The sequence below is a fragment of the Triturus cristatus genome, chromosome 5_2, assembly GCF_964204655.1.
Source record: "Triturus cristatus chromosome 5_2, aTriCri1.1, whole genome shotgun sequence".
Lineage (NCBI taxonomy): Eukaryota > Metazoa > Chordata > Amphibia > Caudata > Salamandridae > Triturus > Triturus cristatus.
The window spans coordinates 1,065,697,363-1,065,841,541 of record NC_140588.1 but is presented as its reverse complement, the minus strand read 5'-3'; the positions used below and the strand labels follow the sequence as shown (position 1 = coordinate 1,065,841,541).

General features: G+C 47.3%; 1 protein-coding gene across 1 annotated transcript; it reads right to left on the bottom strand.

Annotated features, from left to right (window-relative positions):
- Positions 1–32,367: 32,367 nt before the first annotated feature.
- IGBP1 (immunoglobulin binding protein 1) lies at positions 32,368–143,668 on the bottom strand. The gene is made up of 6 exons (XM_085608347.1): positions 143,368–143,668; positions 107,162–107,470; positions 104,889–105,084; positions 91,280–91,362; positions 73,047–73,159; positions 32,368–32,902 (listed from the first exon to the last, which is right to left on the bottom strand). Exons 1-6 carry the CDS (start codon positions 143,580–143,582, stop codon positions 32,766–32,768), a joined length of 1,053 nt encoding a protein of 350 aa, XP_085464473.1. The 5' UTR covers positions 143,583–143,668; the 3' UTR covers positions 32,368–32,765.
- Between the last annotated feature and the right edge of the window lie 511 nt (positions 143,669–144,179).

Below are 144,179 nucleotides of genomic sequence, written 5' to 3'. Positions count from 1 at the left end.
ATTTCCAATGTGGCTTTACACCTTTTGCCTTTTGTTGTTTTGGTAACTATTGGGTGTCTTGGGGTGTGCTAGAAGTAGTGATGTTCTGGTCCTTAAGTTACTCAGCCGCTTGCACTTGTTTGATCCTCTCAGGATTTTCACTGCATTCTGAGGGACTTCCGCCGCTAGAATTAAAATGGGAACGTGTGAGCGATTAGGTGAGAGCACATGCTTACCAATTATGTTCTATATAAGTCCATGTTCATACTTGAAAAGGTGCCGGTCCTAACTCCTCATTGTATACTTGTGAATGTACCACGACACCTTAACACTGGAAGAATCTGCAGAATGGAGAATTTATGCAATCACCTTGAAGAGACTCTAGGATGCCATCTCTATTTTTTTCCTCCACTTCCCCTTTCCCCTGGGTGCTGTTATTGCCTGGAGTTGTATCTCGGGTGCAGGCAGGGCTATGGTGGAACGGGGAATCAACTTCTGATATTCTCATTTTGCTCCCACAATATTGCACAGTGAAGACAGAATTGGTTATGTCTAGACGTTACAGAAAGTGAGGTCTAGGTTCAGGTCCCAGGAGGCAGGATGAAAGGTGTAGGCAGAAACATTTGCTACAAACCTTTAAAAAAAAAAAAAGCATCACAACAGGTGATTTAAATAAAGAGGGGTGATCCGGCAACCACAAAAAAGCAGAAAAAGCAGAAAAAGCAGACAAATAACCATTAACTGTGTCCAAAGCAAGGCTTTGCTGGGCTTGGGACAACGCAACAAGCAACACTTCGGATAGTTTGGCTTGAAGTGGGTCAATCTGCCAAGTACCACACCAAAACCCAAAAGTTGTCCCAACGGCAGGTGTATACTGATTATGTGGCAGGGTGTCTGGCTGTCAGAATGGCATCCTCGACTTCAGCAGAGATGTGCAATGAAGTCAACCGGCCCTGCTCACTCTCCAAGAATGGAGAAGATTGCACCAGCCGGGGAGCAGAACCCTGCCTGCTACGGGGACAGAAGTTCCTCCCGAAGCAGCATCCTCATTGGAGGACACATGCTCATGCCCGGGAGTTCTGGGTTACGTACACACTTTGCTAAATCTGGTGCCACCAGGATGAGTTGGCCCAGTCATTCCTGAGCTACTCGAGAACTCAGACCAGAGAGATAGTGGAGGGAAGGCATACAGGAGACCCAAGCACCACCCTAGGCACAATGCAGCTGTAGGAAAGTGCCCTTTATGTATGTTGAACCCCCCACCCCCCTCTTTCCTCCAATGCTGATGGTTATGACTCTGAAAGTGCACTGGAACCTGCTGCCCATGCCCCAGTGCCACTGCTCTCTCCCTAAAACGGATATATGTGCATGGGTAACCCCAATTGGCAAGGACTTTACCACCCCCCCCTTATAAGTCCTTAGTATATGGTACCAATGGTACCCAGTGCATGGGTGTTAATGGGGTCACCATGGCCTGAAGCACTGTCTGTGCCACCCTGAGTGACCCCAGTAAACTACTGACAGCGGGCCTGCCATTGCAGACTGAGTTTGAGCAGTGCCAACTGCTCAAACTCTACTATTCCCTCACCATGTGTAGCAAAGTCAATGCACTATTTTTAATATATGCTAGTCACCCCTCAGAAATTGCTTCTTGAGCCCTGGAAGCAGGGTGCATTATATTAAAGGTGTGGACATGTACGTGCAAGCTTATATGCCCCTGTAGTGGTCTCTTGTGAAAAAAAGAAGAGAACACCGGGCACAGTGTATATAACATGTAGATCACTGGTAAACTCCAAATTCAACAAAAGTGTTGATAACTATACAATGTGAATACATACATTTATAAAAAAAAGAGAATTAGAGAAAATTAATTGAAAGGTTCTTTCAATTTATTTTTAAGGGTTTTTTTATTGTAATATACAAAATAGTCTTTTCCTTTCTTATTTTTGAATAAATTAATATCTCTATGAACATATCCAATAGTGACAATCAATAAGCAGTCATAGTACTAGTATACACATGTAATATATCCCTAAAAGTTCATGGTACAATTGTGTACTTGAGCAATTCGAAAAAACACTTTATACATATCCAAACATAGTTCTTTCTTAACAGGCGGTTTGTAGACACAACGCGTTTCGGCTAAGCCTTCGCCAGGAACCCGCTCAAGGTTGTATACTATATACAAGAAATGATTAAAAATAAAAACACCAATGTTAAAATAAGGAGTCAACATGTCGATCTATACTTATCTACAAATTTTACTATCAACATACAAATAATTATTACCAAAAGATCCAGTTTCAGGTTTCCACACTTAATCTAGGCACACACTGGTGTATTAAAAAACATGTATGAAAGCCAATGGAGTTCATAAATTGTAGCATAGCTACAATAAGCCACAGCTATCTTTCACTTGGTGCTTGTTCTAAAGTTAAGCCTAGTTGAACATGATTAAACTCAGTCTCTGCGCATACCTCTTATATCTTTTACTGTAAACGTTGTCAGTTCAAACCGGGTACATTAATCTCAGTCAAAATTCCGAATTGACTGTATTAGATAAAGACAAGAACACAAGAAAATGACCTATTAGGGCCTTATAGGTATTAGAAAATCAACATAAACAGCCATGTAGTTAGATAAAATCTATATACCTATTGAGGGCCTGATCTCTGTTTAATAGCCAGGGCCAATTCCGATAATAGTAGATGATTCTCTCTATATGTCTATTGAGATCCTGTTCAAGAATGTAGCTAACTGTAGAAAACAGAGGGAGAGGAACGGGGGAGAAAAAGATGAGAAGCCACAGGTATATACTTGAGTTATAATCAATGCTAAATTCATGAGCATTTGATGTAATTCACGATGCTTATTAACTATTAAGGTTTATTGCAACTTAGTATCTCAGAAGACTTTATACTCACTTCCCAGAAAGGCTAGCTGTCAACTTGGTATGTGACTATTCAAATATAAGCGAGTCGTGCTTTGTTCCTATTCATCGCATGGTTTAAAACATCAATGGTCCTAAAATAGGAGATATGTAAGAGACATATGTAGTATAAGGATGAATGATTGAACTATGGTTAAGCTACACAATTATTATTTCAGCCAAAGAATACGATGTTGAATAGCGATTAATCAAGAATGCTTTGTCAATAGCTGTATGATTATATTCTTCGTATCCAATAGGATCTGTACACTGCAGATAAAGGGCAATAGATAATCCGATATCAATGATCTCATTGTGATATCATAATTTTCACCAATGTTTTCTTTTTTCTTTTTGCCAAAGCTAATAAGCTAAGGCTACTAAGCCACCCTAATGATAATTAGTATATGCTGGGACAAAAATAAACTACTCAATCTAAATAACTTTTTTGTACGGGCTGTATTAATACTTCATGTCTCTTAATCGTGCATTGCTTTTGATAATTGTATGTACTATGATTAAATAGGGCTAGGTTTACTTGATGGTAAGTCTGATGATTTTAACTATTAGCGATTTAATGAAAGGTCATATTCCCTCACTGAGATCAGAACGGTGCGTTATGATCCTACGTACACATGTTTTTTATCTATCTTGTACTCAGGTTCTGTATCGTTTAACCGTATCTCGGTGCATGAAAGAGCTCATCTACTTGCCCTAATGTTTGTTTCTTTTTAACAGCTCACAAAAGAAGTGGTCTCTACCATTAAAGGCTACTATAAGTGATAGGCGGTCCATAGGATAACATATGCTGGCTCAGGGGCAAACTCAAGGTCGCCAGCTCCATTGTGGTACTGCCGAAAAATGTCATGTTTGGTATAAAACAAAGTGCCTCCTCACTCCAGACACAAACCTTGTGTCGAGGACGATGTGGCATACACCCAGGTAGCCCACCTGGTTGCCCCAGCCTTTCTTGTGCTTTGGCTGCCAGCCCGCAGCTGCTGCCACCAAGACAGGAATCTGCCTCCCTGCCAGGAGGTGTGAGCTCTGCAAAGAGTCAGAAACAATAGCCTGGACGGGAATGAGGTCACACATCGCTCCCTAACAGCATGGCTAGTGAAGTGGCACATCAAGGCAGTGAGCTTCAAAGCCTTCACTGCCTGTGATATGCAAGCAGGCTGCCTCCCAAAGGAGTAAATAGCCTTCCTCCAGGCACATTTGAACCCAGGCAGGTGGGGAAATCAGGTATTCAGGAGGTGTACACCGCAGAAGGCTAGCCACACCTCTAGGGTTGGCTATTTGCTCCGTACAGCTGAGGAAGACTTCTGCCATTTTTTTTAGAGTGGCAGAACAGAGGGTTCTGGGTAGAAAATGTGACACACACACCCGGCATGCTCACCTCAAAAGCAGGGGCTAGTAGCCCATTGGCCACTTGCACCCACACCCCTAAAACTAGGATTTTTGGGCTACACCTGACATCAGAACCTCAGTTCTGATCTGACTTGCAACAAAGGACAAAGAGACACCAGGATCTGCACAAAGCAAAAGCGTGATACTCTGCACCTGCAACAATTTTTCTGGAATTGCATGACTGCAACTTGTCCAGGATCAGTGCTTGGTTCCCCCAGACATAGGGACCCCTTTGAGTGCCAAAGGCAGCTTCGAACTCCCCTGAAATAGTGGCACTAGTCTCCTGCACACCACAGGTAAAAACATATTGTACCGGAACCAAAGAATCGCTTGCCATCAGGCCCTCTGAGAGATCCCCCAAAAGTTGATGGTCCAGTGCATTGTGGGAAACATAGTGCTGACCTCCAACAAGTTTCAGGCGGTTACCGTTTTCCTCAGATTTTGAAATAACTTTCTGCTGACCTTAACACTGCCAAAGATTATTGGTCGCCAGTCCGGTAACCACCCTCTTTACTCGATGCAGCTACTCGCATGAACTCCGCGAAACTTTCATCAAACATCAGTAGTGGCCTTGTTGACTTTTTGCATCTGGTTCCCCACCAGTTCCATTTCAGCAGCAAAACCAGCCTTCCTGCGGCCTCCGTTTATCACCAAGGACAGGCAGGACAACTCAGCACCAGGGTTTTTTGAGCCAGGTACCAAAAATGGAACTGACCGTCATGGCTGGTCCTGAGACCTGCATCACTTTTACCCTCCTGGTGTTCCATGCAACTCAAACTGCAATTGACCGATTGTCACTAGTGCTTTTTACCATTAACTGCAAAATGATAAAGTTTTCCAGTACTGTTTTGCACTGATTTAGTTTTGCTTCTAAAATCCATAACTCCAGTTATGATTCAGTTGGCTTCATTTTGGTGTCTAAATTTATATAAAAATCTGTTTTTTTAAGAATTGGTCATGCATTTCTTTCGAGTTGTGTCAACAACTTATCGTCCATGTGGGTACTCTGAAACCCTTAACAAATGTTCCTGTAGTAAAGCCCGACTGATCTTTGCCGCTCTACCAGGACTGAGCTAGGGATTTATTATTGTGAATCCAGGGACCATCTTTGGGGTATTGCGAGAGTATTGCATGGTGAAGCCTAACCAACGTCTCCACATAATACTCCACCTTCCCACAGCATCTCTGAGATAAAGACATGCAGGAAGCTCCAACATGCAAAATTGCTGGCATCGAGCGCTCTTGGCAGTGGCAAAAAGATAGCGCCAAGGTTCTGCCCATTCATGAGAAATCACCTGCACCACCTCCAGGTGTAGCTGCCATTCATGATGCACTAGACATCGGCGGCTGAGTTTGTCCACTCTGGCATTTAAAGATCTCAATTTGTTGCCTTCTAGAAAATCCAGCCATTTCCAGAGACGATGTGCCTCCTCATATAGGGACCACAACCCTACCATGGGGAAGGTTTGTAGGCTAGCACATGCACCACCTTACCTTTGATGGATGTCAGGAAGGCTTTCTTTGCCAAGCGGATGACCCACAGCTCCAGTACGTCGATGTGGAGCTGGGCCTCTGAGGGAGAGAAGATGCCTTTGATCTCCTAGACGGCTCCCCCAACACAGAAGTGATGCATCCATCACCACTGTGAACTCTGAATGGGTAATGAGAGGGGTCTGCTGCTGGCCCAATCACAGTCAAGAAGCCACGATTACAAATCTTTTGCAATCTCCTCCGAAATCCGGACATGGACAGACAGTTCTCCCAAATGCTACACACACCAGGATGTCAGATCCCACTGTAGAGCCCACATATACCATACGGCATGCTTGACCTGCAGAAGGCCAGACATTCCAGCAGCCTCAGAACCATCCTCACAGACATCCATGACAAAGGCTGATACACTGAGCTCCTATCCCAAATGTCCTGGAGCCAACAGTTTCTCTATGCAGAGAAAAGGTTCAATACTGCACAGTGTCCAGAAAAGCTCAGATCAAAGAGAAAGTTTTTGAACGAGTTAGGTGGGACTTCAGCACGTTGATAGTGAACCCAAAAAATGTTTAGAGATCCGCTGTAGTCTGGAGATGGGTGACAAATGGCTGGGGTGAGCCTACCTGCAACATCAAGTCATTGAGGTAGGAGGAGACAGGGACTCCAAACCTCTGAAGGTGCACTGCGAGCAGTCACTTTGTCACACTCCTGCACCACTAAGGATTGGCTGATCTGGGCAATAGGGATGTGTGAAAGAGCAAGTTCGTGACCACCAATCAAAAAACACTAAAAGTGGTCCTCCCGTTAAAAAAATGGACCATTAAAAAGTCAGCAAAATTGCTGCGCCTTTTGAACTCCAGAGGGGCACTGGTGCAGCCAAAGGGGAGCAGTGTGAATTGAAAGTGCTCTTGGCCCACCATGAACCACAAATAATGCCTGTAGGACTGAGATTTGGAAATAAGCGTCCTGCAGGCTTGACTCTACGGGCAAATGAGACGTGGGTTAGGGTGAGGATCTTAAATTTGGTCTTCTGACAGAAGATATTGAGAGGCAAAGGTCTAAAATAGGACAATGGCGTCCATCCTTCTATGGCATCAGAAAATAGGAGTAACAATCAATTCCCACTTCTGATGCTGGCACCCTCTCCATTTCTTCTTTGGCTGAAAAGGCTTTCCCGTCCTGCTGCAAAAGGTACAGGTGGTCCTTTGTCAACCACTCTGAAGGTGGTGGAACATGCTGGGGGAATGGAAAAGACTGGAAGGGTGTAACCCAGCTGAACAATTCGCAGGACCATTTGTCCAAAGTGATTGCTTGGCACTTCAGGAGAAAATGCTGGATCCTGCCTTTGACAGTGTGGCTGAAAGGCCACACTAAAGGGGCTTTGTGGCAGCTAGAAGGGTGGAAGATGGGCTGCACGCTGCCCACTTTGTCTGTAGAATCCAGATCATCAGCCAAAAAATAGTTGGCGGTTTGCTGCACTGGCTGGGTAGGTTGTTGCTGGTGGAATTGTAAGCCTCTACTATAGCCACAAAGGGTACCAAGTTGATTTTGAAACTGTTGCATCGGGTTATATAGGTCCAAAGAGCAAGCTCTGGCCATGCCCACTTTCAATCGCTCAAAGGCAGTTTCATGTTTTGCTGAAAAATTGAGAGCCACTAAAGGGAATGTCCATCAGTGAAGACTGTACATAAGCGAAAAAGCCCGTAGAACTCAACCAGGTGTGAAGCCGAAGAGCCACACTAGTGCCAATACGTCAGCCCATACAGTCTGTAGTATCCAGCCTGCATCTAAATGGTGAATTTTGCCACATTGAGGTCATCCTGAATGGCCTATGTGAAGACAGGTTGCAAGTCCTCTGGTACAGTAGGTAAAACCTGGGTAATGGATTCCCAAAGAGTGTATGATTAAGAGGCAAGCAAACAACTGGCATTGACGGTGGGCAAGGCTAGGCTGGTGGAGGAAAACATGCACTTGCTGAATGTTTTGGAATACTTAATTTCATGGTTTGATGGGTCACTAGGGAAAGCATTAGCGCAGACTTTGCTGGTGAATGACTGAACCACCTAGCTCTATCAGATTTTGCGTCAGGAAGGCGGAATTACCTGGAGCTGGAGTTTCCACAGAGCTATCTCTTTGATCACCGAGGGCGTAGAGCATGGCTTCACCCATGCCCCGAGTCGGGTATCTGTAAAAGCCTCATCGAAAGGCAGAAGAACCTCTGTATTAGTCTGTCAGGTTGGTGGACTCAATGAGGCAGCTGTTTATTAGGTCTCGCCTGCGAATGCAGCGCGGAGCGCTGCTTTCGGCGAGATCTATTGTTGCTGACTTGCCTCGGAAGTGGGACAGGAGATGGGCACGCGCATGGTCTCGGCGGATTTGAGTTGGTGTACGCGCCTACAGCCACGCGGCGTGCACATCTCCTGTCTCCCTTCCCTCAGCAAGCCAGTATGCAGTTTCACTTTCGTCCTCATTGTAGAAGTTGTTGCATCTCAGCTCATCCCCTGTCTGTCTGTCTGGGTCCCTCTCTCTTCAGTATGTCTCCTCCCTTTATATCAGTGTGTCCTTCTCTCTCCTCCTGCCCGCTCGTTCCCGGCCCTCTCTCTTCACCTGCCTCCCCAGTCCTGCCTCTCTCAAACCTCTCCTCGGTGTCTTAGCCTCTGTCTTCGGCGCTCCTGCTTCAGGGCCGGTCCGTTTTCATGTTCTCTGTAATTTTCCTTTTCCGTCTGTGCGCCCCCGACACCCGGCCCTGACTCTCTCTTGCCCACCCGTGTGCTCTGGGTCTCCTTCGCCCCCTCACGGACCGCTCGGTGCGCAGCTTCTGCTGTCTTCTTACCTTCACTCCCCGGCCCAACAACAGCTACTATTGCCCCGCTCTCTCCGGTGTCTTCTGCCCGCTTCCCATCACACGCATTCTCTCTCTTTCTCTCCAAACTCCCGTCTCCCCTCATTCCCCGCCCGTCCCCATCCCCCCCGGCCGCGGGCGCAGCTCACCTGTCTCGGCGGCTCACGCTCGGCCCCGTGCGCAGGGCTCTGGCTATTGGCTCCCTCCTCGCCTGGCCCATGCCGCCCGCGGGATGCCGGGCATTGGGGGGTCTGCTCCCAACGGCCTGTGCGGTGGGCGCTGCAGGCAGGTGCCTCGCCCCCGTGGCTCGAGACTGGTGGGTTCTGAAGTGACAGCGCTCGCCATCTTATCTGCCGATGCATGCTCCCATTGCGCTCGCCTGGACACCCGACAGGAGATGTGCACTTTCCCCCCGGACAGTCCATGTGCACGCTCACGCCGTCTGTTCTCTGCCAATGCGCGCTCACACCACGCTCGCCTATACAGCCCAACGCCACACGGACACGCTCGCACCACTTGCGGGACGCAGCATTTGGTTTGCTTTAACATAAAAGCCAAGCACAAGGTGTGAATACATTTAAAACAGACTGAACTGATAGAATAGCCTAAAGGCAGCATTACGTTTTTATCCAATTACAACGCAGCTTTCTAAAAAAAGCATTTGCAAAGCAATATGTATCGCATTTGCAAGAGTTTAAGCTTTTAGTATTGTAAATGGCAATGCTTTTATTTATGTTTTAAATACCAAAAAATAAATAAGAGGCATTTTCATATACAATGCCAAGAGCTCAAACTTGCGTAAGTGCGAGACCTATTGCATTGCAAATGCTTGTTTTGTTTATCTCCATGGTGGGCAATTTAAGGTCCAGCACATCAGCCTCCCTCCCCATCACAACTATGAAGGAGGTGCTGTCCTCATTGGCAGGACCAGAGGGGGAGGAGTGGGGGGAGACTAGTAGAGTGTCTGGAAAAGAATACAGACCACTGGTATCCTCTTGCTCCTCATATCAGTTGTCATCTGTGTATTCACCCCTTCATAATGGATGGCGTTCGAGAGTGGTTGTAATGGCTAGAGTCCCACTCTGACTTTTTGTGCTTCTTTTTTGATTTACCCGGGGGCCTCGTCACAGCAAAGATCTGCTGTGAGAACAGCATCGGGAGCCAGATCCAATTTGACACCTGGGGATATTCAAAAAGTGAGTAATCTGCTTTCAGAAGTATATCAGAAATAATGCCCATTTAGCTTCAAGCTTTCAAGCATTAGACAGAGAACATTTTATGTACTTAGGAGGTGCTCTTCGTGTAGTATATGGGAAATGGTTGCCATTAATGCCAAGTAGGGTGGTAAGAGGTGGCATATTACTGCATGGGACACAACACATTTGCAACTAGAGGAACAGGACAAAAGTGATTTGCACAAAAGAACAAGTTACTCACTTTATATAACGCTCTTTCTGGTGCATACTCTTTCTAACCACAGATTTCTGCCCTCAGAACCTCCCAAGAAGCCAAAATGTATCTGGAGACTTTTATAGTAATACTCTCATATGCTGCTAGGTGTCGCAGCCCGCCTCCATCCTGACTCCATACAAACTCGGAGGTGACCGAGTAGAGCTACGTATAAGCACCACCCCTGCGAGCGGACGTCAGCTTCTTGTCTTCCCCTTTCTGTTCCCACAGACCTGGACAGTTAACAATTGTTGGTAACTGTTGGACCTGGCCCTCTCTGCAGGGTCTTCCCAAAACTTTTTTCCTTCACCGTCATGTTTTCTGAGCCCATTTTATTTGGGCTTTTAGGACTCTCTGCACTTTACCACTGCTAAACTGCTTGTGCTCACTCCTATAAACATGGTAAAATTGACTTACACCCAATTATCTGATTTCATTTACTTGGACATCCCTAGTAACGTGGTATTATATGTATCTTGGGCCTGTAAACTAAATGCTAATAAGGGTCCTGCAGCACCTACTGTACCACCCATTTAAGGAGCCTTTTTAAACAGGTCTTCATCATTATCTTTATTCGGATATGCATTATCCATAAAAGTACAAACATTACTCATAATCACATACATAGTCCATCATAATTAAAATATTAAAAATAAAACTCATTAAAACTAATCAGTTAAAATATTACTAAATTATCCATAACTTGATATCATCGACAATGTTAAAATAACAGTGTGCAAAGTGCAAATATTTCACGGAAGAGCAACTAAAGACGGGCAAATCCTTAAATCTCAGAAAGGTTACAGTTAGCAGCATTAAATGAAAGTGCAGGTGTGCACAGTACAAAATGTAAATACAAGCAATACAAAGTCCAAAAATACATATTGTACAGCCTAATCCAGCAATCATCAATTCGTAGAAAAACGTGAGCGGATGGCCATTTTCAGGAAGGTGCACACTCGATATTTTATATCATCATCTTTAAGCTGGAAAATAATTTTGTATGCAACCTTAAAATCCGTTGTGAAGGAGCCTTTTTAAACATGTCTTAGGTCTGCCATTGCAGCCGGGGTGTGCAGTTTCAAACTGCCAGTTTGACTTGGAAAAATATACCCCTAGCCAGTTTTAAAACTCGCTTTTTAATACATACTAGTCGCCACTAAGTAGGCCCTAGATAGCCCAAAGGGCAGGGTGCATTGTAATGAAAAAGTTGGACGTGTACTTTTAAGTTTTAAAATTCACAAATTATTTTTTCACTACTGTGAAGCCTACCTAGCCAATAAGATAAATTGGGTTAACTTATTACATTTAATAAATAATAACCTTTGACTGGGAGCAGGTAGAACAGTCATGTTTGGTGTCGGAAGAATACATTTAAAACTCTTTCTAATGGTGAAGTTGGATTTTAAGTCACAATTCTGAAAATGTCACTTTTAGAAAGTTGGTATTTTCTTCTCATAACCGTTTGTTGACTGCAGCCTGTTCCTGGTTTCCATGACTAGGTGTTGTTGGCAGTTGGCCTTTGTGTATTCCTCCCAGTCAGCATCACAATAGAGGGTCTGGGTGTTGGCAGGATGGTCCATCTTGTCTTAATGAAGGGGCAAAGCTCTGTAAGGGGATAACTCCAGAAGCTTTTTCCACTTCAAAGTGGGCTTCTAGTATAAATATCAGGCCCAACTCTTCTGATCACTTCTGGACCTGCTGAAGACTCAGAAGGAGGACTGCTCTGCTGTAAGGAGGACTGCTCTTCCTGCAAGTACTGCTCTGCTGCCTGAGGAAGGAGGACTGGAACGTCACCTTGAACCCAGGACCACCAAAGTGACTCCAAGGGCTCCAACACCATTGGACCCACACCTGGACTCTGCCTACTGTCAATTCTAACCCACGTAGTGCTTCCCCAGTTCTAGACCCTTGGATCTGGGGATAAAGGTGCTCTGCCAGCCCAACTATGGGCCCCATCAGAACCAACACAACTGGACACTCCCCGATGCAGCCTTCACAGCTCATCGGAACCTACGCAACTCAACGCAGGATCTCGCATCGCAGCCCCTGCAGCTCCCCATCGTAACAGATGCAGCATGACCCAACTCAACGCCGACCTCATCTCACAACCCCTGCAGCTCCTCATCGGAACTGACAACTCTATGTAGAACCCCCCCATCGCAGCACAATGCTCCACATCTAGGACACAAGGTGCAGTTCTCAGCAAGCCTAACATGACCCCAGTATCCAGCCCTCAGTCTATTGTGGTCGGCCTGAACATGTGACTTACTCCTGGTCCAACGTTTTAAATAGAAAGCAGCCTGACCTATGGGCTGTTTAGGGCCTACCCTAGGAGTGACGTAGGTGTATTATAAAAAAAAAAGTGAGGCTGGCAAAGGGACTATTTTGACAGGTCGAAATGGCAGCTAAAACTGCACTCAGTCAGGCCTGAGACAGGTTTTTAAAAGGACTGATCAAGCGGGTGGAACAATCAATGCTGCAGTCCCACTGGTAAATTATAATTTACAGGACTTGGGTACATGTAACACCACTTTACTAGGGACCTATAAGTAAATTAAATGTGTCAACTGGGTGCAAGGGAATTTTACCATTTTTAAAGGAGAGCATAAGTACTTTAGCACGGGCTAGCAGTGGTAAAGTGCACAGAGTACTAAAAGCCAACAAACTCTGGCTCTGAAAACAGGAGGGGTGAAAGCAAAAAGTTTGGGGGAAAGAATATCCCAAACCTGACCAGTCTAACACACAGCCTCACCCTTGTGTGGTCCAGAGAACCCCACAAAAAGTTGATAGTCCACTCTACGGTACTTGGTACGGTCTATGTAAAAGCATAAATGAAGGAGCGTCTGCTCCTTTTTCAAGGGGCAAGAGGGAGAACGGAGCACTGGCAAAATGATGGATTGCCTCAAACATTAGAAGGAGTCATGATTTTTGGTAAGATCACCACAGTTCTCAGCACCAATTTGTCCAGGAAAAAACATGGTGTAAGGTGGTTACACAGACAGGGTCTGCAGTATACTCTGACTTATACCTGACTTATTATACTGAGAAAAACAATCTTAAAAGGTCAGGAGACACAGCGAGCAGCTACGCATAGACTTGACAACCATACACATGAGGAATGTGAAGACCAAATTAAGTTCCCACTGTGGCATCACAAACTCTTTGGGAGGGAACATGCGAGTCAAACCTTTAATAAATGTCATCAAAACAGGTGAATTGAACAAGGACAGTTGTTGTGGCAAATGTAGAAAGGCAGAAAGAGCCGACAAATAACCTTTTCCAGTTCCCAATGCAAGGCCTTGCTTGGCTAAGCATTAAAAAAACAATTCAACAGTTTCAATCGTAAAGGTCACGGTCTGGGACACCACAACAGGTTACTAAATTGCCATAAAGTCCAGCGTAGATGGTTTTCATAGAGGAGCGTCTAGTGGCGAGGAGGATATCTACCACGTCATGTAGCAGATCAAAAGCAGTTTGCTGCGGTCGCTCAAGCTACATGCTTGGAGATGTAAGTTGCGCAGATTTGGATGCAAGAATCTGCCCTGCTGCTGCGACAGGAGGTTCTCCCGAAATGGTAGCCCGAACAGAATACAGAAGCTCATCCTCAGGTGCTCCAGTTACCACACTTTCCTGGCCTAATGCAGATACCAGGATGGCTTGGGTCCAGTAGTTCTTAACTCTTCTTGAACTCAGGGCAGGAGAAGTAGTGGCAGGAAGGTGTACAGAAGTGCCTTGTCCCATATTGCAGCCAGAATGTGTCTTCTAATGAGTGTTATTTTACAAACTGCATAGAAGAACATTGGCAACACTGCACATGCTCAAAGGCAGCAGAGAAATCTAGCCACGGTTTCCCCTTCTGGTGAGGAAGTTGCTGTGCAGCACCTCAGGATGTGGATGCCGCTCATGGTCTGCTGGACATCTGCCCAGTTTGCCTGCTCTGACACTCAGGCACTTGCAAGATCAAAAGGGACCAGGAAGATGCCTTGGAACTTTAGCCACCACTAGAGGTGCAAAGCATCCTGACACAGGACCAAGGACTCAAACCTGTCCTCTTTGCTGCACTACCACGTGGCAGTGGTGGCGTTCGTGAAAACCTGTACCAGTCTCCCCCTTACTGGTAGTAAGAAGGATTTTAGGACAAGACAAATGGCTATAGCTCCTGTCGGCTGATGTGACGATGGCCACTCCACTGGAGACCAGAGCCCTAAACCAGTAGCGATGCGTCCATCGCCAACGTCAGCTCTAAGTGGGTAAGGCAGAGCACACTACCACAGGGCAAAGTGCGATCGGTCAGTCATCACTGCAGATCTTAAACCATCCCTTCCAAGGCATGGATGTTGTAAGGAAGGTGGCCTTGATGCTCAGCCCACTGAGACTTCAGGTTCTGCTGCGGGGCTTGTATGTGTCACATGGTGTGGTTGACAAGGAGGATGCAATAAGTTAAGATGCCAAGAAGCCTCAGAACCTCCCTCATCTTGGTTGAGCTTGAAACATAATGCTCATAGCCTGAATGTACTGGACTCATTGGTGTGGAGGAAAAGCCCTAAACTTCACCGTGTCCAGTATCTCCCCAATGAATGTGACAGAATCAGGTTAAACTCAACAAGGTCAGAAGTTCAGCCAGCACATGGAGGTGGTCTACGACTAACAGTGGTGAGATAGCTTTCAGCAGCCATTCGTCAATGTACAGGAAGACAGGAACTGGACCACCACAAGCATTTGTGTGAATCATCTAGGGGTTGGTGAGGCCAAAGAGGAGCACAGCACATTGAGAATGCTTCAGGCCAACCTTGAAATAGAGGTAACACCTGTGGGACAGCAGGATGGGGAATATGAAATGATGCGCCCAAGGACACAATCCACTCTCCCAGGTCCACAGCAGATAGGATCTGAGCCAATGTGAGCATTTTTAATGTATTCTTCCACAAGAAGGAATTAGGGAGTCAGATGTCTAAGATAGGCATGAGGCCCCGCCCTTTTACGGGACAAGGAAATAGCAAGAGTAACAACTCCAGTCTTTGTCTGAGTCCGGTACCATCTCCATGGCACCATTGGCGAGCAAGTTGTACCTCCTGTAACAGGATGGGAAGATTCTTTGCTGAAATTCATTCTGGTGTGAGAGGAATATTGGGTGGGAAGGAGAGAAATGGGTAGGGTGCAGCCGGTTTGAACAATTTGGAAGACCAAAGTGAGGTGTGATGGATCACCAACCTGGAAGGAAGTGCTTAACACTGACCCCCACTAATTGAACATGTGTCACTGATGGCAAAATAAAGCGGTTTATTGACCACTGCAGCAGAGGAAGCAAAGTTGTAAGACTGTTTCCCTACCAGAGGTCAATCCTTTGGATTCTCTGTCTAGAGGATTGATCGGAAATAAGTCAGGGTCTCTTTACTTGGCAAGGCCTGTACAATTAAGCTCTCTAGAGCGAGGTGATATCTGGACCTAGGTCTCCAGTTGCCATTCTACGACATCTTGACATCTGCCTAACAGGTTAGCAAGAACATGGCCATCACCAGGTAGCCATCTGAGTATCTGTGAGGGTGACATTAAATGGGAGCAAGGGCTCAGATGTTTCTCACACAGGCTGTTGGATATACATCAAAATATTAATCTTAGCCTCAATGGAGGACAGCTGTAACTCTAATACTTTGGCTGCCCACCAGATCACCACTGCAAACAAGGCACTTTCTTCTGTTGTTGGCCCATGTGGTGAGTTAAGCTCTGTCTTGGGAGGTTTCAAGCACACTGGTGTTTTGTAAATCGAAGTACAAGGCATTATAGTCACCTCTGCCTACTTTGCGGTCCTAAAGTGGCTAAAGAAAATCCTCTGGCTAATTCCTCCGGCTGCTCAGAGAACTGTCTTGCAGGCCTTGGTGATCTCCAGACTTGATTATAGTAATGTACAGTATCTGGGTGCGGACAAGACCTCCATCTGCCGTCTCCAGCTCATTCAGAATGCGGCAGCCCGCTTGCTTTTTCGGTTGCCGCAGCACGCTTCTGTTTCCCCTTTGCTTTAACAACTCCACTGGCTAAAGGTTAGCAAGCGTATCGAGTTCAAGGCCCTTTGCTACATGTTTCGAGCTCAGCACGGCTTAGCCGCCTTGTACATACGAAACCGTGTCAAGCCTTATCAACACTCTTGCAATCTGAGATCGGTGAGCCTCTCTCTCTTTTCAATTTCCAGAGTGCGGCGGACCTGTATGGGTGGCCGCTCGTTCTCCTTCCTGGGATCTAAATTGTGAAATTCCCTTCCGTTGGAACTCAGTCAATCTCTCCTTGCTTTCCGAAAAAAGCTAAAAACCTTTCTTTATAGTCAGGCCTAAAGCGAACTAACCTCCAACCTTGCTTGTCCCACTTCTTCACTCCGGTAAAGCCTGTTGGGTAGCTGCGCACTTTATACATCTTTTAAATAAATTAATTATCAATGTAGGGAGGGGGAACCAAGTCACCCTGAGGTGTACCCTGCTCTGGCACCGTGTCAGAATCTGAGCCAAAAAGAGAACGGGGCCTCTATTGATAGTTGTGACATGGTAGAGGCACAGGGTTAAAGTCAATGTGTACGACAACAGGGTGTGCTTTTGTAATCTCATAGAGCACCATCTTTCAAGCTCAAGACAATGGCGATTGGGGATCCAATATAGGCATCCGCCCTAGATCATCCACCACCGTTATCGGCGTCCGCACCAGCATAAGGATGCAGAGTGGCAGAAACCAGAGTGGAGTTTGGGGCCACGGAAGAAGTCTGTAATAGAGACAACAAGGCCCAATAACAGTCTAGAGAGGGCAGACGGCATAGATTAGGGACCAATGCACGTTAACCCGTTTGGAGCTCCATACAGTTACAAAGGTACCCAGAAAAGCAATGAACAGTTGTAGCATGCCTCTTTGAAGGCCTCTATCGGCTCAGGAAACTAAAGGCATGTGGGGACGGGTATACTGAGGGAACCTTTCCGCAGCCAGTGACCTTGATGGAGTGCGACTCGCATCTTAACACTTTTTTTTTTTTTAATTCTTTTTATTGTTTTTTAAAAAACACATAACATAACCAGGTCACACAAGACAGGTCTTTTCATTCGGAGCAGCTGGGGTGTCACAGCACCGGCAACTTACAGATACATCAGCAAGACTAGAGTAGTATACTGGAGGTCAGACAACAGCCTAGGTGACGTCCGCAATCTCCAGGCCAGACAGACGGGCCTGCGGAGGCTCAACTATGTCCCCTCGGTAGGTGTTCCAGAACGACCACACCTCCCCCCACTTTCTGGGGCACCCTCGTGCCGTATATACCGCCTTTTCCTGTAACATACACCAGTCCATATCGTTTTGCCAGTCCACCAGCTTCGGCAGGGTCGATGCCCCCCACAGACGGGCTATGTTTCTTTTTGCGACCATTTGCCCAAGTGTGACCCAGAGTCGCCCCCGTCGGGACAGGTCCGGCATCTTAACAATCTTGAGCCTTCTCTTTGGAATCAGACTGGCGGGATGGGGTAGAACCCAGCATTGCATTTTTCTGCTTGCGTTTTGACTTAGACTTACCAGAGGGCTTCGAGTAGGAAGTGAGACAGTTGTGAGAACCGCCCTATAACTAGGACTGGGCCCACAACATGAAGCAGGATCAACGCGAAGGCTGCAACCACTTCCTGTGTACGGTAACATACATCACCTACCAATCTTGAGTTACTGTCAGGTCAATTACCATATATCTGTCGTATCCTGAGCCGAGGAACCAAATGGACACCTCATGCCATCCGTGACTGACATCTGCTTCCTGCAGTCAACTCACAGCTTGAATCTTTTCATTTTCAGTGGGGCACTCATTACCTAGCATACTGTAAAGAACTCTAAAGAGTCATCTGAAAACTAACAGTTGGGAGTGGAGCTCTGTATTCACATCAGAAGGCATGGAAAGAAAGGAACTGATGTCAGAGCACAGGGATGGAGCTCACATGTAATTACATTTACATAGCGCGTACTACCCCTGACAAGGCATCAAAGCACTTTCCGGCGAGTAGCACGCTACTCTGGAACCCAAAAAGTATTAGTGGTGAATTAATATAGGGAAATGTGTTAATTGGAGCAGTGGACATACAAATCTTAGTCGGAATGAATAGAATAATGGAGGAAAGAGCGTAGAAAGTGTATTTGGGAGATCATAGTAATAAGATGAGGCCTGGGGGGTTGTATAACTGAACCACACTTGCAATTACCATGCATGCCTTTACTACGCTGGCAATAGAATGCATGCGTCATTACACCGCATGCATTTAGTATGAATTATTTTTACAACGGATATTCCTTTACCAAACATGCCTTCACTTATCGTTGTAAAGCCATGGTGGGTAAAGGCATGTACGTGCTCTAAATGTGGCACGCGTGGTATTGGCCAGGTTGCGCTTCAGAGTGTATTTAGGAATGTTTTTGTGCGCTGTGCATTTCATCTTAGGAAGTCGGTTGGAGGAGGGGTTATTAGTTTTAAGTAGTAATGTGCGCCGTCAGTAGGGCTCTGCAGGCAGAGTGTACAGTGGTACCTTGTTCTGCAGGGTGGTACACGTCTGGAGGCCTCTATGAACCCTCCAGCGCGCCACGTCACAAGTTTAGACCAGTGAGCAGATGATGCCGGTGGGGAAAAAGCAGCAACGTCAGCACCATGGTGGCCGATTGTGGGTCAGCCCAGTCCCGCAGGAATACACAATCACAATGTCTGGGACCAGGAAATGCCACACCAGGCACCAGAATGGGAATTAAATGTTGCGTAGTAGTCCGCATACCCCAGGATACCCGGCGGCCGCTCGTCACAACAAACAAAAGGGCGACCACAAGGCTCGGGACACGCTCTCCTTGGCTCTGCTGCTGCCACGCACCAGCTCTCTTGCACCCAATATCGAGAGCCCTAAAAACAGTCCTTCCTCTCCCAAACTCTGAGCCCTATATGCACCTCCAGTGACATCCCCCTGAATCTGCAGCCCTAAAAACTGTCCTGTCTGACAACCCTTGAGGCCTAAAAACCACAGCAAAGACTGTACCGTGAGCAGAGCAGCTTCGGTAAGTGTAGGGTAGGGGGATATTTTTATTACCACTACCTGCATTATGTTACATGCCTAACCTTTACTACGCATATGCCTTTTTCCTTCATGCCTTTAGAACGAAATTCGTGGTGAAGGAACATGCGTGGTAAGAGCTTCGTAGTGACGGCATCACGTGGTTTTAACAGTGTTGTAATGGCCGTTTCCTGGCCTGCCGTGAGTAAAAGGAGAGATGGAGGGAAGAGTTTCCAGAAAGGGATTAGGGAAACCATAGTAGTAAAATGAGATTTGGGATGAGTCAAAGGAGGGATACATGAGGGAAGAATACAGAAAGGATTGCTTGGGAGATCATAGTAGTAAAATTAGGCCTCGGTGAGCCGATAAGGGAAGGGGGGGAAGGAGTCTAGAAAGGTTTATTTTGGAGATCATAGTAGCAGAATAAGGTTTTGGATGACTCAGAGTAGAGGTAGAGGATTGTGAAGTTGGCCTGGCATATGCTGGTGACTAGTTATAGTGGCCACCTTGCACCAGTCCAATTCGACTCTTATGGTAGATAGGTTTAAGACAACCTTTTAAAGGAAGCTATCCTAGTGGTAGCTGTGGAGAGCAGCCTTCAGGCTAAGTCTTGGAGGAATGTAAAGCAGCTTGTTTTACCTTATAATCTCTTGAATTACCAAATGAAAGGACACCACACAGGTATATATATATCAAATATATATGTATTTATTACCAGACACACTCTACTAATCTCTTTGAGATTAGAAGTCAGGAACATATGCAAATATCAACGTTTCACAATAAGTTAAGCACAAATATGGCTGGGGCCCTAGGGGCGTACCAGACCATATACTAAAAAAGAGGTTGAGGAAAGGCGACTTGCAAGGGGACAAGGCCTAGGGCCTGTAGAATCGCTAGGGCTTCACTAATCCACCCAATGCAGGTAAGTAAAAGAACCACGGGAGACGCGTGCAGTGTGAGAACACAGCCGCGGATTCCCTATTGATTTCAATGAAGCAAGTTGCGGTTGGATTTTTAAAGTTTAAGGGTACTTCTAGGAAGTCTACAAGAAAGTCACTTACAAGGTAAGTAGTTCGAGGGCCAACACCCACAGGAGCACCGGAGTGCACGAGTTACCTCACCCAGGAAAGCCGGGTGCATAGGTGTCTTTTGGTGACGGGTCGCGTTGTCGTTTTCAATGGAAGCCGAAGAAGTTTTGCTGCTTGTGAAGACTGAAGAAGTGTCCGGTGGAATCCAAGGCTGGATTCAAGATGAAGAAGAACTGTATTCCCCCCTTAAATTTGAGTCCCATCAAAAGATGGACAACAAGGGCTCTACAGATTACTGGTCTCACCCTGGAATACAACCTCCGAGCATTAAACGGAAGAACCCCCTCTGATCCCTATGGGTCTATGACGTTTAACAGACTAAATGGGCCGTCACGCATTGACTATTTCATTGTTGACGTGAAATCCTGGGTCAATGTGGTTGATATGAAGGTAGTTCAGACGCTAGATAATGACCATAATCCCCTTTGAGTAGTTTTAAAATGGCACATAAGGCCAGAGGTTTTAAATTCGAACCTATCCTCAAAAGCAGTAATTCCCACAAAGTGCAATAGAAAGTTGAAATGGTACAAAGTATCATGTCTCGTGGATATCTTAGATTCCATAAACACCCAAGTGGCAACTAAGGCTGCCGAATTTGCTCTCCTTAATATCACGAAGGTAGAGACACTGTGCAGACTTCAACAATACTTATAAAACCTTTATTGAGGATATAGGCTCCCATTTTAAAATAAAAAGATCAAAGGCTGGCTCAAAGTTCCCAACCAAGAGAGGCAATCCATGGTACACCACCGAATGCAGAACCCGAAGAAAGGCGATCTCTCTTGCCCTTCGTAAAAGAGACTCTGTAGCAGCTAGGTTGGCCAGACAAGCCTACAAAAAATCCATAGTAGAGGCTAAACGGACCTGGGAGGAGGATCATTGGCAAGCGCTAAAGAACGCAGCCTTTTTAAAAGATTCTAGTACCTTCTGGACTTTAATAACTCAACTAACCAGAAGAGACTCTGACCCACTTCCCAACCATATAACCAAGCAGCAGTGGTCTGCACACTTCTCCAAACTATATTGTAATGAGGTAGAGCTCGACCGCCCTGCGATTGCCAACCCTGACCACAACTATATTTTGCCGCAGCCTGACCCAACAGATCTCTTTACCCTTACGGAGGTTCAGACTGCCATTAAAAGCATAGCACCTGGGAAGGCAGCAGGCCCAGATGGCCTCCCAGGAGATCTGATCCTCCATAACCCCTTAGTATGGGCAAATCTTATTTTTAACATGATGAACCTCTTGTTATGTGGTCACACAGTCCCAGACTCTTGGAAGGGTGCTGAGGTGGTCACTATCTATAAGAAGGGGGCGAGAGAGGACCCTGCCAACTATAGACCGATAAGTCTAATTGATGTCATCCAAAAGGTGGTTGGCAGGGTCCTTAACTCACGCTTGGGGACTTGGCTGGAAGAGGGTAACATCCTAACTCATTTACAAGCTGGCTTTAGGAAGAAAGTAGGTACCATGGACCAAGTGTTCAGATTTGTAGCCACTTATTGGAAGACCGTTTTGATTGGTGGGGGATCTTTATACTTGGCCTTCATTGACCTCAAACCCGCTTTCGACCTCGTCCCTCGGGTTAAATTGTGGCAGGTCTTATATGAAATGGGGCTACCACGATATCTTTTGGAGTTTACTAAAAGATTGCATGATGGTACATACACAAGAATTAGATGGGGATCCGAAGGACAATTGACTGATCGAATTCCTGTCCAGAGGGGGGTCCGCCAGGGATGTGTGATGGCTCCGACTTTGTTCTCCCTCTTTATCAATGGGGTGGCAGACCATCTGAGGGAGGACTCAGCGGATGCACCATCCCTGGCGGGGGAAAAAACACCTACCCTCCTCTTTGCAGATGACACGCTCCTCATGTCCAAAACTCCTATGGGCCTCCAGAAACTGCTTGATAGGTTTGGTGCCTTTTGCGATAATCGTGGTCTTACTGTTAATACCACTAAGACCAAATTGATGGTACTAACTGGAAATAAAAAACATAAGAAAATCAATATCGCATTAAATGGCACCCCGCTCGAGGAGGTAGATGCATTTAACTACCTAGGGGTCAGGATTAATTCCAAAATGAAATGGGACTTCCACATCACTAAGATGTCTTTAAATTTTAAGAGAGTAACAGGAGCAATACTTAAAGATCACCGTCTATCCTCTACTAAACCTATTAGCCCGGCGCTATTAGTATAGGAGGGTAAGGCACTGTCTGCCGCTTCTTACGGCTCTGAATTATGGGGATTTGAAAGAGCTATTAGCTTAGTCACAGCAGAACACAAATTTTTGAGAGAGCTTGTGGGCCTTCCACTTTCCACTCCTCTTAAACCTTTATTTTACGATTTGGGACGCCATTCTATTAAAGATATCCTTGGGCTTCGCCCCCTATTATTTTGGGTTCGTCTTAGAAGGACCCCGGAACTTAGTAATTACGCCGCGGTCCTTGATGAACTCATTGCTTTAAATGGTTTTGGTGTAATATCATGGTTGAAAAACTTAAGGGACCTGGTACTCAGCTTGGGGCTAAAAGAAGAATGGCTCTTACAGAAGCCTCCGCAAAAAGACATCATTAAGAAACTATACTGGGCAAATATAGATGCAGCGGTCTTGAAAAACCCCAAGCTGGGCTCCCTAACTGATACATTCTTGATTTGTAAGCCAAAACAAAAGTGGGAACCATTTTTTGACTTTATCTCCTCACCAAGGGATAGAGCTTTGTTTTTTAAAATTAGGCTGGGTACTTTACCCCTAAACGCTTTCACAATAGGCTGGAAAAACCATAAACCCCACCACACAACTTGCCCGGGATGCTCTAACCTCACTGAATCATTGGGCCACTTCCTGTTCGCCTGTAAAGCGTATAGGACGCCCAGAAAAAGTTGGCTGAGCCCAGTTTGTAGAGGTCTGGGAACTAGGCAGTCGTCTGTGCCCCTCCGTATCCTAACAACGGATACCACATCCTTATTGGTAATTTGTGGGGTGGCTAAATATCTTGGGAAAGCATGGCAAATACGAACTAAGCTTGTCGAACCAAGTAGCTCTGGGTTGTAATTCTATGTAATTTTTCCACTACATGAAATACCCTCTCTACATTTGATGTGTTCCCCCTTGCTGTGCTTTAGGATATCTGTTTTTACCTGAGCCCTTTATGTTTTCATTTATTGCCTATGTATTTTTAGCTTTTTAAAGAAAACTATGCATATTTGTATATGTCTTTTTACTAATTTTATGGTTCTATTTATGTTGTATTGTATTCACTTTTATGATACATTGCTATCGAATAAAGTATTCAATCAATCAATCGAAAGCAGAAGGGACAGTGTTCACAGTCACTTGCCAGTGACCCAGGGCCAGGAAGATGGATGCCCACGGAAGTGGGGTGATTTCAGGTGATAAAGGGTGTTTTGACTTCAGCCACGGGGTCCAGGAGGCGTCTAGGACAACCAGGAGCTGGATTCGGAGTGGTCCACGAAGTCTGCAGCTTACTGAGGTGTCGGCAACCGGATTGGAGCCAACAAGCCTTGCCAACAGCAAGTCTCGTGGAAAATGAAGAAAGTCAGCGGTGCAGACCAGCAAGGTCTGAGGGACTCACCCAGCCAGGGTAAGTGAGGGCAGGACTGGAGCAACCAGGGGAGCCCTTTGGTTCGATGAGAAAGTCTTCAGGGGACCCACAAGCCAACGGGCAAGGGATCGCGAAGATGCCTCGTGAGGATTTACTTCACAGGAGCCCACGGTCACTCGGGACGAGGTAGGCCTCTGATTTTCGAGGGGAATCCTGCTGGAGGCTTGGGCCACATGTGGTCCAATGCACAAGTTCGTAGAACGTCGTGAAGGGGTTGCACTCGACAATAGTGCACGGAACTGTACTATATTGCTATTGCTGGGTATTGCTGTTCCTCGTAACTCGTGGGGTCCAGTCGCCTCAGGTCTGCTGGGGACTCACAATGGCCGTCGAGAAGTCAGGAAATCCGCTTCCGGGGCTGCAGGGACTTAGGACTCCGGCGGGAGCAGGAAAGTTTGCGACCGTTGATTACAGTTTTTGGTGCCTGCCAAGCAGGGGAATCACTCCTCGACTCCAAGGGAGATTCTTCTGTCTTCCAAAGGTAGTGGAACGTCGAAGGGCCAGGATTCTTCTTGTAAAGTGTCGTCCACGGATATCTATTTTGCAAATGGCAAGGGTTCCCTATCTTATACTAAAATAAAGGGAGGGACTAGCTTTATGACCACTCCTCTGGGAGGGTCAGGGTAGGTGGTGGGTACACCCACTTCCCTTTGTCCAGTTTCACACCAGAGCAGGGACAGGTAGCCCCTGAACCGGTTTGAGCTGGCAAATGCACAGAGCAGCCTACTGCTCCCCCAGTGCAGGACTTCAAAGCACTCTAAGAGTGCACCCACCCAGCCCCAATACACTAAATCCTGTGTGGAAGGTGGTGACACCTCCCGGTGACAGGATGCCTATTGTTGGGCCTCCTCCACTGCGCGTTTCAGTCAGTAGCAGGAGGGGAGCCCAGTGTCTGTGCTGGTGGCATCCATTTTGTGATGCCAGGGCTCTTTCAGATTTCTACCGTGTTTCCACAGTGGGTACATGTCCCCTCTAGAAGGGTGGGATCATACTCCCACACCAGTTACTGGTTTGGAGGTATGATTCCAAGTTATTTGACACCAAACACAACATGTTTTGATGCAGTCATTATAAAGATAGCATTTATCGGTAGGTTATAATGCACTTAAGAGTATATGGTTTAACCGCATCCACAAACAGCCACAGAGAATAGACTCTGCCAGCTGCAGATGGTTCCTGCTCATGCAGAGGCACCCCCTCACATTGTAAACCAAGCACCCTGCCCTCAGGTTGATAGGGCCTGCCTTAGGGGAGAATGATAGGTTTATGTGTGTGTATGGTGAGATATAGGAACCTATACCTCAGTGAGAAGTGCTAACACTACCTCACCCAGGCTGCAGTAGCAGGTCTGTGGTGTCAGATTTAGTCTGCTTCCCAGGGGTGGCATAATACATTCTTCAGCCCCTGGTAGGCCTGTGAAGTACCTAAGCCCTTGGAACCCAAGGTACCATATACTAGGTGCTCATAAGGCACCACAGTATCCAATCACTAGTGCATCTAATATGTATTCCAAGTTGTTTAGAGAGAACAGAGACTGGGTCCCTGATTAGCAGGGACCCAGCCAGACTATAGCCAGAAACCAGTGTTAACATCAGAAAAAAGTGGGGGCAACATAAGTGCAGATCCTACGCTCCTACAAGGATATATTGAGAGAGGTATAGGGTGAGACAGTAAAGCATTGGAGAGAGTCAAATGGGTTCTTTTCCTCTTCTACGGTAGGAGTAAAGTAATAAATATACAGATACATAACATAGAAATGGTATAGATGTATAAAGAAGATGATATATTTTGAGATCTTAAGTTGTAACGCACAAACTCAGACTATCAAGTGTTGCTGTACTTGAAGCTAATTTGTTTTATTGCATCTTTTGCTCAATATTTTATTAGTGAAGCACTTGTATCACTTGTAGATACAATAGTTATAATAATCTTTACATATTGTGATAGATGAAAACCGGGACCCATAAGCATCTATTTAAATAACTCATTTGAAAACTATACAGTGACCTATAAACATGTTAAGCATATGCTAAGCATAGAATAATATTGATATATAAATATATCAATTTAACTATAATATCTACAATTCTTAAGCAGACCTAGAGAACCGGTACTCTACATGTTTCTACAAACAAATACATGTATCTATATACATAGATATATTCAAATTATAAATGTCTACAAACACAGGGAAATGTTGTAAATTAAGTTTGCTGATGGTGGTTATGTAGAAAACAGCCAACTCTCAATAGTCTTCCGAAGGTAAGATAGGTATCCGTGTATCTTATGTTTGGAGTTAATAAATTCCATAGTTTGGCTCCTAGAACAGAGAAAGATATACCACCTATGTTTTTTTTCTTGTATGGAGGGGTTCTGAGGTGAGGTGCCAATCTCCTGAGTGAAGGATCCTTTGCCGATGTATTTAGTGATTTTGTTTCTTCCGGATAAAAGCGGTCCTGTTCCATGCGTTGTGGATTATACAAAACAGCTTGAGGGTGGATCTTCTGGCAACCTGTAACCAATGCAGGGCCCTCAAGGCATGACAAATGTGGGTTTGTGGCTTTACATGTAGGACTAGTCTGGCAGCAGAGTTCTGAATTCGTTATAGTCTTTTCATCGTTGATAAAGATGAACCGTGGTAGACGCCATTGGCGTAATGAAGTTTGGACAGTACAAGAGAGATTGTAGCCTGGAATGTGAATCCCAGTAATGAAGCTTGATATTGCTAATTTGTCCACTTGGCCATTCGTTGCTAAGTTGGGGTTCATGGTAATTCCAAGGTTTGTTACTTCCATAGATGCTAAAGGAAGTGGTCCCAGATCGTCAGGCCAAGCGCAGAGTGGCCCATAATGTTTATAATCGCCACATGTGAGTATTTCAGATTTGGAAGCATTCAATTTGAGATGGCTCCATGTCATCCATTAATCAACAGCTCTGAAGCGACTGAAGATTTGTGGATTTTCAGTGTCTTTGGGACTTTCCAGTTTAAGGAGTATTTGTGTGTCATCTGCATAGTTGTAGCATGCGAGGTGCAATTCATTAATCATTGCCTGTAATTACTTCATGTAGATGTTGAAAAGCATGGGTGAGATGATAGAACCTCGAGGGACCCCTGCTTTTGTGAAGTACAGTCTGGATGAGAAAGGGGGGAGAATGGATGACATTTGTTCTGTTGGGGGAGGTAGGGTGTGAGGTAGGGTGTGATTCAGTTGAGAGCATGTCCCTCTATGTCGGCTTCGTAGAGTCATAGTATTCGTGTCAATGGTCAACTCTGTGGACCCCAGCTGAGAGGTCCAAAATAAATAGTGTAGCAACCGTTCCGGTGTACTGTGTTTTTAAAATCATCCCAGATGGCGATGATGGCAAATTCTGTGCCTCTCCCTGGGCGGAATCCTGTTTTGTAGTCTGAAAATATGGAGTTTACTTCAATGAATTGTGACAGCTGGGCAAATGATGCTCTTTCTATCAGTCTTCCCAGTAAAGGTTCATTTGTAATTAGTCTGTAGTTGTCAGTGTAATGTGGGTGCAGGTTAGTTATCTTTAATAATGGGTGCATGTATGCCTTTTTTTAGGTGTTCTGGAAAGATGTCTGTGGTTAAAGAATTGCTGATTCTTCTTACTGGTGTGACAGCAGAGGTAGTTATAAGAATGTTCTTGACAATTTGAGGTGGGCAAGGGTCAGAAGGGCAGCTGGCTGGCCTGCTTGCTTTGACCAAATCTATAAATTTACTTTGAGATACTTGTTTGAAGGAATGCATAGGCTGCGTTAGCCTATTTTTGGAGGAGATTTTCGGAAGTGGGTTGGTGCTGGTGGTTTTTCTTTGTTTTAAATATGAGTCCAATGTGTCTGCTTTGGTTATGTAATGATTTGTTAGTTTGTCAGTGATTTTTTTTATTTTTTATTAATTTTACATTGATAAAAGTTCACATACATTTTCTGATCAACAGTTTGGGAAATTATACAGTATTTTAAAGCAATTAGGGAAGGCAAATCAGTTACAATCATGGTACATCCATGTGTCGCCCTCCATTGCGCTGCATTTCCACCGATGAGGAAACACATAGGTTACCTCAGTGGGCATTCCACTTGCCCCATTTCTTTGGACACCGTCATTTTAAATACCTCCTTCTCCACTATCATGCATTTGTCAAACCCTCTTACCCACATTCGGTGAGAAGGTCTGTCCACCGCCCCCCCCCCCCCCCCCCTTTTCGCAATATCATATTTGACTAAGGTGTAGCCGAAGGTGGTCAGTTGTTGTTCTACTTCTGTTAGGTCAGTCTGTTCCCACATTTTGAGAAGACCCAATTGCGGCGGAAGGGTGTGGTCTTTTCCCAGGGCATCCTGGATGTGATTTGTGGCCACCTCCCAAATTGGTCGCACCACTTGGCAGTCCCAAATCCAATGATAAAAAGTTGCATTTTGCTGGCAGCCCCCAAGGTAGAGTGCATCCGCCCTTGAGCCGATCTTTGCTAGGGTTACCCCGGTCAGATAAGATCTATGCAAAATTTGGAGTTGGATTAATTGAAAACGAAGGGTGATGGAAGCTTCCCTAGGGGGACATTAGTGCTGCTTGCCAGTCTTCGTTGTCGATGGGCCCGAGATCTCTCTGCCATTTCACTCGAAGTTTGTTGAACGTGTCAGGTAGGTTGTTACATAGTTTTTTGTAAGTCAATAATATGGCTTAGGTGAGCAGCGGTCCATCAAGTAGCCGATCCTCCAAGAGGGACGACTTGGGTATGTCACTCATGTCAAGAAGAGCTGTGGTAAGTGCATGTCTAATTTGTAGGTATCTAAATACCTCTCCGTGGGTCAAATCATATTTCTCTCTCAATTCCCCAAACTTAAGGATTGTGCCCTTCTTAACCAGGTCCCCTATGGGTGAGATCCAGATGATATCCCACTCGTCAAACCGGGCTGGTGACACAGAAGTCCCAGTCTTTGGGTAAACCACAGTGGTGTGGCTTTGGTGAGGACATTCGACCAACCTAGACGGGAGTTCACCTGTTGGCAAATTGCAACTGTATGGGCTATGGGGCCGAAATACTGTCCTTTGAGAGCCTTTGAGTACAGCGCCCCCAAGTACCCCGCACTCCCCGTTTGTTATTTGTCCAGCAAATAGGCTGGATCAATAGGGGAACAATATTTCCAGTGATTCACCACCATTAGCTGCGATGCCCAATAGTAGACACTAATGTCCAGGACGGTAATGCCCCCATCGTACCACCCCTTAGTTAGCTTGCTCATCCCTATACGAGGGGATCCACCGTCCCATAGGAACGTCTGGACTTCACTCCCCACCCCTGAGAAGTATGCATCTGGGACCCAGTGAGGACAGTTCTGAAGGATATATAGGAAACGTGGAAGGGCCAGCATCTTAAAGAGCCGCCTGGCCCACTAGAGAGAGGGGCAGGGACCTCCAGTGCTTAATATCCGTGCGCAGCTGAGCCAAAGGAGCAGCAAGATTAAGATTGTAAAAGAGTTGGGAGTCTGGGGTTATGAAGATTCCCAGGTATCGAAAACCTTCCATGGCCACCTCTACTTTGCAGCCCGGGGGAAGCCGGGAACCGGGCCCGAAGGATAAACAGTACCGACTTGCTCCAATTAATAGCATATCCTGAGTGTTTCCCAAAGTTTGTAAATGGTCAGTGAATTCTTGAGTAATGGGATAAACTCCTTCTGTGCATTTAAACTTATGAAATTCAGTGTAAAGTTTGCATGGGTGAAGTTTGTTTCGATTACGGTTTGTTTTGAGCCAGGTGCATTGCAGCTTTAATTTATGGTTTTATCTTTTTTTGTTCTGCATTTCTCCACGGTGCTGGTTTTCTTTTTTCCTGTTTGGTTGTTCTTAGTGGTATTAGAATATCAAAAGCTTCCTGTAGCCACTCAGACGTTTTAAAAGGGAATTTATTGTGTGTAGATCTGTGTTGGATGTTAGTTGTGTTTCTAAGTATTTAAAATTGAGATTGTTCCATGGTCGATAGGTACTGTAAGGTGGTCATAGGTGTGTTGATTTGAGGTATTTTATGTCAGAAAGCTACCAAATGGTGGTCTGACCATGTGACTGGAATAATCGTTTGAAAGGTAACTAGTTGTGGATTTGTAAAAATGACATCAAGGATGTGTCCAGTTATGTGTGTGGGTTTGTGTACGATCTGATGCAGGTTCAGTGTGACTATGCTAGTGATGGAGCATATTGGGTTTATCAAACCAAATGTTTAAATCACCAAGAAGGCATAGGTGGGAGTGAAGTGTTATAAGGTTTGAAGCAGTCTAGAAACGTGCCTGGGAATATTTCATTGCTAGGTGGCCATCTGCAAAGGTGGAGGAAATTACAGGAGTACGTTGGTGTAGGGTTGCATCTGGTGTTAAATCTAACAACCTTGAATGGAAAGGTCAGCTTGGGTGAGATGTATTGTTTGATTGAACAGAATAGCTAGCCCACCTCCTCTTTTGCCCATACAATTTTATGCAATAGTTTGATAGCCTGAGGCAACGGCTTCATGCAACACGGGAGCCATGTCATCTCCCAACCAAGATTCTGTTCTGAAGAGTAAGTCAGGTTGTATGTCAGTGAGTAGGTCGTAGATGTGGTGCTTGTTTTTAGAGTGATTGAGCATTTACTAGTAAGCAGTTTAGAGACTGTTTTGGTGGTGTGACTTTGTGGACTAGAAGAGTGAGCAGTATTTTTGAAATTTGTGGCAGGTGTGTCATTAGTGCTGGTATTAGCAGTATGAGGATAGCAATAGTGTAGCTGTTCTGAATTGTATTCCTTGTCGAGCACGCTTAGAAGGCGCTTGGTTGGGTCTGCTGTGTAGGTGGTGGAGATGGAGGTTTTGGAGTGAGTTGGAGAGCTGTGTTTTTTTGTAGAGTAGCCTTGTTGTGTAATACACATGGAGATGTGAAGTTGTGAAGAGTAAATACAAGGAGATGATGGACGGAGCGCTGAAAATTTTCAGACACTCACCCCCAGTCACAGATCTGGGTTGAATCCATCATTCTTTAGCTCACTTCGCCACCTCAGTTCAGACCCAGCTATATGCAAATCAGTCTTCACCCTGTGCCTCATGGGAACAGTCCAGCCCAAACTGATTTGCATATAGCTGGGTTTGAACTGAGGTGGCGAAGTGTCTGAAAAGTTTCAGTGCTCCGTCCATCATCTCCTCGTGTTTGTACTGAAACACGGGGCAATTATCCTTAATAGCCCTAGGTCAGGTGACATTTGGCCAATAGGAGCCCTAACCATTCAGAACCCTTGCACCAATAGGACCAGGCCATTTCAACCAAACACAGCCCTAGCCCTAGCAACAAATCAAAAGCTAAACCCCAAGTCCAACAGATACCCTAGCTATTGGAGCCAATCAGAACCCAAGACCTATCAGCCAGTCAGAACTCTAACCGCAAGTCCAATAGTAACCATAGACCTAGGAACCAATCAGAGCACAGACGTAAAAACCAGCAGGAAAATATATAAAGGGCATGTGACCTTATGCATAGGCTGGTGGCCAGGGAGCTGCTCCTGAAGTCAGAATCGCCTTGGAGGGCAACGGGTTCAATCCACATTCAGTAGTTATGAGACAAAAACTAGTCACACATACAGAAAACCCTGCAGCCAAAAGTGCAGAAAATGATTATGTGCCAGACTGTACCATACACACACAACTGGATACCTCTTGAGTCAGTGAAAAACGGAGAAAAAAAATCAAGAACTTTAAACGTAGGTAAGAGGAATGTAAAAGCGCAAAAGGTGGCAAGGCCCATTGGCTTCAAATGGCAATTTGTGAGCAGCAGCCTCTATACAAGTGTCTTAGTGGCCATGACAAAATCCCAGTTATAAGTAAACCTAATGTATGTTGGTCACTGCGTAATGTGATCAAAGTAAGATTAAGCAAGGAACACAAGAGAGAAAGATATAGACATGGGCACAGCTTGTTTGGGTTTGGTAGGGAAATGAATAAACTTGGGCCAGGACCCATGCTTCACTATAATCTAGAAAGCAAGCGTTATATATTCATATGCCTCACCCAGCATCCCACCTTTCACATCCTCACAATCACACCCATACCACACAAACATGCACACACACTATCCCCACAACAAACAGATACCTCTTACACACCCACTAACCACCACACACCTTCAAACTAACACTTCATGTCATGCTCTTCAACGCACGCTTCAGTATTCCATGCTCCAAATATCCTGGACCGTTTTGCCAATCACAACACTGGTGAGCTCTTCATCAGAGAAACATGGTTCACAGCTATATCATGGAACAACATCATTGTATCCGTCAGGACTGCCACCCCTGCTCCAATTTACAAAAGAGTGGAGGACGCACATCGTTAAAGAGCACTACATCACGATGCAGTACACTTCTGCTCTTAAAACCCAGCTACCTCCTGAACCATTTGTTAACTGTATTCCTGGCTTTGACACTGTACATAAGTAGGATGTCTTTTGGTTAGCTGTGCTCTATGCAAATATCTATATACATACATGAAATGGAAGAAAGAGCAACCAGCACTTTATTTAAAAATAAATGACGGCCAAATGAAAGTAATAAATAGGAAGTAGATATAATGTTAATGTGTTGGTTTGCATTGAAGCTCAAGTTCATCAGGTCTCTCTGTCATATCTGTGGATGCGTGTCTTTGGCGTATCCATCACGCTCTCTTGTGGCCGGCTTGGGGGATACTGAGTCACACAGTCCGAATCCACACTGGCTCAGCCCTCTTCTGACTTACCACACTCCAAGTGTAAACCATGGCACATTCCAGTAGCCACAAAAGACAACGTGAGACAGCAGCTCATCAAAACAGGCCTACTCCAAACACCTGTTTGACAGGATCTGTCAGTATGTACATCTTGTGGAAAACTAAACACCCCGCCCCTGGAACAGATCAGCCCATGTTCTTTCTGTTGCCATATCCTCGGCGGTGATCATCCTTCCAGTTATCCCAAGCACGAGCTTTGAGGACAGCCTCATCATCGTCCTGTTTCTCCTCCTTTGCTTGCTCCTCTTCCTCACCAGTGGATTCTTTTAGAGGCAAGGAAAACAGGCAGAGGTTAAAAGCAATCTCCAAGAAATGAGTCAGACTAATATAATGAATACAACAGATTGACTATGCAATGAAAAAGAATCAAAGTGAATAATTATCGTTTTTATTACGAAAATCTCAGAGCATTAAAGACCTATAAATAAACAAATCCCCCCCCACCCCCCCAAAAAAAATATTCTCCCCTACACAAAATCCACAGAAAAGGCTGCATTCACAATGCAGCTTATACAGTAGATTGTAGAGTGGCGGCATTTGTGATGGCCTATATCAGAACGGAGGATGGAAGGGACAGGCACTACAAGCCAAACAATCATATCTCCCTCATAAATAAAAGTGTTGTAGAACAGAGAGGAAGGCTTCATAGCGACAACACAAGCTTGTGTAAACTAGTTAAAAGCCAAAACTGTCACAAGCATTCCGACTTTGAAGACAACCTTGTATCCTGCAAACCGGCAATTGCGCCTCCTGGGTCGGATTCCAAGAGGGTTGACGTTATGAGCATCTGGACAGTATAACAGTGCTTTCTTAAAATAGGGCCATTTTTTATACAGTGCTGGGAATTCCATCGTTCAATACTGTATACTGGTTGGCAGCATTTGGTTGTGTGTGATTAGTTCTGACTTCAACGATTATTACACTAGATTTGCCAAACATAACCTCAGCATTTCTTGATCTTACTATCAAACTCACGCAGAGCTACACTTTCAAGTCAGGCGCAGGGTGGAGGATGGGCAGCGAAACAGTGAAGACTTTCTGGTGGTTCGTATTCCAGGTTGGGGAGAGGCCAGCTGGCACACTAAATTTTAATCAGTTAGAAAGAACATAGCGTACGTTTTAAAACAAATTAGAGACTTGTTTATCCTGAAAAATCCAATAAAAATACAAAGTAATGGGACAAAATAAACACTAAAGCAACATACAGCCTTTGCCAAAAAGTTAAAAGCATGGGTTTATTCCAAGAACTAGATCATCATAAACAAGTAACTGTCACAACACTTCAGACCCCAGCAGCAGGAAGAAGAGCGGCCCCTACGAATATAACTGCACAAGTGTATCCATTGAGAAAACCAGAGCATGAAGTCCTCCAGGATATCCTCACTTCAAGGTCACTATAATCTACATGCCATAACTCTAACACGTCACACCCTAACGGACAAGTGGGTTCATCTATGCTCAATTAAGAACAGTCTAACCATTCACAATCTGAAAAAAGCCTCATAAAATAATTTACTGCTCATCACTGAAACCAGGTAAGGAGCCCAGGTACCAACATTCCTCCAGGTGTGCATAGGAGTGATATTTCATCAAATCACCAAGCCTGACTTCCATGTCGACAATACCTACAGTTTCAATGCGATGTACTTTATATCCGTAAATCCTCTTTAATGGTGCGGAGTTTGATTTGAGGTACGGCAGTTAATATATGAATTCAATGTGTCAGAAGTTACCAGTTTCAGAGACGAATAATGGCAACAACAGACAGCAGCATCAAAGCCCACTATCTGCAATGTAGCGGTCGAAAAAGGTTGACATTGCATTGGGCTTGTAGGTATTGTATAAATGGAGTCATTATTTAAGAGATGGTCATTCTATACAAATATTGGCCTGAAGATGGTCTCATGGGGGTTTACCTTTTAGAGACCAAAACATCGACAATTTACACATATCAATCAACCCTTATAAATTAGAACTATTTGTATTACAATACTTTGTATTCTTACACTTAAGATGTTTGTTGTTGGTAAAGTTAACTACATAGGACTGTTTATGAATTCAAAATATATTAGATACTTGTAAGTCAGATATGGTGGATTTTTGCATATATGTGACATTTATTTGTTTGTGCTTCCAAGAGCTGCGACGTCTTGGATAAACCCTACTAGTGGACAGAAATGGAGTTGCCACACTACTACTGCTGGAACGGAGACTAGAGAAATGTGGCATACAAGGAAACATTCATCATTTACATGCACAAATGACATCTCTGAATATCCCATCATCAATCTGCACAGGTAGCGAAATCACTGGACTTACCATTACCCATCACTCCTCCCCCTCCCAGGACCCATTTGAAGATGGGTGCAACTCAGACGTGCCACTGGCCCACCAAAGGCAAGCTCTTCTGCTAACGTCCGTGTCTGGACCACGTCCAGGGCCAGGAACCCATGTCCCCCCCACCCCCCCCCCCCCCGATGTGACTATCCACGTGTCAACTCCGGCCACCACCCCTATGCTGCTGCATCACCGCACAACGCGGAAGGAGCAATCTCCTGCCCTTCTTGAGCGTTTTAATGCACTTAGCCACACCCAACACTCACTGCACCTGCATCGACAGTAACATACCACTCTCTCACTCACAGTTCTGCAACCACCCACACAGCACAACAAGATCGTCAGGCAGGGCAGACTTCACAAGCTCAGAGGTGGAATCGCCATCATCCACAAGAACACCATAAGTTGCACCATCTCCACAGACATGTGATCCTCAAACACCTGTTGTTCAAGTTCCACATCACAGCCAACTTCACTCTTAGTGGCACACTCATCTACTGACCACCTGGACTACGCTCCAACTTCAACATTATCACCAACTTAGTTGCACCACTCACCCTTGACGCTAGCCATGACATTCTACTCGGGAGACCTTAACTTCCAACTGGAGACCATGCCAACCCCAACTCAAAAGCACTTGTTGAAGAACTTGGAAGCCTGGGCCTCACTCAATGAGTACAAGGACCTATCATGTTGCTGGACACCTCCTAGACCCAAATTTCACTGCCTTTGGCAACCTCTGAGTCGAAGAGCACCACTGCTAGACCGATCCTCAGAAAGGGGAGCAGCATCACTACCAAGGACTAGAACACTGCTCTCAACACCCTTGCACCAAACACAGCAACAGCCCCTCCAAAGCCATCGAGAATTTCAACAACTGCGCAATATCGCTCAGAAGTGGGGAGTGGGGGTGATCCCGGCTCTGCGCGATTGGGCAGCCGACATGGACAGAGTAATGATTGCTGTGAAATAGGTTTTTAAAAACAGGGGTTGCCCTAGGAAATGGGATCATAAATGGGGGAACTGGAATAGATACAGGGGTAGCATCTGCTTGTACCCCACTGTAGAACTACAACGTGAGCGACAGACTGCTGGATATCTCTGGAATTTATGATGTACCCTTACCTGGCATTGACTAGGGGGATCACCCCCGTATCAAGCATGAATGATGCAGATATTGTTTCCCCAAACTTACCCCACTAGGTGTGCGATATGCAATGGATTTACCTGCTAACAAGGATATGGCTAAAGGGTGGGGTTTACAAAAACAGTTGGACAGAATGCAGAACAATGTCATACATTCACCCCAATACAGAGATCTGGGCCTAAATCCATAGGTTTTTTGCTCACCATGCCATTACATTTTGAACCCAGCCATATGCAAATCAGTCTTGACCCTGTGCCTCATGGGAACAGTCCAGCCCGAACTGCCAAGCCAGGTCCTTCCTGGACTGGAAACAAGCATCCTAGGACCGGTTTCGGGGTTTCACCCCTCTTCAGCCAGGATAGCTTGATTCCAGTGGCATGGAGAGCACGGGACCCACATCTGGGCATACCCGTCCCACTCGAGGTGACAAATGCAAAAACAACAGTTGATGGACAGAATGCAGAACAATGTCATACATTCACCCCAGTACAGAGATCTGGGCCTAAATCCATCGTTTTTTTGCTCACCATGCCATTCTCGTTTGAACCCAGCCATAGGCAAATCAACCTTGACACTGTGCCTCATGGGAACAGTCCAGCCCGAACTGCCAAGCCAGGTCCTCCCTGGACTGGAAACAAGCATCCTAGGACCGGTATCGACGTTTCACCCCTCTTCAACCAGGCTAGCTTGATTCCAGTGGCATGGAGAGCAGGGTAGGGTTTGAATGATGCTTCCCAGATTTCAACTGTGTTGAACAATGTACTTATGTGCCGCGGACTTCATTATTATGTCATTGCTGCTTTATGTTTCTTCTTCCTTTTCAATAAAAATGTTTATACAAAAAAGAATTTCAACAACTGGACAATCTTCTGCACCGACACGCTGTCACCCCTCAAACACAGCAATATAACAAGATCTAGACCCCATGCCAGTTGGCACACGCAGGAACTCAGACTGATGAAACCACATTGCAAACAATCGGAGCGCTAATGGAGAATGAGCCAGGACAATGCAGACAGGAGCACTTTCAAATACGCCTTGAGACGCTACCAGCAAATGATTGAGACCACCATACGTGCCACTCTGGCAGAAAGTATCACTGCCGGCACCAACAGAAGCAAAGAAATCTTTGACACTGTGAAAGATTTCAGATTACCAGCGGCTGTCTCCCAACTCGATCCCCCTCTTGGAGGACCTCACCAACAATCTCCCTCAATTCTAAAGGAACAAAATCACCCCCATTTACTTCAACCCGTAACAGGGCCTGACAGACCTTGCCAAACACCTCCCGATCTTACCCAAAGAACCAATGCTAATCACATGGCCCATCCCCCCAGGAGAAGCCACCGCTTTAATGAAGTCCATCCGTCCTCTGCTCCCACCACACCTCTACCAGAGGACTGCAACCCATCAAGACCATGCTCACAACCATTCTCAATGCCTCCACCGCTTCCATGGCCTTCCCAGATGCTTGGAAATGTGCAACTATCCTCCATTAACTGAAGAAACCCTCTGTAGACCCTTCAAAGCACGCCAAGTACAGATCGATCTTTCTGCTACCACTTCCGGCCAAGGTTTAGAGAAAATCATCAGCAGATGCCTCACCGAATACCTCAATGTCCACCAACTCCTCAGCACCACTCAGTCTGATTTCAGAACCAATCACAGCATGGAAACTGCCCTCCTCGCCACCACAAATCATATTTGCAGGACTCTGCAGCCCTCATCCTCCTAAACCTCTCTACAGTTTAAGACACGGTCTCCCACCCCATCCTCATCCAACACCTACACAACATCGGAATCCAAGGATAAACACTCTGATGTATCTGCTCCTTCCTGACTGGAAGGACCCAGTCAGTTAGCCTGGCACTACACATCTCGGACGCTTGCGGCCTCATCTGCAGAGTTCCGCAAGACTCCTTATGGAGCCAGACCTTCAACGCATACATGATACATCTGACCAGCATCGTCATTCGCAGGACATCCACATCCTCTCCTATGCCGACGACAAAAAGCTATTCTCTCCTTCGCAAGTAAGATGCCCAGTAAACGGATCAAGTTCAATGCCAGCAGGACTGAAACTGCTCACTGGTTGAAGACCAATGGTCTGAAGCTGAACAACTGAAGATCTAGCTTTTTCATTAGTCCCACTAAGCCTTAGGTTTGGCTAGACTCATACTTGCTCGGCACCAGGATATCCTCCCTGGTGATAGTGTACACAACACAACACAACACACATGGATCTCACGTAACCTCCAACATTTCAAGCACCACCCCACTCTCCAGTTTACATTGCCTTTAAGCACAGACTATGCAGTACCTAAAGGACCAATCATCTCACCACCGGTCTTCAATGCCTGCTTCAGCCCACTACCATACCTCAATAGGTGATTCACCTAAGCTGCCACAAATAGGCTGATGACACAAAACATGGTCAAGTAGGGAAAACACAACAGACCTAGACTATTGTGCCTAGGCAAAACACAACAGACCTAGACTATTGTGCCTAGGCTACCATCTCCGAGCAGTCAAGTATTGGATACTGTCTAACTCCATCTAATTCTTGCAAAACGGATATCTTAAACTCCAAAGATTGGAAGAACTACGTACCAGCTACCAAGCATCTGGCAGCAGGAACTCGTCCAATGTCATTTAATAAAGTAAGAAATTTGGGAGTGTTGCAGTGACAAGCTGATGTCACAAGAATTGCTTTCCACACAAAGCAAACTTACATCATCTAGGTTTACCATAGACCTTACAGGTGACCACCGCCCATGTCATGTTTTTCTTAGATTACGCAAAGCTACTATCTCTGGACCCCAGCTTATTACTGCACAGACTGCAACCATCCAAAAGACTTCATCAAGACAAATCTTATACCTTTGCTTATGGGACCACATCACACCAGTCCTCCAAATACTGCACCAGATACCAAATACCAGACTCTGCCTCAAGGCAATTCACATTGCTTCCCAAACAAAGGCCCAAGTTTCATCCAAGTAAAACTGCTAAGATACTGGCTAAAAAAACGTTATGCTTTAGGAGTGGCACTTCTGCAGACATTTCCTTCCCTGTAAGAAAAAAGAAAAATTGAAGCAACCTCCACTCACCAATAGGCAGCACCATTCTAGCATGCTTGCCTGGCAGACACTAGAACTATTCAACACCATCTGGAATTCAGGAACTCCTACTCAAGAAATGAAACATCATACCAACCAAGAGACGAATCCACTCAGCATCATATGGTGCACAATAACGGGTACAAGAAACAGGATCATACCCATAGCTAACAATGCAACTAAATAACACAAGGATGTACGCACAACATCACCACGTGTACTTCTCATTTTACTTCACTTCGCAATAAGTGCAGGTACCATAGGTTTGCAACAACATAGGTTCTGCCAATTATACACCCAGCCAAAAGTATTCCAACGAGGCCACATTTGCTTTAGCACACTGTTCCAAACAGACACAGCAACACCTTATAATCTTAAGTACTCCTATCCTAATAATTTTTGCTTCACTTCATACAGAAGCAACAAAAACACTCATCATAGTCCATACTCCAAACCCTTGCCTTCCAACCAAAAACAATCTAATTAGTAGCATGCTACCCATCAGCAGGATACTTTGGCACATCATCACAGGTAAGTGCTATGCAAACTCAACAATACTATACTAAACATGTTGTCCTTCACTTGATCAGCTTCTTTTTCTCACCACCACTACTCACTGTCTTTTTTGGGCTCACAAAAAGAGTGTATCTATTCATTATCGCATTTTCCATGAAGGAGGCTGCACTTCATCCCATAATAAGTGTCACACTTCATCCCATTCTGCACACAGGTCATGCATACTCCTTTTCGATCTTAAAGGTCAAGACTTCTCATATTACAACAGAGGTCATGCATCCTCCTGTTCCAACAAAGGTGCCATTTCCTGCTATTCCAACACAAAGGTCCCCATTCCTGCCAATCCAACACAGCACACAGATTTCCCTTGCAGCAATTAAAACACAATACACCAGTCTCCCCTTCTTGCATTTTCAACACAATACACCAGTCTCCCTTCCTGCCATGCCAACACCCAGGCTTTACTTACTGCCATTCCTACACACAGGACCTATGCTCCGCCACTACAATATGGACATTTTTTTTTCTCCCATTCCAGGAAGGTATACATTTGGGTGTTCCTTACAAGGCAAGAGTTCACAGATCGTACAATTAAAGAAGGTCGTAGTTCCTGCTGCTTAAAAAGTCATCTTCCATTTCCTTGGTCAGGAGGCTTTAATACAGAGGAGACGTCAATCTGTACAACTAGTGTAATTAACATTTAACTAAATAGCTAGGATGGACTTTAGGGGTCATCTATGCCTCTACTGCTTTTTAACATTTAAATGCAATCTCTTGCCTAGCTGCTTTGTGAATCCAACCTTATGTTTTTTACCTATACATGAAAAGCACACAGGTCTCTTAAGCTGCAAGACCGGGACTCCAAATGACCTCTTAACTTTGCCAATGTGATAGATACAGTACTGGTTTGAATGAATAACTTTACACACTCAACCAAGATGGAGATTTCGATACCAACAAATTCGGGAAACAGCTTTTAGACTTTTCTTGATACTAGTCCTTGGCCATCTATTGTGGTGAGGAATATTAGCACTCCAATTCTAACCTTTCTTTAAATCTATACAGTTCTGCCACAAATAAATCCTGTTTTTACCAGTCTAAGATGATTAGGAGAATATTCCTGTACCAGTCCTTTGCATATAGGATTGTGGTGTTCAATGCAATTATTCAATCCTTGTTAGACCCTTATTTAGGAGCGTCTCCAAGAAATATAGGGTGGTTCCAATTGATACACAATGAGGAGACAGATGCACGGCTTGGCTTAAAGAAGTTTGACGAGTCGGGTACATTACATCAGGTGCATTGGCTTCCTATTCTTAACAGAACAAATTCAAAATGCAGCCTGCATCATGCATTGGAACTACTATGGTCAGGGCCTGGATTACTAGAGAAACCCGGTTTTCTTGCTGCTTCAAACCGCCCGTTACAGATTCCTAAAGTGTGCTAAAAAAAAAAAAATAATAGGTTGGTAAAGCATTTTGAAATCAATAAATGGCTTGAAGAAAATCAATTTCAGTAGGGATGATAAAAAACCACTGAACAGTGTTCTGCTGCCCTTTGGTTACGTCAAGATAAATAAACAACATATAAGGCAGGAGAAAGTCGGAAGCATTAACAATTGAACGATATATCGGCAACATTTTGTTTCCCTTCCCTTTTGTTTAGCAGCCATGGGGTTAGCTTCAGTCATGTCAGTCAATTCCTTAAATAGGGCATGAGAGCGTAACACTCCCAGATTCTTGACCATCTGCAATAGGATGGACGGCACAGGTGATGGAGGGCCAGAAATGTGTCTTGGAGAACACATCAATGATTAACAATTATTTTGTTACAATCCATTGCCTGATGCCTACCATGCAATCTCGGAGCTGTCCAATGGAATTTGTGGAAAACTCACCAGAAAAACAGCTCCATATTGTCTGCACATACCAGATGTGCAAACTCAAAATAGCAGGTCAGGCCACCAAGAGACTTGATGTAGTTATTAAACAGGATTGGGAACAGAGCAGACAGACAGTGAGGTGTTGCTGGAGCAGTAGGTAGGCAGAGGTAGTGATTGAATCCTGTTCATATGGAAGGAGGCAAACCAATCTGAAGGCTGCCCAGCAATCACACTGGCTTCAAGGTGGACCCTCAGGAGGTCCTGTTCGGCCATGTAGAATGCTACTGATAAAACAAGAAGCAGCATTAATCCACACTGTCGCTCATCCTGCCAAGAATGCAGCTGATCCAGATTCGCTATTAGTACAGATTTCATGCTTTATCTCGGGTTGAACTCTTCTTGACCCTAATCTTGAGGATTCCATTCATCAAGATGATTAGCTAGCCAACCTGCTAAGTGTTTCACTATGATCTTAGGGACAGTGGGGAGTTGTGTAATAAGGCAATAGTTTTTCAACTTACAATCTTTTCAATATGGGAGTTTCAAAATGTCCTTAGGGAGAACAGACTACACCACATGAGCTAATCAACATAGAAAGAGAAGAATAATCATGCATTAATGCATACTTTCAATACCCTGTCAAAAAAGATTTTCTAGATATTATAATTGCAGCGAGACCATCAGGATCACCTACAAACCCAGCATCGCCAAAAATCTTTAAAGAAATCCTTTGCTCACCCTGTGCAGGGGAGGTAGCCAGGTGCTTACTCAACAAGTCCCTGGAACTAGGTTCATTCCCACTGCATTTGCCCTCTACTCAACAAGGAAAGCCTTGACCTATCTGACCCAGCCAACCACAGACCGATATCAAATGAACCATTGTTAGGAAGAAGTTTAGTGAATGCAGTATTCAATCAACTCCCTAACTTTACAGAACTTAATGACAATGTCAGACCAACAGTCCGGCTTCAGACCAGGCAGAGGCACAGACTCAGCCGTCATATCCATCTGGGATGGACAAGAATGGAGTAGCTGCTTTGTTGCTTCCGGATTTATCAGCTGCATCAGACTCGGTCCATTACCACTCTCACTACAAAGCCTTCAGGATCTCGGAGTTCATGACCGTGCTCTAAAATGGATTGCTTTTTACCTTACAGACAAAGTGTAGTCTACCTACCACCTTCCACATCACCTCCTCACACAACACTGTGGTGTTTGTCAGGAGTTAACATTACAAAACCTAATAAATCATTTAACCTCACCTGTTACAACTTTGTAGATGACACCCAAATAATTTTAAAACTGGATAGCCTCAAAGACTGCTACAATTCAAAACGTAATGGCTGCTTTGACGTCACAAACACGTGGGTGATGAATAATCATCTGAAGCTCAAAACACTGACAGAGATTATGAGCCGCGAACAATGACAAAACACCAGCCCACAGCCATATGGCGTACGGAACTTGAGGTCCCTCCAACAACAGCAAGAGAAGTTAGAAACCTTGGGGTAACCACAGATTCAGACCTATCCTGGACATCCTAATGTTAACACCACAGAGTGCCTTCTGCAAAATCAAAACACTAGGTTGTATATTCCCATACATTGCATACCAACAAACTGCAAGCCAACTTCACACTCAAAATACCCAAACTTGAATATGCCAACACTATACCTTGCCGAACGACCATTCATTATACACAAAATACAACTTATCCAAAATGCTGCTGCAAGGCTTCTTCTCTGCCTTCACCCAAGAAAACGCAGGACTCCAGTCCAGCAATCACTATACTGGCAAGTAATAGCCAAAAGGGCAATGTGCTTGGCCTGGTGCAATGTGTAGGGAGCCTCCCAAGGAAAAAGGACCATTAGACCTACAAGTTCATTGTAAGCAAAACAAAAAAAAGAGAACACTGCGCTGCAGGATTGCATAACTTATCAACATACCACCTTACCATAAGAAGTCCGTAGAAGGCGCTGCTTTCTCAGTACAAGCCACTAAACTCTGGCACTCACTAGGTGTCAGACTTCTAAGCACACAGGAGCATACACAACTCCGAAGGCAGTTAAAAACATGCCTATTTCCTAGATAACTGCACCATCTCACATCCCAGCAAGAGAGCCCAAAAAGACAGTTGCATCCTCCGCTTACAACCCACAGAGTGGCAACAACTCAACCAGCAAACTGATTTCGATAAGCAGGTAGGCTGAGAAGAGCTTACTTATGGCTTGTCATGGCATTAAATAGTTATGTATTTGCATATCTAACAGTTCTGGCCCATAACAATACTAAGAGCAATATACACATCGGTCATCAGCAAATTGTAGCATATCGATTATATTCTAACACAAATCTGCTATGAGGATTGTCTATCACCAGTACTGTACAGCCCAAAAAAAGGTCTCACTAAATGAACAGGCACAGAATAACTGAAGAGATCTGTCAAACACTGCTGGACAATTCAGAGGACCATCACCGCAGATCTCAAACATTCAGACACTGCGACAGTTTTGCTACACCTCGCAATGACAGTCCGATATGGGATAATAACCACTACCTCGCTGGTCATCATGCACAACATGAAAACATGTCCCATATAGGATCAAAATAAAGAGGACATCCTAACCACGGCCCTACCTTTGTAGGCAAGAGCCTCAGTGCCCCACATTGGACTACATAAATGCTGCAATACAAATCATATGACATTCCAAGAAACCTTGCTTTTCTTTCACTAGTCAAATTCTTTAAACCAAACAGGTGTCCTCATATTGTAACACTTAAAGCAACAAGAGACTACATTACTTGCACTCAAATATATACCTGATGATGAATTTGAGGATAAAGGGATACTGTAAAGGACTGCCTTGTGAATGGACTTTTAAAACTGTTTCTTGATGGCTTGGGCAGGCTTAAAACTCAATGTCAGTGATCAGCAGAGTTTCATGTTGGACTTCAGAGCGGACAGCAAGGTCTGCATTCCATATGTGAAGGGCAGTAAGGCAAGAAGCTCCTCTCTATACAACCCCCTCTGCACTTTGTTTTTGCAGCTCATATTTTTGTCAGTTTTGAGGCTCCTCCAAGCTTCATGTGCTCCTGAAGCCCTGCACTCATGGATTTAGCAAACTTTATCTTGCCCTTCGATCTCCACATCTTGATCTCCTTGAATACCTTGTCCTCGCAGTGCCAGAAGCCTCTGTATTCAGCTTAAGTCTCTACTTTAAGTAACTTCGCTAACGCTCTTTCTGGGAGATGCTCCACCGAACAGCATATTCCTCACCTTTTGATTACTCCTCCAGGTGTCAGAGTGGATCCTGAAAACCTTCAGCAGTGCCTCTGCATGCTGGCAGGTGGCACAAATGGCTACGTTCCGACGTAATCGGATGTGATGTGCGCAGGCATATATAGGTGCCACCCAGGCGCGTGGACATCAGTTACTTTCTTGATGCTGCAGCACACCTACATAGAGAGCTAATCCTAAATTGGGATCATTCCAAGTAAAGAGACTAGTTCATGTAACAGGTATTTGCAACAGTCAGTGAGAAATCAGCGGTTAGATAGAGTCTCTTCCAGAAAGAGCATTATCAAAAGGTAAGTAACTTGTCCTTCTGCTAGAGACTTAACCGCAGATTCCTCTCCTTCTGAATAGATACTCAAGCAAGGTGGGTCCATGAACTGGCTCAGACCAAAAATTCCGGAAGGACCAAGCAGGCAAAGCTACGTTTTCAGCAGACCTGGCGGTCCAGACAGTAATGTTTTGTGAAGGTATGAAGTGACATCCACGTCGCTGCCTGTGGCTGATGTGCAGAACTTGCACCTCATGAGGCAACGCAGTGTTTCAGCCTGGTGTCTGGTAGAGCGAGCACGCGAGCAAGCCTTCAGGAGGCTGCTATTTGGCCAGTACGAAGCAGATCTTAAAGCTGCGCACAGTCTGGTCCTTTTCTGCACTCCTTTGCCTTTCTTTGCTCGAGTGACCCCAATAAAGAGTTGATCGCCCACCTGGTGGTCTCTGGTACAATCGATAGAGATCCTGAGTGCTCTTTCCAGATCCAACTGGTGAAGCCTTTCTTTCTCCTTAGAGGTGCAGCAAACAAAATTGAAGAGTGATGTCCTGACCAACATGAAAGGGAGTCACTACCTTCAGATTGTCAGGGGTAGAAGGTGCTGTAAGGCAGATTGACAGAGCCTCTGTACTTTGCTCAGCCGCAGTGTCAAAGTTATGGCAACAAGGAATATTGTCTTGAAAGTAAGGAGCCAAAGGAAACTACTGCAGAGAGGCTCAAAAGATACACACACATGGGGGAAAATGAGGAATAAATTTAAGTCCCACTGGGGCAAACAGAGTAGAAGGAAACATATGGTGTAACCCTTTGAAGAAACGCATCACAATACGTTATATGTATTTTATTTATTGTAATTGGTGCACCCAAATGTTATGCTATGTAGCCTTAACTTTGTATGTACTGCTTTTATGGATGCTTTGTGCCTCGGAATAACATTTTTTTTAATTAATTGATTGCATCACAATATGTGATTCAATTAACAGCTGATCAGGCAGCCATAAAAAGGCCGTAAGAGACGAAAAATAATTTTAGCAGTGCCCGAAGCAAGGCCTTGCTGGGCAAGGGACAACAAAAATGATAGACCTTCGGACAATTTATTGCAGAATGGGTCAATCTGCTTTACAGCACACAAGGCCACAAACTTAGCCCAACGGCACGTGTATACTGATTAGGTTGAGAGACTTTTTGCTGTCAGGGGGACAGCCACAACTGCAAAGTGGAAGGCCGTCAATCAATCAGGGTTTTGTAAAGCGCGCTACTCACCTGTAAGGGTCTCAAGGCACGGGGGAATGGAGTGGTGCAGCTCTTTTGGAGTAATTCAAAGAGCCGGGTCTTTCCTGAATTGGTCCAGTGTCAGGCTTCGCCGGAGGTGGAGGGGGAGCTCGGTCCCGGTGTTGGAAGCAAGGTAGGAGAATGACCTTCCACCCGCTCTGTTCCTGTAGAAGTGTGGGACGGTGGTTAGGAAGAGGATGGCTAATCGTAGGTTTTGTCTTGGGAGCGTGGAAGGAGAGGCGGTTGTTGAGGTATTGAGGTCCGATGTTGTGGAGGGCCTTGTATGTGTGAGCAGCTTGAAAGTTATCCTACTTCGACGGGGAACCAGAGGAGGTCACTGAGGTGTTGGGTGATGATGTTGTGCCTTGGGATGTCGAGGATTAGTCTGGCTGCGGCGTACTGGAGTTTGTTGTTGATTCCGGTGTAGAGGGCATTGCCGTAATCCAATCTGCTGTTGATGAGGGCATGAATAACCATTTCCCTAGAGTCTGCAGGTATCTATTTGAATGTTTTACGTAGTATGCGGAGGGTGTTGAAGCATGTGGAGGAGAAGGCGTTGATCTGGCGATTCATTGCGAGTGAGGAGTCCAGTATGCTGCCGAGGTTACGTGTATGGTCTGTCGGGTGGGTGTGTTTACGAGAGCGGGGGGCCACCAGGTGTCGTCCCATGCAGAGGGGCTGGTGCCGAGGATGAGGACTTCTGTTTTCTCTGAGTTGAGATTCAGGCAACTGTTCTTCATCCAGGTTGCAACAGCTTTCATCCCTTCTTGGAAGCTGTGCATGGTGATGTCAGGTTCCTTGGTAAGGGAGAGGATGCATTGGGTATCAGCGTAGCAGACTATGTTGAGCCCGTGGTTTCTGGCAATGGTGGCAAGGGGACCATGCAGATGTTGAAGACCATGGAGCCGAGAGAGGATCATGAGGTACTCCGCATTTCTTTCTCTGTTGGTTCCGAGAGGAAGGGCAGGAGTTTTATTCTCTGTGTTCTGCCGGTGAGAAATGGGCATGTCCAGTCTAGGGCCTTTCCTTAGATGCCAGCATCGTGGAGTCTGGTGGCTAGCGTGTGGTGGGAGATGGTGTCGCAGGCTGCTGAAAGGTCCAGGAGGATGAGGGCTGCTGTTTAGCCTTGGTCGAGGAGAGTACGGATGTCTGTGGCGGCAAGTAGGGCAGTCTCAGTGCTGTGATTGTTGTGGTATCCTGATTGGGAGGGGTCTAGTATGTTGTTGGCTTTGATGAAGTGTACTAGGTGAGTGTTGACGGTCTTCTCGATGACTTTAGCTACGAAGAGAAGCAGCGAGATGGGCCTGAAGTTCTTGAGGTCCGTCGGGTCTGCGGAGGGTTTCTTCAGCAGGGGGTTGACTTCGACATGCTTCCAGTCGTCGGGGAAAGTGGCTGTCTCGAGGGAGCAATTGATTATCCGACGTAGATCAGGTGCGATGGCAGCCCTGTGGAAGATGTTAAGACGGGCAGGCGTCTGAAGGTGCTCCGGAGTGGATGCTCTTCATGGTATTTACAGTTTCTTCTGTTGTGCGTGGAGTCCACGCAAGTAGTGTCTGTTGGGTGGCATCGCTGGGGGAGGGGCCTGGGGTGGTGCAGAGGTCTTGGTCGTCGAAGTTATCGTAGAGCGTCTTCATCTTGAGGCAGTCAACGCTCAATCTCCAAGCATGGAGGTGTAGATTTCCAGATATATGAAAAACACATCAATATGTAAGAAAGTGTGGTTTCTACCTATTACAACATGTGGCTGTGCTGATCAGACTATTTATGCATGAATACAGCTTCCCATTTCTCTGTGTATCATATATAGTCCGATTCTTTTCCATACTTGCGAACTTCAGAATGTACCTTTTTTTTGGACTAACAAAACAACTTGTATTGTATGATGGCGTTCTCTGTATTAGCTTAGATTTTTTAAAATCTTATTAATGACATATGTTGTTGAAATAAAAAGAAACCAACACTTTTACACATTGATGTGGTTTACATGTGGTTTTAGTGCTCCAGACTACCTGAAAATATTAGTTTGGGCATTATTTTACAAGTCCCATGCATACACTTTCGTGAAGCAGAAGTGCTGTCTGTTGTAGGACCTGGTCTCAATTTAACTGATCACATTTGTGGGGGGTTGGAACAAGATTGTAATAGTCATGAAGGTGCCGAATGCAGAGGTTCGGGCAAGATCCCTGTCGTGCTGCGACAGGAGATCCTTACGAAGAAGCAGCCTGATCAGACAACAGATGATCATGCCCAGGAGTTTAAAATACCATACTCTCCATGCCAAATCTCCGGTCACTAGGATGACTTGGACCTGGTTGGTCCTGATCTTCTTCAGAACTCTGGGCAGGAGAGGTATCGGGAGAGGTATCGGGAGAAAGAAAGAAATACAGGAGACCAGAGTTCCACTTGATACAGAACATATCTCCGAGCGAGACACTTCTTGAAAACTCCAATGCGTAGAGGTCTGAATATGCTACTTACCAGTATGCATCTGTTCTTGGCATGTAGGGCTGCTGACATTCATATCTGTGCATAGATCGCCGCCTAGTGTTGGGTCCGGATGTTTGCACGTTGTTGTCCTGGAAGAGTCTTCGAAGTATCCTGGGATAGGTGACTCCTCCCCTGGACTACAGTGCGCATGGGCATCCTCTCCATCCTCAGATTGTTTTTCGCCATTGTGGCAGTGATGGAGTAGATATAGAAAGTGATGACCATGCTTACAGTAATTCTGAGAGCTGCAGCTGCTACAGGCGCCGGGGAGGAGGGAGGGCGATATGAATGTCAGCAGCCCTACATGCCAAGAACAGATGCATACTTTTAAGTAGCATATTCAGTTCGAGACATGTGGGCTGCTGAATTCATATCTGTGCATAGAATACATAGCAGTGCCCTCTATTAGCGGTGGCTACCCGTGCCAGCTGCAGCGGTCTGAAAAAGAGTTTTGAGAACAGCCTGTCCTACAGCTGCCTGCTGTTTTGATTGCACATCTACACAATAGTGTTTTGTAAATGTGTGTGTAGTGGACCAGGTGGCTGCTCTACATATATCATGCAGGGGAATGTTTCCTAGAAAAGCCATGGAGGCCCCTAACTTACGTGTTGAGTGGGCTCGTGGGGGAATCGTTAACGTGCGTTTAGCCTTTTGATAGCAAATTTGAATACACTCAACGATCCATCTGGCTATACCTGCTTTGGAGATAGCGTTACCTTTGTGGTGTGGGGCAAAGGCAACGAAAAGTTGTTTTGTCTTCCTAAAGGCTTTAGTCCTGTCGATGTAGTACATTATGGCCCTCTTTACATCTAGTGTATGGAGTGCTCTTTCTGCGACAGTTTGTGGGTTTTTGAAGAAAACAGGCAGTTCAATATTTTGATTCATGTGGAACTGCGATATTACCTTGGGCATGAATTTTGGGTTGGTACGTAGTACGACCCTGTTGGCGTGAACCTGTATAAATGGCTCTTGAACGGTTAGTGCCTGGAGTTCACTAACTCTTCTTAAAGAAGTGATCGCTACTAGGAAAGCTACTTTCCAGGTAAGGAATTGAAGCTCGCATGAGTGTAGAGGTTCAAAGGGTGGACCCATCAGGCGTGTGAGGCCCAAGTTGAGGTTCCACATTGGAGCCGGTGGGTGGCTTGGAGGAATGACTCGTTTGAGGCCTTCCAAGAATGCTTTGATGGCAGGCACTCTGAATAGAGAGAGGTGCTGCCTGGTCTGCAGATAGGCTGATATGGCGGTCAAATGGACGCGTATAGAGGTGTACGCCAGATTGCATCGGTATAGGTGTAATAGATAACAAATTATGTTTTGTATGGATGCGTCTAGCGGGTTAACGTCATTATTATTGCAATAAATGACTAACCTCTTCCATTTGGCTGCATAGCAAGCTCTGGTAGTGGGTCTCCTGGCTTCCTTAATGATGTCCATGCAGTCAGGTGGCAGGTTTAGGTAGCCAAACTCTAGGACTTCAGGAGCCAGATTGCCAGGTTCAGCTGTTGCGGATCTGGGTGCTGAATGTCTCCATGGTTCTGCGTCAAATGCGCGGGTTTGATCCGCAGCCTTTGATGCGGCACCACGGAAAGTTCTAGAAAGGTGGTGTACCACGGCTGGCGTGCCCACGTTGGAGCAACCAGGACGAGTGTCAGTGAGTGTTGTCTGAGTTTGCGTGCCACCAGCGGTATCAGTGGTTGTGAGAAGTTGGCCTGGTATATGATGCTCACTAGTTAAAGTGATCACCTTGTACCATGCCAAGCAACCCTTATGGTGTGGTTGTAAGTCAACCTTTTCGGACTAGCTGCCCTAGTGGTAGCGTAGGCTAAGCAGTCTTTGAGGCTAAACTCGTGAAGCGTGTTAAGCCAGCTGTTTTACCAAATGCAACCCCCTTTTATACCAATGAAAGGACACCACACAGATATATATTCAAAATATATATGTATTTATTTCTCAAAGTAACCCCTAGTCTCTTTATGAGCACAGGAGCACAAATCGTCAAACAAGATTATCACAGAATACACAGAAGTTGCACGTTATATGGATAGGCCCTGGTGGCCACTCAAACCATATACTAAAATAGTGGTATAAGTACCACGAACAGAAAAGGGAAAAGGCCTAGGGCCTCTAGAATCGCTGGGCCTACAAGGAGCTAACGTCAGTTAGTGACCAGGAGGTCCACGGGTGGCGTGTGCAGAGCAAATAGTCACACGCGTGCTCCCATAGGTTTCAATGGGTGCGTAAAAAGTACAAAGTTACTGCAAAGAGGATCTTCCTGATGGACTAGGAACTCAAGATTTGGAACACAGGCACTAGAGATGTAATACTACACTTGGGCACAGGTGTGCCAGCTTTACCTCACCCACAGGAAGCGGGTGCATAGGCCTCGAAGTGCATCGGGTTTCTTCTATCTGTTCCGTGGAGCTTGAAGACAAAGATGCTGCAGGCGGTCGGTCCGGGAGAGATGCAGTGGATCCAAGAGTGGATCGGAGATGTTGAAGACCTGTAAGCAGAGGGGACAGTGTTCACAGTCACTAGCCAGTGACCAGCGTGGCACCAGGTGGGTACCAGGCGATGTCGGGTGCAAACAGGTGATGAGGGGTAGCTTGTCTCCGCAGCCACGTGGTCCCTGAAGGTCGACGACGTCCAGGAGTCGGCTCACGAGCTGTCCCACGCAGGCTCTCGCTGTCGGCGGTGTCGGCGACTTGATCGAAGCAAACAAGCCTTGGCAAAAGCAATTGCAGGAGGATTCGGAAATCAGCTGTTGGTTCTGACCAGCAAGGTCAGAGGGATTGCTCCTTTGGAGGGGAGCAAGGGCCAGTCTGGAGCAACCAGACCAGCGGTGTTTGTCGTAGATTTCGTCGCCAAGATGGCCACTAGCCAGCGGGCCAGCAACCGGTTAGGCGCGTCGAGTGGCAAAATGCAGAAGGGCCCCACGCAGATCGTGGAGATGCTGGAGGGCTCACCTTTGGTGCAGATGCTGCTCGAGGGTTGGGCTTCTCAGGACCCAAAGCACAACTTGGAGGGAGCCTCGGTTGTTACACTTGTCAGCTTGTCGTAGTCGTTCCAAGATGGCTGGCTCCACGGGTCTCGGTGCCTCCACGGGTCTCCTCTTTTCAGGGACTGTGGATCGGGCGGTGAGAGGTCTGGAGGTCCAGGTCTTGTCAGTCTCTGGGCTCGGGCTCCGGCGGGAGGCGGCGGCAAAGCAGACGTTGATGCGCTGGATGGTGCTTGCGTTAGCAAGGTGGTCACTCCCTGACCACAGGGGAGATTTCCTTCAGTCTTCTGTGCAGCAGAATGTCGAAGTTCCCGTCTTCTTCTTAGTTTCAAGTTGATTCCAGGATGTCTGAAGTCTTAGGACACAGCTCCTACCTTTAAGCGGATTCTAGGGGCCGGACTACCTGCTAGGTCCCTCCCTATGGGTGGGACCAGGAAGGGGGGTGGTTACACCCCCAATCCTTTGTCCAGCTCGCCCCAGGCCCGGGACTGGTGTGCCCCAGGACCGGTTTGAACTGGCATATGCACCGAGGCTCCTTGTGAGCCACAGGCATGTCTGGTTTCTTTCAAGCCCTACCTGACCAATACACAAAATCCTGTCTGGGGTGGTGCACGCACCTCCCCTGGCAGGAAACCCTTTGTCCACACCTCCCAAGCTGAAAGGACTCCCAGCAGCAGGAGGGCAGACTTGTGTCTGTGGTGGCAGCATCCATTTTGTGGAGCTGAGGCTATGTCTGATTTTACCCGGGTTTCAGGTACTGTACATGTCGTGTCCCTCTAGAAGGGTGGAATGCTAACCCCGTCGCCAGAATTGGCGAGGGGTTAGTATTCCAATTCGTATGACACCTTACTCGACATGTTTTGATAAAGCCAAACCAAAGATAGCATTTAACCGCGAGGTTCATAATGCCCTTAAGAGTATATGGTATGACGATATCTGGAAACAGTAGAAGGAAGTTGTTCCGACCACTGCAGACAGGCTCAGCTCATGCCAGAGCACCATCTCACATGGAACCAAGCACTCTGCCTTCAGGATTGTTAAGGCCTGCCATAGGAGTGACTTATAGGTTACCAGGTGTCCCATTTAAGGTTAGGTATAGGTATACTACACCTAAGTAAGAGGTGATTACACCAACTTACCCCAGCTGAGTGATCAGCCAGTTGTGTCAGATTGTTAGGCCAAGCCTGGGGTGGCATAGTACATGCTGCAGCCCTTGGCAGGCCTTGGGTACACCAATGCCCTGGGTACCTAGTGTACACTGGTACAGGGGCTGACAGGGTGATCCACTTCCAATTGGTTATGCACCTAGGGTGCATAGTTGTAATTTAGTAGAGAGAACAGCAGGCTGGGGGTCTGATTGGCAGGCCCACAGCCTCAATATGTCAAAAACCAGTGAAGCAAAAAGCAAAAATTTGGGGTGACCATAGGATAGCAGACCCTACTCTCCTACAGTGGTGCTGGGGGAAAAGCGTACGCAAATCTGCCGGACCAGTTCATCCATATCGCATTGCCCTGCGACTGTGGATGTGGGAACCTGGCGGCAAAGCTTTGGAATTTTGCGTTTTCGCTTGTGGCGAACAGGTCTATCTCTGGATGACCCCACTGCTGGAAGTACGGCTGGAGTACTGATGGGTGTAACTCCCACTCGTGCATTTGGTGGCTGTGTCTGCTGAGCAGATCCGCCATCTGGTTGTCCTTGCCGGGGAGGTGTTCTGCCATGAGGAACATGTTCCTCTGAATGGCCCACTTCCACATGCTCTGAGCCAGATGAGACAACTGTGGAGAGTGTGTTCCTCCCTGTTTCTGTATGTAGTACATTGCGGTCATGTTGTCCGTCCGGATCAACACGACCTTGTTACACAGATGTACTTTGAATGCTTTCATAGCTAGGAAGATTGCCATCAGTTCCAGAAGGTTGATGTGCATCTTCTTCTGTTGTGTTGTCCATAGTCCCTGCACTGTGTAGTGGAGTACATGAGCTCCCCATCCCTGGAGAGACGCGTCCGCTGTCAGTATTATCTGTGGAACAGGCTCTTGGAACGGTCGGCCCTTGCAAAGGTTTTGTGGATTCCACCAATGCAGAGAGTTGTATGCCCGACCGCTCACCAACACTAGGTCTTTCAACTGTCCGTGAGCCTGATTCCACTGACGTGCTAAGCACTCCTGAAGCGGGCGCATATGTAATCTCGCGTGCGGGACTATGAAAATGCAGGAGGCCATCATGCCTATCAACTGCATGAACACTCGCGCCGGAAGGGAGTGTTGAGGTTTGACCTTGGAAATCAGCATTTGCATGCTGTTGATCCTCACTAAATTTGGCTGAGCTGTGGCCGCCAGAGTGTCTATAGTCGCACCTAGGTACTGTTGTACGTGTGCGGGCTGGAGATGGGATTTTGGGTAATTTAGTGAGAATCCCAGACTGTGAAGGAGGTGAATGGTGCGGGACATGTGGCTGGCACATTGCTGGGATGACTTCTCTTGAACGAGCCAGTCGTCCAGGTAGGGGTAGACGTGTATGTGCTGCCTCCGTAGATGTGCTGCCACAGTAGCTAGGCACTTTGTGAAAACCCTGGGTGCTGTTGTCACGCCGAAGGGTAGGACTTTGAATTGGTAGTGCTGCCCCTGGACAGTGAACCGGAGGTATTTTTTGTGTGAGGGGTGAATGGGTATATGGAAATACGCATCCTTGAGGTCCAGTGTAGCCAGGAAGTCTCCCTGCCTGAGAAGCGGAAGGACTTGCTGTAGAGTGAGCATGTGAAAATGCTCGGAAAGAATGTATCTGTTCAGGGGTCTCAGGTCTAATATAGGTCTGAGAGACCCGTCCTTTTTTGGTATTAAAAAGTACAGGGAGTACCCCCCCGTACCTTGCTCGTGGACGGGTACGACCTCTATTGCGCCTTTTAGAAGCATACTTTGCACCTCCTGCTGTAAGAGCGTTAAGTGCTCTGAGGACATAGGACGGTTTTTTGGAGGAATTGTGGGTGGAGTGGAGGTTAGTTCTAGACAGTAACCGTATTCGACAATATCTTTGACCCACCTGTCCGTGGTGATGGAGTTCCACGTGGACAGGAACCTCTGTAGCCTTCCCCCGACAGGTGTTAGGTGGTCGGGAGGAAGGGAGAGGGCGTCACTGCTTGTTCTTGGGGGAGGACCTGGTATTGCCGTAGCCGCGTCCTCTGCCTTTTGTACTGGAGCCACGATATCCACCCCGGGTGTTTTTATCGTAGGTGGTTTGTGTATTGCCCTTGTTGTATGTTTGCTGTGACCCCTGTCCTCTACCTGCTCCTCTATTTCCGGGGCGACGAAAGGAGCCGCTCCGAAAGGACTGAGTCTGGAGAGCCCCCATGGACTTTGCAGTGTCCGTGTCCTTTTTTATTTTCTCTAGAGTGGTGTCAACCTCCGGGCCGAATAAATAGTCGGGGTTGACAGGCTGGTTGAGTATGTTATTTTGCACCTCTGGTTTGAATCCGGAGATTCGCAACCAGGCATGTCGTCGCAGCATGACGCTAGTGTTTATGGCCCTGGCAGCTGTGTCTGCGGCATCCAGCGCACACTTGATGGATGCGTTTGTGAGGAGCTGTCCTTCCCTGATAAGGATCTCTGCACCTTCCTTGTATTGGTCAGGGAGATGTTGGAGTAGTTGCTCTTATGTGTCGTAGTGCGCTCTATCGTAGCGAGCGAGGAGCGCTTGAGTATTGGCTATACGCCATATGTTAGCTGTCTGGGCGGCAATTCGCTTGCCAGAGGTCTCTAACACCTTGGACTCTTTGTCCGGGGGAGGAGCGTCACCCGTCGTTTGCGAGTGTGCCCTCTTGCGAGCATTCGCAACGACAATGGAGTCTAGAGGTAATTGGCCTCTGATGTAAGTAGGGTCCCCAGGCGCTGATCTGTATTTCTTGTCGATCCTGGGGTTTATCACCCTTGCCCTGGTGGGTTCCTTGAAGATGTCCTTGGCTGGCTTGAGGACCCCTTTCAACATGGGCAGAGTCTTTACATGCCTTTCTGAGGATGCGAAAGTGTCCATAAGAAAGTCGTCCTCGACGGTGTCAGAGTGAAGCTGCACCCCATGATTGGCCGTAGCACGTTCAATTAGAGCGTTGAACGCTGCAGTGTCTTCTGTGGGAGATGTTTTTGCTCCATAGAGTTGCGGGTCCTGTGCATCTAGAGGTGCATCTAGAGGTGCACCTGGGTCCACAGGGTCATCCCAAGCTTGATCAGGGTCCTGCTGGTCGACAGGGTCCATGTCTCCGTGGTAGGGGACTTGTTCACCCATGTAGTCTTCCAACGCATCCGTGTCGGAGTGTGTGGGAGAGAAGGATTGTGGATCCTGGTAGGGTGAGTGGAAAGGTTCGTAAAGAACAGGTTCTGAAACCACAGGCAGCTTTCTTTTTAGTGGGATCCGGAAGGAGTCCAAAGCTTGCTCCGAAGGTATCCTTCGTTTGTGGATAATCATCCTGCCGGTGTCGGCGTCGATGAGATGTGATGGAGACGTCTCATCAGAGCGGTCTGCAGGTGTGACCGTGGTGTGGGTGACCCGTGTCCTGATTTGGAACAGTTTCGGGGCCGTGGCTGGTGGCAGGCCAAAAGTAATGTTGGCTGGCGCCGAAGAGGCTGCTGGAGCTTTTATTGGCTCGGAGCCCGACGTGTCCTGGAGGACTGTCTTGGTTTTGTTGCTCTGCGCCGCAACGGGTCGCATCTGGAGCGCCCTCGAGTCTTTAGCGCCGACCGGTTCTGTAGAGGCGGCTGTGGACTTTCGGCGCCGGTGGGTCATCGAGTCGAGGGGCGGGAATGGCCGTCGACGTCTTCGATGCATGAGGCTTTGGTGTTGCAGTCGAAGCGATGTGAGACGCAGCAGGCAGTTTGACCTTTAGGGTCAGAGTTGATTGCGTCGGTGCCGGGAGCCGAGCAGGTGTGGGGGCACCGAAGGCCTTTTTCCGTATGCCGACTCCGACGTCGGCCGCTTCGAGTTCGGCACCGAAGTCGCGCTTGGTGCGCTCGGTGACGACGCGTTTCGATGGCGTCGAAGGTGTGGAAGGCCTCGATCCGACCAGCGCCACTTTCGGTTTCGGTTTCAATTGAACCTGAACAGCTTTTGGTTTCGTTTTCGAAGAGGGGAAACCAGCTGGTTTGGGCATTAATGGCTGCCGCTGAATGTCCGAGGCCGGGCCCGAGGGCGGGCCGATGAACTGCGGGATAGGTCTTGGGTAAGGCCCGAAGGCGATCCCTCGACCGGAGCCATAGACTGTTGCACTGGGCTCCCTTCAGTCTGAACGGGTAGGCCTTGCTCGTCACCGGAGCTACTCTCTTCGGCCCCTAAGGCCTCATTGTAGTCTCCTACCTCGGTGTCGTCTTCATCTCTGTGAAAGAGTGTTTCGTCGACGTCTTCCGATCCGGAGTCATGTTCGGGAGCGGGACTGGAGGGTAGGTTCCCTAATTCTTCGACATCTTCGGTCTCGGCGTTGAAGATGTCGGCCGGGGCCGGTGCCGCGTGCTGTGCTTCGAGCCTCGCCGCTCGTCGGTTCCGTAGGGTCTTCTTGGATCGGAACCGGGCACAGGCCATGCATGTCGATTCGTCGTGATCCGGCGAAAGGCATTTGTTGCACACCGGATGGACGTCGATGTGGGGATATTTCGCATTGCATACCGGACACCTCTTGAATGGTGTCCTCGATTCCATCGTCGATTTCGGGCCGATGGTCAGGTAAGATGCGAAAAGTTGGTTCTAGAAGTTAGTAAACTAACAAAGGTTCTATCGATACCGATCGAGAAACAGTACCGACGCGAAGTAAAGGCCTTTTGGCCTCGAAATTTTTTTTCCTAACTTGAGTCAAGATAGCACATCCGAACCCAATGGCGGAAAAAAAAAAATCTGAGGATGGAGAGGATGCCCATGCGCACTGTAGTCCAGGGGAGGAGTCACCTATCCCAGGATACTTCGAAGACTCTTCCAGGATAACAACGTGCAAACATCCGGACCCAACACTAGGCGGCGATCTATGCACAGATATGAATTCAGCAGCCCACATGCCTCGAACTTGACATTGCTCGTTCTTGGCAGTAGCAAGCAGATCTAACCAGGGTTCTCCCCATTCGCAGAAAAGACCCTGCTCCACCTCCAGGTGCAACTGCCATTCGTTATACGGAAGGCGTGGTTTGTCTGCTCTGGCGTTCAGGGAACCCACAAGGTGGTGCATCACTAAAAACATTCCTTGGTATTTCAGCCACTTCCAGATTTGCAAAGCCTCCTGGCACAGGACCTGTGATTCCACCTCACCCTGCTTGTTGCACTACCATATGGCGGTGTTATCATGAGCATCTATACCAGCTTCCCTTTGAAGGCGGGCGGGAAGACTTTCAGATGGCTCTCAGCTCAAGAAGGCTGATATGGAGCAAGGCTGGAGGTGGACACCAGCCACCGCTGACCTTCACCTCCTTAGATGGTCTTTCTAACTAAGAAGCAATACACCAGTCACCCTGTGAGCTCTGGGTGGGGTAAGGCGAGGAGTCTGCAGCTTACCCAATTGTGGTCCCACAGCACCACTGCAGGTATTTTGCTGTCTGGACCAGATTGAAATATCCTCCTGGTGCTGTGCCCTCTGGGACTTCAGATCCCACTGCAGAGCCTGCAAATGGCACCTGCGCAGGTCTAACTTTACCATTCAGTCTCAAGGGTCGAGGACAAAGGAAGACCTGAGCCAGGGTAAGCATTTTGTTCCTGAAAGGTGTTGAGAGGTTGAAGGTCTAACATGGACAAAGGCACCCATCCTTTTTCAGCACCAGGAAATAGTGGGAATAACAACCATTACAGACTTTCGGCACTAGAACCCTCTCTATGGCTCCCTTGGTCTAAAGAGCCTGTACTTCCTGCTGCAAGAGAGTTAGATAGTCCTCTGTCAGTCATTCCAAAGTTGGTGGAAGGTGCGGTGGGGTTCAGATGAATGGCAAAACGTAACCCGCTGAACAATTTATAGGACCCACTTGTCCGAATTTATCTCCCGACACCCTGTCAGAAAGCGCTGTTATCTCGTGTGGAGATATTCTGCTGCAGACAGGGTGACTGTGTGCCACCAACGGCATGCTAAAGAGGTTTCAGAGGGGAGGCAGCTGGGGCTGTGGAAGAGTGGACTGCTCATGTAGCTCTCTTCAAGGGCTACTTTGGCTAAGTAAAGGTTGTGGCAACTGATGGACCTGTTTGGGCTTCTGGGGATACTGGAAACCCCTATCACAGCCATGAATTGGTAGAAACTGCTGGTGTGATTGGCGGGGAGGGACAGAAAGGAGCAGGGAGCGTGCTGTGGCCTTGCCATCCTTGAATTGCTCCAGAGCTGAATCCACTTTACCACCCAATGGCATATCCATAAGGCTGGCCTGAATGTCTCCTGAAAAGCCGGTGGACCCCATCCAAGCATGTCTCCAGAAGGCCACACTAGTACCAACAGCCCTGCTGAGGGAGTCCGTTGTGTCTAGTCTGCAGTGGATGGTGAACTTGGCCACATCGCGACCATCCTGCATGTCCTGGGACAGGATGTACCACGCTTCCTCTGCAACCATTCTAGAAGATTTACGGATATCCAGCTCAACACGTCTCCGTCTATACCCATTCGGGACTTTAGGATCTCAGTGAGTCCATCTTGCTCAACTGTGTCAAAGGCAGCAGACAGCTTTACTAGGAGAAGACATCACCATCATCTAGTATGGGATACATGCCTCCAAAATGTTTCATCCTCGGTAGCCAGTAACAGTAGAGTAAGTTTCCAAAAATCAAAATCAGTCAACTACCATCCCGGGTAACACTTTATGCATACAAACGCGGTACTTCATTGCGCAAATTGTTTTGGGAATCATGCTGTCTCTAGGGCAGTACAAAATTGGATTTTCTGCTATTTGGCATTTGAGTAATGTCTTCTGTAACTGTCCTACTAAATGAGCACAGCGCCTCGGAATGTAACGTGCCTCACTTCCACTTGAAATGCATTAGAACATCGCAAGGAGGGAGAGGGATAGCTGGGCTGGGGGCAACTTCCTATTTAAGCATTCAGGATTTGAAAAAAGGGCTAACAGTTCTTGGGTCTCCTACTAGAGGACTGATGGAGCAGTGACAGGAGACAGCAAATTGTTGGCACTGCCCAAATTGCCTAGAAAGAGGAGTACCATGCTGACTGCAGTGGCCAACTAGAAACCAATCATTCACAGTGTGCAGATGCTATGTGTTTTAACCAGACCGTAAGAGCAGTCAAGAAACTGGAAATTAAGACCGGTCCAATGACCATGGAGGTTACATCCTGTGTCCACCTGTCTGACAAATAGAGGGTGGTCAGCAGGGAAGAATTTCCCTATGAAATGGAATGACCTATTCCAGCCTCTGAGCATGGATGACACTTAGCACAGTAGAGGATTTCACATCAGGCTGCTGGAGATGCTATGGGGCGGCTGCATTTACAACTATGATGATCCTTGGGCGTTCATAGTTCTTTAGGGTCCGGGCTCTCTTTATACATGAAAGTTCTTCCACCTCCTCTCCAGTTTGCCAATAGGAACCTTGGAGCATAAAGAATGGGCAGTTTATTTTGGGAGGACTATACAAATAAGCACAGTGTGAAGGATGGTTGGATGTGTTTATTATATTTCTATCAAATGCTATTTTCCATTTCCATTCTCAATTGCTTGCTGAAATATAATGATAAAAAGTAACCCTCTCCTCACCCCACCTCCCCCCCCAAAAAGAATTTGGTGCAAAGATAGCTTGAAGAAAAAAAATCCATATTATAGACTTGAACTGAAACAGTTGACGATGTGAGGACCACACAGGTGCAGGATGCCATAGACTGCACACCTATTACTACTACTGGATCCTCTGCATAGAGTGTGGCAAATTTAGGGAAGGGGTTCCTTCCTCGGAATCCCCATGTTCAGGCAACATTCCTTGCTTCATCTCTCCCTGTGCTGTGCAGATTGTCCCTGCCTTGCTCTGTATCCACCCAGCTGTTAGTCCCACCGGGATCCCTATAAGGATAATGTTATTTACCCAGTAAGCATCTGTTCTTGGCATGTAGAGCTGTAGATTCACATGCTTTGCATACTCCTGCCATCTAGTGTTGGATCCGGATGTTTGAAAGTTGTTTTTCTTCAAAGAAATCTTTCCAGTCGCAAGGTAAGTTGACTCCTCCTTTAGGTGATCGTGCTCATGGGCATCAATCCATTGTTAGATCGTTTTCCTGCAGAGTTTGGGAATGGAGTTAGGGAGTGTAGAATAGAGATGTCCATGCGTATGAATGTAAATTGAGAACTACAACAACTACAGGTGACCAGGGAGGCGGGTGGGCGCATGTGAATCTACAGCTCTACATGCCAAGAACAGATACTGGGTAAGTAATATTATCCGTCTGAGGCTGTGTAGTTTGAAACAGTGTTTTCAGTACTGCTTGGCCTACATTTGCTTGTTGTCTTGCTAACACATCTACACAATAGTGTTTGGTGAATGTGTGCGGTGTACACCATGTTGCTGCCTTACAGATTTCAGCTTGGGGAATATTCCCTAAGAAGGTCATTGTAGCCCATATTTTGCGAGTGGAATGTGCTCTAGGGGGTATTAACAAAGTTATTTTTGCTTTGGCATAACACGTTTGGATACATTTCACAATCCATCTTGCAATACCCGACTTAGATATGGGATTGCCTTTGTGTGGTGGCGAAAAAGCAACAAATAGCTGCTTTGTTTTTCGAAAGTCTTTGGTTCTTTCTACATAATATAGTATAGCCCGTCTAACATCAAGTGTGTGTAGAGCTCTTTCTGCTACAGAATAAGGTTGAGGAATGAACATGGGTAACTCAACTGATTGATTGATATGAAAGACAGAAACTACTTTAGGGAGAAATTTAGGATTGGTACGAAGAACCACTATCTTTCTGAAGATGAAAGAAAGGCTCTTGTATAGTTAATGCCTGAAGTTCACCAACTCTCCTTAGTGAGGTTATTGCTATGAGAAAAGCAACTTTCATGAGAGGAGTTCTAACTGACATTTGTGCATTGGTTCAAAAGGTGGACCCATTAGTCTTGTAAGGACTATGTTTAAGTTCCATTCTGGTGCAGGGGGAACTCCTGGTGGTATAACCCTTTTTAATCCTTCCATGAAGGCTTAGATCAATGGTACTCTGAATAGAGATAAGTGTGGTCTATTTTGCAAATATGTGGCTACTGCTGCGAGGTGTAAGCGAATGGATGCGTAAGCAAGTCCAGATTGCTGTAAATGCAACAGAAAACAAATGATGTTCTGTACAGGAGCATCAAGTGAATTGATGATGTTGTTACAATAGATAAGAAACCACTTCCATTTCACTGCATAACTTGATCTAGTGGTAGGTTTTCTAGCTTCTTTGAGAATATTCATAGTCTGGTGGTAGCTGTAAATATACAAACTCTGATATCAGGAGCCAAATCGCTAAGTTGAGTTCTTTGGGATTTGGATGCCTGATTTCTCCATGGCTCTGAGTGATGAGACTGGTTGTGAGATGTAGCTTTTGATGTGGAACCGCCGACAGTTTTAACAGGGTGGTGTACCATGGTTAACGAGCCCATGTGGGGGCTACTAAGATCAGTGAAAGAGATGTTTGACTGAGCTTCCGAACCAGTAATGGAATTAATGGGAGAGGTGGAAAAGCGTAGGCAAATATCCCTGACCAATTCATCCATTGAGCATTGCCTTCGGATAGAAGGTGTGGGAACCTGGATGCAAAGTTTGGGCATTTGAAGCGGTGTATTGTGGCAAAAATGTGGAAGGCCCCATTGTTGAAAATAGGGAAGAAGAACTTGAGGATAGAGTTCCCACTCGTGAATTTGCTGCCTGTGTCTGCTGAGCAGTTCGGCGAATTGATGGTCTACGCCTGGAAGGTGTTCTGCTGGGATATCAAGTCTGTGATGAATTGCCCAATTCCAAATGCTTTGTGCAAGGCGAGACAGCTGGAGTGTGTGTGTCTCCCCAGCCCCCCGCTTCTGTAGATAATACATCGCTGTCATGTTGTCTGTGCGGACTAGGACAGTTCTGTCTAGTTGAGTGTGAAAAGCTTTGAGTGCTAGGAACAACTCTAGAAGTTCCAGGTAGTTGATGGAGACATTTGTGATTGTCTGACCACCGCCCTTGTACTGTGTGATGTTGGAGATGGGCACCCCAACCGATTAAAGATGCGTCTGCTGTTAGAACAGTCTATGGAATTGGGTCTATGAAGGGCTGCCCTTTCGATAGGTTTTGAGGGTTCCACCACTGCAGAGAGCGATGGGTGCGACCATCTACCACCACTAGATTGGTTAATTGACCCTGTGACTGATTCCACTGACACGCTAGACATTCTTGCAGAGGACGCATGTGAAGTCTTGTGGGAAGCAGGATGCCATCATTCCCAGCAGTTGCATAAAAACTCTGGCTGGTAATGTTTGCTTGGGTTGAAATTGTAGTATTGCGGACTGAATATTGTGAATCCTGGCTACATTGGGAGAGGCTAGAGCTTTGAGTGTATTGAGGGAAGCTCCTAAATAAGACTGCACTTGTGGAGGGCACAGGTGAAATTTCTGTGCATGGATTGTGAAACCAAACTGATGAAGTAGGTGTACTGTTGCCTGAGTGTGTAGTATACAGTTCTGGTAAGAGCCCGCTTGGATAAGCCAGTCATCTAGGTAAGCGAAGACATGGATATACTATCTCCTGAGATGAGCGGATACTACTGCAAGACATTTGGAGAACACTCTAGGGACAGTGGTGACGCCAAATGGAAGTACCTTGAACTGGTAATGGTTGCCTGCTATCACAAATCTGAGGTATTTGCGATGAGCTGGATGAATTGGAATGTGAAAGTAGGCGTCCTTTAGATCTAGAGTAGACAAAGTCGCCTTGCTGTAAGAGGGGGAAGTACTTGAAGAGTCACCCTGTGAAAGTGCTCTGACAGTATGTATTTGTTTAACTCTGAGATCTAGAATAAGTCTTGATGAGCCGTCCTTTTTGGAAATTAGGAAGTAAAGGGAATAAACCCCTGACCTCTGGTACCGGAGTGGGACTGGTTCTATTGCCCTTTTGAGTTACAGAGATTGCACTTCTTGGTGAAGCAAGAGCTGGTGACAATTTGTGATATCGAGGTGGAATGTTTGGAGGGTTGTTGATAAGCTCCAGGCAACAACCAAGTTGGATAATTCTAATCACCCATTTGTCCGTTGTTATTGATTCCCAAATGGGGGGAAAGTCTTGAAGTCTTCCTCCGACAGGTGTGGAATAGTGTGGGGAAGTCACTATTTATTGAGGGGAAGGGGAATTGCGGGTGTGGTGTTTTTATCTCTGCCCCAGGACTATTCCCCTATAATCTCCTCTGAAAAACCCTTTTGTGAAAGAGGATTGGGAATTATTTTTGTAGGAGGAAGTATTTTGGTCAGTCCCTGTGAACTTGGACCCTCCCCTGTAAAGGAGCACCAAAAGGAACCTCTGTTTGAGGGAGATTGAGGCGCTCCCATGGATTTTGCTACATCTGTGTCTTTTTTCATTTTTCTGAGCGCTTGAACAACTTCAGGGCCAAAAAGATGTTTCTTGTCAAAAGGTATGCTGAGAATGGATTGTTGTACTTCAGGCTTAAACCCCGAAATCCGTAACCAGGCATGTCTCATGCTAGTATTTACCTCTCTAGCTGCAGTGTTGGCCGCATCTAGAGCGCATCTTATGGAAGTGTTGGAAATTCTTGAACTAAATTCTGAGCTTTGGCCTTATGCTCACCTCGGATAAACTGTAATAATTGCTCTACTTCATCCCGTATCTTGCTAGGCGACCTTGGGTGTTAACAATACGCCAATGACAGACACACGCTGTTCTGCGCCGTGGAAGTATTGCTACAGGCTTCAGCCGATTAAATCTACTAAAGAGATACCGCATTGGAAGACCATTCACTCGAAGAGATATTTATGGCTTTATCGTGACTGACGCTAGAAGGAAGAAGCCTGCTTCCATATTGTGCTAAGACTCTAAACTAGACTACTAGCCTGGACAGCGGATTGACCTTATTACGCATTACGTGGATTTTTCAAGTGGTGCTCATTCACTAAATTGCCAGCTCATCACTCACCTCATACATGGGCTCCCGGCTGGGACCCATGTGAGTACCTTTTTCCTTATCTCATTCACGGTGCTACACCCTCCACACGAGCTGGGCTATTACCCTTCAGGTGTCCCTACAATCATAGGTCCTGAAGAGACGCTACACTGCACACAGGGTCGAAACGTTGTCGACAGTTTTCATAAACCAGCCATTCTATACCAGCGCTGATCATTGTATTAAGCGCTGTTCAGTGAGAATATATATCTGTTCATGGTTGTTTATATGAAGCGTAGGAAACGAATAGTTTCTTACCTGTCGGTGTAGTTTTGCAGCTTGAAGATCGTTCTGGATTCACTATGCTGTGCATTATTCCGCGATCTGGTGGTTGGGTCCGGATTCGTAGTCTTTCTTTTGGTTTTTTTTGTAGCCCAGGTGGGCGTCGACGTCTCACCATTTGGTGCACCTCTCGAGACGTCGCCGTGCTTCCTGCGGAAGTCCCACCTTTGGGGCGCCATCTTCGGGTTCTTTTTTCCCTTCGTGGGTTCGCTAGTGAATCCAGAAAGATCTTCAAGCTGCAAAACTACACCGACAGGTAAGAAACTATTCGTTTTGCAGCGTGAATCTTTCTGGATTCACTATGCTGTGCATAGACTTAGTAGCGGTTTGTTATCTTTGTGGCGGCTGGGTGGTAGATGAGTGTTGGCTGTTGAATATGTGTTGGAGCACCTTCTGTCCTACTTGTGCTTCCTTGTTCATCTGTATGTCCACGCAGTAGTGCTTGGTGAACGTGTGCACCGAAGCCCATGTTGCCGCCAGGCATATGTCTTGAATGGGCGTATTTGCCAGAAAGGCAATAGTTGCTCCCTTCTTCCTTGTGGAGTGGGCTCGTGGCCCATCCGATAGCTCCTGCCCTGCCTGTTTGTGGCAGAATTGTATTGTCAGTGCGATCCATCGTGCAATGGTGGCTTTTGTCACGGGTCTACCCAGGAAACTAGTCGCAAAGGAGACAAAGAGCTGCTTGGTCTTCCTGTGCTCTTTGGTCCTCTCAATGTAGTGCATCACTGCCCTTCTAGCGTCTAGTGTGCAGTGCCCTTTCTGCGCTTGTTGTGGGGTTTTGAAAGAAACTCGGTATCTGAATTGTCTGGTTCATATGGAATGTCGACACCACCTTAGGCATGAAGTGTGGGTCCTTTCTTAGAACCTCCCTATCCTTGTGTATCTGGATGTAGGGCTCTTGCAGTGTCAGTGCTTGCAGCTCGCTCACTCTGCGCAGCGAGGTTATCGATACCAGGAAGGCTGTTTTCATTGTCAGCATTTGCAGCGTGGCCTTGTGGATGGGCTCAAACGGCGCCTTCATAAGCTCGGTTAGGACCACGTTGAGGTTCCATGCCGGCGGCGGCATCCTCTTTGGTGGCGCAATTCTTTTCGCCCCCTCCAGGAACCTCTTTACTACCTGTGACGTAAAGAGACTTCCTCCTCTCTCCCCTCGTGTGTAAGCTACGTTTGCCGCTAGGTGTACCCTTAGGGAGGATGAGCACAGATTACTTTTTAGTAGGTGTGTGAGATATCTAAGCACCGTTGACTCTGTTGTCATTTTATTCAGTAGTTTATTTCTGCTGCACCATATTGTGAACCTTTTCCATTTCTCCCCATAGCATTTTCGTGTAGTAGGTCTCCTTGCCTCCCGCAACACTCGCATAGTGCTTGGAGGTAGGTTCAGGTGCGCAAACTCTAAGTCTTCAGGAGCCATGCCGCCAGGCTGAGGCTCTCTGGCTCTGGGTGCAGGACCTCTCCGTTCTGCATGGAGAGCAGGTCCTTTCTTCTTGTGAATTTGTGAGGAGTGCCTTGTGCCATTTCCACTATTTGAGAGAACCAGGTCTGCCTTGCCCACTGTGGTGCCACTAGGATCAGTGTCATGTTGCTGGTTCTGCACTTGTCGAGCACCCTGTGTAACAGCGGTATCGGTGGAAAAGCGTAGGCAAAATGTCTTTGACCAACTTATCCATAGGGCATTCCCTTGCGATTGCTGTTCTGGTTGTCTGGATGCGAAGTTTTGGCATTTTGCATTCAGGCGTGTTGCAAACAGGTCTATTGTCGGTGTTCCCCACCTTTGGAATAGCCTCTGCGTTTCCTGCCCATTGAGCTCCCACTCGTGGGATGCCGATGTCTGTCTGCTGAGCCAGTCTGCCTCCACATTGTCCTTCCCTGGTAGGTGTATGGCCAGCAGGTCTATCTTGAGTGGGATGGCCCATCTCCAAATCTCCTGTGCCAGAGTGGAAAGGGGGAACGATTGTGTCCCTCCCTGCTTGTTGATATAGAACATGGTAGTAGTATTGTCCGTCTGTATCAACACTTTCTGGTTGTATAGCTGCTTCTGGAAGGCCTTCAGGGCTAGCAGGACAGTCTCCAATTCCAGGTAATTGATGTGTCTGACCGCATCTGCCGGAGTCCACAGACCCCTCACCCCGAGTTTGTTCATGTGTGCTCCCCATCCTATTTGTGATGCGTCCGTGGTGATGGTCACAGTTGGGATTGGTGGTATCAAGGTCTTTCCTGTAGTCAAGTTCTCCCTGTTCCACCATGCTATCTCCTCCTGCACTGGGTGCGTAACAACCACTAGATCCTCCCAACTCCCGCTTGCTTGTGACCATTGCTGTTGCAGCCATTCTTGGAATGGTCTCATGTGAAGCCGTACATTGGGGACTAGGTGGATGCATGACACCATCATCCCCATGATCTTGCTCACTGTTCTCACTGTCAGAACTCGCCCCTTCTGGTAGAGACGTATCTCGTTCAGCAGGGCTATTGTTCTTCTGTCGCTGGGCATGACCGTTCCGTCTATGGTGTTGATCTTCGCCCCCAGGAAGATCTTCACCTGTTCTGGTTCCATCGATTACTTCCCCCAGTGTATCGAGAACCCCAGGTTTGTTAGTGTTCTTGTCACCCGTTCTGCGTGCTCCTCCCACTTGTCGCGAGTGCTTGCTTGGATTAGCCAGTTGTCTAGGTAAGGATACACATGAATCCCTTCCCTTCGTAGGTACGCTGCTACTGCTGCAAGGCATTTTGTGAAAACCCTTGGGGCAGACTTTAGACCGAATGCAAGGGTTGTAAACTGATAATGATCCTGGTTGATGTTGAACCTTAACAGGTTTTTATGTCGTCTGTTCATTGGGATGTGCAGGTAGGCGTCCTTGAGATGCACGGTGGACATGAAGTCTCCGCCTCGCATTTGGGGTAGCACTTTTTGTAGTGATGTCATCTTGAATTTTTGCGTCTTTATGAATTTGTTTAGGAATCTTAGGTCCAGGATGGGTCTTAGTGATTCGTCCACCTTTGGTACCAGGAAGTAGTTGAGTACACTCCCTTGTTCCTTTCTCTGCATGGCACTGGTTCTATGGCCCTCTTTTTCAGTAGTTGAAGTGTCTCCTCCCTGAGTTGAGCGAGCTCTTGGCCCGAGCGCTGTATTCTCTTTGGTTTCTTGTTTGGAGGCCTTTTCTCTAACTCTATGCAGTATCCGTGCTGTATGACGTTGAGAACCCATTTGTCTGAGGTTATTTGTCGCCATTGTTGAAAGTAGAGGCCCAGTCTTCCGCCTGCCGGTGTTGCATGTTCGTAGGCGCTTGTTTTGTGTAACCCCCTTGGTGTTCTTACATTGCGCTTCACCCTTCGGGGTATGCTGGGGGTGAGCGTCTTTTTGCGTGTGTAGTCACTTAGATGAGGGTTGGTCTCCCCCTCTCCTCCTTTGGCCACGTCCGTTTCCCCTCCCGCGAAAGGACTGACCTCGAGGCTGGTACTGCCAGTTCTGCTTCTGCTGTCCCTGCTGGCTGTGACTGTCACCTTGCTGCCCTTGCTGGAATGTCTGGTGCGACGTACCCTGCTGGATTCCTCCCCTTCCGTAGGGTCTCCGATTTGGGGTGCCTCTTCGCATCCCTCTGAATTGCAGGGCCCCCATGGATCTTGCGGTCTCATTTTCCTTTTTCAGTTGGGTGAGCTTCTCGTCCACAGTTTCCACGAACAGCGTTTCACCGTTGAAAGGGGTGTAGAGTATGTTATTCTGGTCTTCCTGCTTGAATCCAGAAATTCTGAGCCAAGCCTGTCTCCTTTCAGTGATCCCCATGGCCATCAGTCTGCTCGAAGTTTCCGCCCAGTCCAATGCAGTCTTGATGCATGAGTTGGCGATATTCTTCCCTTCCTCCACTAGATGGGAAGTCCTTTGACGGTACTCTTCTGGGAGATGCTCGACTAGTTCCCCCCCATCTCATCCCAATGCTGGTACTGGGGTCTGTTCAGTAGCGCGTTTGAGTTTGCCATGCGCCAGTGCATTGTGGCGTTTCTTTCTACCTTCCTTCCAGTGAGGTCCATCCTTCTGCTCCCCTCATCAGGAGGTGGGCCCGAGGTCGCCGGCACATTGGCTCTTTTCCTGGCCGTGGAAGCAATGATGGAGTCGGCAGTGACCGATTCCTTGATGTAAGGAGGACCCTGCGAGGAGTGCTTGTACTTCTTTTCCGTTCTGGGAGTGATGGACCGGCATGTTCCCGGGTCCTTAAACGCCTTCTTCCCTTGGTTCATCACGCTTTGGAGCATGGGGAGGAACTGGCTCCTCGTCTGGATGGGGAGCAGAGTTTCGAGTAGGAAGTCTGCTTTTGGCTTCTCCTCGTCCAATTTCACACCAAAGGCTGCTGCAGCACTCTTGATGGCCATGTTGTAAGCTCCGATGTCGTCTGGCGGCGAAGGCCTCGAAGGATACGAGTCCACGGGCTCTTCGGGATTTTCGGTGTCGATGTCCTGCCATTCCAGCTCCCGAGTCGTCGACGGCGCCGAGCCGTAGAACGACTGCTGATCCTCTTCATCCTCTTCTCCCTCATAGTAGGGGCCTTCTTCCTCCTCTTCAGGACCTCTCGACTGCTCTTCGGCGTCGAAATCTCCCTGTTCCTCGATCTCAACGACATCCGTCGTTGGGACCGTTGGGATTTTGAATGGTTTCATTCTTTCGTCGAACTCCTTCTTCCTCTGAAGGATGCTCTCCATCTCCGCCTCGAGCCTTCTCTTTTTCTTTTCCATGCTTGAGATGTGCTCGGCGTCGACCGCAGGTGTCTTCGACGGAGCTTGCGTCGACGCGGCCTTGTCTTTCGTCGCCGAACGTCCCACCTCGTGGGTGTGTTTCGACGAACTCTGCCTCTCGGCGGTCTTCGGCACCTGGGAGTCCTTCTCGAAGGATCCGCTCGGCCTTTTGTCCTTTGAACCACCGGCAGACGTCGAAATTTTCGGCGCCGGTGTTTCCTTCGAGGACTTTGACTCATTTTTTCGAGAGTCACCTTCCGATTTTCGGGGCCCTTTTGGTGGTTTTGTACTCGACGTGTCTTACCTCGTCAGGCGTTTTCTTATCCGTCTCTGCGACCGTGAAGACATCAGGTCCCTCGGCGATGTTGTCTTCATCGTCGGTGGAGAGGCCCAGATCGTACAGTGACAGGGCCTTACCCTTGCCTTCCATGCTGAAGTTGGCTCTCCTCTGACGTTCTCTCACCCGGAGAGTCTTCGGCGCGAAAGCGGAACAGGCATTGCAGTCCTTGCTCTCGTGGTCGAACGGCAGGTAAAGGTTGCAGACCGGATGTTGGTCCTTCTGCGCGTACTTGTGGTGGCAGTTAGGGCAGAACTTAAATGGTGTCTTGTCCATTGCGCTCAGAGCCTCTGAGTGCGCATTTTCCTATGGGCGTCGAAGAATTTCGAGGATCCCCTCCTTCGTCGTCCCGGCTGTGATACCTTTCTCTCTGTAGTCTTCTAAAAGTTCTCCTTCGATGAAACTCGCGTATTTCCCTTCTTCCTTCATCTAAAACTCTGGAGCTTCTCGATGACGATCCAGACCCAACGGCAGAAAAAAGAATCCGAAAATGGCACCCCAAAAGGTGGGACTTCCGCAGGAAGCACGACGACGTCACGAGGTGCACCAAATGGTGGGACGTCGACGCCCACCTGGGCTACAAAAAAAAAAAAAAAAAGAAAGACTACGAATCCGGACCCAACCACCAGATCGCGGAATAATGCACAGCATAGTGAATCCAGAAAGATTCACGCTGCAAAACCTTGTATATATGTCACACATATGTCACTAATTTTCTAGGTTCCGTTTTTCACTGGGACACTACCTACCCACCAAGAACTAAATGTTCAAATGTATTACTGTATCAAGGATTATATAAATTATTGTGAGTTAAATACAAACCTGAGGTGTACTCGAATCCTTCTCTTGCCAACATCACCATAACCCATTGCATTGCCATTGTGCATATATACACTGAGATTACTTCATTAAATGTCCACAGGAGTCATTGTTTTTTGACAATAATAATATCAACATACCCTTAAGCATAGGCAGTGTCTGACTGGACTTATGTGCTCCCCAGAGTTTCAAAGAGAAAATCCTCCTCTAAGGACGCGTTATGGAGCTCCACCCCATGGTACTGTGCCGCTCTAGCAATGAGCTCCTGATATGACAGATTGTCATCAGGTGGAGATGGTCTGGCAGGGTAAAGATCTGGGTCTGTATCCTGTGGAGGATCAATTGTATGTTCCGCCCAAGGATCTACGGGTAACTGTGTCGTCATCATCATCAGTATCACCTGCATCAGGGTGAGGTAGAGGAGACTTATGAGGTGTAATGTGCAAGTGATCAGGCTATGGTGGAGGGGGAGATGGTAGAATGTGAAAAGGATTAGTACCCACATTTTTCCTCTTAAACGGAATCTTATGAGAGCTGTCGTCATCAGGAAGCTTGTGTTTGGACGGCGGTTAAGCATGAATATACCCTGTGTCAGGATTACTATGGAGTTTTTTCGGATTCGATTTAGGTGGTACAACTTCCATGTTTGTAACCAGTTGCGGTGCGGTCAGCTCTTTAGTTCTCGGCACTGAAAACTCCAGTGCCGAACTGGAATGTCCTTTCGGCGCTGAAGATTTCCGCCCCTGAATAATGTTTCTTTGGTTTCGGTGTCGAAGGTTTCAGGTCCGAGCTTATTTGTGCTTAGTGCCCGAACGTTTCGACTCAGAAGTGGGTTTTGGACAACTCTGTCCCGAGCCGGAAGGCTTGTCAGAGTGTTTTGGTAACGAGCCAGAAGGCAGAGCATTAAAAGCCTCTTCTCGTGCCGACCTTGGCCTGAAGGCAGAGGTTGTGCCGAAGACAGATTTTTTTTTAGGGACAGTGGGTGGGGGGAGAAGGGGTCTTCTGTACTCCCGTCCCATTGTCCCTGCAGCACATTGTTGTCCTCGAGGACAATCTGCAACTCTGATTCGGAGTTCGACGCCGCTAAAGCCTATTCTTATTCAGCCGCTGAGAGCTCCTCTTCCGAAGAGATCCGGTGTGTCGTCCAACTCTGCCGCTGCTTCTCTCGACGTCGAGCCCGACTATCACGGAGAGTTTTCTTCGATCTGAAGGATCAGTATGTGTCACAGTCTTGCTCTTTGTGCTCTGGAGACGAGCACAATGTACACACCTGATTTCAGTCAGAAACTTTGCGTGGCACGGGGGACAGAATTTGAACCGAGTCCATTCCATCGACAAGGAGCCGGACCGACGCGGATAGGCCGGAAGGCCGCCATCGAATTCCCAATCGAAATGGAGATTTCTTGATGGTCGAGTCAAACCGCAGAGAAAAGGAAACTTATTAAAAAAAAATTAAGTCAAGGGTAGAGTGGATTGAGCACGGAGGGGAACCCGAGGACCGATTCCAAAAAGGAGCGCAATACACGTCCGAACCCGATGGCGGAAAAAAAAAAAACAATCCAACAATGGAGTTGATGCCCATGCCCACTATCACTTAAAGGAGGAGTCAGCTTACCTCGTGACTGGAAAGACTTCTTCAAAGAAAAGCAACTTGCAAACATCCAGACCCAACACTAGATGGCAGGAGTATGCACAGCATGTGATCTACAGCTCACATGCCTCAAACATATGATTTTCTATATCCACCATGTTTATGTTTTCAAAACCACTCAATTCGAAGTGTGAAAGAGACACACTTTGGTCTTACCTTCTTCTCCACGTGGGATCCTTTGGTCAGGCAGGGCACAATGCATCTGTTGCTGGTCGTACCATTCGTCCACAGTCATGGTCGGCAGGCTTGGATACCCAGCACCAAGGACCCTGTCAGAGAAGTACATGCAGTGAATAAAAAATATCTGCAAGAAACACTTCAGCAGCTCCGGTCCACCACAACATATTCAAGTACAAAGCTGGTACTCGCGTACGAGTTGAGTTAGGTCACATGAATTGTTTAACAGACATTGCTTAGGTTTTTTCTAGATCATCCCCCACTTCCCACCAGCCCCGCTTCCCTCGGTTGCCTCACATCTCTGACAAATAATAATTCACTACATATTGCATACCTCTGAGAAACTAGATTACAGGCATTACAATGTAAGCATTCCGAGAGAGATTTACTAAAGCAGTAGTCTTATAGGATCATTATTTGTAAATAAGACAACCAGGGGTTTTACGACAAGCTAGGGGCTGCAGTATGGATGCGGGAAGCACATCTGCCGCTGCAATAGATTTACTTACTCTGATAACTGGTGAAGGTCTGGGCTTTCATTCCAGTATATGTCCTTACTCAAGCAACTAGTTTCATGTTCAGAGCCTTTCACCTCAAGTTTCAAAGGTCTGAATATAAACATCACCTAACCACTGTTTTGATCACAACACACAAAACTTGCATTGAACCAGACTGGAGCCACCGTAGCTGATCTGCCTGCTTGGGGATTTGAGGTGGTGGTTTTGCAAGCGGAGAGAGTATCAATTCAAGTATCTATAAAGTTGAATTAGCGTAAGGCTCAAAGGAAAGGCCAAAGTCTATTGGGAAAGGGAGAGTTATTAGCCCCTCTCGTCTTTAGAATAAAGTCTATCTTTAACTGATAACAAGACTATGAGCCTACGTTTTATGTGTAGTCAGCTTAGTGTTTTTGCACTCGAGCTACTAAGCTTGCGTTTTAATTTTTTAAACCAAATACAGCAATCTTATTAAATTCTAGTGATCCGAATCTATAGTCCTCCTATTGAAGGTATATCATCCAACAAATGCAGAAAAACCATACGCACATATACACAAAACGAAACAGACATTTTCAAAAACATGCCCCAAATAGTTAAAAACTTAATTTAGCTCTGAAATAAGAACGTCTTATTCGCATCAATGGTATGGGTGTTCAGACAGATATTCTACTTTCAATGTCTACTTTTCCAGGGCATTACATTATGCTTTTCCACACGGAACACCAATCGAAACTGCAAAATACATTTTACAATCCATCACTTATTCTCACACTGTACTTCTTCCCGCGTCCAAGGCTGCAACCCAAGGCTGCAGTCATTATGACAGCCTATAGGATACTCTCTCATTAAGGCACTTCTAGCATATGTAATATTCAAGGACCTTTGGATATTTCATTTTGGTTGGAGTGCAAAGTTGACCTCTCACCACTTGTAATATTTCTGATGGCTAATTGATCTTCTCATCTTAGAAATCTCTCCTACTGTCAGACTATGTGGAAACATTTACTGAAGAACCTCCAAGCAGGGCCAGAGCTCCTCCAACAAGTCACCCACTGACTAGATGGGCGACTAGTTGGGAGTGAGGGGTTTGTCTTGGAGAGTCATTTACCGAGGAGCCCACTCCTCTGGACAGCAGACCTCTGTCCCTCACTGCTGTGTTCCCTGCCGCCGATTCGCCTGTTGGTTGAACTGGTGTGATCTAGGGACTTGGAAACATCCGCTTTCTGTTGGTCTTCATGAGGCAGCAGTTGGCTATAATGGTTGCCCCTGAACTGCAAGGTCCCAAAGGAGTTTGTTGCATCTTTGGGCTAGATGTACTAACATTAGGAACACCGATTTTCTAACTGCAATTCTCTACGAATCGGAAAATGTATAAAAATCTTTTGAGGTTCATTATAGATTCCTGCATGGGTCGCAAATAGACCCCCCTCATGCATATTAATGAGGTAGGTCGCAATTAGCGACCCATTAGGAATCGCAGCCATCAAAGGGATGGTTGCCTGTTGAGGTCAGCAGACCACCATGTCTGTGAATGCTTTTTCATAAAGCAATCTCTTCGTTTTTAAAATAAAGCCAGAAAAAGGGATGCATTTAAAAGGAAAAAAATATAACTTTGCAGGTTTATTTTTAGGTCTCGCCTTAGTGGCACCCGGGCAGTCTCTTCGAGCTGTATTCAGGTATGGACTTAAAGCTCCGCCCATTTTCTGCCCATCTTTTCAATTGGCTCCTGTTACTGTCCTTTGTAAATGGTAGCTTTTGATTTGTCAAATAGGCTTTGTAGTCCCTCCTTTTCTCCTGTAGTATCCTTGCATGAGGGCTTCCCTTGTTACAATGCGTTGTTACTCTGGATGTTTTAATTACAGCCTGTGAGCACTATTTTCTCAAATGACTTTCTGCGGTCTGCTGTTGCAGGCAGGACAAGCTCTCCTGCTTTTATTTTTATTTTGTTAACCAGAACGGCACGCCTGTGAAATCAGAGCACAACGGACAAAACAATTCAGTAATTTCAGTAAATACTCCAATGCACCACTTAGCCTCATGATTCAATAAATTAAAATAATGGAGTTGGATTCAACTTCAAATTTTTAGTAAAAACCACTGTGGCGATATGACCAACCATGTCGTTGTGTAGAAGAGGGGGGGAACATTCAGCCCCTTTGCTACAGGCAAACCTCACCACTTCAAAATGCAAAGACATGGAATAGCAGTTGCCGAGTTGAAGGTCCGTTTTCACCAAGTTATTAATTTCACAGTAAAATTACAGCTTTCGGTACAGGTTGAAAGATTGTTTGCATACATGTAAACCTCTCATGCCATGCAGTAGCATTTCATTCGACAACAGCGTAGTTAACCGTGCTCAAGGAAATCGAGTTAGTCAGACTAGCATGCACCTTTGGCATTTACCTCTTATTTACATAAAAGAGGTTCTGTCTGGTGCCCTTTCTTGTAGCGTAAGCAACATGGTACATGGTACATCACAGTTCCATTCTCTCTGGATCCCCTCCTCTACCATCACATGTCTCTGCGGCAGCCACCGCTGACACTCATTTACAGGAACAAACTACAAAAAACTAACCACAAGTCACATTACTGAAAGTTAGAACTATTGCGTTGCAAATGATAGTGTTTGTTCCATTTTTTTGTCAAGAGATATTCCAGCAGTACCATGAGTAATGAAATAAAATCCACAAAGCATTACTACAGGTTACTAGGTGTCCCTGTGGAGTTGTAAATATGTGCCACATAAAATACTTCAACCGTAATTCAATTATAAAGGGAAAGATTGCAGATGAACAATTGTTTCCATTTGTTTTTATTGGAAGCAAGATTTTTGTTAACTTGAGTTTTAAAAATTTACCATTGTTTATTTTAATAGTGCATTTTTTAAATGCAAGCTAACACAAGTATTGGCATAGCCAATAGGTCTCGCCTTTGGGACCTTATAAGTGTTTAGCCATGCAACAGTTGCATAACCAAATACTTATAAGGTACCAAAAGCGAGACCTATTGGCTATGCCAAGCGGCCACGAAAGTGATCGCGATCAAACATCAAAGCGGAAGTGAAAGTGAAAGTAATCGCGGTAAAAGCAGCGCGCGCGCCCGCGCACATGCACCGTAGCTCTAGGCTGGCCTGGTAGCAATTTTTGGAGCCCTCTCAATAAGTCTCGCCAGACCAGCGCATGCGCTGGGTCAGGCGAGACCTAAAAAACACTCACTTTCAATAAAAACAAATGGTAAAGTATGCTCAGCTGAAATTCCTCTTTCTAATTACATTAAGGGTGCAGTACCTAATATGGTTAATAAAGGTCCTTTTACAACTCCACAGGGACACCTAGTAACAACTTCTAGTACTGCACCCTTTCCTTTCTTCATGGATTTCTTTTATTACTTATGCTACTGCTGTGATATTTGTTGATAAAAAATAACGAGCCTTTGCAATGCAATAGGTCTCGCGTTTACGCAAGTTTAAGCTATTGGCATTGTAAATGACAATGCGTTTTATTTATGTTTTAAAAAGCAAAACATAAATAATAAGCCATTGTCATTTACAATGCCAATAGCTCAAACTTGCGTTAACACAAGACCTGCTGCATTGCAGATGGTAGGCATCACGGACAACGGGAGGGTGGGCAGAGGGGGTTTAAGAAGGTACGGACAACAGGAGGGAGGGCGGGGGAGGGTAAAGAAGGCACGGACAACGGGAGGAGGGGGTAAAGAAGGCACAGAGTGGAATAAAGAAGGCAAGGACAATGGGAGGGAGGGGTTGTAAAGAAGGCACCAAAGCATGTTGTGCCTGCAGTAAGAGAAACTCGATGAAGAAAATAGTGCTTAAAGACTAGATAACAGGTACTGTGTAACAACCGAAGCAAAAGGGCAAGTCGCCATGGGAGGTGACAAATGAAGATGCAGTGGTACTAAGGAGGGGCTAACAAGCCTATTTTATGAATCAGACGCCAGCATTTAGGAAGGACAATGACAAGCCAATGGCAAATATGGGGGGAGCTTCCATTCCCTACTCCACAACAAGAAGTCCCGCAGAGCAGCGCATGAGCGCTGACTCTAGGCTCGACTTAAAAATAAAAAAAACATTATTTGCAACGCCAATAGCTCAACCTTCAGTAATGCTAGACCTATTGCATTGCAAATGCTTGTTTAAGATAAGAATAGGCAGTGGTCTTTGGCACCACTGCATGCTCTTAATACATATTTGTTTTCCATTTTCAAAGGGGAAGGTGGCCCCCAGTGGACCCCTTCCCCATTGCGAATGGGTTACCACCAGTTTTAAACTGGTGGTAAAGTATTACTGTTTTGCAACCAGAATTCGGTCGCAAAATAATAATACATACCACACCGATTGGGCATTTAGAAGGGGCGCCCTAAACACACCCCTTCCAAATACCAAATCACAAATGCAGAATGCGATTTGGTAACAAGTTGCTGAATCGCATTTTGTACATTTAAAAAAGTATTTTCCGGTCACAAATGTATGCAACCAGAAAAATGATTTGTACATCTGGCCCTTTGTCCTTTTTAGGTCTCACCTGAGCCAGCGCATGCGCTGCTCTGCGAGACATTTAGTAGGTGGGTTTTCAAAGTGCTGCCACAGGCTTTTGGTGTCCTAAAGCTTGCGTGCATGTGAGCGTGCACGCGCGCAGCCGCCATCTGTCTTTCCTCCGTTGATCACGTTCGAGGGCCGCATCACTTTCATGGCCGCGCGGTCAATGCTTGTTTTTAGTGTGCCGGGTGGGACATGTGATCAGCGCATGTTAAACCTCTTTTTCACCAGCATGTTTTATTCTATTTCATTTTATTTTTCACATCCAAAATACACGGTACTTGTAACCCATTTCGCGACCGCTGTATTTCTCAACTTTTTTTACACAGTCGACTAACACTGTACAAAGATCGGCATCACACAGAGTCCTTCTTTCTTCAACGAGTTTTTTTTAATTTGAAATATTTGCAATTTAGTGATTTTATCCAACATCATCTTCCTTTGTATAATGTTGATGCAACGTGCAATGAATTTCTTGGATGGTTTATTCGGCACCATGAGGGGATTTTTTTTTTTTCCTTTGTGAAAAACTTTATTGTGCAGAAGACCAGCAGTACAAACATGGGCCTACAACCACCAGGGCCGACCGCTAGTATATACATTCCAATTACGTGACATCACAAAGCAGCGACTGATCCCCAGAGGCGCAGCAGGATTACAAAAGTTAGTCTCGGCAACTCAGAAGTTAGGCAGGATACAGATATTTTAAATTTTAAGAGAAAAGAACGAACAAAGAAATAAAACAAAAACAAAAAAACTCAAGGCGCGAAACAATCTAGACGGTGTCAAGCGCCGATGGGGGGACCCCACCATACCAGGTAAAGAATCAGGAGGTCAATAAAGATGACCCGGGGGGGGGGGGAAAGGCAGCGGGGAAGTCAGAACAATCAGCATAATGAGTACAGTATTCCGGGAACCTCAGGATCAGGGGGAAAGAGAAATGTCAGAAGTATCTTCAAAAGGGGGCGTACAAATGTTACCTCGGTAGGCGTTCCACTGACCCCAGATTCTACCCCACGCCCCGGGCTTGCCCCGAACCAGATCTACCGTCTTCTCTCTGAACATGCACCAGTCCATGTTCTCCTTCCACACTGACACGGTGGGAGGCCGTCGGGAACCCCAAAGCTGTGAGATATCCCTCTTTGCAATCATGTTCCCACCGGGCCTGGGCAACGCTGTAATCATTCGGCTCCCATACATTCAGAAAACATCGACGAGCCTCAGGCAACAGAGCGACCCCAGTGACACACTCCATTACCGCATGCACACGGCGCCAATAAGCCGCAACCTCGCGACACTCCCAAAGGATATGAAGGAAGGTGGCGCTCATTCCACAGCCGCGCTTACACAGCCCATCCGAAGAAAAACCCATCACGACCAAACGAGGACCCGTCACATAAACATGGTGAAGAATTTTAAGCTGGACAAGACGGAGACGGGCAGGAATGGCGACCTCCTTCGGGGAGGACAGTGCAGACTGCCAGTCCTCGTCGTCCAACTCCAACCCGTCTCCGGCCCAGGCCTCCCGAAGATGCACAAGGAGGTCCGCCCGATTGTTGATTAATTTCTTATAAATCAAAAATCGTACTATCGGGCAGATGACCATCAAGTATACGGTCCTCGAGTGGTGAAGCTGCGGGGACCGTGGTACCGGCCCTGAAGACCGACAGCAAAGCGTGGCGAACCTGTGCGTACCAGAAGGACTCCCTCTCACTCAACTTATATTCACTCTGAAGCACCGCAAAGGATTTGACCGAACCTTTCACCCAAAGATCACCCACTCTGCTAATGCCAATCATATCCCAGTTCTCAAAACCTTTCGTTGTCCAGAGGCATCCCAATCCGTCCGACGCAAACAAAGGGGTCGCTCGTGTCAGGCGATCATTCCAACGCATGGCCACATTGGCATCCTTCCACACACGTACTGCAATCTTAGTGGGTCCCGTTAGGTTCCTCCCCGCCGTCCGAGAATAGAGCGCTCTGTTGAAGTTGCCACCAGGCAACTGATATTTATCCATCTCGAAAGCCGGATTCGGACCGGGTGCATACGTAACATGGTTGATAGCGGACAGCTGGGAGGCCCAATAGTACCTCCTGATGTCCGGGAGCACAATGCCCCCGTCATACCAGGGGAGAGTCAGTTTTGCAAGAGCGATGCGAGCGCGACCGTCCCAAATAAGTCCTCTGTAAACCCTCTACCTCCCGGAAGTAGGCCGCCGGAATAATATCAAAGGAGTTCTGGAGTGCGTAGAGAAATCGGGGCAGGGACATCATTTTAAAAAGTGCCGCTCGACCGAGTGGCGACAACGGCAACCTACGCCAGCGAGCCACATCCAACTTCAATCGCCGGAGAGGAGGAAGGAGATTATGCTCATGGCGGACCGCCGGGTCCAACGATACGTAGACCCCCAAGTACTTGAAACCGGATTGCGAAATTTGAATGGGAAACCTATTCGGCAAGGGGGGGAAGGCCTCCGGAAATAACATACACACAAGATTTAGACCAATTAATGATCAGCCCGGAGTTTCCCCCGAAAGAAGTGAGGACGTCAAAAAGGACATTAAGGGATTCATGCGGGGAGGTGAGGTACAGAAGAATATCGTCGGCGTACAACGAGACTCGGTCCTCAAAGCCAGGGGCCCACTGAATGCCCTTTATCGACGGTTCCCATCGGAGCCAGGCTGCGAGCGGTTCTAGAGCAAGAGCAAAGAGCAGGGGGGACAACGGACACCCCTGCCTAGTACCCCTCCCGAGAGCGAAGGGCTGGGACACCCTCCCATTGACAACAACCTGAGCTAGCGGATCCGTATATAAAAGTCTCACCCAACTAATAAAGCCCGCACCGAAACCCAACTTCGCCAGTGTGGCCCAGAGGTATGGCCATTCTATCGTATCAAAGGCCATCGTGGCGTCCAAGGAAGCCAAGATGGCCGGCTCGGAAAGGAACTCCGCCCTGGCGAGAACGCCATGCAAACGCCACAGGTTGAGAGCAGTGTTCCGGTGCGGAATGAAACCAGATTGATCCGGATGAATCAGGTCACAGATAACAGCGAGCAAGCGATTAGCGAGGACCTTAGCGAGAATCTTCGGTTCAGCATTCAATAGGGAAATGGGCCTGTATGAGGCACAACGATCACGAGGCTTGCCCTCCTTGGGAATCACAACTATGGTGGCCAGACGCTGGTCACTAGGGAGGGAACCAAGCTCATGCGACTCCAAAAACATATCACGGAGAAACGGTGCGGCTTTATCCGGGCACAATTTGTACAATTCAATGGGCAATCCATTGGGGCCCATAGCCTTACCAGTACGAAGGGAACGAATCGCGGTAGCAATCTCGTCGGCTGACAACGAAGCCTCCATGCACTCTCGATCCTCTTCAGACAGGCAAGGCAGTGCAATGTCCCTCAATAAGGAACGAGAGTCATCCTCATCTCTATCGGACACCGGGGAGTAGACCACACGAAAATAGTCAGCAAAGCACTTCACAATCTCGCCAGGTCAGTCACACGCACACCGTTGGAATTCTGAAGCACAGGGACCACGCGGTTCACTCTCTCCTTATCAAGCCACGCAATCAGTTTACCCGCCTTATCCCCAACATCATACAGTCTACCTTGCTGTTCCCTGTACAGTGTCTTGGCGGCATCAGTAACAAGCAATTTGTATTCAAACTGTTTCAAGCTAAGGGCGTGGAGCCTATCCTGGGTGACACCTGAGTCTAGTTCAGCCTCCAACTCCAGTATTTCAGCCTCCAGCCTCACGACCTCCCCACTCCTAGCTTTCTTGGTCTCCGCTATTAAAGAGAGGGCCTGTCCACGAATAACAGTTTTGAAGGCTTCCCACAGGGACACTGAGGACAAGACAGACCCCTCGTTCTCCAGGAAGTAGTGGTCGAGCGACTTAATGAGGCTGTCACGAGTCTTGGGGTTGCGCAGATGCCAAGGGTTAATAGGGGCGATCCGCCCCGCGGCTTGCGTGCCTGTATCGAAAAGGAGCCACACAGGGGAGTGATCTGAAATGCCCCGGGCCAAGTGTCGAACCTCCCCAACGTGGGTGGACTGGGCCGCGGGCATGAGGAAGTAATCAAGCCTGGAGAGACTCCCATGAGCCCCGGAGTGGAAGGTGTATTGACATTGCGTCGGGTGCATTAACCTCCAGCAATCCACCAGACCAAAGGTGTCCAAAAACCCACCGAGCCATGATTGGGAAACGGGAAGGGCCCTGGGGGGGGGTGGGGGGGGGGGGGGGGAGACGATCCAGATCGCCGGACAGCACAGAGTTAAAGTCCCCACCCATGAGGAGAAGACTATCGGGGAGTTCCAGCAACATCCGACCAACATCAGAGAAAGTGGAGGTCTGGAGGCCTGGGGGCACATATATCGTGACTAAGGAAAGGGTCTTACCCTCCCACCTACCAGTTAGGGCAGCATAACGCCCTCTGTCGTCAAGGATGACATTATCAATCTCTAGTGGGAGGGAAGACCGGACAAGAATACCAACCCCTCTGGAACCAGTGGTGAACCCGGAGTGTGCAACCAATCGGTATCCCCACCTATTCATAGCATGACACACATTGCCGACCAAATGCGTCTCCTGCAGGAGTACAACATCAGGAGTCAAACGACGCAAATATTGCAGTACAACACCCCGTTTGGTACGATCCCCCAATCCATTGACGTTCCAAGATATCAACCTCAACCCACTACCCCCCATCCCCACAAAAGTAGCAGGAGTCTCCCCACAGAGAGCAGGACACCTGAAGCAAAGAAAGAACCAATATGCCACCTTGAGAAAAGAAAACACGGACACAAACACCCCAACAAAAACCCGTTACAATTCCCCCCTCCCTGCACACCTGCAGACTATAAAACCACCCCAAAATGGAGTGTGCCTGTCGCCCTAACAATCCCATTCTACAAAAAGACCCCGGAGGAGGAGAGAGGCCAGTCTCCATCCGCCACCCAGACGCGAACTACTAGAAGACAAAATATACAAAAGAGGTAAAACCCAACTGAGCAATGTCCAATTATCAAGGTTCGGGACCGAAAGGTCACTTCTGTGGAGGCTCACCACCCTCGGCACCGCCAGGGTGCCCCGTTCGATCGCCCTGACAAGGCAGGGAATCCAACCAGTCACTCACATTGTCCGGTCGTTCGAAAAAGAAGGTCCGTTCCTCAAGTTCCACTCGAAGCCTGGTAGGGAAAAGCATAGCATACTTCAAGCCCAGGTCCCGGAGACGTCGCTTAACCCCCTGAAAGCCCAACCTCTGTCTCTGAACAAGTTGAGTGAAGTCCGGGAACAAATTGACAGAGGAGTTTTCAAATTTCACCGGGCCGTGCACCCTCGAAGCCTGCAAAATCGCATCACGGTCCCTGAAATGAAAAAGTTTAGCGATGATAGGCCTCGGGGGAGCGCCAGGCTTGGCCATACCGCCCGGGACACTATGTGCACGCTCGACAGCGAAAAACTTGCTGAGTCCAGAAGGGGCAAGATGGGTAAGGATTAAATCTTCGACCAGGAGGTCAACAGAACGAGTCTCGGGATTCTCCGGAACACCTATGACGCGGATGTTGTTGCGTCTTGCCCTGTTCTCAAAATCCTCCAGCCGATGGGACATCAAGTCGTTGGCCGATTTCAGAGCGCCAAGGGCTGTTCGGAGTTCCGACACCTCGGCCGTGAGGCTGGAGGTCTTCAAGTCCAGTGACTTCACCTTCTCGTTAGTTTTAGACAGGTCAGCCCTGATTAGAGTGACATCGATGGCGACCGTGTCAATTTTACGAGCCAGGGCCTCATACTGCTGGCCGATGGTCTCCTTCATGCCGGTGATGGCGCCCATAATGTCCTGCAGGGACAAGTCACCAGGGGCAGATGGGTCTTCTCTGGCGTCCTCCGGGGTACTGCTGGAGAGCCCGGGGGATCCTTTGGCTTGAGTATAGCGGTCCATAACATTTGTCTGAACTGTCCCCCACGAAGAGACGTCTTGGTCTTCCGCTTCTCGGGTTCACCCCTGCCCGCCATGGTGGAAGATGCACCCCGGAGGGACCCACAAGACCGAGCGAAAACGGCCGCCCGCAGGTCGGGCACCGACCGGCCAAGAAGCTGGCTCGTGGGGTCCGGAGAGTGTCGCGACTCGACCCAGTACGCTGTAATGAGGAGGCAGCGATGACACCAGAAGGGGACTGGACTGGTCCCCGGCCGAGCGAAACAAAGACTCAGTGAGACCATGCCAGAAACCGAAAGTGAAACCGAAAGTGGGGATACGGCCACTGGTGAGGTCCCAATGCCGTTGTTGTTCAACTACGTCCCGGCTCCACAGATCACCAAGTCCCCGGCACGGCCTCAAGGTGGGCCTCAAAAGTTCAAAGTGCTGTAATTTCGGTCGCCCAAGTCCGATTCAAATTCTGGAAAGAGTTATGGACTCAGTCTAGGTTCACCTTTGAAAGCCCGTCCAAGAAGTCAGGATATCATCAGGATAAATTACGAGGAGTGGCGAGGGTCCGGGGAGCCCTGTGCTCACGCGACCATCTTGGATGCGCGCTAAGCTCCTCCTCGAGTCCTCCTTTCTTTTCACTCATTCCCTAACGTTCGGGCACGCACAATGAAGCACGTTTAAATACATAACTTTTGTAGCACGGAACACTTAAAGCTCCGCAACGAAGGAAACTTTTTAGCAAAGCCTCGGGTAAGCGAAACCCTTGGGGCATGTGGAAATAACACGCATCATCAGCTCTTTTTGATCATGAATATCATTTCTTTTTAGATTTCGAAATTTAGCGCTTTGCAACGACGAACACACTATATACTTAATTTTGCCAAGACGGCAGGGATTCAGTATTTCAGAGGTCAGAGTCTGCATTTTTGCATATCGATATCTGGCAGTAGGTCACGATCGTGGTAGATAACTCGCAAGCACTTACTATTCACCAATATCGGTTGTGCACTCTCTCTTTTCGGTATTGGTTTGGCAACCAATCCGGGTTTCATCTGTCTTTCATGTGCTTTTCAGTTGCATTTTGGGAGATGGAGTTCCTCTACACAGTCAGTCAAATGTTAGCTTCTCAGCTACAACCGAAAATCCGACACTCAATACTTTACAGCCAAATTCTCTTTAATCTGCTGGGCAATGAGGTGCTCACGCCCCAAGCAGTTCCGACTTCAACAGCAGCAAATGTGATTTAGGACAGAGGGTACACACGAGCAGACAGCTCATTGTTTTAGGTCTTGCTGTTTTACCACTGTTTAACGAAAACAGCTTTGCTCTTTATGAGACTTCGAGATACGTGATGTGCCGCCTACATTCCATGCATTGGAACTAGGAAACTTGACTTTCAATCCCGGCTTCCCCAACTGTCAGCACCGCGTGATGTTGGTCAGAGCAGATTCTCTCCGGTTGCTTTTGCTCCCTGGGCTGCCAGAATATGCACTTGTGGAAACAATCCGCCTACCCCTGTTTTAGTTCTAGGTAAATCATCAATTATTCTGTTGAGCACAGAAGCGCCCAGAGGGGGTTAGGTTTGCTTTTGAGCGTTATAAATCTTTTCTCTTCCCTCCCTGCTCTTTTCCACCAGTGCATGTTTCTTCCCATCCATTCTATATGTTTATTCACTTTGCTGCACAGACTGCAAACCTATTTTAACAAAACACCTTCTTGGCACTGTCTGGGGCAGAAAGACAGATCATTGAATGGGGTCACCATCTCTGCTCTCATGACCCCTGCCAAGGTGGGGTTGCGCCTTTCTGGCAAGTAGTTGTATAAGCTGGCACAGACGGCGAGGGCTTGGCTTTAATGCCCCTAGCTGGCACTGAACACACACCCTCCCTGCCAGCATACTTTTACTGTGTAATTCTGCCCCTCTGCGCTTTACAGTGAGCAGTTTGCAACGGATCAAACCAGGCGCGCAGCGCCCATTGGGATCAAAGGGCTTCAGTCCACCCCTCCCCCCACCCCCGTGTGTGGCAGCCAGGGCTGAGACAGCTTCCCAGGAGCACACAGCCGCACCAGAGTACTTCACAGGTCTTTAAAAGACCATTTGCTTGTAAGTGAGGCTTCGTTTTTTTCCCACCCCTTCTAGAGCCTCTGCATCTCCACTCTACTGGAAGAGTCGGCCCCCCTGAAATTTTTTTTTAGCCCCCCCGCCCTGGAAATTTGCCTTTAGGTGCGTCCCTGGATCAAAAAAAAAAAAAAAAAAAAAAAAAAAAAAAAAAAGGGGGCAACCGAGCAGTGGGTAAACTGAAAGAAAGGCAAAGATATTTGAAGGCCCCCAAGGCCTGCAAGGGGGCGGGGGCCAGGTGTCGCAAGAGCAGAATCTGAGATTTCTTACTTTTTAAATTTGATTCATGGCAGTTTGGATGGTATGTTTTTTCGAATTTCTTGTTGAGAGTTAAAAAATACAATTTTCTGAACATTACCTAAAGCGCCTAGAGGCTCTTCTGTTTGTTTCGCGAGGCTTGCAAGACCAATTAATCATTGTAACCACAATTATAACGCAAGTCTGAGACAAGGGCCCTACATGTCATTTTGGGAGTGTTCCATCACATATCCTTTTTTATCAAAGATTGTTGCCTTCACTTTTATTTTCACCGTTTATATCTGTACGTATATAGTAGGACCTATGGAATAGATCTGAAGTACATATGTAGGACTTCGGTGTATCTAAGCGATGTGACCGCTCTGAGGTGCTATACACGTGCACTATGTACCAGAAACATACACTAGGTCTTCCAGAGATTAGACCTCAAAATGTAATTCTTTTTCACATGTATGCATTGTATGTATTGTTATAGCGCTTAGTCAGAAAGACAACATTTGTGGTGGTCAGGGTAGCAGGGGCGTGCCTGTGTTGTGGCAGTTATGAAGTTGCTGCATTATATTCTGGTGGTTAGTCTTGTGGCACCGCGGTCGAGAAGGGTGTTTCTCCGTTTCCTACTTGGCCCCAATTGTAGTGTTCGATGATGGGCTGACCTGCCCCAATTCTTGCATCCGTTTGAAACATATGTGACGCATGGACTTTAGGGATGGAGGAAATGTCATTAATTCTAAACATTTTGATGGAATGTTCTAGGAAGACTTGTACCTGGATCAACTGGTGAAACTAACTTGTTGCACGAGTGGATTACACAATAGATTTCTCAACATCTTTTCTGCCTTGAAGAAGTCCATTTGTGGACGAAACGAGTTGGCTGGTTTTTGCTCTGCACATATGAAGCAACCTTAAAGACAATCATTGGCATAGCCAATAGGTCTCGCCTTTGGGACCTTACAAGTATTTAGTTATGCAGCACAATTTCCTTGGTGCAACAGCATCAACTGTTGCATGGGTAAACACTTATAAGGTCCCAAAGGCGAGACCTATTGGCTATGCCAATGCTTGTTTAATTGTTGCTGTGTGTTGTCCACTGTGGCGGTGAACAGTTGTTCTCTATTGAAGGTGGTGTTGATTATATTAGCTTACACATTGTTCTTACACCCCGACACTTGCAGCTAAGCAGGCCTTCTTAGGCTTGTACCCCGCACCAACTGCCAACTTGTTAGGGCTGCTGCATCTAGTGCCGACTTTAGGCACGCGTTGGCTATTGTTTTTCTTCCTCTACGAGCAACAATGTCTTTTTCCCACTTCCCACTTCTTCCCAATGTTAGTGGGATAATCTGTTTAAGAGCGCAGTGAGTTGGCGATATGCCATTGCGTTGCAGAACCTCTTTCAAATTTTTACCCCAACATCTTAATACTTAGACTCTCCTTTTTGGGAGATGGTCCAGATGAGGAGACACTGGTCTCCTTCCTTGCAGGGGTCACAATTCCAGTGTCTCATTACCTCATATGTAGGAGGGTCTTTCAAATAGTGTTTGCATTTCATTTCCACTCTCTAGGTTACTAGTTTGCAGGTCGCCAGGTCTTTAAATACCTTTCTTCCCTGGGTAGCCCTGTGATCAACTGACACTTGCTTTGTGAGGAGAGAAGTGAAATGAAATACCAGCATTTGTAAAGCGCACAGCTACCTCCGGAGAGGTGTCCCGGCGCTGGGGGCCATCGGGAAGATTAAGCGAACTATTGCCCAGAGTCACATGGTGCTGGGCTAACCTGCCACCAGCGCTGGGGATCGAACCGTGAACCCCGTGGTCCAGAGTCAGGCACCCTGGCCACTGCGCCACACCTCTTCCACAGTGAGTGTTTCTAATAAGAAACAGGTTTGTGTCTTTTCTTCCTCCAGCGGACCCCATATTTGTCCGACGCACTCTTCACCACTACGTTATACTTGCTAATATCATCCAGGGGGGAAGACTTTGACGGGTACATGTCAACTCTCTCTACTTGTGAGTCAGTGTCAAGATCCTGCAATTGGTCCTGGAAAATTACCCAAGCCTTAGGGTCTTCCTCTTCGTAGAACATCTGTTCTTCCTGTGTCTCTCGTATGTTTAGAGGTTCATGGTCAACAAGCTTTGCGTCCTAGTAGCTATTCTCCATTGCAGGTTTCACTGGGGGTTCAAAATTCCAGAAGAAAGCATCAAAATCCTTTTCCTTCTGTAGGATTGCGGCCATCTTGGCCTCAAGTCACTTCCTCCTTCGCTTGACTTCGAGCGCCCTCTCTTTGGCGTGGAGCTGAGGCAGCAGTCTTTTCTTTGTCGCCGAGGTTTTGGCTGCCAGCGTCTTTATATTCTTCTGCTGTTGGTAGTCTATCAATGTCAATGTTTTTTTTTGGGGGGGCATACTCTAGTGGCGTCTTTAGAATGGGACCCGTCAATCTCCTCCTCCTTTGACTTGCCATCGAAGAGTGCTTTGGCGCCAAGACAGTCTTTGTAGGTTTCAAGCCTGAAGCCTTTGGCTAAGTTAACTCATGTTTTTTGTGCGTTTCCTGCACACACCTCTCCTTCGGCTTCTTCTGGGACCGCTCCCGTTCATCGTTGATGGTCCCCACCTCAGCATCAAAGTCTCCCTGAGCCAATTCGGCTTCCTCCTCACTTGACAACCTGAGGTCCCTCATGACGAGCAGGCTTTCTTCTGAGCTTGCATATTTTAGTGTGCATGTCTCTGCTTCTCCATCGTTCTAAAGGTCTTTGGCTACAACTTGGCACATGCTTCAGAACCCTCGGTGCTGTGTTCCTAGGTAGGCCAAGTTTTGACCAACCAATCAGGGGTTGCAAAGCGTTTGCTGAAAAGTCAGGTCTTGAGGGCCTTTCTGAAGGTGTTCAGAGAGGAGGCGAGTCTGATGTCTGTCGGGAGCTCGTTCCAAGTTGTGGCCGCAATATGAGGGAAGGATCTTCCACCTGCTCTGGCTCTGTGGATGCGCGGGGTTTCAGCCAGTGCAAGGTTGGAGGATCGGAGGTTTCTTTTGGGTACGTGGATGTTGATCCTGTCGTTGAGGTATTTGGGTCCAGTGTTGTGTAGGCATTTGATGGTTGTCTCTCAGGGCAAATTTATTGCAGCACTGGGGAAGAAATCTAAAGGACTTATTACCCTTAGCCCACAGCGATTGCTGCCCTAGAAGGGCATTCTCTGACCAATCTAGTCACCATGTGTTCCACAGACTTCGTTGTTTTTTTTGCTGGATTTCGGTTACCCTCCTCCTCTTTCTACGTGATGTTGATTGCACACTGATTTTCTTTCAGAATTATCTCAATCTGTCGACCTTCTACTTCACTTTGGTAGAGCTGTTGCTTTCAGACCCCCCAAAAAATCTGAAGATGGCGACCACACACAGTGACTTCCTGGCAGGCATCTGACATCACAAGAGGGACAGATAAGTCACAAAATGATAACAGGCTCGGATGTGCAACAAAAAAAAACCAGAGGACTAAGAAGAGAATTTCAGGCCCAAGTATTATATGGCGGAATAATGCACGGAATGTAAATCCAGAAAAGATTCAACCTGAATTTTTTTTATAGCTATGTATGTACAATCCTTTTCATTTACAAGTTAAAGCACTGTTGGGGCATTCAATTTATTGAATGCCTGTGTAAACCATATTGGTATCTAACTCAACACCACATCATGTGATCAGCTTTGATTTTATGACCCTTGCTAGCATGAGAGAGTCACGGGCTAAAACAGAACTCATGGTCATCTAACCGGGGCGCAGCAGTATTGCGGCCCCACGACACAAATGTTAAATGATATGGTCACAAATAATGCCAGACAAATTCTGAATGCCTTGTGACCCCAAGAAATAGTACTATATGAATACATTAAAGACAGACTGTTTTACTGATAGATGGCTTGGTAATGAGTAGACAGCCTAAGCTTTCACCATATCTGCCTTAGCACTGTGAAAGCATCTCATCAATGGCATAACGGCATTTTACCATTCAAAAGAGATTAATTACGCCTCTGGACAAATATGTCTGTTCGCACAGAGGCTTTTACATTAATAAAGTTTTAAATTAATGTAACAGAAATACATTTATAAAGAATGCAACAAATATATGAATGATATCAGTGAGTATTCTAGATTAATTTCCCATGTGAAGTAGACCGGTTATAAAGAAAGGATCATTGATCATGTATGTTGTTCTCCCCCGATTACCAAACCTAAAATTTTATATTGGGGGTGTTCTTGTTAGTGAGGTCTAACACAGAGGCTTTTAACCTTGTCTGGGAGGCATACACCTGGCTCGTACATCAATGGGGTCCCTCTTGTGCTTCGCCAAACAGTTCATACTCTACTTGTTCACCTAATAAGTTTGGTACAGAACCTCCATCAACGCAGTGGGTGCCCATGTGCCCCTTTTCTATGTTTTAGATCAGGATCCTTTCAATGTAGGACAAGGAGACCTGGAACTTCTCGATAACTATTTTATATGAAGATTGCTTCCTTACAGAGTCAATGAATCTAAATGTATTTCACGTGAAATCCTGGCAGAATGTCTTGCACTCTTGGGCGGACCCCAGCACCCTCCTGTTTAACTTAACTCCTTATATAGATTGCATCTAGAGAATGTGATTGCGGCATACTTTTACATCGCATGTTACTAGTTGGCAGATAATGCTACTGGCAATTTGTGTTTTGCTCGAGTGGCTTTTCATATATAATGGGTGCGGATAGGGTACACTCATGAGGCAAATGCATAAACTTGTGCGCAAGCGAGTTATGTGAAACTTATGCCTGTGGCACAGTGTGGCTAGGACAGAGATGGGAGAAGATATTATAGAGGTCACTTACTTGGCCTGGGCTGCATCTCTGGTCAGGATAAAAGGCTTCATCGGTGGTCGTGCTCGCCTTGCACCACGGGATGACAAAGCCAGCTGGAAAAAAGGAGAGCATCAAGAGAGTCAGCGGCCTTGAGCATCACACATGAAGGAACAAGAGCATGACAGGCTCAGAGGTGGTATTGCCTGCATACACCGGAACTACCTCTCCGTGAAACGTCTCATCTCCCCGGGTTTCTCCTCCTGTGAATACTTGCATCTTGAAATCTCTAATAACACCCCAATATGCTCACTTCACTCACTGTACCATCCACCAGGAAACAACCTTACCTTTATTGAACACATAATAGATATCCTAGCCACAAATGCCGGACTCCAGAACAAGCAGATATTCCTTGGAGACTTCAACCTCCACTGGAATGACCCGGACGACCCGGAGGTCAATAGCCTCAAAACTTTCTTGACTGACCTTAACTTATGCCAAATTTGTGACAGCCCAACACATGAAAAAGGATCAACCCTAGATCTGGTAATCTCCAAAGCAGACCACACCCAGCTGGATTCTATCCTCCCTTGTGACTGGTCCGACCATCACATCATCACTTTCTATATCAACAAAGTAGTTAAACCACTATGTCCAATACAAGAGAATGAAAATCTGGAAGAGGAACCTAAAAAAGGTCAATCACTCCTGACTTGCAACCGCTTGCCCCATCTTAATGCCCCCATCTGACAACTCACATGAAGTACATGAGCTAACCAATTACTACTTCCAATCTATGAACATATTATCAAGCAATTTAGCCCCACTACAGTTGAAAAGTATCTCAAACAAAGTCTCAAACCCATGGTATGGCGGTAGGTTAAACGAGGACAGAAGAGCAATAAGAACACTTGAACGTCAATGGAGAGCAGCAACTTCCTCCCTTCACCTCAAATTACTCTGAAGCACGAGAAACACTTATTACAGGAAAATCAGATGCTCAAAAATCGACTTCATCAGCAATCAATTGAACCAATCCAAGAATCGCCCCAAAAGACTGTTTCAAATAATCAAAGCACAATCTAAGGGTGTCTCCCACTCACCTCAAGTTAATGCAGAAACACTCCCCCAACTGCGAGGCATTCGCGTCATATTAAACAAAAACGGAAAACAAAGACAGACCTATTGAAGGACCTATCAGCCCTCACCAACCCTCACATGATCGCCTCAGGGACCCCCTGCAGGAACACGCTTCGCTGTTCCGCAAAGCTCGACCCCAAAAACAATGCAGACTGGTCCTCATTCAACCTCTACAGCGAAGAAACTATTCTAAAAATGCTTACGGCCTTAAATCCCTCCAATCACTTCGCTGACCCACTCCCAGCTTCCCTCCTAAAAGAGTTCACACCGACATTAGTGCCTCTATGGACCAGGATTATAAACACCTCTCTGCTTCAAGGAACCATCCCAGATATCCTCAAAGCTGGTCAGGTCTCCCCCATTTTAAAGAAACCATCAGCTGACCCAGCTGACCTAAATAACTATCGCCCCATAGCCAACATCCCTACCCTGGCCAAAGTACTAGAAAAATGTGTTAACACGTAACTTACCCACCACATTGATCACTTCAATCTGCTCGACTAATTCCAATCTGGCTTTCGATCAGGGCACAGTACCGAATCCGCCATGACCCACATAATAGATGATGCCTTAAAAATACTGGACCTAAACAAAGCAGGTTTACTAATCCTACTGGACCTATCCTCCGCCTTCGACACTGTCAAACACGACAGTCTATTAGACCTCCTCAAACATAGAATGGGGCTATCGGGAAAGGTTCTCAACTGGTTAACTTCCTTCCTTCAAAACAGAACACAAAGTTTCAAGACCAATCAATCTTTATCCAAATCTATTCCTCTCACTTTAGGAGTTCCCCAAGGTTCCTCCCTCTCCTCGACACTCTTCAACTTGCTCATGGAACCACTCACAGAACCTCTCAACTCTGCAAAGGTCCAATATCACATGTACGCAGACGACACACAACCCTACATTAAGGTACACTCATTGGAGAACATCAAGTCCCTCAATTCTACGCTATAAAAAACGCAGACCTGGCTGGCAAATAACCATTTAAAATTAAACACCCTAAAAACAGATCCTCCTAATAGCACCCCCCAACCAAACAACCACCATCATGGAATGGATGAAGCATCTAACAGCACTAGACGGCCAACCGCTCATGATCAATTCTGCCAAATCGCTAGGTATAACTCCGGACAATAAGCTAAATATGCAGAAGCACATCAGTGCAGCAACAAAAGGAGCAACATTTCAAATTAACACCTCAAGAAGATTGAAACCCTTCAAACCCGCAAATGACTTTAAACAGGCAGTCCAAACTCTAGTAATCCCCAGAGTGGAATATGGGAGTGTCGGTCTCTGCGCCCTCCCCAGAGCAACGACAGCCCCACTAAAGAGCATTAATCAACGCAGCCGCCAGGCTAATCACAGGTTCCAAAAGAAACCGTCACATCTCCCTGGACTTGCGTGCCCTTAACTGGCTACCGTTTGAGGCCAGAATCCATTTGAAAATCGCCTGTATGACACACAAGGCATTGCATCACAAACCAGCACGGCACCTTGCAGAAGAAACTAGTTCCATCGGGCAGCAACAGAACTAACAGGAGCTCATAGAACCTTCTTTTGAAACCACATCGTTTAAATAAAAAAAAAAAGGAAAACTTATAACCGCTCATTCTCAGGAATGGCCCCTAGGATTTTGAATGCCTTAACCCCAAATGCAAGACAGGACCCTCACATGGCATCCTTTAAAAAGGAAGTTAAATCGATTCTCCTGACAAAATTCACTTGATCTATTTGATGCAGGGTTGTAGATATGTGCTATGCTGGAACTATTAGCGTTTGTTTGACCTATTATAAGCAATAATATTTTTGTATGTATATGCCTATTACCCCTCTGTCTATTCCCTCTTTTCTGTTATGTGCTGTACAGCGCTCCGATACCCACAAGGGTCTTGTCCGCGCTATATAAAACCTTCTAAATTAAAAATACCTTCCAATGGAAAAACAGTGCATAAAAAGTACCAGAAGCAAGGGGGCATGGCTAAGCTTGCCATGATGGTGGATGCGACTCCCTAGCACTCTGCCTCTCATCCCCATAATCCAGACTTTATCCGCTTACTCAAAGGGCCAGGTGGCTGTGCCCGCTACCCTTGCGCACCCCGATGCAGCCTGGATTCAAGTGAGGCGCGCTCTGGCTGCTGCTGTGGCGACGATCTCCCTGCAGATGGAGGGGAGCATTGAAGTGGGCCTGCGGCCGAGCAGCGAGTGGCGCCAGGATGTGCTGGTGCCAGTGGAGCTCAGAGGGAAGGTGAGGCCATCTTGGTGTTGGGATCTCGCCCTCCAGAGTCACGGCCTTGTGTTGGCGCTCAACCTTGGCCCCCCTTACCCCGAAGAGTTCTCCCGCTGCGGTAAGGGTGCAGACGCACAGTGGGGAGGCATGGACCTATGCGGCTTGCAGCACTTGCCTGGCCACGAGCGCAGGAGCTAGCGCACTGCTGACTGAGTGCCTGGAGACGGGACGGGGCCGGAGCCACGCCTTCCTGTGCTGTGATGCTGCGTGGACCTTATGCCTGATCCGGGCAGCCCCCTGGACTGCTGGGCCTCCGTAGGACCACCTGAAGGCGGCTGGTGGTCGGAGGGGCTGGATAGCGGTGGAGGGTCGCCAGCGGCTGGGGGCGGGTGAGTGGATCGCGATGCTGCTGCCGTTCAATGACCGGCGCCCTGCATGACCTCGGGGACATACGACTGCAGGCATGAAGGCCGCCCAGATTGATAACGGGACGCACAGGAGCTGTGAAAATTGCTGCGGAGGGGGATGGAGCTGGAGGGCCCCCACCGGATGCAGCGGACCGGCAACCTGACCTGCGGCAACATGCCACGAGGGCACCCTATGGTCCCCCGCTGAGAGGACAAGTGGGGGGCTGCATTTGATGTGCCACCTCTATGCTGAGGGACCTGCCTGCTGATTTCACGCAGGGGGGGCCGGCTTTGGGTGCCGCCCTGTCCCACGCTGCACTTGGATTGGACTACAATACTCCCCTGGTTTGCTCTCTGCTAACTTCGAGGGAGTGGGCCTAACGTAGTGGACCGGTGGTGGCCGCGTGAGCGGTGTGAGCCTGGGGCTCACCTCTGGCTCCTCGCTGCGGCACAACTGCGGGTGGGCCAAACACGATCAGAACACGACCTTGAAGCCAGGGGCGGCACCTCAGGAACATTGGCGACACATGGCCGACATGAGCCGCCTGTGTTCCGGTGGGGGGAGAAGAAGGGGTGGAGGGGCAGCACCTGGACAGCTGTAGATGGCCAGGAGTCAGGTGGCTAAAGTGCTGGACACCTCGCCCAGCGATGCCATGTGCCACAAACTGAATGTTTTTCTTGCCGCGGTCGAGAAGCTGGGGACCTCCCTGGAGCAGACGCGCTCCTACCTAAAGGGCAAGATAGATGCTGTGGTGATGGACCTCAACCTTTTGCATGCTGACCACTGGTAACTTGCAGATAAAATGAGAGCGCTGAGAGACACCCTAGACAAACTGGCCCCGAAAACGCATGAGGCAGGAGCTTAAAGAGTTTAAAGATCTGATGGCTCGGGTGCACACATTAGAAGGCAGAGCAGAGGACTCAGAGGTTCGATCCAGTCGTAATAACATCTGTGTCGTTGGTCTGCCAGAGGGAGGAGGATGTGGGGCAGCCCCCTCTACCCCCCCATAGTTTTGTCAAAAACTGGATCCAGGACCTACTGCCAACTGGGAAGCTGACTGAACATTTTGCTGTACAGCGTGCACATAGGGTCTCGACGAGACCTCCCCCCACCGGGGGCTGGACGCCGACCATTTCTTTTACAAGTATTGCTCTACAAGGACAGAGACACGATCCTGCAGGAAGCTCGCAAACTACAGTTAATTCAGGTTAAAAATAGCCAAGTCCTCCTATTGCCGGACTACACAGCTGCAGTGCAGAAGCGCCAGCACTACTTCGTGGGGGGGGGCGCCTTAACCTGGAGCTTAAATATTCTTTTCCCAGCGTGGCTCCGTATAGTCAAAGGCAAGACGCATTTCTTTGACACTCCCCTGGCTGCCTCTGAGTGGCTGGACTCTGTGTTCCCTGGGCGCCCTACCACCCCCCTCGGACACAATGGAGTACCCAGCGAGAAGATGGCGCTGGGAACTGCCGGAGGAGGGGGCGCAGGACATGGGAGAATGGCGCAGGGCACGATCCCAACGCCGAACAAATGATACAAGACCGGCGCAGAGCGCTGCAGCTGAAATCAGTGAATCCCGAAGGGGGTCGATATCTGGGGAGAGCCTCCAGGAGCGGGGCAGCCACGAAGAGTCACGGACGTCGCAGCCTCCTCCTCCTTGGACTCCGTTACCCTACCTGTGGTCACTACGCAACTAGGCGATATAGCATGACAGTATGCGGATGACGGGAAGGCCATGGGCACCAGTCTGAAATTTGCGGATATGCAAGTACCCTTAATCTGTAGCTAGTATTACTGAGCAAGTAATGTATTATTGCATGTATGAACAGTAATGATATTTGGGACATTTTAAGCTTTCATTTTTTTGTGGGGTGCCCCTAGCACTCAAGTCCTCACTGGGCATTGCGGGGTTTACGCGGGCAGGGGGTGGCTTAACAGATTAGTCTGTGGTTTGGACGGCTGCTTGTTGCAGACCCGCCCTTATGGTATTTGTAGATTTGTTTACAGTGTGTTCTTATTTACTATGCTTGTGTTGTCATGACACCCCCCCACTACTATCACTTGGGGTCGCCTCTCTGCATGCTTTACACACCACCCCCCACCTGCAGTACAGGCCAGCCACTGCGCCCCAACCACCACATGCATAAATGTCTAACTGTTGCAATGACACCCATAATGGTCTACACCTGAAATGTCCGGGGCAGCCACAACCCTGCTCATAGATACTCAATCTACTCCTACTTGAAGAGACACCGAGCTCAAATTGCTTTTTTGCAAGAGACACCTTACGTCCACTGAAGTCGCCTGTTTGCAGAGGAGATGGAGTGGGCAGTTATATGCCACAGGTTACTGGGCATTCGCCAGGGGGGCTAATCTGGATTAAGCCAGGCACCTCCTTTGCCATTGAGGATACAATCATTGACTCGGAGGGCTGCTAAGTGTCGATAAAAGGCCGACTAGATGGCAGGCACTTAGTGTGGGGCTCCCTGTATGCACTGAACACATACCAGCCTTCTTTGCATGACACAGACGGGTCGGCTCGGCTCTCTAGCTGGCATGGGATGCCCTGGCTTCTGGGTGGCGACTTTAAGTGTTTGCTGGACACAGAGCTTGACGGCTCCTTCCCCCCCGCTTCCTGGTGCTGCTTCAGTGCTTGCAGCGAAAGCGCTGAACACGTGGATGGCACACTAGAGTCTTGCAGCTGTCTGGCGCCAGTGTTATCCTGTTGATAAAGTGTACTCGTATTATTCGGGTTCCCACGGTCTCCACGTGAAGCTAGACAGATTTTATCTGCACGAATGACATATCCCTGGCGGCGGCTGATACGGGATATATGGGCAGAACTCATTCAGATCACAACCCACAGTATCTGCGGTTGTCCTGTGACAGGATCCAGTCTTCCATCCCCAGATGGCATCTTCAGCCGAGACCCTGAAAGAGCCACCGTTCCAGAAGGCTCTGAGCTCCGCCATAGGTGCTCACTTCTGCGAAAATGCACACAGCATCCTCGCGCCTTCTGGAGTAGGATGCATTTAAGGTAGTCGTACGGGGTCATTGCCTCATAGCGCAATTGGGCATGTGAAAGTACCTGGAGGCTGATCTTAAAAAAAAAATAGAACATTGGCTGCTTCGCATAGGAACGCAGGCTGCGGAATCCCCAGCAATTCAAATGCAACGACCCCGCCGCCGCCAGAGCCAACCTGCACGAAGGGATGAAAGAGGTAGCCGAGTGGATGACGACCAGCCGCTTGAAATTGAACTCAGACAAGACGGAGGTCCTCATCCTGGGCTCTTCCCCCTCCGCCTGGGACGACTCCTGGTGGCCTCCAGCCCTGGGCACCGCACCCAAACCGACAGACCACGCACGCAACCTGGGCTTCATCTTGGACTCCTCCCTCTCCATGACCAGGCAAGTCAACAACGTCTCCTCGGCATGCTTCAACATCCTACGCATGCTACGAAAGATCTTCTGGTGGATCCCCACCGAGACCAGGAAGACCGTCACCCAGGCCCTCGTCACCAGCCGACTGGACTACGGCAACGCCCTCTACGCCGGTACCACCGCCAAGCTACAGAAGAGACTCCAGCGGATCCAGAACGCCTCAGCCAGACTCATCCTCGACATCCCACGAACCAGCCACATCTCCGGACATCTGAGAGACCTGCATTGGCTCCCAGTCAACAAAAGAATCACCTTCCGCCTCCTCACCCACGCACACAAAGCCCTACACGACCAAGGCCCGAGCTACCTCAACAACCGAATCAACTTCTACGCTCCCAAACGCCACCTCCGATCAGCCAACCACGCCCTCGCCGCCGTCCCCCGCATCAGAAGAGCGACGACAGGAGGAAGGTCCTTCTCCTACCTGGCCGCCAAGACCTGGAACTCCCTCCCGTCCGACCTGCGCCTGACCCAAGACCACCTCTCCTTCAGGAAGAAGCTGAAGACCTGGCTGTTCGAGCAGTAACGGCACCCCCCTTCCCCCAGCGCCTTGAGACCCTACGGGTAAGTAGTGCGCTCTATAAATGTCTTTGATTGATTGATTGAAGGCTAAAAGAGCAAAGCTCACCTCCCTGCTGGAGAGACTGAAGTGCTTAAATTCCAAGTCACATTCTGCCCGCACACACACACACACACACTGCGTCAGATCGCACGGGCCACCTGCTGGCCTGGCTCATCCATCAGGATCACACTCGATTGCCCATTGCAGCAATCCACTCCCAGAGCGCCACTCTGATGTATACCCAAACCGAGATACTCCACAAATTCACACCATTACCAGACACTGTACCGGTCCAGAGCCGTAGCCTCCCCGGCAGAAATACAGCAGCACCTTACTACGGTCAGGTGCCCCCACCTTACCTCTGAGCAACAGCTAGAACTGGACGAGCCGATAACGCTAGAAGAAATACATGCCGGTATCCATGCTCTGGCCATGGGAAAGAGCCCCGGCCCGGATGGGCTCTCAGAGTTTTACAAGGCCTATGCCACCCTCTTGGTTCCTCAATTGCAAACGTGGTGCGACGCCACGCTCTTAGACTCTTGCCTCTCGACCTTGCAGCGGAAGGCACTGTCGATCCCAGATGAAGTCCCGCTGCCCGTCATGGGCCGCACTGCGCTGGTAAAAATTATAGTATTGTCCAGGATGTTGTATTACTTCACCAACTTACCAGTATAAATCCGAGCGAAAACGTTTCGAGAACTAGAACAGTGGACCAGAGACTTCATCTGGAACAGGGGTGGGGGGGGGGGGGGGGGGGTAGAGACACAGGATGGCGCTACTAAAACTGTTTGCACCGTAGAGCAGGGTGGGTTGGCCGTCCCCAACTTGGAGCTATATTACCTAGCCGCCCAATAACAATGGGTATCGTAGTGGCTGGCAGGTCTGCTGCTAGATGACATGGCGACACTACTATCAGCATGGATGCCGGCCAACATACATCATCTATTTCACCCCGTGGCCACAGCACCCACGCCACAGCCTGGGCTGTTGGCTCAGGCCCATCGCTGTTATAGGCACAGTCTATATCTTACTCAGGGGCGACCCCATAGGCGGAGCTGGTACCATGACATGGGCGGGGGGGGGGGGAGGGATACAAACGCTGGGTGATTTGAGGATGGAGTGTTGCTGACATATGAGGGATTATCCCAGGGTTCGGACATTCCCCAGGACAGTTCCTGCTATTGAACTCACTGAGAGACACGCTGACCCAGGCCTGGGGAGGCCTAGACACCGAACCCCGGCCCCACCTAGCAGTACAATATCTGCATGTGATGGAGAAGGGTAGTTATATAATACACTGGTTAAGTGAAGCGCTACTAGCACACTGGAGGGATCCACTCGCCTCCCTGCGTGGCAAATGGTAAGCAGACCGAGGGAGTCCTTGGGTGGACACAGAATGGGATAAGGTTTTGGCAAGCGCTACTCAAATTCCACGGAACGTTAGGTTCCGCCTTATACAAAACTACATCATCCATAGGGAGTATCTCTCCCCTGACAATTTAAATAGATACTTCCAGTTGCACTCCGCGGGTTGTCCCCGATGCGGTCTAGTGGGGGTCTGCCTCCTCCATATGTTGTGGTCATGTCACGCTTTGCTACAGTACTGGCGGGAAGTAACGTCCTGTCTGGCCACATGTACAGAACGAGCGGAGCTGCGCACTTGGGAGGAATGTGTACTGGGATTGTTCCCTAGATCCAAGAAACACAAAGTAACTTCCAGATTTCTGGACTTGGGGTTGATCGCAGCGAAGCGATTAATCACACGCAGGTGGAAACACAGACCACCCCACCCGCACCCCCTCTCCACGACAAGGCATGGAAACAGTCTCTCCTGATATGGGCACAAGCGGAAAGCATAGAGCTAAACAGAGAAGATGCACTGGGGCTTAAAGAATATCCTATTACGAAACACTGGGGTTCCATGCTGCGGGACTTACACACCCCCGGAGGTAGACTACTCCGTAGCCTGGGACACAGGGCCGGAGTAGAGATGGGTGCACTCAGGCCTCTTGCCAGCGATTATTTTTTATGTGAGTGTGTGGGGGAGGGGGTGCCTCTCTGGTTACTTTAAGGGGGGGGGGGGGGTCGGCATAGTAAGGGGCAAGGCAACTCTGTTAAGTTTGATTGTTCAGCATATCATATCTCTGGCACGCAACCATGCTGGTACTCTGGCGCTGACCAAGTTGATCCAATGTAAGACCCACAGACTGCAGGTTTCCTTTTAAGGATTTAACCCAGGACCTACGAACCTGCCATATAGGACAGCAACTCTGTAATAGACGCGTGCCTTGCTTGGGATTAACCGGATGTACATTCATACATAATGTATATATATTCTTTACTGTTGATTATCTATACTGTCAATATTCCTTTGCCTACCCTTTTACTTTATGTACGCCAACTAACAAAATGCCGATAAAGAGATAAAAAAAGAAAAAAAGTACCAGAAGCAAGAAAATCAATATTAAAATAGAATGAGGAGTCATAACAAAAGATCATCAGGTGTGATAAGGAAAACAGATGGTTAGCTAGTAAAAGGCAGATTGGGTGTTTTTGGGTGAGGAGCTTGAAAAAAGAAGAAACAGAGCAAATTGACATCCATTATGTACCACTCACAGAGAAGCTGCAAGAGCTCCTAGACATTCAGAATAGAAAGCTCCGCTCCCCTGAGGCACTTCCAGCCATTAGGGCAAATACTGTCAGTAAGTTGTGTTTGCTGTGAAAATTTAATTAAAAGTGCATAAACGCAGAAACAAAATTATTATTAACCGCATTTGTTAAGCGCATAGCTACCCGAATCGGGCTTCCCAGCGCCAGCCATCCCTGCTGGAAGCAAGCACAACTTACATTTTAAACCGGAATCTTTTCAGTTGTTTTCTAAAACTGGACACACTGATGTCAAGTCTAAGACAAACGGGCAGAGAGTTACACAGTTTGGGGCCAGGTAGGCAACGGACCGGCCAACACTTCTAGCCCTCTTGATTCTTGGAACAATGAGAAGGCCTAGCTTGGTTGACCCAAGTTCTCTACCTGCCTTATAAGGTTTTATAAGCGGATGAAGAATCTGTAGACCGGATTATAGTTAGCACGATACGTAATGCAAAGCCCCTTAAATTAGATTGCCTATAGGCAGTCAGTACAGAGAGTCAAGTGCTGGTCGAGCTGACTGGGATCCAAGTAAACCCATAAACAAATCGGACTGCCACGTTCTGGATGGTTTGCAGGCTGTTAATCACGGAGATGGGGCTGCCTAGATACAGGGAATTGCCCTAATCAAGGTGCGATAGTATCAGTCCCTGTACCACTGTGCTTCGTAGCTCAATGGGGAGCCTTTGATATCCAGAGTAACAAACAGACTTTTCACCTCTAGTTTCGGGTAAGTGGGGGTGAAGGGGGGGGAGGGGCGATTTCCTTAGGACAGATTCCATGTAAGTTGGTCCCATAAAGATGGGTTGTCAACCACCATGACCTCCGTTTTTTACCCATTCAATTTAAGGCAACTCTCTGCCATCCACTTGGTGACTTGCTCTAGGCAGCCGTTGAATTTTTGGGATACTGGTTCGCCATTAGGAGAGAGAGAGAAATGATAATCTAAGTGTCGTCCGCGTAAGAGACCGTAGTGAAACCAAAAGGATCATATAATGTCAGATAATTGACAGACATATATGCTAAAAAGTGTGGGACTAAGGAAGGAACCCTGCGGGACACCACTCTTTAACTGATGCATCCTGGAAAGAAAATGGCCATTCGCCGACTTGAAATCTCCTGTTGGATAAGAAAGAAGTTAGCCATCTTAACGCCATTCCAGTAAAGCTGCTCATGTTCATTCTACAGAGAACAACAGGGTGCGATACAGTGTCAAAGGCTGCGCTCAAGTCCAACAGGATAAGCGCAGCCAACACACCCCGATCTAGAGATTGCTTTAAGTTCTCTGGGGCCATTAGCAGTGCAGCTTCAGTGCTATGGCACTGCCAAACTCCCCTTTGCATAGGGTGCAGGATATTATAAGCTTCTAAAAATTATGAAAGATGCCTATTAATCACTTTCAAAGCAAACAAAAGGAGACTATGGACGGAGGGCTGAAACTTTTCAGACACTCACCCCCAGTCACAGATCTGGGTTGAATCCATCATCGTTCTATAGCTCACTTCACCTCCCCAGTTCAGACCCAGCCATATGCAAATCAGTCTTGACCCTGTTCCTCATGGGAGCAGTCCAGCCCACACTGCCAATCCAGGTCTTCCCTGGACCGGAAACAAGCAACACTTTCTCCAGGACTTTGCTAATCCCCGAAAGTAGTGAGATAGGTCTGTAGTTATCCATCTCTTCCGGGTCTAATTATCTTTTTTTTTTTTTAATAATGGTGGTAGAACAGCAAGCTTTCATGCGTCCAGGACAACCCCACTGTCCAAGGGCGAATTCTAAATATCTTCTGTAGCGATGGCATCACCATCCTGCGTGAGGATATCTAAAGCAGGGTCCAACGGGGAGCCCTATTCACTGCAAATCCCAAGACTGTCTTTTTTCTCCATGGACGGAAACCTGTCGAGCGTAGCATTTGGTTAGTTAACAGTGGTGTTCTCAGGAATCATATTGTTAGATTCAGCTTCATTCAAAAAAGGGTTATAAATTAGGCTGACTTTGCCCAAAAAATGGTTGGCCAATGCCTCACAACGAGATGTTTGTCCCCGAGATCGCAGGTTTTAAAAAGGAATTCTCTGCCTGGCTAATCCTGCTTGCCAAATATTCAGCTGGGCTCTCCAAATAGCATGTTGATTGATTTTTAAAGCCTGTCTATCGGCCTGTTTGTCAGTATTCCTATAGTGGGCCCTCCACTCCCTCTCCGATCTCCTACATGCTTTCTTTTGCTTCACCAGCTCTGTGGAAAACCACTGCGTTTGTAGCAGGGCTGGGGCTTCTTGCTTACTCTTAGAGGAATCAACCTGTCTAGGGTAGCAGTGATCCGTTTAGTAAATGCGGAATACGACGATGTAATGTCTCCAATGAACTCAGGAATAGAATTCTGCAAGGACGTTTGCCAGGCTTGCTGGTACAGTCTGGACCATTGCCGGGTCAACCTATTTTCAGATTTAGGCATATTTATTCCTGATTTTGGAATGTAAAAAGAGATTAACAAGTGATCAGAATAGCTGACTGGCAGGAGAGCCTCTGCTAGGTTATGAATATTAGAAAAGCTAGGGGTCAATACAAGGCCTCTGTTGTGTGTAGAAAACTCAACATTAGGAATAGCGATTTTCCAACTGCAATTCCCAGAAAATCGCAATTAGGCAATTGCTATTCCTAAAATTTGTACATATGGGCCAAAGTTTCATGGATATAAGTTAATGGCACCAGGATATAAGTCAATGTTTAGAAATGGCCTGTACACATTTATCAAGTGAGCCATCAGCTTCAAATACTAAACTGCTCATATTACTTCCCAAAAAGAGCACTTCCATGCCAGGAAATTGTAAATGTAAACTTCAATTGTAAAGACTTAGCAGCAGACTTCTCCAGAGCAAGAGCGAAAATCTTAAACTCCTTGCTCCTTTACTGGAAGTGTCTTACATTTCAAACTTCTCACTTCACTGCAGTAAGAATGCAAAAAGGCCATCTGAATTCTACAAAATCTTCAGTTGATACTCTGTTATAACCTTCCAGAGAGTCACATCCACACAAGGTGACAACACCCACTGACCTAAAGGTTCACACAATTGAACCCGGACCACCATGGACCCATTTGTCTGTTCACCAGATCTCACCAGCACTGACACATGTATAACTAGAAGCAGTTTTAACTGAAATGTCCAACATAAAACAGCCATGTAGTGCACTAAAGATGCAATAGGAATACCTGCTGCATTCCTTCTCTGCCTTTGAGGATCTCCACCTCCTGCTTCAGGCTCTCTAGCTCATCCAGGGAGATGTTGATCCACCTCCGGAGATGCAGCAAATAGTACTCTCGAATCTGTTCTTCGTCGGCTGTGCCGCTCTCCGCCATCTCTCTCATGGATGCTAGTCTGCTCTCTGCCTCCTTCCTCTGGTTGAACCTAGGCAAAGAAATGATAGAAAGGATTTATCAAGTTAACACAATCTACAACTTTTCCTGTGGAAGAATCCTCCATTGCGTTTTAGCATTCATTGCAAATTCAGCTTTTTTTAAATTACCCAGACTAGGCCACACATCCAGGTCTGGTTTGGCCCATGATACAATAAACAAAATGCAATTTGACAAAACTGTTGAAAGGATGAACCAAGTGAGATGAGATGGTAAAAAGCTATGAAGTGAAAATGAGATTCAAGACACTAATATTTTTACTGCAAACAGGTCATGATTTTTGGCTCACTAAATTAAGTTTAAAACCTCAAAACCCTTAGAGTTCTGGTTTAACAGTCACTCTGATAGTTAATGCTAATCTTTATAAAAATATTAAAAGCTGATAGTCAAAGATTTAGCAGAAAAAGCATTATCATTCTGGAGTTTAACAGCCAACGAACCCTATTCAAAATTAGAGTTCGCCTATAGACAAGGATTTTCTTGGATTTATGCTTAAAACTCTCTGGGAACAATCATAAAATGAACAGTATTTTGAGCAGCAGCAGCAAGTAAGCGATGAAGGCTGTCGGAGCTCGGATATAATGATAAACTGCCTTCGTTTGTCAGTTCACTGCAAGGCACCAACTGGAACACATGGAATTTTATACAGGACAAGTACATTTATAGTCATACTATTCCTTGGACAAATCGATTTTCCATTAAATCCCATGCAGTATTAATGTGCAAAAGAAACCGTTGATGGACGGAATGCTGGACAATGCAAACATTCACCCACAGTCACAAGAATCTGGGTTTAATCCATCATTCTTTTGCTCACCACACCACCCCAGTTTGGACCCAGCCATATGCAAATCAGTCTTGACCCTGTTCCTTGTGGGAACAGTCCGGCCCGAACTGCCAAACCAGGTCCTCAACCATCCTGGGACCGCGGCATAACCGTTCATCAGCCAGGCTAGCTTGAATCCAGTGAGGTAGTGAGCACGGGACCCACGTTTGGACATACCCTGCCAACTTAGGACAACATATGCAAAAGAAACAGTTGATGGACAATGCAAACATTCACCCCCAGTCACAAGGATCTGGGTTTAATCCATCATTCGTTTGCTCACCACACCAAGACATGGGCCCCAGGCTCACTGTGCCACTGAATTCAAGCTATTCTAGCTGATGAGGGGTGAAACCCTGAAACCCGTCCAAGGATGCTTGGTTCCAGTACAGGGAGGACCTGGCTTGGCAGTACGGGCTAGACTGTTCCCATGACGCACACGGTCAAGACTGATTGCATATGGCCAGGTCTAAACTGGGGTGGCATGGTGAGCAAAAGAATGATGGATTTAACCCAGATCTCTTGCCTGGGGGTGAATGTTTTGATTTGTTCTGAATTCCGTCCATCAATTGTGTGTGTCTTTTGTATTATTGTGTGTAGTCATTTACTGCTGTGCAAATACTCAACAAAAGTGCATAAGCACTCTAAAATGTTATTTTTATACTCCACACAAATATATTTTTCTGTGGAAACAATAATCTTGTGCTACACCCAGGTCAAAGCTGGGGTGTTCCATCCCCATTCCCAGTGTACTCCCACCTTGAGAGGAGAAAATAGAAGACCATATCCACAGTGGGAATGTGCGTAGTGAATGCTTGAGAAAGAAAAAAATAAAACAAACTCAGCGATTTGTAGGTGTTTGAAAAGTTTTCATGGTAGCTCCGCCCTGGAATTCCCACTCTACAGCCCTATAAAGAGGTTTCATGGGTATGTGTAAGTAAATGCAATTGTGAGAGTAAATTCACTTTTAGTGAATGCAAAACACTTACTTACAGCAATAACAAGTCACTTGGCAATTTAAACTCAATTTAAGTGCACAGATGACTTTCAGAATCGTGCACTTCAGAGGGTCTGTGTGGTTGTACTAGGCAGTGAAACAAGCTAAGAGATGGATTAGAAGATCCCAGGTGCAGGCAATATCTATTCAGAGCTCAATTTCTCTGCGTCATCGATGCCACACACTCCACCTTCCCCTAATCTATCTCACAAACAAATATAAACTGCAGAAAAAAATAATACCCACCTTTCTATTTTGCTTTGTCTGTGTGTGGCCATGGCTACCAGATTAGGGTGTGGGGAAATGAGTACATGGGTTCTTTCACTTTCCTCTGCTGCTGGCTCGCTGGAGCTCTCCATCGTTGGCAGCTCAAACTTGGCAATGTTGTACTCCTTGCAGCGCTTTAGGAAGTCCAGAAAGTAGACCTGGGCATTCTGCACATGCTCCAGGCGCTTACTGGGATTCACCTGCTTTAGAGTCAAGGCACCAAGCAATGCGGGCAGGAGGAGGTACTTCAGGTCTGCAGAGGCAAGTTCTTCCAACTCTTCGTTGCGGCTGAAAAAAAAAAAATCACGCTGTAGGAATAGTGCAAATAAGGTCAATATGAACTGGCAGCCCTTGGTGCCCTGTTTTATTTAGTCTCAGTAAAGCATCCTCTGAAGGCTTCAAGTTACTTTAACCGCCTTAAATTATAGTACTGTGGCCTCTGCACATCGTTCAATCATCTCTTCCTTGGAACTGTCCACCATAAACTTTAAATGCAATGTATATCACACATCCCCACCAGAAAAGCATAACATCTAGAGTTTTCAATAAACTGTGGGTAAATTGTCAGCTACACTGTGGTAGGACCTGGGAGCAACAGTACTCTCTTTAGTGCAACATGAATATATTTACTTAACCGACTTTCAAACCAACAGCTACCCCCAGCACAATTTGTTTGTAGTGACTTTGCTTGCTTTTTTTTTATACCTCCTTGCTCCCAGTTCTCTCCTCAACATTTTCACCACTACTTTCATAAACTTAAGAGGATTGAAAAAAATGCCATCTACAAATTCGTCCCGCATCTGTAGCTTGGAAAATGAAAATGATCACCACCTGCCCAAACTTTAGCTCTCATGCTCAGGTTCAGATAAATTTTTAGATCAAAGCCTGTCTGGTTTGCTCAAGACATCTTCGGCCATTCGGAAAGCTTCCCCGGGAATGCATTCACTCCCCTGCTTACCACTGGCTTTTTGGTTTGTAACTCAAAGTTTCTTACTTTCTATTTGCTAACTTCATTTGCTTCAGGCCGTTCAGCTTTGAGTTCGTCCTTTCCAGTGCCCAAACTTTATTTACATTATCCTTCCCAGTGCTCACTTTCTGTAAACAGGCCTTTACATCTTGTTCTTATCCGTCACATTTGCTCTGCATTCAAAGACAGAGGTCAAATGTCAGGCTCCTTCCTTCTATGTAGCTTGGTGTTTATATTTCTTTCTCCTGGACTTCAGAGTGAGAGGATTTATGGAACAATCATGCATTCTATGCCATTGCAATCTACTCTGTACCACTCCACTCTTGTCATCCGCTCTAATCTACACCACTGCACTCTACCCTACACCACCCCACTCAACTGCACACCATTCCACTTTCCACTGTGCACCGCCACTTCACTCTACTCTGAAAACAATCCACTCTGCACCGTGCCACTGTAATCTACTCTGAATCACTCTATGTCACTCTACATCACTCTACTCTACTGCACTCTATTCTAACCAATGCACTCTACGCGAATGCACTCTACCCTAACCACTGCACTCCATGCCATTTCATTCAATAACAATGCACTCTAGGCCAATCTACTCTGCACTCTACTCTACATGACATCACTTAACTTTACACGACTGCACTCTATCCTGCATCACTCCACTCTGATCTACTCTGCACCACTGCACTCTACTCTGCACCACTGCACTCTACTCTATGCCACTGCACTCTACGCCGCTTTACTCTACTGTGAAACAATCTACTCTATGCCACTGTATTCTACTCTGGGCTATTGCACCTCTCCACGCCAATTCACTCAAAACAACTAAACTACGCACTATACAACACTACTCTGCAACACTCTATGGCACTGGACTCTACTAGGCACCACTCTACTCTATGCCAATGAACTATACTTTACTCTGAATCACTCCACTCTAAGCCACTGTACTGTATATCACTGCTCTCTACAGAACTCTACTCTATGCCACTTCAGTCTACGTCAATGCACTCTAAAACACTTTAACCCGCAAGATTGCATTCTCGGCCACCGAACTCTACGCCACTCTACACCATTGCGCTATACGTCACAGCACTCTACAATCTATTCTACTCTGCACCACTGTACGCCACTACTTTCCACAGCACTCAACTCTGCAATACTCTATGCCACTGCACTTTACACCTCTGTACTCTATCCTGCACCACTCCACTTCACCCTGCACCACTTCACTCTGAAGCTATTTGGTCTACGCCACACTAAACCACCCTGCGCTGCTCCACCCTGTGCCACTTCACCCCGTGCCCCTCCACTCAATCTTGCCCCACTCCACAAAACTCTACTCGGCGCCAATGCACTACACCACATTACTCAAAATCAATGCACTGTAAACCACTGCACTCAATGCCACTCTACTCTGCACCACTGTACTTTACTCCACCCTGCACCACTACGATCTATGTTGCACCACTCTACTCTGCACCAATGCACTCTACACCCCTTTACTCAAAACCAGTTCACTCTAAGCCACTGCACTCTATGCCAATCTACTCTGCACCATTGTACTTTAAGCCACTTCACACTAGGCCACTCTACAACACTCCACTCGATGCTGCTCAACTCCATTAAATTCTATTCCACTCTATGACACCCTACACCATTCTACGCCCTCTAAGTCACTCTAGGCCACTTCACTCCACTCTATTCTGACACACTAATCCACGTCACTCCAGTACTCCACGCCACTCCGAAACTCTATGGCACATCACTACACAAAAACGACTCCATGCCATTCCACACAACTTCACAACAATCTACTTCTCTCTACACCAGTCTAATCAACAACACTATGTCACTCCACTCTACAACACTTCACTTTATGACTCTTGTGAGAAAGTGCCACTTGACATGGTTAGTCTCCCACTTTTTGCCTGGTAAAATGATGTGTTTTCAATTGTAAGTACACAGGGTCCCAGCCAACCAGGTCCCCTGTGCCAGTGCTCCTTCCCTAAAACTGTACCACGATTGGCACTTCAGAGCTCCCCTGCAAGTCCCTAGCAAAGAGTACCCAGGACATTGATACTGAAGAGGGTCCCCTAAGGACCTAGGTCATGCAAACTGCCACTGCAGCATGCATGCCATGGTGCAGACAAAAATGACAAACTCAACATGGCACACTGCCTCTGTGCCATGCAGAGCAGCATTGCCCAAGGTATCGGTAAGTCACCCCTCTAGCAAGCCGTACCATCCATAAGGCAGGGTGCACTGTATCTCAGGTGTGGGCATATCTGAAAGTGTAGATATGCCCCTACACTATCCAAGTCCATTCTTAAATATTGTAAGTGCCAGTGAAGTCATAGGGTATATGGGCTGGAAACTTGACAACTCTAGTTCCACAGCACCATGATTGCTTCACTAAACGCAGGAGTGTTTGGTACCAAACAACTCCTCTCAAACCCACACTGATGTCAATGTGGGATTTATTGAAACATGTACCCAGATGACACCTCAGAAGTGCCCCCTGAAACCTACCAAGCCTGGTGTGGTCTCTGACTAGCTTTAGGCAGCCTTCCACCAACAGACATGTTTCTGGACCCCTGGGTCGAGAGCCTCAGCTCCAGGGCCGGACTGGGAACCATAACCGGCCCTGGCAAAGTGCTCGGATGCTGCAAAAACGGCCCTGTAACAAAAGCGGCCCCCAGGGGCCCAAAACCAGCCCCCACCCTTTCGGCGCACCGGGGGATTGCCCAGTGCCCGCTATGGCCAGTACGGCCCCGCTCAGCTCCGAGGCCAGATACAAAGTACGTCCTGGGCGGAGTTGCCACCCCTTCCTCCCCCAGGATGAGCACAGTGCTCCAGAGGGGAGCTTCAAAGGCCAGGCTTGCCACCTTTGTAATGAGACTTTAGCCTCTGCTGCTAGCAGCATATGGCAGCCCCCAGTTCAACCCCCCCACACTTGTGGCGGGAGAACTGGCGGGAAAACCAAGAAAGGATAGGAAATGTCCCCCGTCCCCAACCCCAGCCCTCAGGTGCTGGAGTCAAAGCTAAGCACATTTTTCAGTGCCCACCATTTTGAAGATGGTGGGACTTATCCAATCAGGGCTATGCCTCCCCCACCCACAGGAGTGTGTCAGAACAGTGGGTGTAAACACCTCAGGTAAAGAAACTATTGATACGGTTACTCCCCGGTAACATCCCTAAATCCAGTAATTAGGTGGCTCCCCAGACCCTAAAATCAGAATCCAGATGATCGAAGAAGAGCCGGACACTACAGCGTTCCACCAGCAGAGAAGACTGCAGACATCAAATGACTTTGCCACAGTCCTACCAGAAGATCCAGCGCCAAAAGACGACCTGTCCTGCAGCCCAGCGACCTCCAAAGCCTTGGGAGGACTGCCGGACTCCGACAAAGATCAAGATCTCCTGTGGACAGCGGACCTATCCAGAATAAACCAATTTTAAAGAAAAGGAACTCAGCCCTGATTAACTGCAAAACTTGCCTCCGGACCCACGGCCAGAGTCTAAGTGGCCCACCGGTCCTGCAAAGGTTCCCCAGCGCTTCTGAGCCAGAGTCCACCATGGGTTGACCCTTGCCGGACTCAACCTCAGTGCCTGCAGCTTGAATCCGAAGACTACCCCTGACTGCGACCTTCCGATAAGCTGTTCTCAACGCCAATGGACACCCCTGCACCTGAAGCCTCTGGGCCTTGGGGAGCTTGCCCACCGGTGTCTCTTCGCCCCTAGAATCAGAACTTACCTGGGCAGCTGTGAGTTTTCTTCATGCAGCCTTCTAGCCAGCACATGCAGCCTCTTTCCAAAACCGATCTCCCCAATTGAATTACACTGGGCACCCAACGATGTGTTGGCACTCTGCACCCAGCCGCCCATGAGGGTGTAAGTTTGGTGCTGGCTTGTGGCCCCCCCCTTTACTTAAGATGATCGACCCCTGATACCAATTTACTCACCTGTGAGCAGCTCATCTTCAATCACCCCCAGTCTCCATTGGTTAACACTGGGTGCCTGACCCCGAATTGGACCTCTGCACCCTGCCGCCCCTGTACCGCTGGTGTAATATTCTCGGTACCAATTTGAACCTTGCCTGGTGTTGACTTGAAACCCAGAAGACTGGATCTGTAAGTTGTATACTTACCTGAAAAACTGCATTCTGGTCTTCCTCCATAGGTTAACATTGCACAGCCAGGCAATTGGAATTAAGTGTCCACTTTTTAAAGTGTAAAAATGTTTTCCTGCAAAACGTACTTACTTTTTGCGTACATCTTGGTTTTAAAATAAATCTTGAAATAAGCTCATTTCTCTAAAATAGGTGTGGATTTCCTTTTGAGTCGTGGGTCATTTATTAGTCTCTGTGTGCATAACAAATGTCTTACTCTCCTCTGTGTTAGGCCTAAGGCTGCTCACGCACACTATCACAAATAGAGCCCTTTGGGTTTACATTGAGCCCTGTACACTTCTGGGGAAATCTGACTGTGCACGATATAACCAATTAGTAATATACCATATACAGAGCTAGCTACGACTCGCCTCTCAACTCGGCAACCTCTCAACTCGGCAACCTCTCAACTCACATAAATCTTATAAAAAAATATCCATATGTCTTCCACTCTACTCCCTCCACAACAGTTTGCCACTCCACTCTATGCCCCTCCACGACACCACAAACTCTAGGCCACTCCATAACACCCCATTCTACGACACTTCATGCCACTCTCCCTTACACCACCAACTTTTAGCCATGCTGACCAGCTTCCAAACTGGTGTATAACATGGCTAAAACATATTGGCAAAGCCAATTCGCTCTTGCAAAGACGAGACCTATTGGCTTTGCTAATGCTTGTTAAGTCTTACTGGGGACAGAGGATGGCTCTGCAAGAATACAGCTGAACTTGTTCTCACAAACAAAATCTTTCAACATACGAAACACTCCTCTGTCACTTGGGTGTACAGTTTACACCAGCCAATAAAAATTCACATTTCTTCCTTCAGGCTGGAAACACAGCTTTCCTAAGGGCGTGAGTGATCAGAACATACCTTTCAACTCACTGTCTTCTAGGAGGCCTTAGAACCTTCCCCACCCTCAAAGCAAGTCAAATGCCTTCCAGTTCGACCATCGCACGCTCCTGGGAAACTACATAGTTAATTTCCATGTGCCTTTAAAAACAAAATTGTGACCTTGTGCAATGTATGTAACCTGGTGCTTATGTACAGCTCTCTAATGCCTTTGGGTCAACTCCGAAATTAACACTAGACAAACATCCAATAGCGAAAACAGGAAAGCTCATAACTGCAACATGGTGTCCTGGCAACAAACATACAGTGACCAAGAGTTTCAAACAATATCATAGTGGAGCATCAAATTCGCTCCATTTCCAACAAAGAATATGGAAGAATGGCCATTTTCATGATTTGTGTATTCTCAGTTAGTATATTCGTAAACTTTTATAATGTGTGTCCTACTGGGTAAAATTTGTAAAAAAATAAAATTAAAATAAACCATTTTCCTTGGATTTTACCAATTATTTCTGGAAGCCAGATGTAAATCAATTTGCCAGCAGAAACTGCCAGAAACTGCTTTTACTCTGCTACTGAATTACTCAAACGTGCATAACTTCATTAATTTATATTCTGTATGTATCCTAATTAATGCCTAAGCAGATGAGATGTTGCCATTATAATAATTGTATTATATGTGAGGGGAGCTTGCACTGCTACTGCACTAGCTGTACAACTTTAGAGCGAGGTGAGCTTGCACTGCTGGTGTCTGCTTTATACCTGTTCTCTGTGTGCGTGTGTCAAGTGTGGCTTGCAATGTTATGAAACATCTGTTCTATTTGTACAAGGAAAGATGACACTATTGTGGTCGCTGTTCTGTCTATATCCCTCTGAAGCTTGGAAAATAAAATTTCCCTATTCAAAAGTGAATAGGAAAGGCTTTGCCAGTACTTCTTTACCCTCTACCTATAAGTGGATTCATTGCTTCATAGTTCAAGGTCTAAACTACACCAAAAAAATGAATATTTTCTTTAAACTCTTGCCACGATTTCAATACGTCAAAGGTTCTTCTTTAAGTGTTTGTTGGCTTTTGAGGGGAGGATGGACTACAACTAGTTGAATCTCAACTCGATGGATGGCAAACATGGGGAGTAGCTACTAACTGCATCTCGCTATTTGCTACTATGGACCTGCACTACCTTTATCCTCAAGTGTCACGTGTGGCAGGAACAGACAGCAAAAACCGGCTGCATTTGCACTGCTCAGCCAGCCCTCAGCAGCAAATATGATGCAAATGATTGAGGGGCTAAAGGCACGGCAAGAGGTTGAACCTAGTAATGGGCAACTTAGTCAAGCACTGCAGCTACATAGGTAAAACAAAGATCTGGTTGAAATTGCTTGGTAACTATTGGGGCTGGTCATAGACTTGTGTTCAGATAACACGGGAACTGCGCTTTCAAAATACCAGATTCTGGGTTGTTGTGTCCATGGAGTCACTGATCTGCTGACGTTAAGCGAGGGGACCCCCGAGTTTCCATCAGCCGTGGGCTCGCCCCAACACACATCAGCAGAGCGGATAAAGAAACGTGTGGGTGGCTCAAAAGTAGGTTTGCGTTGGAAGCCACCGGAAATGTGTGCACGTGTTATTGTGTTCCACTGCCTTGTGTGGCCACACAACAACCAGGTAAGGAGGTGAGCCTCTCTCACATTCCAACTCACCTCCTGCTGCTGCCCCACTCCACCGGAGCCACACAGCAGCCAAAATGCTGCCTGTGCGGTTAGCCCAACACCATCTTCCTTCCCCAGTGGCCCAATCTATATGTGGCACGCAAGCCTCTCTTCACTCCAGACACAGAGCATGCCTCCCCACTGCAGAGTCCACATCTCAGCAAACACAAAGGTGACTTTAATGGAGGCTCAGGTTGGCACAAACCAGTAAACATATGATGCCTGGTGATTTCAGTATCTTTCTAAACGCAGTTGTCCCTAGTGGTTGTATATGGGTACCACTGCTACGCTTCTGCACAGCGCTGCTGCCACCCATTTGTGGTAACTAACTGCAGGGGTAGAATTCCCATATCCTCACATCCAGGCTCTGGCAGGACCCTACACAATCTTTGTAGTTTACAACCATGCTGTCCAGCGCTGCTGCCATAATTCCGCTTTTTGACATGTTCATTGCTGCCTCCTCCACTGCCGCACAATTGCAATTCTGTGTTGCAAGGTTTGAGAATGACTTGTCTGCTACAAAAGAAACTGAATCTTCTGCTAAACAGCCTCTGCCACTCAACTTCGTTGGTGATGAAGTCTGCAAGATGTTTCACACCCTTTCTGACAAAGGCCGAGACATGACTTTGATGCTGCACTTAATGAGCAATTCAGCTCTCAAACCAACACAAACGACGAATCATCGGAAAGATGGAATGGCGCACCCCTAGCTCTCACCAAAATTAATTGCCAGAAAACCAAACAGCCAGGAGAAGTGGGTAATGTGTGTGGACATGAGGTTGCCTGACAAAGCCATAAAGAAAGAGTGTCACATAAACCTGATTGCAGATGATATTGTGAGTTTTAAAATGAGCAAGACATCCAATGCAAGAGAAACTAAACTGCTTTAATATTAGACCAATACACAACTTATGAAAATTGAAAAAAGGAGTTGTGTCAGCTCCTGTATCAAGTGGAAAGCATCTCAAGGGAACATACCAATTACCCATTGACTACATTTCACTTGCTTACTGGACTCAGACATGCATCCTCTTTATAAACAATGCAGAACAAGCATTTGCAATGCAATAGGTCTCGCATTTACGCGAGTTTGAGCTATTGACATTGCAAATGACAATGCATTTATCTGTTTTTAAAACTTAAATAAAAGGCAGTCATTTGCAATGTCAATAGCTCAAACTCGCGTAAATGCGAGACCTATTGCATTACACTCTCAGAATCCGGACGTAAACGATAAATGTAGCGCAGCCGAACTTTTACGTTAGAGGAATAAAAGCTGAGTGAGTCAAAAGGACTACATTTGCATTTCACGCTGTCTTGACGCGAGTGTGTGTGTATGATGCGGTTCGGTTTAAAGTGAGGTGAGAGAAGAATGTGCATTTGTTAGAGAACCAGTCCTGTAAATGAAATCCTTCATGCATGCATGTTCCAACTGAAAAATTAATGTATGCACCGGAATTTCATGCACGCTTTCAAGTCTGCGGGCCCAAAAGCAGAACATACGCCGTCCTGTGTGGCCTCCCACACTCACTGTCTGAGCGAGTAGTTAAGACGCGTTTCTGATGATTTTGTGCGTTTCACTCAAATAGTGTGCATATATGTGCGCAGTGCAAGGGTGCACAGTTGATATGCAAAGCGCAGTCACATTCCAAAGCAGATAATTCTTCGGCTGGTGTAATATTCACTGTATGTGCGCAGCGCAGCAGCCGTCCTACGGCTGTTAATAAGGGATGGCGTTCGGTCCGTGCCCTTCCAAGTTGATAAACTGTGCTCTTCAGGGCTGCCCGTGAGAGTGAACCAAGGACCCAGGTCTGCTAAAGGTTTTTCTAGCGTGCGAACTGCGAGCATGGAGAGACCAGAAGCGAGCAGGGGAAGAGAGATGGTATTAGAATGGGGCTCCTTGTCGGAAGAGCACACACTTATAACTGCCAGTGGCTCTGGCTACAGTGAAGTGGGCATCACACAGGGGAGCAGCCTTTGGCAGTGGTGTCCTGTTACAGGGCATGGCTGAGCTAAGGTGGGGGATGGCATGCGAAGACGCCTGGGTAGCCCACCGCTGTCGGCAGTATGTCTTGTCAGCACTGTGAGTATTCATCTGATCTGATATGAATGCATACCCAGGTCCTCTCCCTATGGGGTTGTGGTACATGCAAAGACGAAAGAGACGCGATGGTTCAAAATTGTAGTGGAGGGCACACAGCAGAGTAAGCCAACTACAGTGTCACTTTAATCTCGCTAAACGCGGGCTTTGAAGCGGCAAGGGGCGGGGGAGCGCATTCCAGGCGGGGGAGCGGACCCTTTGAAGTAGGTGCACGCGCAAGTGAGCTGAAGCGCTTCCCAAAAGTGGATTGCATGGCGGCACGATGCACGTGATTGTGCGCGTGCTCGCCATGCAATCCACTTTTGGGAGCCCCTTACTAGAGTCTTGCATAGCGATTGCTACGCAATAGCTAGGCAAGACCTAAAAACTGATCCTGATCAGGTTAGCACCATCTGAAATTCCATAAATTACTTAAGGCAGTACAATATAGTCCCACCCTTTCCACATGGGTTGAGCTCAGACACTATCAACGCCTGGATCACCAGCACAGCAGGAGTATTCCAGTAGTGTATAAGAGAAGTACTGGCTGGGCTTCCTACAATGCTCAATGGGAGTAACATCCTCCTGCAAACAACCACTGCAGAAGAACACAACCACACCATAAGAGCCCTCTTGACTAGTGACAAAGAAAGGCAGGTTGACCCTGCATAAGAGCAAATGTGAGTTTTTGAAGCAAAGCACTGACTTCTTTGGATACTCCTTTGCCGCCGACAGGTTTGTTACTGACACGAAGAAAGTCAAAGACATCAAGATGAAAGCTGCCCCAAAAACATCAATGACATACAAACTTGAGAGGTATGGTCATGTACTGTGCGGGTTTCATTTCAAATCGGACAACCCTCACCAATATTTTGCAATGCCTCCTAAAAGCTGATACCTTGTGGACCTGGGCACTCTAATAACAAAAGGGCTTTCCAAAACACTAAAGAAGCTCTGTCCGCAAGAATGACGATGAGGTAAAATGACCCAAGCATACTCGCTGAGCTTCTCACCGTCAGTCCCACTGATAGAGCTGCAAACAAGCATTTGCAATGCAATAGGTCTCGCATTTATGCGAGTTTGAGCTATTGACATTGCAAATAACAAATGACTTATTTTTGTTTTCGTTTTAAGAACATAAATAAAATGCATTGTCATTTACAATGCCAATAGCTTAAACTCAGATAACTGCGAGACCTATAGCATTGCAAATGCTTGTTTTGCAAGGGCATTAAATGGAGGTGGACGGGGAGACAATTCGCTAATTCATGAATTTGTGGCTAAGTTAAGCATTCCGCATTGATATGGGGCTGCCATAAAGATTTGCGACGTTCCACAGGGCAGTGTGAGACAGGCCTGGCTTGCTCTGAAGTTGGATCACTAACCCAGGGAAAAAAAGTGCATCCAACCCCGAACACTAAAAATAACTGAAAACAAGCAAAGAGCACTTGAACAGTTTTTTTAAAATGGTAGTATTTGTTTACCTTGCAGTTCACTCCCACGCATGACTTCCAAAAAGGGGGCTGCTCCCCGGTAGAGACTGGGCACTGCTCTTCTAGTTACTGATTGTAACCTTTGCGCGGCTTTATGAAGAGTTAAACAGTCAGCATCCTGTGAACCTTCCATGAGTGCACGTGGTCACTGCCATGTCCTCAACAGTGTAGCGCTGGTGACACATAGCAACAGAGATGGGGGAGGGGGGGGGGGGGGGTTAGGCAATAAAATACAGGTAAAAGCTGAGGGAGCAGTCACCAGCGCGCGCTCTTATGGGACGGGCGTCCGCGTATCGCAGTCGCTAAGTTGACGCTTCCGTGGTACGACGGTGGTATCGCGCTTCCAGACATTCGACGTTATTACTGGGCCACCCAGTTGAGCGCGATTAACCATGGTGTCTATGGTCCGGCGCTGAGCCCTGGCTTCGCCATGGACCGCTGGTTGCTCCGTGGGGGTAACTACCACAGAGCGTTGTATTCGAAATCGTCGGACCTCACCCCCACGGGGCCCACCAGAGTGGCCGTCCATGTGTGGAAGGTGGCGACGGACTCGCTGGGCTGGAGGGGTAAGCTTACCCTTGCCACCCCTCTGTTTGACTCAGAGATTCTGGGGAAGCTTTGGCGCACAAAAGGGTTCGAGAAATGGGATTTGATCGGCATATCCAGGGTTGGAGACCTTTTGGTTAAGGGTAAGATAAAGTCGTTCGAGGAGCTGCAGAAGGAATACGAGCTGGGGAGCACGGAGTTCTTCCGTTATGCTCAAGTGCGCCACGCCTTGCGGTCAGTCCTTGTGGAGGGGGAGAAGGTGCCCGAGTCCTCTCCGTTGGAGGATCGGATCCTGGATGGTCACATGCCAGAGAGCACGATCTCACTCATTTATAAGAAGCTTATCAATGTTCGGGCGGATCTTCTCCTAGGGTTGCGCGCTCAATGGACCAGGGACGGCCTTGAACTGGATGATGAGGATTGGCAGTACGCAGTTTCTTCTCCCAAAGAGGTCGCTATCCCCGCGCGCCTGCGGCTGGTGCAGCTTAAAATACTCCATAGGGTCTATGTGACGGGGCCCAGGTTGGTCCACATGGGTTTCTCTGAGGAGGGCTTATGTAAGAGAGGCTGTGGTATGGTGGGTACCTTCCTCCATATTATTTGGGAATGCGGTGCGATTATGGAGTTCTGGAGGCAAGTCCACGAGGCGATGGGGGAGGTGACAGGAATTGTTATGCAGCCTGAGGCGCGATGTTGTCTCCTGAATGTCTGGAGTCCTACTGACCACAACGCGGCACAGACTCAGTGGGTGACCCTGGGGAACATGGTAGCCAAGCGCGATATCGCTCGGCTGTGGGGCTCCAATAGGCCGCCCACATTGACAGCGTGGATGGAAAACATGGACTGGAGCATGTTTAGGGAGAAGACAGTGTATTGTGCTCAAGGGCGCCCTCGGAAATGGCACGCTGTGTGGGGGCCATGGAACCAGTACAGAGGGGACATATGCCTGCCCCCCGACCCGGATCCGCCTGAGGAGCAACTTTCCCCTTAGTCTTTTTCCGGCTTTGACTTTCCCGCTGATATGTGATTGTTTCTAGAGTCTCTGCCTTTCCCTCCTTTCCCTTACTATGGACCTGTGCCTGTTGGACGTGATGGGGCTCGTCCCCCCTGATGGGAACCTCTCTTGGTGTTTACAGTACCTTTCGCCTTGCTTGTGTTTAGGGTTGTATTTATGTTTATGCAAAATAGAACCTTTGGCTCTCCTGTCAGTGATATGTGGACGCAAGCATGTGTTGAATCTCTAAAGCTGCCGTACCTCCGGGTTGTCGGCTGAATAGCTGTGTCACTGATCTAAAATAAAGGTTTTATAAAAAAAAAAAGAAAAAAAAAAAAAAAAGCTGAGGGAGCGAGCGTTCTAATATGTGAGGATCAACTATTCAAAATAAAAAAACAAGCAGTGGAGAGCTCTCTTGTGATAGGGACATGGGGAATGCAGTAATAATGCGCACAAGGGACATCCAGCGCTCTATTGTGAGAGGTACATGGCGAGTGCACTAGTAATGCGCACACGGGGCATCCAGTGCTCTCTTGTGGGAGGTACATGGGGAGTGCATTAGTAATGCGCACAAGAGGCGTCCAGCACTCTCTTGTGAGAGGTACATGGGGAGTGCACTAGTAACGCGCACAAGGGCCGTCCAGCGCTCTCTTGTGAGAGGTACATCGAGGAGTGCACTATTAATGTGCTCTCGTGACAAGCACATCTCGGGAGAGGTAACATCAAGAATGACAGCTGGGGTCAGAGTGCAGGGGCGAAGCGCAGCTGGGGATGGTTCGAGGTACTCCTGTGGGGAACACAGCTAGAGTGGGCGGTGGGGGTGATGCGCACAGCTGGATATGGGTGAGGTACTCCCTACTTCTATGAGCAGAACATTAGAGGATGGAGGTGGGCGAGAAACACGCTGGGATTGATGGAGGCATAGCGGGTGAGAGGTGGTGATGCCCCAGCAAGGATAGCCTTAGTGGAGCCATCTGCTACCTACACAAACCACTTCATGCGATGTGATGCCATAACTATGGCAGTAAGCGCTAAACAAATGCCAATAACTAACTCTAGAAAGCAGAAAGGAGGGGGCTCCAGTGTGAAGCCAAGCTGCATTACTCCGAGATGTGTTTGTAACATCTGGGGTCAGTGGGAAAGACGGCACTATAGCCCGCAGAAGCTCCTTCCAGGAGGACTGGCGGCAGAGCAACAACCCCAAGTACTGGCACCGACGAGAGAACACGGTTGGGACGGGTAGAGTAGAGAAGGTAGTGTACTGTTAAGGGGGGTGGGCTAGGAGCCAGGTGTCCAGAGGGAGGAAACGGGCTATGATTGGACGCAGCTGCAGAGCCCTGGGTGCGAAGAAAGGTAAGAGGCTGGAACAGCAAAGACGAGTGGTGAAGGGAGTAAGTCAGCCCTTTGGGTGGTCCCTCCTCATCATTATTTATTTTGTCCCACTTTTGCCTCAAACCCTGTTTGAATTTTTCCTTTTTGGGAACCACCAGACTTTTTCGTGTTGCTGCAGATTCAGGGAGCCATTTTAGCTACCCCTGAAACTTCTGTCTGAGGGCCTGGAGCACAAAATGGTGGCCACCTGTGACATCACCAGCATCCACTGGAACCTACTAGCACCTTCCAGAACATTCCAGAACCCTGTGACCGTTGGAGGCGGTTTAGAATGTTGGGAAGCTAAGACAGAGAGTTGGCAGTTGGAGCTGGCAGTTGGCACCTGACTGGTGAAGAGTGAGCAGCAGAAACCTGAAGGAGGAAGGAGTGAGGCAGCAGGGGTGGAAACTTGTGCCTGGAGTGGGGTCCATAAACCCACCCGTGATACTAGTCTGACTGAGCCCAGCCTGGAGCCCTGTGTGGGAAGAAGCAAGAAAAACCATCTTAAGGACCTGGACAGCAGGAACAGGCCTTAGAAGACAAGAAAGCAAGATCCTGACCTGGATACTGGTTTCCCTGGAGCCGGACGTCGAGTAGCCTGGAGACCTGGAGCCTGAGGTGGAGAAGCGGCGCTGACTGGAGAAGCAGACGTCGTGCCCAGAGCCGCCAGAGATCGTGAGAGGGCGCCGACGGAGGACGTGAGGTGTACCAGAGGTCGAGGAGGAAGTTAACCAAGGTCGAGTGATCGGTGTCAACGGGGGAGTGAAGTCCGCCCTCCGGAGTCGCCGGAGACCGAGGTGAAGTGTACCGGAGGTCGGGAGTGAGGATCGCACTCCGGAGTCGCCGGAACCTGAGAGAATCGTGCCGGAGGTCGGGAGTGGAGGTCGCACTCCGGAGTCGCCGGAAACCTAAGGAGAGGGGCACCGGAGGTCGGGAGTGAGGATCGCACTCCGGAGCCGCCGGAAGTCGACATCGAGTCAAGGCCGGCCGACGTCATCGAAGTTGAGGTCGCCAGCGGACCGGAGCCGCCCGAAGTCGACATCGAGTAAAGACTGCCCGACGCCATCGAATCGGAGGTCGAGATCGAGCCGAGGCCGCCGACATCGAACCGGAACCGCCTACCGGCGTCGTCAGGAACAGACATTGTGCCGAGGCCGCCGACGTCGAATCGGATCCGCCTCACGGCGTCGACACGACTCCAGCGGCGTCGGAACATCAGAAAAAGGGCAGTAAGTGGAATAGAGGGCGCCAAAGGCCCTGTGGAATCCTAAGAGACTACTCTAGGGGTTAGAGAGGTGCTGGAACCAGCTGGACTGTGCCAGGGGTGAGCTGGGACTAATCTAGAGGGGTTGTGTGGAGTGAGAGAGCCAGGTCTCTGGTATTCCCCCCTTGATCTACCTCAGTTTAGGCCTCAGCCTTGTCCAAGCCAGGGAGTAGACACCCTCAAGCCTTCCACATCCCCACAAGCTGTGCCTGGGCCAAATCAGCCCTTAGGAATTCAAATGTGATCTGATTCTATGAGTGTCACTGTCAGCTTTTAATTATTTATTAGGGGCACTGTATTTATTGTATTTAACCTATTTATTGCTTCACTGTATTTATTGGTCCACAGTATTTATTGATGCACAATATTTATTGGTTTACAGTATTTATTGCCTCAGAATATTTAATTGCCTGTATGTATTGCACTTATATTTATGCCTTCATTATTTATGATCACCCCTATTTATTGAATCATTAAGCCAGAATTTATTTGACCTGCACTATTTAAAAAGTTTGTATATTGTGATTGTTATTTATTTATCTAATCAGCAACTAAGAGAAAAAGTAGATAAAGAAAGCTATTTTCATAATTTTTACGGTGTAGAGTCGTTTTTGGAACGGATGCACGCATGGTTATTGTATGGGTATGTCGTATGCTTAGCACGGAGCCTGATTCCTGACCACTCGAGCCAAGCTACCACAGTGTATGTCTGGGAGAACACCACCACCCTTCCAGTGTGGGAGTGTTTTTCTAACAGTAGTGTACTGTTAAGGGGGGTGGGCTAGGAGCCAGGTGTCCAGAGGGAGGAAACGGGCTATGATTGGACGCAGCTGCAGAGCCCTGGGTGCGAAGAAAGGTAAGAGGCTGGAACAGCAAAGACGAGTGGTGAAGGGAGTAAGTGGTTCAAACTATGGGCGCAAAGCCTAGCGTGTGTGTGTGTGTGTGTGTGTGTGTGTGTGTGTGTGTGTGTGTGTGTGTGCGCGCGTGTGTGTGTGTGGTGGGGGGTGGGTTAAGAGTTTAGGACTGCAGACCACAGAGCCGATTATGGATAGTGGATAAAGGGGTTCAGGGTTACAGGCTTCAGAGCCGGGTATGCACAGACATACAGTGTACGGCTACAGAGTGAAGAGCCAGGTGTGCACAGGCAGGGGAGAGGTTAAGGCTACAGTGTGCGGAGCCGAAAGTGCACAGGGAGGGAATCAAAGGCTACAGACTGCGGAGCCGAGAGAGCACAAGCAGTGGAGGAGTCACGGAAGAATGTGGAGCCGGGAATGCACAAGCGGGCGAGGGGCTTAAACTATAGACTGCGGATCCGGGTTTGCACAGGGCGGTAAGAGGGTAGAACTAAGGGTGGCAGAGCCAGGTGTGCATTGATTGCAAATCCGGGTGTGCACATATCGGTAAACGTTTGGTGTGCACAAGGAGGTAAGGGGATAGGACTGGACTGTAGGCAGCAGGGCCTAGTGTCCACTGGGAGTGGAGGGATTAGGGCTTCAGACATCAGAGAGAAGGGACGATTTCAGGAATGCTCAGGGACTGGCAGTGAACGATGGGTGGCACAGCAGGGCAGTAAGGGGTACAACTCAGGGGGGGGCAGAGCTGGGTGTGCGCAGGGTTGTAAGGGGGTACAAACAAATGTGATGAGTGTGTGCAGGGTGGAAAAGAGGGTACAACTAAGCGTGGCAAAGCCGGGTGTCTGCAGGCAGTAAGAGAGTGTCACTGAAGGGCGGTTAGGTATGCAATGCACAAGGAGCCTCGTCGCCGAGAGGCCCTTACCTGCTTTCCGCAGCTCTGTCCCCCTCCGTTCGGCTCCAGCCGGGCTACCTGTTCAGTCCCACAGAAGATCCCCGGGAGCTCTCTTGCATGCTTCCCGGGGCTGCGGCAGGGCTGTGACTGCAGAGGGATCTTCCCCGGTCCCGAGAGCCTCGGTCTTCGGCCCTCCAGCGACTCATCCCTTGAACCTGGGAACGGAGAATTCGTCCTGCACCGGGTCACCCGCCATCTTGAACTCGCAGCCTACAGTCAGCAGGGTCTGCCGAAGAGCACCGTCACCCCACGACCATAAAAACTTCAAACCCGGTTCTGCCGAATGACATCATCACACAGGACTGAGGGAGTCTGCTTGTTTTTTTTTTTTTTTTTAGAAAAATTTCTTTATTCATGTTCCAATTTCGATTGACATTTAATCATATGTGCTGACTCAAAATGGTATGATTTGGGAAGCATATCGGATAGCACGGCAACATTTTTGAAGATAGAAATGGGACTTTTTTTTTTTTTAAACTGCGAGGTACGGCCTGATTGCGGTGACATCCAACACTGCGGGGTTAAGGACGGAGGTCCCCTGCTGGAAGGCCAAGGTAGACTGTGCATGTCTAGTCCCTACTGTGCGAAGCGCCATGGAGCGGAGCAACACCACAAAGAAGGTGACCACATGGAAAAACTCAGGCCCACCAGCACCACTGAGAAGCCAAAAGGAGTGGCCCAGGCGAGAGCGGAGATGAGCCGGGAGAGAGGCTGCATGTGGCTGAAGGTGCATGGAGGATCTCTGGCTGGCCAGCACCGCAGAGAAGCCCTGGGGCATGGCCGAAGCTCAGGTGAGGGCATAGGTGAGCCGAGAGAGGTCACCTATGGCCGAAAGTGAGCAAGAGTGAAGCGGGCAGCACCACAAGGCCAGAGGCTTGCCTGCAGTGGAGGGGAGTTATCAGGAGAAGCCTGTTTGAGGGCTAAAGAGACAAGAAAAAAGTGCTTAGCGGCTAATTAAAAGACGCCGTGTCACACCGAGAGTAAAAAAAAAACAGTCCAGGTGGGCGGGGCCAAAAGGAGCCAGGGCAGCAACAAGGAGGGACTAAAAAGCCTCACTGAAAATGGAAAGACAGGGTTTAGCATGCACGATGACGAAAGCTAATGGGGAAAAGGGGCGGAGCCTAGACTTCAGTTCTGAAATGGTCTTGCACAGCGAGCAGCAACGCTAGGCGAGACCTAAAAACAGGGCAGTGGGGGCCAGTAGTTTACACAAGCACAGCTTTGACTGTGAAGGAGCAGAGATACTCTCATATTGAAAACAAGCATTGGCATAGCCAATAGGACACGCCTTTGGGACCTTATAAGTGTTTAGCCATGCAACACTTGATGTTGTTGCACCAAGGATATTGTGCTGGATAAACACTTATAAGGTCCCAAAGGTGAGACCTATTGGCTATGCCAATGCTCGTTTAGATCACGTCCCCCACAAGCACCTTGAACCCCTCAGTCAAGTGATAGAACATGAGCACAGATCCAGTATTTCACCATTTTACGGATTACCCTGAGTGTTCTGGCATTTAGTTCTGCATGGTCATTCTTCTGCCCACGCCCCCCTCCTACCTCCCATGTCATCTAAAGTATACCCCAGTTCCCTTCCGAGCGTCCCCTGTGAGGCATTTCTTATTCCACTCACCGTCTAAATGGGTGGAAATGTGCCGGTTTACTGCTTTATATGGAGGACATTTCAATTATGGTACAAATAGACCTGTTTACGGGCTTTCAATTCTTTCCAAAAGGTCATTACTGGGCCATTTAGTGCACTTTATGTTTTTTACTGAGACAAGTGTCACTCGGATGTATCTCTTGTTTCACGCCTCAGTGTGAATGAGTTTTGAGGCTCACGGGGGTTTGTGTCACAAGAGCGCGTGAAGGGCAAAGAGCATCACTTCCGCATTCACAAGTAATCTGGGGATTGAAGTGGAATACATCCCCTATGTGACGTGTTATGTGGACACTTTCATTGAGGCCCCCCCTGTGTGCCTCGAGAGGCCCCGTACCAGAGAGAAGGAAAGAGACAAAGTCCGAAAGAGAGGCACGGAGGAGGGAAAGGAAAAACACAAAAAAAAAGTTAGTGACATATGGCAGGGGACAGGACAGGAAGGAGGGGTGGTAGGAAGATAGCTAGAGGGAAGGGATGAAGACGAAGCAAAAAACAATGGAAGGGATGAAGGAAGAAAGGGATGACGCACATATAGGACCGAAGGAGCAAGTGGAACGGAAGCAAAAACAACAAGCATTTACAATGCAATAGGTCTCGCATTACTGAAAGCTTGAGCGCATTGCATTATAATGTGCAACGCCAATAGCTAAAACTTATTAATGCGAGACCTGTTGCATTGCAAATGCTTGTTTTTTTAAGAGTTCTCCTCCAGAGAAAGTCCTGGCACTGAATGTGGCAAGGAACTAGGGAGTAAGCAGGCTTATTGTTGTATTGGGACAGAGTTTGGCGATGATTATGGATGTGTGTGTGGGAGGTAGCTTGAGCCCGTAGGCTGCCAGCCCCAGATCTCATCTGCCTTCCACTTCATTTCCTGGAGCTCCCAGCACGGTGGTAAAGTAAAATGCAATACCAGTTGGGGTTCCAGTATTGCATTTTAAAACATACAAGTTTGGCAAAAAAAGGGTTGGGCAGCAGCACAAGAGTAAAGAAACGGTTGCAACCGCCATTGTGAAGCCGGTTCGGGTTCCGGTATTTTATAAAGAGCCAGACAGAGTGGGCAGGTAGAGTGGACATGGCACCAGCGAGGCATCAAAATGCAGAGGGCGGCAGAAAGCCCGTTTCAGAATGTGATGAATATCTCCTGAAGCTGGTAGACGAAGACACGATACCCCATGAATCACATATTTACCCCCTATAAAAATGCCCTCGCGGAGAGAACACGACATAGGGACACGTTCCTCCAACAATTTTATAGGTAATTACCATTACCAAGACAGAGATAGGTAGGAGCTCTGCCTCAGAGCTCCCGGGTTGGGGATCACCAAAAATCGGTAAATATCCCCGGATAACCCTGCCATCCACATCTTGCTGCAGCACTCCATAGAGGTACTGCAAGCTGCGATTCTGGACAATCAAGTTTCGAGAATTTTGGTTTACCTGCATCGGAGATCTCTGTGGTAAGGTCACGGCATTCGCCCCGACGCCGACCGTCTGGATCGCTTCCTGTGGAAATACCGCAACGCCTTGGCGTGAAACGGGTCCTCGATTTGTTCTGCGGTGGGATCCTCCAGCTAATCTTCTGTTGGGTTCGTGGTGCCCCGGTGAGGAGTTGGCCTCGCTTGCCGCGACATCCTCATCTGGACTGCATGACGCCCGGCGAGGTACTGACAGAGTCCCCGGTTGCAGGAGTGTGCTTTTTCGCGCTGTCCCTGGCACCTTGGGGTGGTGACTTGTGTTGATTGCCAGTCAACCCGCGATTTCAGGTGGAATCCCAGCCCCTGTTCGCCGAGACGCGGGCTGGTGTTGAGCCAGTCTTTGATGCCGGTTTCCTCACGGCGCCCCAGCGAGGAGCCGGATAGTGCGCTGATCGGCTGTGGGTTTTCCTCGAAAGTGCGGACGATCGTGTCCTGTGGACTACTTCAATCGGCGGTCCGCCCTGACCCGAATTGCCTATAGGAACCGGGAGCGCACCGCAGGGCGTCTCGCGTGAGACCCTCTGACTCGGGTCCCGGCGCTCTTGCTTGCGAAGTATCCGTTGACTGCCCAGACCTAACAGACGGTGAGCGCCACGCTACACACTGTGAACCTTTGGTGGCTGACTTTGTATGTGCTGGCCTGGTCACTTGAGAGACGCTTACATTGTGTGCACTTTTGGGATTGAGGTTGATTTGGAGGGCCATCTTGTCTTTTTGTGTGCTGGCCCATCCATTTTGAAGACTCCTGCATTGCATGATATAACCTGTCCTCACATGCCCCTATTCATAGTAAGTGAAAGAGGACTGACCTAAGCTTTCACAACAATAGAAAGGGGACTGAACCTGAAGCTCCCCATAATAACAGAAAGAGGACTTCTGTAGCAGCCATCTTGACATGGGCATATGTCCAACTTATTCTACTGAAAGAGACCTGGTAAACCCCCCACCTTGGCATGGGCATATGACTAACAGCCCGTGAATTTGCTCTTTCGCTGCTCATTTAAGATAGGGCATCTTGGCACGGTAGTACTTTCCCTGAGTAAACCTTGATGGTAGGGCAGACCTGCCAATCTATTTCACCACGCAAACCGACCGCTGGGGCAGTAGTCTCATCACTTTCCTCAGCATGGCAGAGCCCTGCCTGCCCTCCACGGGCGACAACTACTACACTGTTAGCTATCCTCCTAATCTCTCCAAATCTGCCTCCAAAACCCTTAATCATTCCATCCTGAAAAATCATCCCGAAACGCTGATATCTGACCATCGTCTCTGCGTTAACCAGGGCACTGTCATCAACGACCTCATCTTCCATTCCAGGAAAACGTCCCTCTGGTGCAATGTCTTCTCAAGCCTCCTCAAAGTTCAAGAAACCAGGGTCATCCCACATGGAAAAAAACTCACAATCATCCTTCTGCAAATCTGCATGCAGACCTTACCATCTCCTTATACAACAGCGGCACCATCCTGATTCAAGGGCCTCCCAAAAACCTCATCAAATTTGCAGACCTCTTCACCCTCCTTAAAAAACATTCACAACCCAGCTCAGTCCCCACTCCGGCCACTCCTCCCTGCCCCCGCTCCACCTAGTATACCCTACATCTCACCACCCACTCCTGCCTTGGGGGGACCTGGCCCTGCCAGTGGCCCTGCCTTGGGGGGTCCCGGCCCTGCCTCCTTGTCACCCATGCCTGCCATTCACTATGCCCCATTACCACCACACCCAGACCTCCCAGGAAACCCCTCTCCATCAAACACCGAAGCTCCCCCTAGGATCCTCCCTTCTCGGCTACCCAGCCCCACCATCTCACTTCCAGCATTCACCAGAAGCGCCCCCAAACCCTTAACTGCCGGCCACCGGCCCCCTGTAATCCCCATTAGGGATCTCAATACTGATTTGAAAACACCTCATTTGGCCCAGAACCCTGGTCGAGTTAACCCCTACGCCAGGCTGCTTTTTCATTCTGGCGAAATCGCTCCCACCCGCCTGGCCCCTTGCCCACAAGACCCCTCCTCACATAGGGACACAGAACAACCTAACCCCCTCACTCCATCACAATAGCACACCGGCTTCCAGGCCTCAGCCCACCTAAACCCACCTCGAGGCTACCTGAACATACCGTCAAAACGGCTCAGTCTTTTCCCTATAGCTCACCTGCCATCAGCCCTCAGCCCGCCTGATCACACCGCTAGGTTACCTGAATATACCTTCAGAACCACGCCCCAGCAACGGGCATCAGGCCCACCAGAACTCACCTCTCTTTATGATTTTGATATTCTCCACCGCAGATCCTCAGAGCCAACACTGAGCACCCACAAATCGATTCTGGACCTAAAGCACCTCCTTCACATCACTGAACTCTCCTTCTCCAAACTATGGCTCTCACAGACTGAGATTCACATCCCCTTCACGACGCCCCTCCTTCATCCTCTACCTCTATTCCAAAGACACCTACGCCCTCGCAAGCAACCCTGCCTCCTCTCTGAGGAGGAAATTCTTGCTCTCCTCTACACCTACAAACCCTCCCCTGGCATGATCAATCCCTCAGAACTCACGGAGGAAGAAGTAGTTGACCTCCTACGTAGCTACGACTCTGCCTTCATAGCCCCATGCCCTTTAGACCAGGAAGGAGAACACCCTATCTGCACGGTTGCAACAAACCCTAACAGAGCTGCCATCCGCCGCGTCCGAGGGGCGGTAAATAGCAACCTAGCTAAAGCTCCCACCTCTGCCTCTACTGTCGACACCCACTCCTACCACTCCCTAGCCGGCCTCCTAATAAACTGCCGGTCAGCTGTAAAGCATGCATCCGATGTCGCCGACCTCATCATGAAACATAAATCGGACCTTGCGATCCTGACTGAATCTTGGCTCAAGGATTCCTCATCACCCTACCTTGACCTCTTAGTCCCGCCCAACTATAGCATTGTAAGGTTGGACAGACAGTCAAAGAAAAATGGGGGTGGTATTACCTGTATCTACCGCTCCAACCTCCTTGTTGCAGAACTGCCGGTGGACCCCACGGACTCTTGCGAATACCTCGCACTCGCCATCTCCAACAACACCTCGCAGCTGTGCAAACTGCACATTTTTTACCATCCCCCCGGCAAAAAGGACAGCTTTACGGACCTCCTCATGGAAATCCTCACTGCTAAGGTGTACCCAAGCTCCAACGACATTTTTCTTGGTGACTTTAATTTGCATTGGAACAATCCTAAAGATCCTCAGGTCAATGCAATCAGAGACCTCTTGGCCGATCTAGCCCTTACCCAAGCCTGCTCCCTCCCCACTCACGCGAAAGGTGCCACCCTCGACTGGATCATTGCTAAGAAATCAGCGGTCAAACTTATCTCCATTGATCCTTGTGGTTGGTCTGACCACCACGCCATCACCTGCCTCCTGCCCAGCACTGGCAAATCATGGGCCCCCCAACCTGTGATTCCCAAACGATGGGTCTGGGACACCAAGAACCTCGACCACGAGAAATTGGCAGCCCATTGTGAGTCGGACCTCCCCCCCCCCCCTCCACAGTGCACAGCGGTCACAAACCTGGCGGACCACTACTCCTCCACCATATCCGACATTCTTGATGACCTGACACCGCTAAAGCTAAAAAGAACACAGATCAAAGACAGAAACCCCTGGTTCAGTGGATCCCTCAACAAGGAGAGGAGATCCCTGCGACAGTCTGAACGAATCTGGAAAAAACACCCATCTGCAGCACATCTAATTCTCTTCCTTCTTCTGTGACAAAATCTCGGCCCTAAGAAATGAGCTTAAATCTGCAACCCACCACCAAAATCAAAATCAGCCAGCTCCACCTTTTCTCTCCGTGTTGCCCACCCAAACCTCACCCAAAAACCTAGCACACTGGTCCAATTTTAATCCGATCAATCTATCTCGAAAATTCTTGCCTCCCTAAAACCGAACAATCACTAACGATCCTCTCCCCTCTAACTGCCTAGCTGCCGCCTCCAAGGCAATCATCCCTTCCTGGACCTCAATAATCAATGCCTCCCTCCTACAGGGCTTAATTCCTGACTCGCTCAAGGCGGGTCAAGTTGTCCCTATCCTAAAAAAACCTACGCTGGAACCTGCCTCCGCCGAGAACTATAGACCCATTTCTAACATTCCACTCCTTGCCAAAGTTCTGGAAAAATGTGTGCAACAGCAGCTAAGCCTTCACATCAACAACTTTCACCTGCTAGATGACTTTCAATCAGGCTTCAGACTGGGACACAGCACAGAAACCACCCTCCTCCACATTGTTGACGACGCTCTCCAAGCCCTAGATCTAGGCAAAACCTGTCTCCTAATCCTTCTAGATCTCTCTTCCGCCTTTGATACGGTGAACCACGAAATTCTCCTTGAACGCTTCAAATTCAGGATGGGGTTGGAGGGCACCGTTCTTGAATGGTTTAGATCCTTCCTCCAAAACCGCTCACAAAGAGTCCTCATCAATGGTGATCTATCCGCCCCCTCTCCAGTTTCTGTGGGAGTTCCCCAAGGATCAACCCTATCCCCTACCCTTTTCAACCTTTATCTTGAACCTCTCACCGAGGTGCTTCGTGCCGACAACATCTCCTACCTTATGTACGCCGACGATACACAGGTCTACATAAAAATCTCCTCCCCTCAGGACATTCTCTCCCTAAACATGGCACTGAAGCTAACAGTCCACTGGCTCACTGCCAACCAGCTTAAACTCAACGCAAACAAAACCCGAATTCCTACTGATCTCCCCACCCACACCAAATCCAGACATCCAGGAATGGATCAAGACAATCACGGCACTAAATTGCCCTCCTACCATTGTTGACTCAGCAAAATCCCTGGGAATAACCCTTGATGGCAGCTTGAATATGCACAGCCATATAAACGCGATGGCCAAAACGGCTAGATTCCACCTGAGCTACCTAAGAAACCTAAAACCCTTCCTCGATAGGTCCGACCTTAAAATGGCAACCCAGGCCTTTGTCATCTCCAGACTAGAATATGGATGTTCTACTCTCGCAGGGCTACCCAAGAACTCTCTGGCCCCACTGAAAGCCTGCCTCAACACCGGTGCCAGACTCATAACGGGCTCAAAAAAATTTGACCACATCTCTCCCCACCTCAAAGCTCTGAACTGGCTTCCCCTGGAGGCCAGAATACAATTTAAACTGGCTTGCATAACTCACAAAGCTCTGTACGCGAACTCACCGACATTTCTTGCACAAAAACTTGTGATATCCGGACAGGCCAGAAATTCCCGATCTGCCAAAAACCTGCTATTGCAGCCCGCACACTTCCGGAAGAAAAAAACCTACAATCGAGCCTTCTCTGGAGCGGCTCCAAGAATCTGGAACTCTCTCCCACCCTCCATTAGAAGACTCCCGTCCTTGGCACACTTTAAGATGGAGACCAAAACTTTCTTAATGGGAAAATACCTCATCTAGCGAACTCTTTACAATCACCTCATAGACTTGCCTCTTGTACCTTATAACTACCTGCTCAAATTTTTTTTTATCCCAAATGTAGCGTCGACCTCAACTATGATGCACCTCGTGGATTGGAAACCTTTCATTATTACTCTGCATGCTTCAATTTTTCTCCCTCATGTAGCTTGGACTTTAAACTGCGTGCTCCTCCTGTATCCCTTTCTCTCCCAGTGTGATCCCTCCCATCCTTATGTTTTATTCCCCCCCTTCAATCCTGTAAAGCGCTCGGATACCCTCACGGGACTGGCTCGCGCTCTATAAAACTGTAAAATAAAAATAATAAAACTGTAAAATAATTGCCAGTGAGATAAACAGGGCATGAATGTAGTGAACACAGGAAAGGGTTTTTAGAGAACATAGGTTAGTGACGATGCGGAATAAGAGTTGCAGTTTCAGCTGAGAGTAGGCGAAAAGATAGGAAAACTGTCAACACATATGCTTGACTAACCTCGTTAAAAATCCAGGAAAAGTTGATTATGCGGGTAATACTTCATTCACCCTTGTTGTACACCTTTGTTTATTGTAAGAATGATACTGTGAATGTCAGTGTTTAAATGTGGCACCCTCTACACAATTTGATAAACTGGGAACTAAATGAAAATAAATATATTTTAAACGTTGGTGCCTGAGAGCTAGAATTCAATGAGAGGAGGGAGTGGGTGGATGAGTGAGCGAATGAGTAAGATCTGGCATCATGCTCACTTAGGGGATATTCCATGTCAGCAGCTTGAACGTCCTGCTGCTGTCACCCAGAACCCGGTGGTCACTGTTGTTAAATCTGCTGTGATATCCTGCAGTGTTTTCACGGTCACTTACTGTAGGTCCATTTACTGCGATCCTCTTAGAATGACTTAAGACAATATGAGTGGCCAGAATCACGCAGAGTTAGCACGAAGCTGGGACCTCCTCCCTTTAAACTCTCATTAAAATGATCTCATTAGAATGGTTGACTGCAGCAGAAACATCTGTTATATACAGGGTCACTGGAATTATGTGATCCTGCGGCCGCTAAGATTTTCGCATAATTATAGAATTGCCGCACTTGCCACATAATCCATCATCTGCTGTTCCTAGCTCAAATGGTGCAAAAGTTACTAAAAATGCAGCGAAGCGGACGAAGGCCTGTTAAAAAGTTGAACTGGTCACCTTTCTATTGCTTATTGCTATATTTGAATTTTCAACTGGTCCTAAAGATGTGCAATCAATGTCCAGACAGTGTTATCAAGTTTAAAAATGAAGAAATAATGATGTAATACTATTTAAAAATGTGCCACATTATGCCGCAAAATGTACCTTTTCTTGCCACATAATTTACTCAATCCTGCCACATAACTTGGCCCTTTCCTGCAGCAAAATTCCAGTACCCCTGGTTACATAGTGCCATATATTTGGGGCAGGGTATAAGCCAGTGCCTTCAGGTTCCGAGTTTTTTACACTAACCGTTCTACTGTTCTTTCTTGTGGCCCCGCCCCCACATTCGCAGATCTCACCCCACTGCACTCATCGTAGCTCCCATACTTTTTTTGCACTTCAACCTCTAAAGTTAAGATTCACAATGAGGAGCTGAAGTGAGATGTGTGAAAGGAACTGGTGGGCATAGACTTTGCTTATGTCAATCAACTTGGTTTCTTTATACTTAGGAATGTTAAAAATAAACACAGGTTTTTCTGCAATTTAATATATAGCGCGAACTCGACTCGAAGGTAATGGAGCCCTTTACCTGAGCACCAGTTACTTTACATAAGGTCACATCCTTGTGTTTTTAGGCACGGGGAGATTAAGTGATTTGCCCAGAATCACAGGATGTTTAGCGGTGCAGCGAGTCTCACCTTGTTTCTCAGTTCCAAATTGGGCAGCCCTGACCGTTTCGCCACCCTCCCCCAGTGGGTGTAGTTTGACGCGTTTTTCTATAAGAAACAAATTATTTTTTTCAGTGACATTGCAGTATGTTTTCTCTGAAGAAATGTATTTGTGCAGATCAGAAATTTTGACTGCCTTTAGTCATCTTACGATACAGAAGGTGGGGGGGGAGCCCACGGTTGCGGTGAGAGAGGTGGAGGAGCCAAAGAGAGAGGCGAAGGTTGAGACACAGGGAGGTCTCTATTTAAGTAACCTCACTGCCTTACAGAGTGTTTATTAACCGTGAGCGTTTTATACAAGATATGTCTGGTGCTAAGAAAATCAGCGATTCTCCAGGAGGCCAGCAGGTTGATCTAAACACCTATATCTGGGTACATGACTGACTCTGGGGTAACACTTCTTCACAGCGCTCACACTCACCTTGGATGGCCCCCGTGTCTCGCAGGGTCAGCACCTACAGCGTGATCACCACACAGAGTGAGGGGCTCAGAGCCCCCCCCGTCTCCACTGCAGGGTCACCCTTCTCAGCACTCACTAACAGTCAGATCCCCCGCTGCAGCCCACTGACAAGCACACACATCCCGCACACCGTCCTGTTCCTCGCGAGCTCAAGACGGAGGAGAGCGCACCGTGTGATCTTGCACCAATGAGAGCCGGTGGTCACTCAAAGGTTGCTGGGCAGAGCATCCACAAGTAGGACTCTGTAGGACATAGAGGGTGGGGAGCACGGGCTCTTCATCTCAACGAACAGGAAGACTTGTGAAAAGGAGGGCGGAGGTACAATGGATCGCTGGGTGATAGAATTAGCCATAGGTCGATTGTACTGTAAACAACCAATGGCCACGCTGCCGTGAAAGTGACACGGCCGCGCGGTGCAAAAGTGAAAGGAAACCAGTGTTGCGCGCGCACCACAGAGGGGCGAGGGAGCAAGGCGAACGCTCGCTGCTGCGCATGCTAGACACGAATGGGCGGGGCAAAGGCGGGACATGCGCCCGCCTTTGCCCAATTGCGTGCTGTATTTTTTTTTTTTAAACACGCGAAAGCCAATGGCAAACGGGGAAAGCAAAACCACACGCACGAGAGTGTGGTCAGCTTTCAGGACAGGCTCGCGCTGCGCGAGAAGTTCTGCGCACTGCAACGCTAGGTGCGAGACCTAAAAAGGAAGGAAGAGAAGAAGGAAGCACGTATGGGAGAAAGGAAGGGGCAAATAAAACAAGTAGGTGGGGGGGGGGGGGTGCGACCGAGAGCACACACAGCGTTTCCCTTGCAGGAGCGAGCAGGGGCACCATCTGTTTGAAAGTGAATTACAACCAGATGGTTTCAAAGCTCGCTCACGCACGGGAATCGCAAAACGTGCACGCGTTGCCATTGAAAGCAATGCGTGCACGTTTTTAGGTTTAAATCTTTTTATTGAGAACATTATCAAAACACAGTCAGTATTTCAAAAGCAGCACTGTAGCCATTGGCACACGGCCAAAGCATGCTATGTCAAGAATAGCTGTGCGAGTTAGGTGCCCAGCGCAACTCGAGAAATGTGCCAATACTTACAAAGGAATCTTACTCTAACCCCCCCGCCACCCCCCCACCCCGTCCCTTGTCCACTGAAAAAGTAAAAGAAAAAACACGATGAAGGAAACATGGCCTATGTTTAATCCTACAACACACAATGCCATGGTTCTGTCTGCTGCTGGTCAGAGAGTCGCACAAGGCGAAGATACTTGGGACAGGTGACTTCCCGGAATTCAATGGAGAGGAGGGACAGGAGTGGCTGCCATAACTCGTTAAATGTGGAGCCCTTCCCAATCATGGTCAAAGTGAGTTTCTCCATACCCAGCACGTGCCATAGTCGGTATAACCAACCTGTAAAGGTAGGAATCTGGGGTGTGCTCCAGTGTGTCAATGTTTTGGACAGCTGATCCCAGCGCTATTGCGAACAGTCGGCCTCTGCGAGAGCGTACCCGTTTTTGGCAGAAAAAGCTTATCGATTTCAAGAGGTCTCCTCCTATTCAGCGCATGCGCGCTGCGTAGGCGAGACCTAAAAAGAGATAGCTATGCTATGGGGGTGTCAATATTTCAATGTTTATTGGTATGCAACCGGTTCAGAGTAGAGATGGACTGCAAATCAGTCATCTCCTTATGCAGAGGGACTGTGTTGAAATCACCACCTTGCATCCAAAAGTGAATACTATGACTTCAAGAGTACGCATTCAAGGTTGTGTATCGGCCAGGTCATAGGAACTCGGTATAGGAAAACAATGGTCCCAGCCTAATTATTTGTTATAGTTTAGTATAGGAAAAAACTTTTACGATTCAAACCAACACATATGTATATGATTAATATAAGAACATTGGTGCAAATAGAATTCTTCAATTTGCAAATCTGTACATCCTCAAATGACACAAAAAGGCAGGGCTCGACAAATCCACTCGACTGCTCGCATTTGCGAGGTAAATTTTATGAGGTTGAGCTATTTTTAGGTCCTACTCGCCCTTTCTGGCGACTAGGAAAACATACTAACTTTTGTCCTCTGTCTTTGAAAACGGAGAAAATGTGACAAGATAAGATTTAAAGGCCTTTTTATTGCTCACAAAGCAAATGAGCAATAAGAAGCCTTTAAATCTTATCTTGTCACATTTGCTCCGCTTTCAGAGACGGAGGTCAAGTAGGTTACTGTTAGGTCGAGGAGATTTTTCAAGGTACTAGACCTGCAGGACTAGTACCATTTTTCAGATTTTTCGAGCCCTGAAAAAGGCATGCGATATATCAACAGTGGTGACAGTTTATTCTTTTCAATAGTTTTTATAACAGATCACAGTAGATAAATACTCTCAACAGAAAGGTTGCTCCAAAGGGAGTGTGAAAAAGAGAAAAATTGTGCTCGTGCATAGGATAGTTATTAAAGAAGGGAATCTCAAAAAACACAATTAGTTAATGCTTCGTTCTCTATGAGCAAACTACCTAAGGGTTAGAATGACACCAGTTCACAATCAGGCCTGCCCCTTATATGAAGTTCCAAGAATTCTTGCTAAACGATTTCCTCAAGGTGCACAGAGAAATTGTCATCTGTGAAATGGGCAGGGATGGGGTGGCATCAGGTACAGTGCCACTAGGGGGAGAATGTCGACGTTTCGACCCTGGCGCATAGAGGGTAATTTACATCCTCTGCTTGCAGGTCTTCCCCAGGACGGGGGGGGGGGGGGGGGGGGGGGGGGGGAGGGGAAGAGGGGGGAAGGAGGCAACCTATGATGAAGCACAGTCAGGATACTGCCCCTGGTATGATGGTCCACACTTGGTTGCGGCGTGGCTTAAATAAATTCAGTAGAGAATGGCCTCATAAAATACTCATAGAAGATGAGTAAATCACCCAGTGGACAAAATCAGGCACAGTCCGGGGAATCCATGCTACTCTCCTCGAGCTTTGACTCGAGGAGAGCAGCATGGATCCCCGGACTGTGCAGCATGGATGCGAGACCATCATACCAGGGGCTGTATCCTGTCTGTGCTTCACCATAGGTTGCCTCCTTTTTCCCCCCCCTGTCCTGAAAAAGGCCCGCCAGCAGAGGATGTATATTCCCCTCTATGTGCCAGGGTCGAAACTTTGACATTTCCCCCTAGTGGGCCTGTACCTGATGCCACCTCATCCGTGCCCATTTCACAGATGATAATTTCTCTGTGAACCTTGAGGAAATTGTTTAAAAATAATTCTTGGAACTTTATATAAGGGGCAGGCCTGATTGTGAACTGGTGTCATTCTAAACCTTAGCCAGTTTGCTCATAGAGAACGAAGCATTAACAAATTGTGTTTTTTTTTTTTTTTAAGATTCCCTTCCCTCATATCGAACCTAAGCACGAGCACAATTTGTCTCTCCTTTTTCACACTCCCTTAGGAGCAACCTTTCTGGTGAGAGTATTTATCTACTGTGATCTGTTATAAAAACCATTGAAAAGAATAAATTATCACCACTGTTGATATATCGGATGCTTTTTTGTGTCATTTGAGGATGTACAGATTTGTAAATTGAAGAATTTGATTTGCACCAATGTTCTTATATTAATCATATACATATGTGCTGGTTTGAATCGTAAAAGTTTTTTCCTATACTAAAGTATACCAAAAAAATTAGACTGGGACCATTGTTTTCCTATACCGATCGATACCCAGGTCCATGGACATTATTGGGTTACCCCATTATATCATTATAGGTCATAGGAACTCAGCAGACTATTTGTCCAGACACCCAAGAGACTTTACCAAAGATGAAGAGAACCACGCTGAATGAACTGAGAGTATATGTTTATTTGATCATTGTCAAGGCGAGGCATGGGCTGAGAACACATCAATGGATAGTAATGGCCTGCCAAGAAGATGAATGTCAAGGACTAGTTAGGCAAGCATAGATCTCGAATGGATGGAGATCCTCAAGACCATATTTCTTTACTGGATACCAAATGCCCAGACATGGCTAGGAGTTCTCTACCAGGTGAGAGATGAGCCATCCCTGGCCAAGGACGGGCTACTTCTCAGACAGGCAACTGGTCATATTAAATATTACAATTCCCCACGTCCTAGACTTGGCACATGGAGACCAATGAAGTGTAAAAATAAGGATGTGACTCGACAAAAAGTGTGTGGTTCCTCAAATCGGACTCTAAAGTAGATTAAGCTATTACCTCAGGTCTGTCGTTCCCAATAATTGAACCCCTTAATCCCACGCTCCCATCTTTTCAGAAGAGTCATTTAATACTCCATGGACCAGAATCAGCATGGATTTTGCCAGCTTGCCCATCTGGGTGCTGTAGACTAACTATTCCACATCTACATAGGCGGTAATAGCTACAGTGAAGAAATAGTTTGCAACACAAGTTTTGGCAAGCAATCTGCACCAACAATAACTAATCACTGTAATGAGTTCAGCCAATACCTCAAATCAATTATTGTTACGTGTAGAAAAAAACACTCCACTTTGGCCTACGGCCAGTGGTGAAGCTGAAAGATTTATGTGCATACTTAAAGCAATTAAAATCGAAGTAGAGAAGGGCACCCTGTAGTGGGCTTCATACAAGTTCTTTACGGAGTTTCACATGAGAAAAGAAGAAGCAAACCAACCAGTTAATTGCCAAGGACCGGAACATAGTGATCCGAAATGACATGCTGCAGAGATGAAATTACTGTAAGCAAGTTCAAGCCATAGTTTGACCCCACTCCGTGGACAGTCACTCAGGTAAAGAGGAACACTGTCAGTACACCAAGAGAACACTCATCACTTGCGATGTGTATTCCAAGAAGGGTAGACGGTATTACCTATGGTCAAAACTACATCACCACACCACTTCTAGAAGCCAGAAAGTTGAGCCTCAAATGGTGACAATTGTGAGGTCATTGAAAGAAAACAGTGCAGGATTGCCCTCAGCTGGAGCCTTTTCAAGATGCTGCAGACAGCGAGCTGCCTTTCCCATGTTCCACACCCAACAAGGAAGCCATCGCTATAGATTCAGACCAAACTCCACTCTAGAAGCACCAAGACTTTGTAGTCTATCAGTCTGGTACCTGGCTGTGACTGTAAAAGAAAAGAAGGATTTGTTTATGTAATGTTCCGCGTTTGCTCTCGAGATAAAGTTTGTTTCATTTTGAAGTTTTGGAGGAATGTCGGGTCCATGAAATCACCAATCTGCTGACTGGTGTGAGGAGACCCCGGGATTTACTTCAGCAGTGGGCTTACCCCAACATGTCAGCATAGGGGATAAATGAAGGTAGAGGCGGCACAAAAGTAGTTGCACGTCAGAAGCTGTAAACATCTAGAATGATGTGTGCACGATACTGTGCACTGTCGTAATGAAGGTCTTCTAACGAAGCCATAAATATACTCCATAACTGCAGGGGCGGGATATCACGCCAACAATGCAAGGACGCAGTTCAGTACGCACACTGAGTTAGAGAAGCCAAGTGAACCACAGCCTTAACACCTACCTACCAAGCTATTCTTTGTGCAGGCAGACATTTCAAGTTATTGATCACCAAATCACGTAAAACAAGTTCATGGAAATCAAAACAATTCCTTCGCCTTGCAGATGACACAATCAAGCGTTGCACCAAGACATTGGGACTTGTTGCTTTAAAAAGTTTATTTTAAAGGCATTAATCTTGTGCAGATAAAATGCACTGTAACAGAGAAAGTGAAGAATATGACGGTTAAAATTGTTGTTATAATTGAGAACAGTAAAAACATTTTGCATTTTAAATGGCATCCTGGACCCTAATGCTATTGTCCAAACCCTACACTAAGTTAGTAAGCTAAAACATTACATATTATTTTTGTCAGTCGAGTATTTGGAATGGATTGCAATGCATACCTTTTGAAACAGCAAGTCTTAGCATATGTATGATCAGAGATCTGCCACAGAAGAACAGATTCATGCTCCAGCCAAAGACAGAAGTCCCAGCACGTCTGCTCCCAGTTTATGGAGCTAACCCTCCAGATGTATCTCTGCAATTGATGGTGAAGTCTGGATTGGGAATTTTCGTGACATCTGGCAATATTCTCTCTGGTGAAGACCTCTCCGAATCAAGAGTCAAAAACCTGGGCTTTTATATGAATATGGCCAATAATGTCTTCAAAGCAAATCAGGGTTTGAGACAATATCCTCTTAGTCTAGATTATCACTGCGTAGTGTATGTAAGCTTAACTACACATATTTAAATTAAAGGACAGCACCATGTTGGTCTTGAACATCCATAGGAGGGCGTCATGATGACAGGTGCATAATCAAGAGCAATGCCAGCCTACAATGGAGAACTCAATTGTAAAGATAACAATAACACAAAATGTCCACCTACAATGGAGGTGTCCGTGATTTATCAGCAGTTTACACCCAGACGGCATAACAAACTTTCAATATAGGTATTACTTGAATTGCAAACAAAGAAAAAAAAACTCAAGAAAATGATTTGACTCGAGATTGGGATTATCGTAGCGTTCACAACAGGGCGACAACACTAGATCTCCTCTGCCTTCGAATTCTTCAAGCCAGCAGACCTGTGATCTGGAAATGGCTTGGTCTCTTCTGGACCGAGATTGGGGAATGGGCATTAATATGATGCCTGTTGTGTATAAGCAATTCAGGACCATTGTGAATTTCTGAAATGTAGTTTATTACTAACCTTGCCCACATCGTGGGTCAGACTAACGCACATCGCTAATCATTCCTGCACTGGAGATTTTGTCACGCAATTTTTAGAGCTCCTCTAAGCTCAGCAGGAGTAGTGTTAGGTCTAAAACCCAGTGGAAAACGTAATTTATCAGTACAACTCCTACAAATGTCTGCAGCCCAGATAGATAATAAAGGGACATGGAAAGGTCGAAAATCTTGTCATGGTCACACCTCCAAATAGTATGCACTGTTTTACGAGGCGGATATTGTGGAGTACCTGCTTTCTGCAGATAACTTCAAACTCAATGACAGTCTACTGCAAGTGAGCAGCACTGCTTCAGTGTCAAACGAGAAAATCTGAACGAAAAGAAAGTTGTACTCACTTCTAGAGCTTCATGTGGTGCTAATGAGTATACATTCTGATATCTTATTGTAATATTATAGGGATTTTTACCTATTTACTTTTAATCATAATTACGTTTCACTTTCACACAGAAAATGCGTTTTGTGTGACACCTGCAGTGTCACACAAAACGAATGGGATATCACTCATAAACACACTTAAACGTTGGTAATGTCACACATATGCAACCTGAAAACTTGACAACTATGCATTACATGGTCATGACTGCCCTTTACTCGCTATGAACTGGCAAAGCGTCACAAGTAAGGAACTGATATGCAAACACAAGCACCCTTAAAAAATACAAATGGCACTCAAATTCAAACTAAAAACTAGGTACTTGTGAAAACAACGGGAGTCTCCACGAACGAAACAAAAACCACGAGATCACTCTGCAACTAAAAATCACATAACAGTTCAGAAATATACGAATGACGAGTAAAGGTAATTAAGAAACTGTGCTTCCCAACACCTTGTATAGCACTGAACTGAATTCATTAAATTAAACTAATGGTGAAATACATTTTGTATTTGATTAGCAAATAATGGAATGGTTTTAAAGTTGGAATACCATGATCAAAGCCTTTACAGGGCACCTCCAAAGGTGTCCAAAAGGTACATTACAGCGCACATGGGTGCCATGGCAATGATGTGGTCAGAGAGCAATAAATTGAACCTCAGGTTGCAGGTTCGTAGGCTGCTACACTGTACTGCCCAAGAACTCTCTTACTGGCTCAGACTATGGAATAATACAAAGCACCCATCTCCTTGTGAGCGGACCAGTTGGGATAATGAAACGGCAAAAAAAGATACATTACCCTTCTCCCCATCTCACGAGCACTCTTGTGGAGCTGTACCTGCCCCCAAAAACACACAGCCCAGCCCTACCTGAACAAATCGAGCTCGGAGGCCATGCGCGTCGCCTGCTCCAGCTTCGCCAGGCCAAGTTTCACCTGCTGCTGCAGCGGCCCGGACCCCGGGGGCTCGTAGCTGCTTTCCACGGCCTCCAGTAGCCGCCAGCCCGACTGCAGTAGATCGGCCAGCTTCGGGTTCTCCGGCTCTTCAGCCGAGACCGGCGGGGAAGAGGACAGCTCCGCCGCCATGTTACAACAGGCGGAAGACGAAAACGGGTCGATTGGGACCAGCGCAGCACCCGTACAAGGACGCCATATTAGATAAGGTGATATCAATTACGAAGGTAATCAGCGTCAGTTGCGTCATCTTGGTTGAGGGCTCGCGAACTGCGCCATCTTGGTTAAGGCCTTCACGAATTTACTGTCTGTTGGGGGGGGGGGGGGGGAGCAGTACAAAAATAGTCACTCGCCGCGCGGTCATCTTCGAACATGTTGTTTTTCTAAAGTAAACGGTAATTTAAAAATAGGGGTGGCGAGAGGCGAGCCGCCGTCTGGCTTGGGACCAGTACACCAGCCAAACTATATTTGGCATATGAATCAAGCAATAAACATCATTTTAGAATACGAAAACGTGCATTAAAAATTCAAAAATAGTATTTCTTTAACATGCGAAAGGGTGTCACCTCAATACATCAGAATGTATCACTGCATTAAGAAGCATTCAAATTGTCGAAGCATTTCTGCCCTTCCCCCATAACAATGATATTAGACAACCAAAAAATAAATAAATAACCCGACAGACAAGTCAATTAACAAGTGCACCCTAAATGTGGCCTAGATTCTTAA

What these genes read in the sequence shown, in the direction of transcription:
- IGBP1 (XM_085608347.1), bottom strand. Translation starts at nt 143,582, where the DNA reads ATGGCGGCGGAGCTGTCCTCTTCCCCGCCGGTCTCGGCTGAAGAGCCG. An exon ending in AGACAAAGCAAAATAGAAAG is followed by an intron (nt 105,085 to 107,161) that starts GTGGGTATTATT and finishes TTCTTTGCCTAG; the next exon opens with GTTCAACCAGAGGAAGGAGG. An exon ending in GATCCCACGTGGAGAAGAAG is followed by an intron (nt 32,903 to 73,046) that starts GTAAGACCAAAG and finishes TGCCTCTAAAAG; the next exon opens with AATCCACTGGTGAGGAAGAG.